Source organism: Tachysurus vachellii, chromosome 10, assembly GCF_030014155.1.
Source record: "Tachysurus vachellii isolate PV-2020 chromosome 10, HZAU_Pvac_v1, whole genome shotgun sequence".
NCBI classification, from domain to species: domain Eukaryota; kingdom Metazoa; phylum Chordata; class Actinopteri; order Siluriformes; family Bagridae; genus Tachysurus; species Tachysurus vachellii.
Window position 1 is genome coordinate 6,613,844 of NC_083469.1, and position 107,639 is coordinate 6,721,482.

Consider the following 107,639-nt stretch of genomic DNA (forward strand, 5'->3'; position numbering starts at 1 on the left):
CTGGTAAATCTGCTGAAAGAAAATTACTATAAATGTTAGTTTAAATGTTTTCATTGTAGAATGAATGTTATTTTTAATTATTTTGTCTATTGTCTGAAAAACCAGAAATGCATTGAAAGGTTGTTTTAAGTTCTGGGATTCATCTATTTGTCACATCAACCTACTGTAGCACCCTGTTTCCATTATAAACCTCTCAATCTGGACTTTTGCTAAACTTAAGCTGTCATTTGTGAATCTCCAGCTTTTTTTTCCCAACAAGAATAGTGTTTTTGGCTTCTCGTGGCAACTAATTACACTTTTTCCACTAAATGGATTCACTCTTCTTTGAGAGCCATTACTTGTATTTCCATTTATTTATGTAGTGGATGCTTTTAATCAAAGACATTTAGATTTGTCAGAGGCGGCGGGGATAAAAGCAGACCCAAACCCAGGAATAACAAAATAGACATGATAATTAGTCCAATTGCAACCAGTTGATTATGACGAGTACACAAACGTGACACAAAACACACTGAATGTCCAAGCAAAGGTCCTGACAGTATCCAAGGCAGAATGAGAAACACACACACACACACACACACACACACATGTAGATAGACGTAGAAAACTTATAGGTAACATAAGACATACTGGTAGAGTCCAGAGTCTATCCTGGGAACACTGGGCTTGTGGAAATATGCTACTTCACACATTTATTCATACTTAGCAGCATTTTAGCATATATTCTAGTTTATTTTAGGAGATGGGTGGAATTTGTGAACCCAGAAGAAACCTACCCAGGGTTTATAAATATATGAATTTTATAACATATAAATCTCAGTATTATCCCACAGTTTTTTGTGTGTGTTTTTTTGCGATTTAAGTGCACCTCCATTTAAAGTCATGTCATATTTCTTTTGTTGTAAGGAGACATTAATGGGCTTCATTGATCAGTTTTGGTTTATAAATTTAAAGCACCTTTTAAAGCACAAAACCTTCAATGTTCAAAATTCCAGAGACATGCATTCATTCATTCATTCATTCATTCATTCATTCATTCATTCATTTTCTACCGCTTATCCGAACTACCTCGGGTCACGGGGAGCCTGTGCCTATCTCAGGCGTCATCGGGCATCAAGGCAGGATACACCCTGGACGGAGTGCCAACCCATCGAAGGCACACACACTCTCATTCACTCACACAATCACACACTACGGATAATTTTCCAGAGATGCCAATCAACCTACCATGCATGTCTTTGGACCGGGGAGGAAACCAGAGTACCCGGAGGAAACCCCCGAGGCATGGGGAGAACATGCAAACATCCACACACACAAGGTGGAGGCGGGCAGAGACATGCAAATCATTTTAATTTATTTTTCAATTAGTTATTGCATTAAAGTAAATTACATTACGTAAATGTAACAAAAATTAAAATATAATAAAAATATAAAAAAAATACAAAAATACAAGAATATATAAATAAATAAATAAATAAATAAATAATAATAACAATGATTACTGTTAAGGTTATTGTTATTATTATTTAATATTAATACAGTTAATATTAGTATTGAATATTTTATAATAATAATAATAATAATAATAATAATAATAATAATAATAATAATAATAATAATAATAATAATAATAATAATGTTTGGTTGATATATCTGATGAAAATTATTTTTATTGTGTCATGCTGCTTATCATCAGAACCGTCATTCATTTATTCATTCATTCTTCAGTAACTGTGCCCCAGGTTTCCCAGAAACACTTGGCATGGGGTTCCTCTTGGCAACAGGATGACTGGCACCTATCTGTAGTATTGTACAGTGCAGGAGGAGCCCAGGCCTGGAACTGAGAATGTGATACCTACAGTGAAATAAGTGCAATTGAAGTAATCCATCATCATCCAGTGACTTGTCATTGACAATTCTTCCTCTTCTTTCTCTCCCAAGGCGCTTAGAAGATTTTTAATGGTGTGTGTGTGTGTGGAATATATTAGCGAGCGTGTATGAAATCATGCTGAGGACTGAGCTTTGTTTGGAGTGCTTTAAACAGCAGCCAAACTGGTCTCCGACCGCGCTGCGAGTCTTCACAGCTTCACCTGATACACTTATGACAGAATCAATGAAGAATTTAAACCCGTTGAATGTTTTCATTGTTGCTGTGTATTAAAGTCCCCTGAAGTTTGCAGTGTCCTTGATTGAGAAGAAAGGAGGATAAGTCTGGTTCCTAACAAGAAACAGTAACCATTCACACTGTATATTACACATTTTTATAAAACAAATATTAATCTTTTTTTGTTAATCCACCCTACAATACTGTTACTGTACTTACAGACTCCCTGTTACATCTCAGACAAGTGGTCACAAAAATAAGGATAATATAGTTAAAGCAAAATCCTTGAGAATTTCTGTAACCCATCTCTGAAGTTCTATGTACAGCAACATAAATCCAAAATAATTTTAGGTCTTATGATAGCCATTTTCCTGATTCATGTTCCACCTCACAGCTCAGTGATGCTATAGAGGTACTGTACAGTGGTGTGAAAAAGTGTTGGCCCCCTTCCTGATTTTTTATTTTTTTGCACATTTGTCACACTTTAATGTTTCAGATCATCAAACAAATTTTAATATTAGTCAAAGATAACACAAGTGAACACAACATGCAGATTTTAAATGAAGGTTTTTATTAAGAGAAAACAAAATCCAAACCTACATGGTCCTGTGTGAAAATGTTTTTGCCCCTAAACCTAATAACAGGTTGAGACACCCTTAGCAGCAAGAACTGCAATCAGGTGTTTGCGATAACTTGCAGTGAGTCTGTTCCAGCGCTGTGGAGGAATTCAGCCACATTGGAGGGTTTTCGAGCATGAACCACCTTTTTAAGGTCATGCCACAGCATCTCAATAAGATTCAGGTCAGGACTTTGACTCGGCCACTCCAAAGTCTTCATTTTGTTTTTCTTCAGACATTCAGAGGTGGACTTGCTGGTGTGTTTCAGATCATTGTCCTGCTACAGAACCCAAGTTTGCTTCAGCTTGAGGTCATGAACAGATGACCGCACAATGTCCTTTAGGACAGCAGAATTCATGGTTCCATTTATCACAGCAATTCTTCCAGGTCCTGAAGCAGCAAAACAGCCCCAGACCATCACACTACCACCACCATATTTTACTGTTGGTATGATGTTCTTTTTCTGAAATGCAGTGTTACTTTTACATCAAATGTATTGGGACACACAACTTCAAAAAGTGGGGGGCACGGTGGCTTAGTGGTTAGCATGTTCGCCTCACACCTTCAGGGTTGGGGGTTCGATTCCCGCCTCCGCCTTGTGTGTGTGGAGTTTGCATGTTCTCCCCGTGCCTCGGGGGTTTCCTCCGGGTACTCCGGTTTCCTCCCCCGGTCCAAAGACATGCATGGTAGGTTGAGTGGCATCTCTGGAAAATTGTCCATAGTGTGTGATTGCGTGAGTGAATGAGAGTGTGTGTGTGCCCTGTGATGGGTTGGCACTCCGTCCAGGGTGTATCCTGCCTTGATGCCCAATGACACCTGAGACAGGCACAGGCTACCCGTGACCCGAGGTAGTTCGGATAAGCGGTAGAAAATGAATGAATAAACTTCCACTTTTGTCTTGTCAGTCCACAGAGTATTTTCCCAAAAGTGTTGGGATCATTAAGATGTTTTCTGGCAAATCTGAGTTGAGCCTTTATGTTCTTTTTGCTCAGCAGCGGTTTTCATCTTGGAACTCTGCCATGCAGGCCACAGGACCATGTAGGTTTGGATTTTGTTATCCCTTATTAATAAAAACCTTCATTTAAAAACTGCATGTTGTGTTTACTTGTGTTATCTTTGACTAATATTTAAATTTGTTTGATGAGTTGAAACATTAAAGTGTGACAAATGTGCAAAAAAAAAAAAAAATCAGGAAGGGGCAAACACTTTTTCTTACCACTGTATATATAATCTGTTTGAAATGTTATACCCAAGAAAATCTTCTAGCTATTACTAGATTATTTCACACCATAAAAACCGTTGAGATTAATAAAAAAGAACACATTGTGTGATCATTTGTAATAAATCAATCCAGGACAGTCCAGGAGTGGAACTGCATTAGTGTCATGTTTTTGAGAGAGTCAATAGATGTTACAGAATATTCAATTAGGAGATAACATTTTTGTGGCTTGCCAGATTCTCTGGAAAATGGAGTCTGAGCGTTGCATTCAGCCTGAACCATAACCTCAACATAAAATTGCAAACACATGATAATAATAATAATAATAATAATAATAATAATAATAATAATAATAATAATAATAATAATATTAAACTTAAAAAATATATAAGAAAATATACAAATAATATTATAATAATAATACAAGCAGAGGGAGCAAGCGCACTAACTAATTAACCTTAACAGTCGTGACGAAACATGGAAGGCGCTACACCAAAAATAATTAAGTTCGGGTACCGGGATTTTGTGCAAGATGAGAAGAGAAGAACAGCAGTATGCGACCACATCGCTCACAATTGAATGACAAAGTTCTATCAAATTAAATTTTTTGCAAGCGCAATGTAGTGTAAATGGTTGGTCACGGTTCATGTGGAAATGTCAGCTGTTTTGCAATAGCACTTATAATTGGTCTTCAGTGTTAGGCTTTGAGTGAAAAGCGTATGGATCGTTTATGGGGATGCACATATATTCATTCATTCATCTTCTACCGCTTATCCGAACTACCTCGGGTCACGGGGAGCCTGTGCCTATCTCAGGCGTCATCGGGCATCAAGGCAGGATACACCCTGGACGGAGTGCCAACCCATCGCAGGGCACACACACACACACTCTCATTCACTCACGCAATCACACACTTTTCCAGAGATGCCAATCAACCTACCATGCATGTCTTTGGACTGGGGGAGGAAACCGGAGTACCTGGAGGAAACCCCCGAGGCACAAGGAGAACATGCAAACTCCACACACACAAGGTGGAGGCGGGAATCGAACCCCGACCCTGGAGGTGTGAGGCGAACATGCTAACCACTAAGCCACCGTGCCATATTCTTGTCTTGCATGCACATGCACACACATTCAATTTAAAGGCATAGTTCACCCAAAAATAAAAAAATTATTTTATAATTTTCTCACCCTCATGATGTTACAAACCTGTATAAATTTCTTTGTTTTGATGAACACGGAGGAAGATATTTTAAGGAATGTTTGTAACCAAACCATTCATGAGCCCCATTCACTTCCATAGTAATCTTTTTCCCCACTATAGAAGTGAATGGGGCTCATAAATGGTTTGGTTACAAACAGTCCTCAAAATATCTACATGTGTGTTCATCAAAACAAAGAAATTTATACAGGTTTGTAACATCATGAGGGTGAGAAAATGATGACAGAATTTTCATTTTTAGGTGAACTATCCCTTTAATATTAATAAATTACACTCACTCCAATCATCTCTCTCTCTCTCTCTCTCTCTCTCTCTCTCTCTCTCTCTCTCCCAATAGTTAATTCACTTCAAGGTTTGTGGGATTCAATAATTTACATTTTTTGATTGACGTGATTGATTGTTGTTATTCTGTTGTTAAAAAGGAAGGATCTAATTTAAGGATGTGTTCATGTCCCATTAAAAGGGAATGTCTGTTCAAAAAATGCCATTTGGTTCCATAGAAACCATTGTACTTTTTTATATATACTTTTCCATGGTCTTCTGCCATGTGGACACCTTTTAAAAATAAATGCATATAATCATTTTTGTTGCAAATAAAACTCTCATGGTCCATAAATACTGTAGATTTAATTTTGTTTAATATATACATTTAGTCCAGATTCCGTGTCCGGGGATTGGGTCGCCGAGGCTCCCGCCTTCGACTGCCACCCAATCCACATTGCACCAGCCCCTTACGGTTTCTCCTGCAGGTGGTGGGCCCACAGGAGATCGGCCCCACGTCACTCTTTCGGGCTGTGCCCGGCCGGGCCCCATGGGGTAAGACCCGGCCACCAGGCGCTCGCAGGGCTCTTGAACCGCTCTTTGTCTGGCCTGTCACCCAGGACCTGTTTGCCTTGGGAGACCCTACCAGGGGCAAAAAGCCCCAGACAACATAGCTCCTAGGATCATTCAGGCACGCAAACCCCTCCACCACAATAAGGTGGCGGTTCAAGGAGGGGCTGCTCCTCCACATCGAGAGGAGTCAGCTGAGGTGGCTCGGGCATCTGTTCCGGATGCCTCCTGGACGCCTCCCTGGGGAGGTGTTCCGGGCATGTCCAACCGGGAGGAGGCCCCGGGGAAGACCTAGGACACGCTGGAGGGACTATGTCTCTCGGCTGGCCTGGGAACGCCTCGGTATTCCCCCGGAGGAGCTGGAGGAAGTGTCTGGGGAGAGGGAAGTCTGGGTGTCCCTGCTCAGACTGCTGCCCCCGCGACCCGGCCCCGGATAAGCGGTAGAAGATGGATGGATGGATGGATATACATTTAGTTAAATTATCAAACATATGTATGACTTGCCAGTGACTTGCTTGACTCAAGCTACGACTTGACTTGACTTGACTCTCACAAAAATTGACTCAACTTGCTTGAGACTTGAAGGTTAAGACTTGAGACTTACTTGTGACTTGCACATGTGTGACTTACTCCCACCTCTGCTGCATGGTATATAAAGGACTATTATGACTAGACACCATTTAAAAAAACTGAACATAAAACTGTGTGTTTATTAAAACTAGTCTCTTGGTTGGTGCTCACTCTAATCACAGCAAAGAAAATACTGAAAAGTAAAATGGATAATAAATGGAGCAGAGATATTGACAAAAGAAAAAGGACAATAAAACTGAAAATAGCCTTCTGAGAGTAGGTCTAATGACTTCTGGCTCCTCTCCTCTTGCATATAATAAGTTTTGAATGCAGTAAACTGTGAGTAATAATTCTAATTCTTTATTATTGTCTCAATTGTGACAATTAGTGTTCACCTTCACACAATACTAATCAATGATGTAGGCTGATTTATGACTCATACAGCTCCATTTGGACTTCATGAAAGTTTGGATATGTGAAGAAAGACTTTCACTGTGCTGTAATGTTTATGTGCCAAGATAAAGGCTTCATCATCTGCATCATCATCATCGTCATCATCATCATCATCATCTTCTGGAGTTTAAGTAGAATGGTGCAGAAAACAAAAAACATTTGACTCAATGGGATTCTGTTCTTGTATAAGTATCGTGTTGTGTGTTCTATAACCGTGGTTATAGGCTTCTTTTCGATATTATTGAAATTATCTGGGGAAATCTAGTATTTGCGCGCGAGCGGTACATTTGCACGAAGAGGCCAGAAGGCGGCGCTGCACATCGCGTGCGCGCGGCGGGGCTCGTGCGTTTTTACGCTTCTCCGTTCATAGAGCGACGGCTTGGTTTCAGAGCGGAATCGGGCAGCCGAGGAGGGTCACGTCGGTCGGTGCTATTTAGATTTAGAAACACTGTCAAGCCGTGCAAGCGCGCGCCCTACGGAAGTATCGCTTTACCATACGTAACCAGCCTCGTTTCCGTCGTCTTTTTAAAGCAATGCGTGTGTAAAAATAAACAATCACCGTGAGTTCACCTGCGTAACCGCGTGCCCTCGTTCGTTATTTTTTTTTCTTTTGAGGAGAACCGTAAGGAATCCCGTCTCGTGCGTCACCGTTTGTGTAACGCCTGAGCGCGTGGACTACAATTATCCGTCCTGTTCCACGTCTGAGGACCGCCGCGGTAACCTAACGGCACCACCAGGATTTGCTACATCAGCCTCGAAGAAAAAAAACCTCTCGTTACATTTCTACACTTCAGAGGGAAACAGAAACTATAAAACAGACCGGAGAAGATGCCGCTCGCGCAGCTTGCAGAACCATGGCCCAAAATGGAGCTCGTGCAGTTGGAGACTGAGGTGAGACTCATTAACCTGGCAAAGGTACCACAGCTCACCTGTCGTCTTTATTAGCTTAAATGCTCACTCAGTATCCAAGCTGTTCGCTTAATAGTGATTATAAAACACATTATAACGCTTTCTCAGGTTTAAAACTAAGATTTTGATCATTTTGGGGAAAGTTTGGTGGTTTTAGAAAGAAGAAGAAACTTTTTTATTTTTTAGAGCCAATGTTGGAATATGGACACAAAAAATGGGACATTCTGTGATTATGATGGGGGAAAAAGGTACTAACTAAAGTCTCAGGTGGAAAAATAAAAGAAAAAGTACTAAATTAGGTCGGTGACATCAAAGAGACACGTTTTAAACTATTAGCATTTACATTAAAATAATTTATGGTACATTATTAAGAAACACCACATGTAGTTTCCACACTTCATGATTACTAAATAATCGTAATAGAATACTAAAAGTTCTCCTGATGTTTCCATTCAAGTGAAAGCTTTTTTTTTTGTATTGTATATCTTGGGGAAAATAAATAAATGGATTTTAACTTTTTATATATAAAAACATGACCATGAATGAATGAATGTTAAATCTACAGTGTTCACTTTCCCTCAGGAAAAGCCTTAGTTATTCCCCTTAGCTAATACATGCTGAAAAATTAATTGTCACTGAAAACACATTGTCACGGCCTAATTTGCATATTCATTGTATTATCATGATTATTTGCATACTAAAATTGCTTAGTAAAATATTGTCTAAAGATACTACAAATAGAATTTTATCAGACTATAAAATTGATTTTATAACTTCTTGTACAATGAAGAAAATGTTGGTCATTACGTCACAAACGACCAAAAATGTTTACAATAATAACAATAATAATAGAATTTTAATCAACGATTCTCAAAAACATGAAGCAATATTAAGTAGATTAATATTGTAGCTACAAAGTAAATAAATGTTGTTGTTTTTTTTAAAACACTGAGCACACAATAGCAAGTGTACTTTATAATTTACTTCATTTGTTAATAATGAGCTTAATTACATCTGTTAACTTGTTAGGGATATTTTGAGAATCAAATTCAGGTGTTTGTTAACAGATTAATAATAATAATAATAATAATAATAATAATAATTGTTATTATTATTATTATTATTAATAATAATAATAAATTAATTAGTTGCTAATGCTATCTAGTGACTAAATTGCCTTTTTTTTGTAACGATATAATATGAACACAACACCCATGTACAGCTCATGCATATTTACATATTTTATAATTAGCCATGCCCACCTAACTAACTAGAGATTTAAATAATACTTGTGATGGATGAAAGTGCAAATCTAGGAAAGGGCTTGTATTGTACCTAGTAAATGTATGTAATTTGAGTAGTAATGGTTGTAGTGTTCAGGAAATCAGTGTATATTTGTTCAGCTGTGTTGGTGTGGTGAAGGAGTTGGAGCTTTTTAAAATCTTCCTGTTTGCAGCCACTTGAACATGTTTATGGTTGGAGGTCAGCCTTTCAAGCTTACTACCACCACACCCACATCCACACAAACACACACACATTTTTTGGTATATTAACACAATCAGGCAGAAGCTCTACTCTGTGTGTTCAGTATAAACCTCTAAAACACAGACTCTTGTTGGATAATAGCCAACTGTGGCTACTTCATCACATCATTCTGTTTCGAATAATTTTCTATCCGGCCTGATCGGTCACAAAGGGCAAGAGAAAGCGCATTTTTAAGCGGATGCTCTTATTCAAGTACTTTATCGTTTCTATGGTAACAACTTCTACAGGGACTTGTATAAGATCGGGTCTGCAGATAAATGAATGAATATATGGATACAGATAGAAAGCGCTCTCTCTCTCTCTCTGTGTGTGTGTGTGTGTCTTTTATGCCAGAATATCTGAATAAAATGGATGTTGAACCTAAATGAAAGGGAAAAAAACTAAATTCCTGTAGAAGGAGTCTCCAGTACGAGTGCTTTGTAACAATCCAAGGTAAATCCGGGACTTCAGAGGGCTTTCTGTTTACTCGTGAACAGCTGTTTGTGTGTTATATAGACAGATAACATTTTGAGCCTCCAACACTGCAAGTAACTATAAAATGTCTGATGGTTCTTTGATTAGTACGCAAATCGCTGTGGTCTAGGAGGATTGAAAGGCTTGAGGATGTGCAGTTACACACACTTTAAAGCGATAATGCTGCTCTGTGTCAGGTCACTTTACACCACCTCTTCTGTGACTCTTTTTCCTGTAAACCACCTCCACACAGTGTTGCATGTGGCTTGTAGATTTCTGAGCTTTACTGTGGTGAAGTCAGGTTGTGTTCGTATTAGTGCCTTTTGTAATAATAATCTCTCAAAGTGCAGGTTTGATGTAATGATTAACCAGTGATTTATTGCAGCAGGATATCACATGACGATATATAGAGGCAGGGACCTACTCGCGCTCAAACACTGTGCATGCGCGCACACACACACACAACTACACACACACATAGACACCCATAACTGCATACACTCAACCAGTTGTAAAGTGATGATAAGTGACAAGGTGACTGATGTGCTTTGTGTGTGTGCGCTGTGCTGGAACCGAGGAAATGCTAACAGAGTCTCTCGGTGTTCATGACGTCCATGTCTTGGGCCTCTGAGTAAATAACGGTGAAGATGTTTTAATGTGAAACAGCCGGCCACTTCTTCTGAACCCATCCAGAAGAATTCGATTCCATCCCAGCTTTGGCTCGATTCAGATACACGGGACAGAAGTTAGCTTCGTCCTCACACAAGAACATTTATTCATTTCTCTCATTTTAAAATCTTATAAAATAAGTTGAATTGAGAAATAAATATATGAATTAAATATTTTACATTTGCGTTTAAGTGCCACTAGACATGCCTTCCTACACACTCAAATCAGTTTGTATGGTTTAATAGAACATATCCTTGGTGTGTGGGTGTGTATATAAATGTGTGTGTTTGTTTTAATCATTCACAAACATTGGGTTTGAAATTCTTTCCCTCACCGTCACTATTTAGTGTACATAGTGTGCACATTCATCCTAACTGCTGCCTGATTGGTTTAGTATTCATTAACTGTGTGTGTACGTATGCGTGTATGTGTGTGTGATTACTTTTAAAGTAGCTGCCGTGTCGGATCATCCCAGACGTATTCATGTACTGAGTTTTTTTTTTTAAACTCTCTTTTAGTCACTTTTTCTCTTTTCTCCACCTCATGCTCTGAACAGTTATGTGTGCAGATGTGCAGTGTGGCGCTGTACTGTGTTCAGTCTCCTGTCAACTTTAAACGCACACACATATCTATGTAGAATAATTTTATCCTCAGTGGACGCAATGTGGACTGGTAGACGCAATGTGGACTGGTGGACGCAATGTGGACGCAATGTGGACTGGTGGACGCAATGTGGACGCAATGTGGACTGGTGGACGCAATGTGGACACAATGTGGACTGGTGGACGCAATGTGGACACAATGTGGACTGGTGGACGCAATGTGGACTGGTGGACGCAATGTGGACTGGTGGACGCAATGTGGACTGGTGGACGCAATGTGGACACAATGTGGACTGGTGGACGCAATGTGGACACAATGTGGACTGGTGGACGCAATGTGGACTGGTGGACGCAATGTGGACGCAATGTGGACTGGTGGACGCAATGTGGACGCAATGTGGACTGGTGGACGCAATGTGGAGACAATGTGGACTGGTGGACGCAATGTGGACACAATGTGGACTGGTGGACACAATTGCCCCTTTTCCACCGAGGCAATTTGGGTGCTGGTTCGGAGCCAGAGCCTAATTTAAAATCAGTTTTTTCTTTTTCGACAGCCGAAGCACCGGCTCTGAACCAGGAAAAGTGGTTCTTAAGTAGCACCAAAACGTTGCTGGTCTACACTTAAGAACCGCTTATGTCAGGGGCTGTGGGCGGGGCTACTGTTAGCGCATTTGATAATGTACCTTAAGTATACTAATGTTTAATACACTTTTACTTTACCGTGATATGATACATTATCAGCACACATGATAGTAGGTAGCTACATGCTAAGGCTAACTTTTTTCTGTGTTAATAATATAATAACGTTATGTACTTTCTCGATAACAACCTCCGTTTATACAAATTACATGGAGCTGCATGTACACGTTGGATTCGCCGCGTTTGGGTGTTAATGTATGTTCACAAAGCCACGAGCATTAACAGTAAAGCAACATCCGCCATTGTTGATGTGTTTGTGTTTGTGTTTGCCGCTGCTGCGCTAACGTTGCTGTGTAACGTGACACGTATACAGTGACGTCAGACTCGGCTCTGTGATGGAAATTCAAACCGGTTCTTAGAAGGTCGCCAGTGGAACCAACTTTGAACCAGCACCAGTGCTAGCTCTGAACCAGCACCCGGTTCTTTTTGGTAGAAAAGGGGCAAATGTGGACTGGTGGCTGCAATGTCGACACAATGTGGACTGGTGGCTGCAATGTCGACACAATGTGGACTGGTGGACACAGAGTGGACTGATGGACGCAATGTGGACTGGTGGCTGCAATGGGGCACAATGTGGACTGGTGGACGCAATGGGGGCACAATGTGGACTGGTGGACGCAATGGGGGCGCAATGTGGACTGGTGGACGCAATGGGGGCGCAATGTGGACTGGTGGACGCAATGGGGGCGCAATGTGGACTGGTGGACGCAATGGGGGCGCAATGTGGACTGGTGGACGCAATGTGGACTGGTGGACGCAATGTGGACTGGTGGACGCAATGGGGGCGCAATGTGGACTGGTGGACGCAATGGGGGCGCAATGTGGACTGGTGGACGCAATGGGGGCGCAATGTGGACTGGTGGACGCAATGTGGACTGGTGGACGCAATGTGGACTGGTGGACGCATTGGGGGCACAATGTGGACTGGTGGACGCAATGTGGACTGGTAGATGCACCGGTGGGCACAATGTGGACTGGTAGATGCACCGGTGGGCACAATGTGGACCGGTGGAGGCAATGTAGACTGAGCAAAGAGTATTTTACAGAGCACTTGAATGAACACGATACAGTTTGGTGATCATGCACAGACTAAAGATTTCGTTTTTGAAGCATTACTCGGTGTGACTTCTTGCGGTAGTCGATTCCTGGTGGTGGTTTAAGGACATTAGCTCAGAAGGGGGAGGAGTTTCACAGACTTTTCATTCCTCACAACTCTCATTTTATATCTTGCTGGTCTGATGAGCCAACGGACAACACAGCCTGATTCATTCTCTCAGCCTCACAGCAGTCAAAATAGACGTCTCGTCTGTCTGGTGCTAGCTAAACTGTCTCAAATGTCTGACTGCAAAAGACTGGATGTGTGATGTTTCTTTTTCACTGTCTCAGATGCAGGACAAATAAAGTGATCGTATAGTCAACATGAGCACAACATAGAATTCGTGATAGTCCATGTTTCTGAGGGTTGCGGATTTCTATTCATGTTTCATCTCAGTGAAATAACCACAATAGAAGCTAAGCACTTCCTGCTTCCTGTTTCCTGGTTTGTTTGCATTTGTCTAATTTCTAACCGAGTTCAGTAGGAATTTCCTGAGGGTGGAAAGAACCCTGCTTTATCCTGAGCTGTGTCCTGATCTCCAGCACTCTGGACATTCACACGCTGGGCTTTTTGAGCGGCTACTAATACTGCTGCTGCTGCCGTTTACTGCTGCCGCTAATGTTACTGCTAACGTTAATGCTACCATTGCTGCTGCTGCTGCTGCTGCCATTACTGCTGCTGCTAAAGTTAATGCTAACGTTAATGCTACTGCTGCTGCTAACGTTAATGCTACCGTTGCTGCTACTGCTGCTGTTGCTGCTGCTGCCATTACTGCTGTTGTTACTGCTGCCGTTGCTGCTGTAACCTTTACTGTTACTGCTGATGTTACTGTACATTGTTACTGCCTCTGTTACTGCTGCTGTAACCTTTACTGTTACTGCTACTGTTACTGCACCTGATACTGTTAAACATAATCCATACTGTACAGTATACACACACACACACACACACACACACACACACACACACACACATTCCCTCTTTCTCAGTCATCTGCTCTCTCACTCTCATTCCTCTCATAAACACACTCTCTTACTGTTTTTCTCTCTGTCCATCATTTCTGTCCTTTTTCCTCCCTCCTTGCTTCTTATTCTCTCTCTCTCTTGCTCTCTCTTCTTGTCATGTATCTTCTCTCTTTGTCCTCTCCTTCCTCTCTCTCTCTCTCTCTCTCTCTCTCCATCTCCTGATCTCTCCCCCTGCTGTAAAGTTGTGCTGTAGCCTGAGGTTATATAATATAGAACATGGACTTATGTAAGAGGAAATGTTTTATTACAGCAGTTTAACACAGTTGGACGAATCCACTGAGAAAGCGTTGAAGTATTTTCTGTCTCCTCACCAAAAGCATCGTTTTACTTTATATGTAGTGTGTGAAATGTGTAAATGATCAGCCGTGTCTTGATCTTAACAAACTCCAACAAATGTTTTAAATATTTAATATAGTATAAAGGTTTATGTTTACTGTGTGTGTGTGTGTGTGTGTGTGTGTGTGTGTGTGTGTGAGATTCCCATTGACCTGCAAAATATCTCGATCCACATACAATCTTAGCACCAATGAGACATTCTCCACGTGATTCTATACATGCACAGTGCCACTTTATTAGGAACACCCATGCACCTGCTCGTATATGAAGTTCTCCCATTACCCGCTCTGTCATTTGGTACGGCTGATGGTGCCAAGCGGGCTTGACTGCTGCTTTTTTCATGCCCAGCAGTCACCGAAATCTTCGAAAGCACCCAGTTCTGCAGTTCCTGTCGATCATGATCATGAGACTCCCATCAACAAGAATGCAACAAATGGCTTTTGTTTTGTTCCAGAAGTAAAAGGTTTCTACTAATGAACAGATTTAATATAAATACCTTTTTTTAAATTGAAAAATAAATGTATTTGACATTTTGTTATGGTCACATCATTTCCAGAGTCTCCACTGATATGATGCCTGCTGAGAGAAAACAGTTTTGCCGTCAGTACGATCGCCAGTTTGCTAGTTTTGTGAACGATCATCATACGCCTTTAGTTGCCTTGTTCAGTATATTTTTACTCTACTCACAACTTTATTTTTAGAAGGTCGACATTTGCACAGCCGTTATTTTTCCCACCATCGATCGGAGCCAGTCACGCCATATGTCCCTAATGTATTAATAATAAATGATTTCAGGCTGCTGATGCTTTGCCAGTAACAAACTACTGACTCATCAGTGATTTTCACAAACCCAGAGCGATCTGTTTTCACTCGTCTCGTCTTCTGCGCCGCGGCCGAACAACACGTCCAGACTCGTCGCCTTATGATTTAGTTTCATCGGAATGACTTTCTAGTTGTGGATGATCACAGACTAGCTTGAGGACACAAGTTCATGATGTGCTTAATTTTCCTTTATTTATTTTAATGCACTGGTTGTAAAATGTTGTTTCTATAGCAACCACTTCATGACAGAAATGTTTGACATGTGCAATAGCGTGTCTAATTGTTGATGCGGTGAAGGTTTCTGTAAGGAGGTTCCAGTTGTTTTTTAAACTGAGGCATAACACTAATTCGTGTAGCTACAGGTGAGAAATTCTTCACCATAGGCGGCCATATTGGGGTTGTTTTATTTTTATTTCCACACGGTTCTACTTAATTGTTTTCTATTGTACAAAGCCAGCATGTTTGTAGTGAATTATCTGCTAAAGAGGGCTGTGCCATGACTACATTGTCACGTTGTGTTGATTAGACATGGGCCGAAGTCGTGTTTTCCGTTGAATATCGAAGCAGCTTGTGCAGTTACCACGGTAACACCTTTTGCTTGCATGTTGTTATACTGTGGCCTGAAGCTCAGTGAGAATAAATGTGTGTGTGTGTGTGTGTGTGTGTGTGTGTGTGTGTGTGTGTGTGTGAATCCACAAACGTCTTCCTTCTTTATCTGAACGGAATTGATGAAGAGAATCAGAAAGTGAGCAGTATAGCCTTGAATTGTCTGTATCTCCTCTTTATATTTGCTTTCTCTCTCTCATACACTCTCTCTCTCTCTCTCTCTCTCTCTCTCATACTCTCTCTCTCTCTCTCTCTTTCTCTCTTATACTCACTCTCTCTCTCTTTCTCTCTTATACTCTCTCTCTCTCTCTCACACTCTCTCTCTCTCTTTCTCTCATACTCACACTCTCTTACTCTCTCTCTCTCTCTCTCTCATACTCACTCACACTCTGTCTCTGTCTCTCTCTCTCATACTCACATTCTCTTGAACTCTTTCTCACACTCTCTCTCTCTCTCTCTCTCTCTCTCTCTCATACTCACATTCTCTTGAACTCTTTCTCACACTCTCTCTCTCTCTCTCTCTCTCTCTCTCTCTCTCTCATACTCACATTCTCTTGAACTCTTTCTCACACACACTCTCTCTCTCTCTCTCTCTCTCTCTCTCTCTTATACTCACTCACACACTCTCGCTCTGTCTCTCTCTCTCTCTCTCTCTCTCCCTCCCCCCCTTCCTCTTAAGGCTGACTGTGCAACTGCTTGCTTTTCCCCCCCACTGATATAAAAGTGTTTGTTCAGTGTATTCAGAGATTTGCATGTTTTCTTAAAGGAAACTGAAATAGTTTAAAACAGAAATGCAGCTAATCATCAGTGTGGCTTTTCTCCTGTTCTGGTGTCATGCTAAGTTAATCTCAATTCCACCAAGCTGCCACTCCTGGGCCCCTGAGCAAGGCCCTTAACCTTTAATTGCTCAGCTGAATAAATGAGAAATTTAAGCTGCTCTGTATTAAAGCAAATTCTGTAAATGTAATGTAATGTGTTTAGATATGGGGGTAAAAAACTCCGGGAGCAATGGAATAAAACCCACCAGAATGCAGATGTGTTTGTGTTGGTTAACACAAAATTAAAGGCTTCACTCTGCTGCATATAATAACATAAAATCACACCACGTGATGCTTGGATTCAGAAACAAAAACTAGTGATTTCATGCTGTTTTGTTGCATCGCGTTGCAGCTGGTGTGAGCGCAGAGACTTCTGAAAGATTTTGCCAACGAATGGCTCATGCTCTGTTTTTCCTTTTTTTTCTTTCTTTCTTTTTTTTTTTTTTTTTGCAGAGAATACAGTCTGCAAATAACTGTACAAATACTGAACTGAATAATTAGCAGCAAGATTTCAGGGTCGGGTTTCACCGGCAGCCCTTCATGTCTCCGCTACACAATATCTCTCACCTCGGCTTCACCCATCGTGTTAATTCAAGATGGAAATATCCACAGTTATGATTTACTAAGCAGCAGTGTTGGTGGGATGGTGTGTGTGTGTGTGAGAGAGAGAGAGAGAGAGAGAGAGAGCACGCGAGAGAGAGAGAGCGAATGGTTCATTTTCATACAGAACATTGCATTTGTATCTTCAACAAGAGATCATGGATAAGCTTTTCTTTGAGTCTGTATCTGGCTCATGTTTTTATTCCACCTGAGATTTTTAACCGTCAGGTGATGTGTTGTGTTTGCAAGAGAGTTGTCTGTTGGCGTCAATGTTAGCATGTATTCCTCAGTCATCATCCTTGTGCACGACTTAACCGGACTAGCAAAAACAGTCCTTCCATCAGAGGACTCAGAAAACACACCTTGGTCAATGTATTTCTAAAATTTAGATGCACGTACTAGAGTTACAACATTTGAGGAACTTGCTCAACTCATGTGGCCCAAAGTTTGTGGCCATCTGACTGTAAGACTCATGAGCTTGGTGAACATTCTGTTGTATATCCAGATGTACTTTCCCTTGGCTGTTATTATGTGCTTTATTCTTCTGGAAGGCTTTCCACTAAACAAAGGAGCGTTTCATTAACATATACCATTTTGCAGACACCCTTATCAAGAGCGACGTCTGTTTATCTCATTTATACAGATGAGCAATTGAGGGTTAAGGGCCTTTCTCAGGGGCCCAGTAGTGGCAGCTTGGTGGCCCTGGGATTTAAACTCATGACCTTCTGATCAGCAGTCCAACACCTTAACAACTACATCCCCATTTCTGTGTGGATTTATGTTCGTTCAGCTACGAGAACATTAGTGAGATCAGACACTGATGTCCGGTGAGAAGGTCTGGGGTTCAGTCTGTGTTTCAGTTCATCCCAAAAGGTGTTCAGTCGGGTTGAGTCCGAGTCAGGGCTCAGTTCAGGACACTCGGGGCCTTAACACACCAATGCCCCTTTTCCACCGAGGCAGTTTGAGTGCTGGTTCGGAGCCTAATTTAAAATCAGTTCTTTCTTTTTCGACAGCCGAAGCACCGGCTCTGAACCAGGAAAAGTGGTTCTTAAGTAGCACCAAAACGTTGCTGGTCTAGACTTAAGAACAGCTTGTGTCAGGGCTGTGGGCGGAGCTACTGTTAGCGCATTTGATAATGTACCTTAAGTATACTAATGTTTAATACACTTTTACTTTACCGTGATATGATACATTATCAGCACACATGATAGTAGGTAGCTACATGCTAAGGCTAAGTTTTTTCTGTGTTAATGATAAAATAACGTTATGTACTTTCTCGATAACAACCTCCGTTTATACAAATTACATGGAGCTGCACGTACACGTTGGATTCGCCGCGTTTGGATGTTAATGTAGGTTCACAAAGCCACGAGCATTAAACAGTAAAGCAACATCCGCCATAGTTGATGTGTTTGTGTTTGCCGCTGCTGCACTAACGTTGCTGGGAAACATGACACGTATACAGTGACGTCAGACGTCAGGCTCTTGGCTCTCTAACCGATGGTAAGGCAAACTGGTTTTTAGAACCTTCGCCAGTGGAACCAACTTTGAACCAGTACTAGCTCTGAACCAGCACCCGGTTCTTTTTGGTGGCAAAGGGGTATTGGAGGCCCTTAAATTTAGATTTTTGGGGTACTTTGAGTTTAGTAGTTTTTAGTGTGCTTTGAGTTTGGTTTCCTTCAGGGTTGGGCATTTTAGAGTCCTAGAATTTTGAAGTAATTGAAGTCCTTCAATTTTGGGATTTTGGGAGCCATTACCATTGGGAGTTTTGGGTTTCATGTTTTGCAAGTCTTTGGGTTTGGGAGTTTTATGGGACCCCTGGTGGGTAAAACTTTGTGGTCCCTCCAATTAGAGAGGTTAGGGGGCTCTTAATTATAGCCCCTTAGAGCTAAGTGTTTATATGAAGTTACTGAGATACAACAGAATATGAAATGTGCTGCATCTGTAGTGTGAATAAGTTGCCAGAGCTAATACTTTCCACATGTACAAAACCCTAAAACAGCAATTTACTCTAAACTGAAATAAACTTGCGTCATTAAATGTTTACAGCACATGCCTATACATAATGCAAAATAAAAAATAAACCTGTTGCACCGTCGTTAAAGACTTGACACGAAAAAAAGGAAAACAAACCCTGTTCTTATGTGACTTGTATGTGAGTACTTCTGCTTTCCCAAAGGTTTTGTGGTTGCCATATATTACATTCATGTTACAAGTGAGTTTGTAGTACAAGTGTGAGAGTCTTGTCTGTGGTAATTCTGCACACTTTACAGACCTGGAGTTTTGCCCGAGCTCCGTCATGACGCAGAGGGCCTCTGTGAGTACTATGCTAGTGGATTGACTTTAACAGCTTTCTGTAATGGCACTTTTATTTCACACCGAATTGGCCTCCAGGGCCTCGACCACAACGCAAACTTTTTTGCCTTTCTCATTTCCTCCCACTCGTTTCCTTGCTCTGTGTTTTGTTTTTTTTTACTCCCTGTCGCTTTATTTTTCTTTGCTTTTCTGTACATCAGCAGAGTCGGCGTCTCTGCAGCCCTGTAATATTGTCAGTAATTACATGTAACTGTAGCAGTAATACACACAGCACCTTTAATCTTGACATCTATGCTTTTTGGTAATCGATGGAGATTTGGTGCAGCAGTAGTGTGTTTCTAAACCCTTTGAACTGTGCGTGTGTGTGTTGGGGTGTGTTTTTTGCAGGGGTGGATAAATCAGTATGCCTTGTGCCTGGAACCAAATTGTGTCCTTGGTTCTTCGTTTTGTTTTGTATTTGCCTGGCAGACAAGCAACCTCAGTGGGCTGTTGATCTAATTGTCACCAGAGCTTTTTATTGTTCTTGTTCTACTCTACACATGTACGGAATTTGGCAGACACCATTTTCCAGAGCGATTTACATTTTATCTCATTTATACAGCTGAGCAATTGTGGGTTAAGGGCCTTGTTCAGGGGCCCAGCAGTGGCAGCTTAGTGGCCCTGGGATTTGCTTGGTGGTCCTTGATGCTAGAACAGATAACTACGGCTGACACGATCATAGACCCAGTCGTCCACACTTGGCTGGTGTCTCGCTGACTTTTTACTGAACCCATTTTCTTCCAATTTGCTAATCTGCCAGTTCTCATGCACTCACCAGCGCTCCCTTATTACATGACCGCTACCAGCTGGAGAGGGTGAAGGCTAACACGTGCTGCCTGAGACATGCGAAGCCCGCTAACTCATCACAGGGTGATATAAGACTCTAGGAAAGCGCTATATATCCTCATCTTCATGCATGAGCTTGCAGACACCAAGTAGGGCTGGGCGATATTAAGCAGTGACGTGACATACGGCTAAGTTCGGTGACCCATACACAGAATTTGTTCTCTGTGTTTAACCCATCCAAAGTGCGCACACACAGCAGTGAACAGTGAACTTTGCAGCGGGCCGTGTGTTCTGTGTCTGACGCCGCAAAACAGAACCAATTCCATATGACAGATGACACTGTGCCTTTCTTTCTCACTGCCATGTTGTTTGTCTATCTCTATGGCAAACGTGCGGGGGGAGGGATGAGCCTACAGGATGAAACTACAGGAGCCCAGAGGGGAGCGTCAGCGGATGTTAAAGAGAAAACCGATTTTCATTCAAACAAATCAAGGTAAACTACACATTCGAGTAAATCGATAAAATCAATTTATCGCCCAGCTCTAACACCAAGGATTATCTGTTAATGCAGTGTGAGACAGATAGTCTTACTCTCTCCTTCAGTAGAAACTGTAGTCTGTTTTTGGACTTCCAGCTGCTGATGGTTGTGGCATCAAGGGATTCAAACTTGCAGTCTAACGATGATGATGGTGACAGTGATGATGATGACGGTTATGACGATGGTCTCAGCCACTTTGTCAGAGAAAAGCTCTGCTTTGCTGCTCCATCTGACTCTTCCTTTAATAGTGGGCTGGGGTGCGGGTGGGGGTGGGTTTGGGTGGGGGTGTAGGGTATAATCGCCCTTTAGAGGAACCTGCTCTGATAGTAGTGACGATTAGACGTGTATCTGTACGCATGACACGCTGTTTTTTCAGCAAAAATAATCGTCTAACGTACGTCTCTCTTTTTATTTTCGCAGAACGGACAAAGCACAACTGAAGATGGAGTCACTCCAGGGGTCAAGGTAAGAGAAGATGGGGGGGTTTTTTTTTTTACAAAAGATCTTGTTCTTTATGGTCATGTCTGGTAAAGGTGAAGTCAGTGTGATGGGAAACAAACACACACACACACACACACACACACACACACACACACAAACGCTCATTTAGAATAAGTGCCATTTTATTCTAGTAACTAAAACACATCTGATTGCTTTTGTTAATCAAGTCATTCGGAAACGGATTTTAGGGTCAATTTAAAACGAAGCCGACTCTGAGCTGCCGACTGGTTTGTAAATGTATTGTATCTATTAGCGAGACTGAACATCTCAGCAGATTATTGTCAGCATTACTTTAGCTCCCAGATGTAAATACGGATCCTCACACCATTACAAAGCACAAATTAAAGATATGATAATGGATTGGATCATTGATGGAAAATTAAACGTCCAATCAGAGTCCAGTTCAGAATTTCGGTTCAATACCAGCATTCTGCTGAGATTCAGGGTCGAGGCACGGTGAGGTCGTGCTTCTGCATCCAGCTCGGTGCTGTTAGGTGACGACCTGAACAATACACACAGACACAAACCCTTTCAGGTGGTTTTTACTGATTTGTTCATTTTATTAAAGCCTCTTTTGTTCTGTGTCCCTTGCTAAAAGGTTTTGGAGTAATTGCTAAATGAAATAAATACATTAAGACGCGTATTCTGTTTCTGTTTGGTCTAAAAATAAATAAATAAAATAGAGGTAATGAATTAAAAATCTTTGTTATTCAGTATTTTATTGTAATTTTCAATGGTGTTCAACCAACAAATAAATAAACCAATCGAAGTAATTTATTAAATTAAATTTGATTTTATTTGCTTTTATTTATTTTTATATTAAGTAAATTTAATTTTGATGCAATATTTTACTTCACTTACAATATTAAATAAATAAAATTGTAGATTCATTGATTCAAACAAACCACTAAGTTATTAAAGGCGCACGATGTTTCAAAAATGCTTCAGAAAACCGAGTCGGGCCGACTAACAAAACAAACGTGTAGCCAATGAGCAGAAAGGGGCGTGTCTTCTCAATATGCAGCGGAGAGAGTGTTCAGTGCGCGTGTGTGACAGCAGAAAGCGATTGAAACATCGACATGGCAGATACCTGCCGTTACCTCTGCCTCGGGTTCTAGGTGTTGAACGTCTTCTTCTGCGTGAAACGGAGCTAAACCTTTCACGGTACAACACGCAGTACTACAAAAACACATTTGTATTACCAGAGTATTACTCATTGTGTTCATTTATTGATAAAAATATACCCTCCGTCAGCTGCCCCAACAGGTTCCGCCATAACAGTTGTCTGGGTTACGGATGTATGTGTGGGGCGGAGCTATCGAAACAGGGGTGACACCCATTTGGGTTAGGGGCGTGTTTGTTTAGGTGATTAAACTAACACGCTGTTATGGCGTGACACAACAGACATAAAACAGACAACTGTTATGGCGGAACCTACACATGTCAACATTGGCTTTCAAACATTGTGCACTGCACCTTTAATTGCATGAATGAATCCAAATAGGTTTGTGCTTGGTTTGCTTCTGGAGGTTCTATTTTTTAGTTTAATTCAAGTTTTATTTCTGTAAACCAGTTTACTTGTGTGTAAGCTGTGTGTCACTTTATATTTAAAGGCTCGTTTGCATGTTTACTTCTTCTATAACATCACTGTCACTACTAAAGTATCTGCTGTAGAATAGAAATGCTGTCAGTATCACAAAGCAATATGGTTTACGGTCATTAATAATCAAACGGTTCATATATATGATGCGTGACTCTGCGTACAGAAGCAGCAGCAATGCAAGCGGCAGCGTTCACACGCTCTCCTGCGTCTCCTACGTGTATCTTTAGAATTAAACGTGCTCTGCACTAGAAGGCCTTTCCGAGACAACACATCCCTGAGCATCTGGTGTTTTATTTAAACTGTAAAACATTTGGAGATTTCACACTGACCAGCTCTGATAAACCTTGTCGTTGCCTTTGTGATGGTTGTCATGAGCAGCATCTCGTATCGTAAACGCTGCCCTTGCGCTCAGAGGTGTTATTTGATCTAGAAAGGACTGGCGCACACATCAGAACAGCGAGAGGTTTTCTAAATTCAAGCACTAAGTGGGATAATAAAAGCAGCTGGCTCTCTACAGGTCTGTAATGGTTGAGGATGTGATGTGAGACATGCTGGTTTGTGTAGTGTGATGAGGACATGGTGTGTTAGTTGTGTTGGTATTGTGCAACACGAATATCTGGCTCTTTTTTGTGAGGATGTGGACACAAAGCTGTGAACAGCCACAGGATACAGCAGGCAGCAGAATTGCACCATATACTGACGCACCATCGCACTCGCGTGCAATCCAGCTTTAAGAGGACTTCACTGTAACTGAGCCTCTCCATGCCCCCTGTCGCACCCCCTGTCCCGTCCCCTGTCCCGCCCCCTGCCCTGCCCCCTGCCCCCTGCCCCGCCCCTCAGAGAGCTCTGAAGTGGGTTTGAACTTCTGTGTATGTTTGGATGTTTGAAGTGCTGCCTGACATTTAAACAGTTCGAGAGAAATACATACAAATACCCCCCACTCCATTTTCCCCTCCCCCTCTCCCTTTCTAGAGATCTCGTTCACTTCTCTCTCTCTCTCTCTCTCTCTCTCTCTTGCTCTTCCTCCTCTCCCATGTCTCTCTCTACATCACTCTCTATCTCTTGTTCTCGCACTCTCTTCTTTTTCTTTATCACCGTCTCTTAATCAACTCTCCCTCTTCAAATACCTCTCTTCATAGTTCTCTCTCGCTCTTGCACTCTCTCTCTCTTCAACTACCTCTTTTCAAATATCTCTATCTTTATCACTGTCTCTCTATCCCCTCTCTCTCTGCCTGTCTTCATCTCTATCTCTTCTCTCTGTCCCTCTCATCTCTCTACTTAACTGCCTCTCTTCATCATCTCTATCTCTTCTCTCTGTCCCTCTCATCTCTCTACTTACCTGCCTCTCTTCATCTCTCTCTCTCTCTCTCGTTCTTCCTCTCTCTTCTTTTTCTGTATCACTATTCTCTCTCTCTATGGCTCTCTTCTCTCTGTCCCTCTCATCTTTCCTCAACTGCCTCTCTTCATTCTCTCATATCTCTCTCTCTCTCTCTCTCTCTCTCTCTCTCTCTCTCTCTCTCTCTCTCTGTCTCTCTGTCTGAAGGTTTCAGCTGTGACAGTGAATATGATGAGTGAGTACTGAAATCTCAGAGCAACACTCATCTGAATTCTGAATGTCCCTGTAACCAGTCTCAAACATTTCAATGACATTTCGACTTCATTTCTCAGTATAAATAAAACCGTAAGACGCACAGCTTTATACATCTCCTGTATTATTAGGGATCCTAATTGTCACCCTGTTCAAATTCTCTTCTCTTCAAGATTATATTGCTCTCTTTTATTGCCCTATCTCTGTAGTCATGACTGACACGTGCAGTTATATAGCAGTTATATACAGTACGTATGGAGACCTGACATGTAATCCTTTGCCCAGCAGTCGTATTCAGAAAGAAAAGATATCTCAGCTTCTTGTCTGGATTCTCTGTCTGTGTAGATCTGTGACTGAGACGGGATATTTCAGGTCTGACTGTGGAGCGTATGTGTATGTGTGTGTGTGTGTGTGTGTGTGTGTGTGTGAGAGAGTGCGAATGAATGACACCCACAGCAGGTCTTCAAGTGACAGTAACACGAGCTAAAATAAGCCTTGATGCTAATAATTACACCATCTACACAATAAAAAGACCCACACACACATTCATGCTGCTATACATTACAAATTAAGATGTTTGTTAATGAATATTAAGTCATATTGATAAAATTATTAGTCCTTTTGTTTCTTTGAAATTAAAATGGGCACACACAGGCCACGCCTCCATTATTAGGGCACACACAGGCCACGCCTCCATTATTAGGGCACACACAGGCCACGCCTCTATTATTAGGGCACACACAGGTCACGCCTCTATTATTAGGGCACACACAGGCCACGCCTCTATTATTAGGGCGCACACAGGCCACGCCTCTATTATTAGGGCGCACACAGGCCACGCCTCTGTTATTAGGGCGCACACAGGTCACGCCTCTGTTATTAGGGCGCACACAGGTCACGCCTCTGTTATTAGGGCGCACACAGGTCACGCCTCTATTATTAGGGGGCACACAGGTCACGCCTCTGTTATTAGGGCGCACACAGGTCACGCCTCTGTTATTAGGGCGCACACAGGTCACGCCTCTGTTATTAGGGCGCACACAGGCCACGCCTCTGTTATTAGGGCGCACACAGGCCACGCCTCTGTTATTAGGGCGCACACAGGTCACGCCTCTGTTATTAGGGCGCACACAGGCCACGCCTCTATTATTAGGGGGCACACAGGTCACGCCTCTGTTATTAGGGCGCACACAGGTCACGCCTCTGTTATTAGGGCGCACACAGGCCACGCCTCTGTTATTAGGGCGCACACAGGCCACGCCTCTATTATTAGGGCGCACACAGGTCACGCCTCTGTTATTAGGGCGCACACAGGCCACGCCTCTGTTATTAGGGCGCACACAGGCCACGCCTCTGTTATTAGGGCACACACAGGTGTGTGTGAGAGAGAGAGAGAGAAAGAGGTAAAACAATAGACAGAGAGAGAGAGAGAGAGAGAGAGAGAGAGAGAGAGAGAGAGAGAGAAATGGGTTTGTAGTCGTGACTACTAGAGAATGAGACACCCACACACACTCCATCACCCCTATACACTGTGTTCTCTGTCTCTACCTCCAAGTTTAGTTTTACTATATTTTAAAGGGAAAAGCCACAGATCTGTTTTTAATAATTAAAATAATTGCATTAAAAAAGTAAATAGTGACAATCAAAGCTTATTCAGGAGAAGAGAAAAGCTGGAGAAGGTCAGAACACACACACACATACATGCACGTACACACACACACAACTATAACATTAATTTAAATAATTATATAACTTGCTGAAAAAACTTTTGAATATTAAATTAACGTGTGTGTGTGTGTGTGTGGAGGGGGGTGGGGGGATGTTCTAGGGAGCACTCAAATGAACAGGAACTGTGACCTGTATACTGAATCCTCTCCATCCTCTCTCTCTCTTGAGCTTTAAAGTATAGTTACAACAGTGTTACATTTACAATTTCATTCAATGGCACTGATGTTTCTGTAAAAACTAACCTGTAAAAGCCCTGAGGAAACGTTCTGGAACGTTCCGGTGGTGCATTATAACCTGATATCAGTAAGGAGCTTCACTGACCACATTTCTTGCTGATGCAGTGTGAGAGCTGTCTGATTTGAGGGTCTAGTGATTGATGCTGATAACAGACTGATGCATGAATGCAGCATTAACATCTCAGTCTTACAGGGACAAAAAAGATCTCGAGTGGGAAAATTCCGGGAGATTTCGGAAATCCTGAAGCCAACTCGGAAACGAGGCAGTTTTTTAAACCAGACTTTCTTTTTATATTCCTATTCAAGATTAGGAAGACATTGTGCTAATTTACATCACAGCATGCAGACGCCCTAACACTGTACAAAAAGTCTCTGTTGATGAATACATTAACACCGGTTCACTAGGTTACAGACTTACGATACCATGAGCATCAAACTCTGTTTAGGATCATATTTTTGAAATAAATACACAAAACAAACACGAACTAGCACCTTTTCCGTGTTTGTTGTGTGTGTTTAGGGCACGCACAGGCCAGGAAGAGCTGGGTCTTCACCCGTCGTTTGAAGATCTAGGGGAATCTAGGTTCAGGAATCTAGAGGAAGTTTTAATCCAGCATTAATATTGGATTAAAAACTACAAGCACAAACAGAATGGTAATGCATAATAATATGAGGGTTGTGGTGGCTCAAGTGGTTAAAGGCTTTGGGTTGTTGATCAGGGTTCGAGCCCCAGCACTGACATGATGCTACTGTTGGGGCCCTTGATCACGGCCCTTAACCCTGTCTGCTCACGGGGCGCTGGATCATGTCTGACCCTGTGCTCTGACCACATCATCCAATGTTGGGATGTGTGAAGAAAGAATTTCACTGTGCCGTAATGTTTGTGACCAAATAAAGGCTTCTCCCACATGACGTAAATGTCTTGGTTGTGATATTTTAGTTAGATTTCAGTGTGAAAAGTTGCCTTGTATGTAGGTTTATAGCTGAATTTGGAACTCAATGTCTGGTCTTAACATTAAGCTTTAAATCCTGCAGCTGTTAAAGAACCAAATCCAAACACTTCAACTGTTTGGTTCAGAGTTGCTTGAATTTTGAACTGATTTCATTCCTTACTTTGGCAAGGCATTAAACGTCTACTCGTCTTCCAAACGGCACACGAGGCAGGATGCACGTCAGCGGACACCACTTCCTGCACGTCGTTGGCTCTCAGGATGTTTGTGTAAAGGTAGTATATAGACTAGAACCAAAGTATGTTCCTGTCTGCAATATTCAAGGTCTCCTTAGTGTTCAAGCCTTATGTGAAGAATCTTCCTGAAGAATTTAAGCTTTACGTTTGCTCTCTCGCTCTAAAAAAGAAGGAAAGAAATTGTATCTTAATACATTACAGCTGCTTTCTCACGAAGCTTTTAAGAAATAAAACATAAGAAATATTACACAAATGTACCTAATATATTTAGGAGCAGGAGTAAAATAGTGAATTATTCAAAATTGGTTAAAAAGTCATTTTTAACGCACTTTTTTTTTTTTTTTTTTTGTAACAGCCAAGTTGCTTAACACATACGAGCCTAAAGTTTGACCCCAGAATGACCCCAAAGTGACAAGAATGTTTCTTTAACCCTGAGCCCAGACTGGCCTACATTTAAAAACAAACAAACAAAGCTATAGAAATTCCTCACACTGAATTGCCAAACTAGTGAAAAGAGTGGACTTCAATTTAATTCCAAATACAAATGAAAAAAACTTAAAATCATAACTTAAAATTTAGCACCGGTGGTGACGGGAAAAACCTCCTTTGAGAGGAACCAGACTCAGAAGAGCAGCCATCCTCATCCTCATCCTCAGTCAGGAGTCGGGTTTATAACAAGCGTCTTAGGGCCTTTTTACACCTGGTCACTTCATGTGTTTTCTCTGATCCGATAGCTATCTGATTTGTTAAAACTGTTCCATTAGGCCACATAAATGCGTCTTGGCGAATCGGATATCAATCCATCTTTCTACTCCCGCCCAAAATGCAAATATATTTTACCTCATTTCCGGGGTAATTGAAATGGAACACACTTTGGTGTATGCGGTTTTCAGAATTTTCTGAAAAACTTCGCTGGCATTTTCGCTGGCAGCAGCAGTGCATTTTAAGCCCCAACGAGACACCTGGGTGAAAAATCACTTGCGAGTGACGTACTTCCGTTTGGGAGGAGTATAGCACTGACGTATGTGGCTTGAACAACCACATTCATTTACACCTGTCCAGTTTCATCTGAAATGCGTCCCAGACCACCTCCTGAAGTGGTTTGAACGATGGGATTTATATCCGTCTCAAAACCATTTCGGAGGGCATTTAGACCTGGTCTTTTTACCATCGGATAGCTATCGGGGTCACAGAAAACACATGAAGTGACCAGGTGTAAAAAGCCCCTTAACGTTGTCACTTCTATCCAGCTTTTTACACACGAGTGTTTATTTCATGCACAGCAACGTTAAACACACAGAGGAGCTCGGTCTCACTTAGACATTTTCCGCCGTCCTCATGATCTGGGTCTCAAATCTAAAACTCTGACCTTACAGCCAAAATGATTCTTTTATCTAGGAGAAAAAAATAATGCGGTTTAAATTCTCTTTGACCATGCAGTGGATTTAAAGTCTGCAGGAGAACGTTTTTGGAGTTTACAGGAACTGGAATAGATAAAGATCAGTGAGCAAAACATCTTCTTCTCAGTCAAGGCAACTTTCCAGAACTGAGATTGTGTTATGATGGTATTTCTAAACACCAGATAAGGACACATGATCGTTCTCAGCTGGATTAAGTACTAAATACTGGCAGATTTCACAGCATTCATTTGTTCAGATCATACGTAGGTTAGATATGATTAAATTTGTGTTTTCCTGGTTTATAAACCTATTTAATGAACAGCTCTAGTCATTTAATTTACCGTCTGTAGTCCGTATTGTAAATACTTTGATGGTGGCCAGAAACACCTGGACAAGACAACCAGAATAACACTATTGTGGGTCTTTTTATAATCCACTCGACTAACTAACTATAACTAAACTAAAAGTCTTTCTGTAGCAGTTTGCGTCACTGCTTAAATGCAAAGGAACAATAATAGTGTTTCTATAGTTATCTTTAAATAAACGGTTGTTCGTAACTGGACGCTTCAGGACATGCAGTTATTGAAAAGTAAGAAACATCCATGGAGATGCTGTTCTGTTTCCATCTTATTCATATGTCCATCCATCCGTCCATCCATCCGTCCATCCAGCTATCCATTCTCAGATATTTGCCAGCATATGACCTCAACAAGGCATGTCTGGAATACGGGAGGAACCTGGAGGACTCAGAAGAAACCCCTGACGCACATACAAACTCCTACACACAGGGTGGAGGTGGAAACTGAACCAAAAACCTTCCATGCCTCCATTGCCCCCGCTACATTCCTTACAAAGCATCGTGAAACCGTTTTGCTAGGTTTCACCTTCATCAGCCGAACCCGGCTGCGCCAGATCAGAATCTGAGAATCGCTATCTCACTTCCAGCCGTATCCCTGCGATCGGTATCAACTCCAAGGAATTTACTTTACTCTTTACCATCGGAATTGTTTGTGCCACAGATATCATCAGAAGGTTAATGCAAGATTGATCCCGGTATTAATCACAACATTAATCATGTGCTACAGAGTCTTCAGTCTTTTTTAGTCTGATGAACTCACACTCACAAGAAGCAGGTAACGAGTTGCCGAGCCCAGTTTAGCGCACTAGCGCAGACGTGCTGGTGTGGAGTCGAGGAACACGGCTTTTATTGTTAACAAACAAGCAAAGCTGCTATTTATATTCAAAATATATCCATAGGGTTGCAAATGTAGATGTAGCATAAAGATACACATCACTGCTAAAGATGTTGGGGATGTGGTAGGCTAGCGGTTAAGGTGTTGGGCTACCACACGGAAGGTTGTGAGTTCGATTCCTACGTCCACCAAGCTGCCACTGCTGGGCCCCTGAGCAAGGCCCTTAACCCAAGGCTATCAATCGGAAGGTTGTGAGTTCGATTCCTACGTCCACCAAGCTGCCACTGCTGGGCCCCTGAGCAAGGCCCTTAACCCAAGGCTACCAATCGGAAGGTTGTGAGTTTGATTCCTACTTCCACCAAGCTGCCACTGCTGGGCCCTTGAGCAAGGCCCTTAACCCTCACTGCTCGGTTGTATAAAAATGAGATAAAATGTAAGTCACTCTGGATAAGGGCATCTGGTAAAATGCAAATGTAAAGATCTTCAGTACAAAGAAACGCTGCGAATAAACAAGGCAAAAGGATAAGTAGCGGATTGGGTCTGTGCACCGAGAGAGACGTCACATTTCTCCCCAGAGATGATGGACGAATGTTTTCGCTAATAAACAGTAGATCTTTCACTTTCTCTTGAGGTTAATTTGACAAAAATGCAGCTGGTTACTAATGCACAGTCCTGCATCTCGAAGTGCTCTCTCTGCCTGTAATGCTGCTTTCACACACAGCGACTTGCAGCGACAGTCACCAGAGATCTCTCACTTTCAACGGCTTCTGGCGGCAGGTAGGCGTGTCCAGACGATAGAAGTTTAACTACACAGATACAGAATGAGTCGGTACAGCGACAACGGTAGAGGTCACGTGATCTGTTATTTTTAGCAGCAAGAAAACTGATTTGGAACGCTAGTTGCTCCACACGCGTTGTTCCAGAAATTTACCGGAAACTTTCCGCCCCTTTGCAACCCTAGTGATTGGTCATTCAGACACTCCCTCCTCTATGAGGTCATCGTGTCTGAATGACCAATCACTAGGGTTGCAAAGGGGCGGAAAGTTTCCGGGAAATTTCCAGAAACTTTCCACGGGAACTTAATCTGGGGAATTTTGGAAATATTCGAAATTGGAAGCTTTACAGGAATTTATGGAAATTTGTGGGAATTATTTGGAAATATAGGGAAATTTATATACACTATATCATATACAAACATAAATAAACATTTTGTTTGGTCATAAGCAGACATGCATGCAAGGTAATACAAATTTTAAAAATGACATCTTGACTGAGTTTAGGTATTGGGTACAATTAAGAATGTAGAATAAGGTAATGCAGAATAAGGCATTAATATGTGCTTAATAAGTACTAATAAATAGCCAATATTTGTTAATATTCATGCTAATAAGCAACTAGTTAAATGACCCTAAAATAAAGTGTTAGTGTGCTTGTTATGGAAGAATGCAAGTACCTGCAGGGGGTTTGGCCTCGATGGCCCTCCAGTAAGCAGTGTGCTGTGTGCAAGTGACCGAGGAATGCAGGGTACAAGTCAACTTAAATTGTATTAAATCTTGTTGTTTTAAACACAATTATTGTCAAGATTTTTTTTTTAACTAAATTTAAGTTTCCTGTTATAACCAACTCTGCATTTTTTTTTTTTTTAATTCCCAGTTTATTTCCATATATTCCCGTTAATTCCCATATATTCCCGTTAATTCCCATGGAAAGTTTCCATCCTTGAAAATTCCCGGACTTTTCCAACCCTACCAATCACTGACACTGAAGACTTCTTCGTAGATCTGTTTAATTCATCTTACTCTATGTGATGCGTCCAACAGTGTAGAAGCAAGTTAGTGTAGAAACTAGAAAATTCATCAACACCTTCTGACCAATCAGGTTCTTCTCACCATCTCGGAGCTTCTTATTCAGGACCGGAAGTAGTTTAGCTGTTATGCTCGTTATCCTGCTCGTGTTTAAGTGGTAATTAATCGGGCTCGATGTGTGTGAGTGAGACGATGAACGGATCTTTGTGAAAGGTGTTTATCCTTTCGGAGGTGGTCTAATTAGCCGGTTTATCCGCCAAGCTCAAAGTTGAGAGAAGTGCCACGAATGCTGAAAGATAATATCCCTTAAAATGTAAATTAAGGGTTGATCGGTGACTTGAATGCAGGCAGATGAGGAAAAAACGTGTAAAGTTTAAGCCCGTGGCCTGATGGTATAAACCTCACAAAAATCCTAGACATTCATTTCGATGGATTTTGGCGACGATGCAGTAAATCAGCCTTCTGACCTGCTGAAATGGTTCAGTATTCTAAAGACAGATCTCACATCATCTCTGATAATGGTGTGTGTGTGTGTGTGTCCCAGTGGAAAAGCCAGCTAGTAAGTGGTTTTCACTCTGTAAATTTGATTTGTAAATGCTCTAATGCAGGGTAATGGCCTCTTAGTTTTGATTTTCACAGCAGTATGTGAGTTCCACATGCCACTGCGATTGGCACTTTTAAGAGGGGTGTGTGTGTGTGTTTGGGTGTGTTTGGGTGTGGGGCTTGTCGAAGCTTTGATATCGTTTTTCCAGCTCATCTCTTTTGAGGTCAATGTCTCTGAAAAGCCAGTCTCGCTCATTAATTTTTCAGCACTCGGCACTGCTTTGTGGCACATCCGGGTTGCCATGTTACTCGATGCCCGCTAGTATCAGAGTCTGAGTGCTAAACCGATGGGGGAGGGGAGCAATCTGAGCGTGTTTGGGTTCAAAGCTCTGAACGCATTTAGACCCGCGCAGTTGGGCTTCTGTGAACTTCAGCTTAATGTGCAGTGCATTGTGGGGGATCGGAGTCTAGTGCCTCGAGCGCTGCCTCGAACTCACATTTGTCGTCATGTGACCATTCCAGAAAATTGCTGAGGAAAGTGCAGGGGTTTATTTTCACATTATTGATCTGTGAGAGATTGACAGCATGAAGGCTGGCTGTTTAGAGAAGCTAGAGCTTTGCAGATAAAGGAATAAATAATAATAATCATAATAATAATAATATAATAAAAGATAATATTAATATGATAAATACATTTTATTCCTCTTACCCAGCATTTTTTTTTTTTTTGTATACTGTTGATATCATGATCAATTATGTCATGACACACTTCTCATTTCTTTTGTACAGTTGTAATACAATAGCCCTATTTTGCCAGCAGTTTGTTAGCTAAAACAAAAGACTTTTATTTTGGCACATAAACATTACAGCACAGGGAAATTTTCTCTTCTCATATCCTAACGTTTGGAGGTTGGGGTCAGAGCGCAGGGTCAGACATGATACAGCACTACTGGAACAGTGCTGGGGTTTGAATCCCGATCCTCTAATCAACAACTTGGAGCCTTAACAACTTGAACCACCAACTGCCCCATACACAACATGGCCAAAAGTATGTGGACACCTGCCCATCACACCCCTATGTGGTTCTTCACACAGTCTGAAGTTGTATAGAATGTGTTTGTATGCTGTAGCTTTAGAATTCTCCTTCACTGGAGCTAATAGACTCAAACACTACAGGCATTAAGTGCACAAAGCCCAGGAGCTCCATGACAACATGGTGTGTTAACGTTGGAGTGAAAGAACTAGCGTGTCCTGCACTGAGCCCTGATGCTGACTCAACACCACTGAACATATGTTCTCACTCATGATAGGACCTCTAACATAAGGGATCTCTGAACAGTGTTAATGTTACAGCAGGCTGATATTGGAGCCTCTTTTCCAAATGAATGCTGATTTAAACCTCTCGTCATGGAAGGTGTGAGAAATCCATCGAGCATTGTGCTGTACTGATGTAATGCAAAACATCAAGTGTAGGGTGAGGAAGTAGAAAAGAGCAAAGACGGACACGTGTACTGTAGCATCGCTGCACGGCCGACTGCAGCGTCTTGTCTCGGTGAGCTCATCTGTGTCATTTCAGAAATGTGTCAGCTTTAGTCTTTGATTTTATAGAGTTTGTGATTCGATGTTTATTCACTTACAAGACTGAGTCCTGTAATTGTCATCCGGTATTAATGGAAGTTGACGAACCAAGAGGGGAAGACAGAGCGATAGAGAGACGTACGGAGGGAGAGACGGAGGGAGAGACGGAGGGAGAGGGGGAGGGAGAGATGGCGGGCGAGACATAGGGAGAGACATAGGGCGAGACGGAGGGAGGGGCGGGAGGGCGAGACGGAGGGAGGGGCGGGAGGGCGAGACGGAGGGCGAGAGGGAGAGACGTATGGACGGAAGGCGAGAGGGATAGATGTACGGATGGAGGGCAAGAGGGAGAGACGGACGGACGGACGGATTGCGAGAGGGAGAGACGGACGGACGGAGGGCGAGAGGGATCATTTGTGAGATGAAATTATCCACTCTTACACAAGTACTGTGAAGTCTCCAGCCACAAATACATCCTGAGACTGGTTCACTAGACAACATTTCTGTGTCCCAAATGATTTACTATACACATTGCACTCTTGTCTCTAGTGTAGGGATTTTAGAAGGCTAAACAGAAATAAGTCATTTCCCAGGCGATGGCAACGAACAGTCGCTAGCTTTAGCAGAATACCTTATTTAATGTTGAAAAATAAATAAATAAACACCTGAGCTGATTTAGAAGACATTTGTAAGACGTCTCATCCCCCAGACTGTTGTCAGACGTCTTGATTCCACCCACCACCCCCCCACCCGCAGCGTTTGTGCATGGTGGCTCCGCCCCTCTCCTGTATAGCTGCGAATGTTTGATTACATTCAGGACTTTAATCATAATTTTGTTATTGAAGATGTTACTCGTCATTATGAAAAGCCAAACCTTGTAGTTTTTGAGTATGTTGTAAAAAAATTACATTTTATACCCAAAATTCTTTATCCACAAGCAAAAATAGTGATTTAGAATGGTGAAAGTCTGGTCCTTTTTTTTTCCCCATGAACTTTGATTTGCTCATGTTCTCCTGATCATGGATTATATGTTCTGCATGTAAAAAATAAATAAATAAAAATGAAGGACTGAACTAAATGCTTATAATCACAAAGTCTTTCCCAGCGATGGTTGGACCTGATCACAGTTAGTGTGAGTTTACTGTTCGAGCTGCAGGATTCTCACAGCAGACTGACTGAATGTAAATGATGCCATCTTGGATCCACTGAACCACTGACAGCTTTCAGCAGGACTGCTATCGTTACTTCCCCCCAGAAGCCAAGGGGACTTAATTATTCCACTTCCTGTTTCTTCATTTTTTTATGAGCAGTGTTTAATATGAGCTAATTAGTTTCAGCGTTATTGTAGCAGGCTGCAGTTCGAGTCTCAGCTCACAATCATTGCCAAAACTTTATTACCAGATACGCAACTCTACTGAGGATTGTTTTTAATGATCGTCACAATCCGAGGCGAAGCGAAAAGCAAACTGAAACGACACTGAGGTGAAAAAGACTGAAATCGTCTTGGTAACGATGCACAGTCTGATGTCACACACGCAACAATCTGCATCAGTGGGGTTCATTATTTACTGTGTTTATTACACTTTGGTTCTATGTGACCAGACAATAGTTTAAAAACTCCCAGTAAGTCTGCAGCGATTTGCATAAGTGTTCACCCCCTTTAATTTCTCATGCAAGACAGTTTTTCTAGGTGGGGATGTACATTATACAGTAAAGTGTGTGATTTACAAATGTACTGATCGCATATATAATGTAATGTAGCCTCTTGGTGGTCCGGTGGCAGGTTTCCTGGCTCTCATTGATGCAACATGGGTTCGAATCCCAGGCAGGGATCTGATCCAGTCATTGAGAGGTTAACTCTCAGCACCGGTCCCAAGCCCTGATAAAATGGGAGGGTTGCGTCAGGACGGTCATCCGGTGTAAAACCCTGATGATCTACTGTGGAGACCTTGAACAGGGAGCAGCTGAAAGAAAAACAGCAACATTTATAATGAAATGATTACATGTGTGTGTGTGTGTGTGTGCGCGTGTGATTGTACAAAATCTTATATACTTAGTTTTTATTATCATTTTATAAGTTGAAGTCCAATCCAAAATGTTTTACATCTAACCCACTGCTTTCCTCTCAGAATCCTGTATGATGATGATGATGATGATGATGATCTGTCACTCTATCAGTGACACTCTGGCTTTCTCTTCACCTTTTGCTTTGTTTAAATAACATTTTTTTAATTAGTTTTTTAAAAGCCAAGAAAAATGATGAAGCTTCTTCCCACTCAAAAATCATCTTTCTTCTTTTTTTTTTCTTTTCTTTTTTCGTTTTTTTCCCAATTATTTTCTTTTCTCTTTTCTTCCTTTTTCTTGCTCTCGTCTCATCTGGTCTGGTCTTTTCTCAGAGTGTACAGTAGATAAAAGCTCTAGTCCTCAGACCGAAGCTCATGTTCTGTACTAATGTGTAACATAACAATCCTAACCAGTCAGACACTGTTGTTTTTCCCCTCTTTCTCGTCTCTCGTGTTCTCTGTAACTAATCAGATTTCTGGCTGATTTATTTACACACTGGGATCAGACCTGACACTCTGCTGTTGTGGATCTCACGCGTCACGCGCACACACACACACGTCACTCACACACACACGTCTCACACACACACACACACACACACGCGTCTCACACACACACACACACACGTCACTCACACACACACACGTCACACACACACACACACACGTCTCACACACACACACATGCGTCTCACACACAGACACCGAGCTCATGGATCTGATCCTGATCTGGGATTTGATCAGAATCTCTGGGCCTGAAATGTCATAGCTGCATAAAATCAGACAAAACTGAAGAACTATAACCTTCTCCTTCTTTTTCTTCTCTTCCTTTTTCTCCTCTTCCTCTTTTTTGTTTTCCTTCTTCTACTACTTCTATACTTCTTCTCTTTCTTCTTCTTTTTGTCCTTCTTCTTCTTCTCGTCCATTTTCTTCTCTTTCTTCTTCTTCTACTTCTCACCCTCCTCTTTTTTTTCCACCTTCTTCTTTTTCTTCTCGTCCGTCTTCTCCTTTTTGTCCTTCTTGTCCTTCTTCTTTTTGTCCTTCTTCTTCTTCTTCTCGTCCATCTTCTCCTCCTCCTTCTTCTCCTCTTTCTCCTTTTCATTTTTCTCCTCCTCCTCCTCACCTACTTTTGTGAGATGGTTAGATTTGTGGTTTATTTTCACAGAGACTCGTCACAGTGTGAGACGTACAGTACTAAACCGTATATAAACCGCTGTGATATATAAAGCAGTTGAGATTAGAGGGATGGAACAGTTTAATGTCGTCGTGTCCATCTGGTTGTGAAACAGCGTCACACACACAGAGCTCCTGCCTGCGCGATCGAGCCTGCAGTCTGTTACTGTGTGTTTAGCTGAGTGACAGGAAGACTGCATGATGACGAGTGTGTGTGCGTGTGTGTGAATGGGCTCGAGCAGGTGGTGTTTGTGTGTCGTGTGTAGTATCACAGCAGCTCAGCCCTGCTTTAATCTCACACACTAATCTCTGGTTGATTGCTCGCAGTGTCACACGGTTGTTTGACCATTAGAGTGACTAAGTGTCTAGTGAGAGGAACCGAGTAGGAAGGCAACTGTGCATACAGTATATACAAGTGTTCACACACACACACACACACACACACACCCTGCGCCTGCAGCTGTGTCCTTTTTTCCATGTGATCTCTCTCTCTCTCTCTCTCTCTCTCTCTCTCTCACTCACTCACTCACTCACTCACTCACTCTCACACACACACACACACACACACACTCACTCACTCACTCACTCACTCACTCACTCACACACACACACACACACACACACACACACACACACACACACACACAGTGGGTTCAGGGCCTTGCTCAAGACCCCAATGGTGGCAGTTTTCCAGTCCAGTCATCAACCCAGAGCTTAAAGCACTTGAACCACCACATTTCCTAACTAAAATAAGGAAGTTAACAGAAATGTAAGTCTGTCTCCCGAAAGCCTGCAGTGAACATCACAGTCCAGATGTTACATGGTGGGACGTTCCAATGGGAATGTGTTAAGGGTGTGTTAGAGCAGTTTTGGCCTTCAGTCCTGGCACATCAACCATTAGTTGAGTGCGTGTGTGTTTGTGTGTGTACTGTACATGTCGAGTGTGTGTGTTTGTGTTCTACATCAGTACTGCAGTACTGTACATGTCGTGTGTGTGTGTGTGTGTGTGTGTGTATCCACGGCAACGTGTTGCCATGGCAAGGCATTAATAATCAGTCTTGAGGTGATGTGTACATATTTCTTTGACCTTAAGCTTTATGGCGTGTGTGTGTGTGTGTGTGTGTGTGTGTGTGTGTGTGTGTGTTGCTAGAGCTCATGTTTGGAAAGGTGCTGATAGCAGGGTGTATCCAGTGCTTGGGGTAGTGTGTCTGATAAAGTGTGTTGTGTGTGAGTGTGACAGAGACCGCCAGAGAGAGAGAGAGACCGCCAAAGAGAGAGAGAGAGAGAGAGACAGAACACTGTATGAACTCGTCTTTGGGAGGAGACTGGGACAAATTCTTTACATTCCACTGCAGTGAGCCAGATGAGACAGAACATGCTGCAGAACTAACACACATACACACATACATACTGTACACACACACACACAACGCTGATTTTCCAGTGTATTTTTCCATTGCTGTGTGTAAGATACAAGTGTGTGTGTGGACTAGTAATGGAGGATTATCTGTGTGAGTAACAGTGAAGACTAAAACAGCAGCTGGATCATGTAACTGAAATCATGAGCATGATGAAGAAAAGGGTTCATGTGAGGTCATATGATGAAGACTGTTAATACTAGATAAGTTAAAGAAAGACAACTTTGGACTATGAGGTTTTTTATTTCTTTGTTATTATTATCTGGATTGTTGCTCCAGACTTTCTGAAAGCGAGCACAATAAACTGTCCTTAACTCAGGCTCCTTCTTAAAGGTGGGGTCTCCGTTGTTTGAGAAATGAGTCGGGCCGCCAAACAAAACAAATACAAAACTATTGTGTAGCCAATGAACAGAAAGGGGCGGGTCTTGTCAATATGGGCAGAGAGAGTGTTCAGTGCGCATGTGTGACATTAGCAGAAAGCAGTTTTAACATTGACATGGACACAAACATTGATTTGTAGAACACAAACACACACACACTCGACATAAAAACAAAGAAAGAAAGCAAAGAAAGGCTTAAGATAAGGTAAGAAGTAGGACGTGTTAATATAGGATCAGCTTTCCAGCGCTGGAGAGAACTGAAGGAGCAGGAAGTCCTGCGATGGGACGCCGAGGCGCTTTTTTCCTTCTCGATAGGTGAGTAACGTTGGTTTTGCTTTGTTACACAGAACTAATATATGCCTTTGTCCTTTACATGATTATACTTGTGTGTCATTTTTTTGCTTGTTTGTTTATCTGCAATCGTATTGTTCTTCCCTTCAGCTATGATAAAGACACATTTCTTTCCATTAGTTGCCTGGGTTACGTATGTATGTGTGGGCGGAGCTATCGATACAGGGGTGGGACCCATTTGTGTTAGGGGCGTGTTTGTTTTGGTGATTTCAAATGTCAACATCGGCGTTCAAACAACGGAGACCCCACCTTTAACTTATGAAGTAATAGGAGGGAATTTATACATTTTTGGCTCAGATATATTAGTGTGTGTGTCGGTGTCATGTGACCACGATGACGAGCGCTTTCATCAGTTTGAAGTGTCACCTGCATCATCCACACCATCATCATCACACAATCTGTGTCCAGTGTCATGGTCCATAGTCATTGTCTGTTGTGTCAGTGTGTCTGCATGTCCAGCTGCTCACACCGTCTGTACTGCTGCTCTTACAGCACACAGTATGAGGAGCTTCTACTTGTTTCTTAATTTAGTCCAACTTGTAAATTTGCAGAAGAGAAGTGCAGCCTTTCCTCATCTGTCTGTTCCCTCCCTCGTTCAGCTCACATTTAGACCCCCCTCTCACAGTCAGACCCCCCTCTCACAGTCAGACCCCCTCTCACAGTCAGACCCCCTCTCACAGTCAGACCCCCTCTCACAGTCAGACCCCCTCTCACAGTCAGACCCCCTCTCACAGTCAGACCCCGCTCTCACAGTCAGACCCCGCTCTCACAGTCAGACCCCCCTCTCACAGTCAGACCCCGCTCTCGCAGTCATACCCCCCTCTCACAGTCAGACCCCGCTCTCACAGTCAGACCCCGCTCTCACAGTCAGACCCCGCTCTCGCAGTCATACCCCCCTCTCACAGTCAGACCCCCCTCTCACAGTCAGACCCCGCTCTCACAGTCAGACCCCCCTCTCACAGTCAGACCCCCTCTCACAGTCAGACCCCCCTCTCACAGTCAGACCCCGCTCTCACAGTCATACCCCGCTCTCGCAGTCATACCCCGCTCTCGCAGTCATACCCCGCTCTCGCAGTCAGACCCCGCTCTCGCAGTCAGACCCCGCTCTCGCAGTCATACCCCGCTCTCACAGTCAGACCCCGCTCTCACAGTCAGACCCCGCTCTCACAGTCAGACCCCCCTCTCACAGTCAGACCCCCTCTCACAGTCAGACCCCACTCTCAGTCAGACCCCCGCTCACATTTATACCCCCCTCTCACAGTCAGACCCCCTCTCACAGTCAGACCCCGCTCTCAGTCAGACCCCGCTCTAACATTTATACCCCCTCTCTCACATTTATACCCCCTCTCGCAGACAGACCCCCCCCTCACATTTATACCCCGCTCTCACAGTCGGACCCCGCTCTCACAGTCAGACCCCCCTCTCACAGTCAGACCCCGCTCTCACAGTCAGACCCCCTCTCACAGTCAGACCCCCCTCTCACAGTCAGACCCCCCTCTCACAGTCAGACCCCGCTCTCACAGTCAGACCCCCCTCTCACAGTCAGACCCCGCTCTCACAGTCAGACCCCCCTCAGTCAGACCCCCTCTCACAGTCAGACCCTGCTCTCACAGTCAGACCCCCGCTCACATTTATACCCCCTCTCACATTTATACCCCCTCTCGCATCAGACCCCCTCTCACATTTATACCCCCTCTTACAGTCAGACCCCCTCTCAGTCAGACCCCCCTCTCAGTCAGACCCCGCTCTCACAGTCAGACCCCCTCTCACAGTCAGACCCCCTCTCACAGTCAGACCCCCTCTCACAGTCAGACCCCGCTCTCACAGTCAGACCCCCTCTAACATTTATACCCCCTCTGTCAGACCCCCTCTCACATTTATCCCCGCTCTTGCAGTCAGACCCCCTCTCACATTTATACCCCCTCTCACAGTCAGACCCCCCCCCTCACATTTATACCCCCTCTCACAGTCAGACCCCCTCTCACATTTATACCCCCTCTCACATTTATACCCCGCTCTCAGTCAGACCCCGCTCTCACAGTCAGACCCCGCTCTCACAGTCAGACCCCCGCTCACATTTATACCCCCGCTCACATTTATACCCCCTCTTACAGTCAGACCCCCTCTCAGTCAGACCCCGCTCTCAGTCAGACCCCCTCTAACATTTATACCCTTTCTGTCAGACCCCCTCTCACATTTATCCCCGCTCTCGCAGTCAGACCGCCTCTCACAGTCAGACCCCTCTCACATTTATACCCCCTCTCACATTTATACCCCCTCTCACATTTATACCCCCTCTTGCAGACAGACCCCCTCTCACATTTATACCCCCTCTCACATTTATACCCCCTCTCACATTTATACCCCCTCTCGCAGACAGACCCCCCTCTCACATTTATACCCCCTCTCACATTTATACCCCCTCTTGCAGTCAGACCCCCCTCTCACAGTCAGACCCCCTCTCACAGTCAGACCCCACTCTCAGTCAGACCCCCGCTCACATTTATACCCCCCTCTCACAGTCAGACCCCCTCTCACAGTCAGACCCCGCTCTCAGTCAGACCCCGCTCTAACATTTATACCCCCTCTCTCACATTTATACCCCCTCTCGCAGACAGACCCCCCCTCTCACATTTATACCCCGCTCTCACAGTCGGACCCCGCTCTCACAGTCAGACCCGCTCTCACAGTCAGACCCCCCTCTCACAGTCAGACCCCCCTCTCACAGTCAGACCCCGCTCTCACAGTCAGACCCCGCTCTCACAGTCAGACCCCGCTCTCACAGTCAGACCCCCTCTCACAGTCAGACCCCCCTCTCACAGTCAGACCCCCCTCTCACAGTCAGACCCCCCTCTCACAGTCAGACCCCCCTCTCACAGTCAGACCCCCCTCTCACAGTCAGACCCCGCTCTTACAGTCAGACCCGCTCTCACAGTCAGACCCTGCTCTCACAGTCAGACCCCCTCTCAGTCAGACCCCCTCTCAGTCAGACCCCCTCTCACAGTCAGACCCCCTCTCACAGTCAGACCCTGCTCTCACAGTCAGACCCCCTCTCAGTCAGACCCCCTCTCACAGTCAGACCCTGCTCTCACAGTCAGACCCCCGCTCACATTTATACCCCCTCTCACATTTATACCCCCTCTCGCATCAGACCCCCTCTCACAGTCAGACCCCCGCTCACATTTATACCCCCTCTTACAGTCAGACCCCCTCTCAGTCAGACCCCGCTCTCAGTCAGACCCCCTCTCACAGTCAGACCCCCTCTCACAGTCAGACCCCGCTCTCACAGTCAGACCCCCTCTAACATTTATACCCCCTCTGTCAGACCCCCTCTCACATTTATCCCCGCTCTTGCAGTCAGACCCCCTCTCACATTTATACCCCCTCTCGCAGTCAGACCCCCCCTCACATTTATGCCCCCTCTCACAGTCAGACCCCCTCTCACATTTATACCCCCTCTCGCAGACAGACCCCCCTCTCACATTTATACCCCCTCTCACAGTCAGACCCCGCTCTCACAGTCAGACCCCGCTCTCAGTCAGACCCCGCTCTCACAGTCAGACCCCGCTCTCACAGTCAGACCCGCTCACAGTCAGACCCCGCTCTCACAGTCAGACCCCCTCTCACAGTCAGACCCCCTCTCAGTCAGACCCCGCTCTCACAGTCAGACCCCGCTCTCACAGTCAGACCCCGCTCTCACAGTCAGACCCCGCTCTCACAGTCAGACCCCCGCTCACATTTATACCCCCTCTCACATTTATACCCCCTCTCGCAGTCATACCCCCCCCTCACAGTCAGACCCGCTCTCACAGTCAGACCCCGCTCTCACAGTCAGACCCCCGCTCACATTTATACCCCCTCTCAGTCAGACCCCCTCTCAGTCAGACCCCGCTCTCACAGTCAGACCCCCTCTAACATTTATACCCCCTCTGTCAGACCCCCTCTCACATTTATCCCCGCTCTCGCAGTCAGACCGCCTCTCACATTTATACCCCCTCTCACAGTCAGACCCCCCTCTCACATTTATACCCCCTCTCACATTTATACCCCCTCTCGCAGACAGACCCCCTCTCACATTTATACCCCCTCTCACATTTATACCCCCTCTCACATTTATACCCCCCTCGCAGACAGACCCCCCTCTCACATTTATACCCCCTCTCACATTTATACCCCCTCTTGCAGTCAGACCCCCTCTCACAGTCAGACCCCACTCTCAGTCAGACCCCTGCTCACATTTATACCCCCCTCTCACAGTCAGACCCCCTCTCACAGTCAGACCCCGCTCTCAGTCAGACCCCGCTCTAACATTTATACTCCCTCTCACAGTCAGACCCGCTCTCACAGTCAGACCCGCTCTCACAGTCAGACCCGCTCTCACAGTCAGACCCCGCTCTCACAATCAGACCCCCACTCACATTTATACCCCCTCTCGCAGTCATACCCCCCTCTCACAGTCGGACCCCGCTCTCACAGTCAGACCCCGCTCTCACAGTCAGACCCCGCTCTCACAGTCAGACCCCGCTCTCACAGTCAGACCCCCGCTCACATTTATACCCCCTCTTACAGTCAGACCCCCTCTCAGTCAGACCCCGCTCTCACAGTCAGACCCCCTCTAACATTTATACCCCCTCTCAGTCAGACCCCCTCTCACATTTATACCCCTCTCACATTTACTTGCAGACCCCCTCTCACATTTATACCCCCTCTCACATTTATACCCCCTCTCACATTTATACCCCCCTCTCAGTCAGACCCCCCCTCACATTTATACCCCCTCTCACATTTATACCCCTTCTCCAGTCAGACCCGCTCTCGCAGTCAGACCCCGCTCACAGTCAGACCCCCTCTCACAGTCAGACCCCGCTCTCACATTAGACCCCCCTCACATTTATACCCCCTCTTACAGTCAGACCCCCTCTCAGTCAGACCCCGCTCTCACAGTCAGACCCCCTCTAACATTTATACCCCCTCTGTCAGACCCCCTCTCACATTTATACCCCCTCTCACATTTATCCCCGCTCTCACAGTCAGACCCCCTCTCACATTTATACCCCCTCTCGCAGTCAGACCCCCCCCTCACATTTATACCCCCTCTCACATTTATACCCCTTCTCGCAGACAGACCCCCTCTCACATTTATACCCCCTCTCACATTTATACCCCCTCTCGCAGTCAGACCCCCCTCTCACATTTATACCCCCCTCACATTTATACCCCGCTCTCGCAGTCAGACCCCGCTCTCGCAGTCAGACCCCGCTCTCGCAGTCAGACCCCGCTCTCGCAGTCAGACCCCGCTCTCGCAGTCAGACCCCCTCTCGCAGTCAGACCCCGCTCTCACAGTCAGACCCCGCTCTCACAGTCAGACCCCGCTCTCACATTTAGACCCGCTCTCACAGTCAGACCCCGCTCTCACATTTATACCCCCTCTCACATTTATACCCCCTCTCACATTTATACCCCGCTCTCGCCATCAGACCCCGCTCTCACAGTCAGACCCCGCTCTCGCAGTCAGACCCCGCTCTCACATTTATACCCCGCTCTCGCAGTCAGACCCCACTCTCACAGTCAAACCCGTTCTCACATTTAGACCCCCCTCTCGCAGTCAGACCCCGCTCTCACATTTATACCCCGCTCTCGCAGTCAGACCCCGCTCTCGCAGTCATACCCCGCTCTCACAATGGTCTCGGTTCAAGCAGCTTTAAAAAATGGTTTGGTTTGTTTAGTCACAGGTCAATGGTCCAGTGAACCTGCTCTAGTGTCCTGTACAGTACATCATATAGTGCTCTTACTCACAGTCTGCTGTCACTGTCTTTAATCATCCGTCTTTAAACCCTTCGTCTCTCCCTCCCTCCCTCCCTCCCTCCCTCCTTCTCTCTCTCTCTCTCCCTCCCTCCCTCCCTCCTTCTCTCTCCCTCCCTCCTTCTCTCTCCCTCTCTCCTTCTCTCTCCCTCTCTCTCTCTCTCTCTCTCTCGCTCTCTCTCTCTCACTCTCTCTCTCACTCTCACTCTCTCTCTCTCTCTCTCTCTCTCTCTCTGCAGTTTTCTATACCTCCCTCTCAGCCCACAGTATGTAATCATCATTGTTATGGCCCACAGCATCAGTCTCGTAGACATAAAGCTGCTCTCATGACCCACAGTGGCACTCACTGTCTGAACTGCTGCTCTCAGCACCGCTCTTACACCTGTAGTACAGCCTGACACACACACACACACACACACACACACACACACACACACACACACACACACACACACACACACACACTGACTAAAAGCCAGATATTATTCAGCTGTAACTGCTTCAGTTCAGGGATCAACAAATACAAAATGTCTCTCTGTAAAAGAGTGAGAGGTATGTGTGTGTGTGTGTGTGTGTGTAAGGCAATCAGTAGAGATTGTTTTACTGACATGTGTACATGTGTGAAGAAGTCTCTGTCCTTCAGCTTTCTGCAGAACATATTACATTTCAATCCTTTCATTTCCTGTTCATGTGTGTGTGTGTGTATAACAGACTGTGAGACTCAGCATTGCAGGCACACACACACACACACACACACACACACACACAGAAAGAGAGAGGGGAAAGTCCTGATGTTGAGGGGTGGTGGGATGCAGAAGAGAGCAGGACGGAGGACGAATTTTGGTTGATTAGAGGCTTTACCAAGTCTTTTCTTCTGTTCTCTCGCTCTCTCTCACACACGTGTGCACACACACTCACTCTTCATCTCTCTCCCCCTCTCCTGACCTAGCTGTGATTCAGTGTGCATGTTTGTAGCTATTTATGTAGTTGCAGTGTCAGCACAACACCATCACTTCCTGCTCTGGCCTTTCATAACCTGCCTTGCGGATATGATGACATCATGTAGTGACACACTGTAGAGTGTTGCAGTGAGCGAGCTGACTGCCAGTCTGTCATATGGATCCAACGTATTACCAACAACAAGCTGTGAGAGAGAGAGAGAGAGAGAGAGAGAACCACGATAATGATGGTTGACCTTGATATGTTACACACTCACACTTACACACTCACTTGCACACACCTACTCTTACACTCACGTGTGTATGCCTGTGTGCGTGTTGGTGCGACTGTGTGTGTTTGCCGTGCGACTTTGTGTGTGTGAGCACGCGACTGTGTGTGTTTGTGCGAGCGTGTGACTGTGTTTGTGCGAGCGTGTGACTGTGTGTGTGCGAGCGTGCGACTGTGCGTGTGTGCGAGCGTGCGACTGTGCGTGTGCGAGCGTGCGACTGTGCGTGTGTGCGCGAGTATGCGACTGTGTGTGTGTGCGAGCATGCGACTGTGTGTGTGTGTGCGAGCATGCGACTGTGTGTGTGTGTGCGAGCATGCGACTGTGTGTGTGTGTGCGAGCATGCGACTGTGTGTGTGTGTGCGAGCATGCGACTGTGTGTGTGTGCGAGCATGCGACTGTGTGTGTGTGTGCGAGCGTGCGACTGTGTGTGTGTGTGTGCGAGCGTGCGACTGTGTGTGTGTGTGTGCGAGCGTGCGACTGTGTGTGTGTGTGTGCGAGCGTGCGACTGTGTGTGTGTGTGTGTGTGTGCGAGCGTGCGACTGTGTCTGTGTGTGCGAGCGTACGACTGTGTGTGTGCGTGCGACTGTGTGTGTAAGCATGCGACTGTGTGTGTGTAAGCGCGCGACTGTGTGTGTGTAAGCGCGCGACTGTGTGTGTGTAAGCGCGCGACTGTGTGTGTGTAAGCGCGCGACTGTGTGTGTGTAAGCGCGCGACTGTGTGTGTGTAAGCGCGCGACTGTGTGTGTGTAAGCGCGCGACTGTGTGTGTGTAAGCGCGCGACTGTGTGTGTGTAAGCGCGCGACTGTGTGTGTGTAAGCGCGCGACTGTGTGTGTAAGCGCGCGACTGTGTGTGTGTAAGCGCGCGACTGTGTGTGTGTAAGCGCGCGACTGTGTGTGTGTAAGCGCGCGACTGTGTGTGTGTAAGCGCGCGACTGTGTGTGTGTAAGCGCGCGACTGTGTGTGTGTAAGCGCGCGACTGTGTGTGTGTAAGCGCGCGACTGTACGTGTAAGCGCGCGACTGTACGTGTAAGCGCGCGACTGTGTGTGTGTGAGCGTGCGACTGTGTGTGTGTGTGCTAACACAAACACAGTTATCTCTCTTATCCTTGCTTATTTAGCTCTTCTGTTTGTGTCCCTTGTTTTTATTTCACTACATGATTTATTATCATGCGTTAATAGCCGACACAACTCTGAAAGGTCGCAGCCTGCTGAGTCATTCAGGATCTTTCTTCTTCTCTTTCTGGCTCGGAGCTTCAGACGAGCGTGCGGCTCAGAGCACCGAGAAAGATAAGAAATGGAAATGAAGAGTTTGATCAATTCCTTGGAGTTTGCATAAAAAAATCCAATTACTGCTTTGAGCTAACGAAGAGTAAGTGAGGAACTTAAGAGCTAAATTCCAGACTTCACCACGACTCCTGCAGAGGCTTCAGGTAGAGGATTGCATTTACATGCTGGAATTAGGGGGTTTCCTCTCACATCCTGCACACACAGCATCTCTGTCTCTTCTATCCAAAGTGACGTCCTGACAGCTGCTGTAAACTTCATGCATGCTTGTAAATTAGTGTCTGCATAAAGACGTGTTCAGCAGCTGAAGCGGTCTGTCATCCGTCGTCACCTGCGTTCTCTCTTCCATTCGTTCACTCACCCACTCACCCACTCACTCACCCACTCACCCACTCACCCACCCACTCACTCACTCACCCACTCACCCACCCACTCACTCACCCACCCTCCCAATCACTCACTCACTCACTCACTTTTTTTTTGGCACTTGTCACTAAGATGTAATGTTTTCCTCCCCGTGTGCAGTTTCCCTGTTTACAGTAACATGCAGTATAATGGTGTAGTGTGGAGCTTCTCAAGCAGGCAGGAACCTTTAGAACTAAACCCACCAGTCTGGCAGTCTGTCCTGCTCTCACTCGCTCTGGCAGTCTGTCCTGCTCTCACTCGCTCTGGCAGTCTGTCCTGCTCTCACTCGCTCTGGCAGTCTGTCCTGCTCTCACTCGCTCTGGCAGTCTGTCCTGCTCTCACTCGCTCTGGCAGTCTGTCCTGCTCTCACTCGCTCTGGCAGTCTGTCCTGCTCTCACTCGCTCTGGCAGTCTGTCCTGCTCTCACTCGCTCTGGCAGTCTGTCCTGCTCTCACTCGCTCTGGCAGTCTGTCCTGCTCTCACTCGCTCTGGCAGTCTGTCCTGCTCTCACTCGCTCTGGCAGTCTGTCCTGCTCTCACTCGCTCTGGCAGTCTGTCCTGCTCTCACTCGCTCTGGCAGTCTGTCCTGCTCTCACTCGCTCTGGCAGTCTGTCCTGCTCTCACTCGCTCTGGCAGTCTGTCTTTACACTCCTAGTCCAACACTGAGGAGTCTGTTAGGCGTGCTGCTGATTTCTACAGTCTAAACACAATAAAGATCAGGTTTACAAGTGGCGAGGCTGGGCGAGGCTGAGCACGGCTACACACACGGCTACACACACGGCTTCGCACACGGCTACGCACACGGCTACACACACGGCTACACACACGGCTACACACATCACCGAGATCAGAAGTGTTTGAATTGGAGGAAATCTCTGACAGGATCTATCATCTTCCTTGTGGTGAGATAGAGAGAGAACAGGAGCTTAGTCCTGCAGGCTTGAACCTGTACGTTTCTGGATGTGTGTGTGTGTGTGTGTGTGTGCGCACAACACGCACATCATTTATTGCAGAACAATTAAACTCCCAATAGTCTTACTGTTCTGTCACTTGTCTAAATTCATGTCTACACTCACCGGCCACTTTATTAGGTACACCTTACTAGTACCGGTGTGGTCTTCTGCTGCTGTTGCCCATCCGCCTCAAGGTTCGACATGTTGTGTGTTCAGAGATGCTCTTCTGCATACCTCGGTTGTAACGAGTGGTTATTTGAGTTACTGTTGCCTTTCTATCAGCTCGAACCAGTCTGCCCATTCTCCTCTGACCACTGGCATGAACAAGGTATTTGTGCCCACAGAACTGCCCTCACTTGATATTTTCTCTTTTTCAGACCATTCTCTGTAAACCCTAGAGATGGTTGTGCGTGAAAATCCCAGTAGATCAGCAGTTTCTGAAATACTCAGACCAGCCCGTCTGGCACCAACAACCATGCCACGTTCAAAGCCACTTAAATCACCTTTCTGCCCCATTCTGACGCTCGGTTTGAACTGCAGCAGGTCGTCTTGACCATGTCTACATGCCTAAATGCATTGAGTTGCTGCCGTGTGATTGGCTGATTTAGAAATTTGCGATAACGAGCAGTTGGACAGGTGTACCTAATAAAGTGGCCGGGGAGTGTGTATATGTTTTACTATTTCTCCGTGTACTTTCTGCCCTTTTCCACCCACATTCTTAGTCTTGACTGTCTTTATTCGTTCTTTTTTAAAAAGCTTTTGACTGCATGTCGTACTGTGTACGGTTGTGTACTTGACGAATAAAATGAGCAATTTATTAATGTGCCTCTTGAACATTTCAACATTTTCTACTCTTAAAAGCTGAACTAAAAATCGCTGCTGCTTTCTAACAACTTGAACAATTCTGCTAAGTGGAAAAATATCCGGATCCAGATGTGCAAAGCTGAGGCATATTCCAGCTGTTATTGAAGCCAAAGGTGGACAACCAGGAGTCTGTTTGTAGGGGTGTGTGTGTGTGTCTGTGTGTGTGTGTTCACTTGTAAATGGTACACACATTGTGTAAATGAAAGAGGAATACTCTTTATTTCAGGCTGCAACTCTACAAAGTGTGGAAAAGGTTGGAGGAGGAAATGTGTTGGAAATGTGTCCTGCTGTGTTGGATTGATGGACTTTTGTCAGCCAATCAGAAATGAGTATTTTCAGGGTCGGCGTTGTGCATCAACAACTCTATTATCAGCACATGATGGTGTCCTTGAAGGTCTCACACAAAGCTGTTCTAATTTATACTGGGATATCTCTCTCTCTCTGTCTCTCTCTCTCTCTCTCTCTCTCTCTCTCTCTCTCTCTCTCTCTCTCTGTCTCTCTCTCTCTCTCTCCCTCTCTGTCTCTCTCTCTCTCTGTCTCTGTCTCTCTCTGTCTCTCTCTCTCTCTGTCTCTGTCTCTCTCTCTGTGTCTCTGAATCTCTCTCTCTCTCTGTCTCTGTCTCTCTCTCTCTCTCTCTCTCTCTCTCTCTCTCTCTCTCTCTCTGTCTCTCTCTGTCTCTCTCTCTCTCTGTCTCTGTCTCTCTCTCTGTGTCTCTGAATCTCTCTCTCTCTCTGTCTCTGAATCTCTCTCTCTCTCTCTCTCTGTCTCGCTCTCTCTCTCTCTGCCTCTCTGTCTGTCTCTCTCTCTCGCTCGCTCTCTCTCTCTCTCTCTCTCTCTCTCTCTCTCTATATATATATATATCTGTCTCTCTCTCTCTCTCTCTCTCTCTATATATATATATATATATCTGTCTCTCTCTCTCTCTCTCTCTCTCTCTCTCTCTCTCTCTATAACACACACACACTCTCTCTCTGACAGCCATTAGAGTCTAGGAGAAATGAGAAAAGTCAGCCATGCCTGAAGTACATTATTCACATCGATTTTCTTTCTTTCTTTCTCACTCTACACTACTACAGTTCTTCCCAGAGATAGTAGGTGTTCAGCAGGACCAAAGGTGTTCATACAGACTGAGAGATGCTGACTGAACGCCACCAGGTTTACAAGCAATTACACCATTTTCATCCTCGTCAAACCATGCAGGGTTTGTGGGCGGAGTCATCCTGGCAGAAGCCACGCCCCTCCGGATACAAATGGACCCTTCATTACAGGATTATGTGACGACTGATCAGACAGAAGACCTGCAGTGATGAACATGTGCTGAGTCGCTGGTTCCTCTGTTAATATAACAGTGTTTCAGCTCCTCTTCAGTGTGCAGCACTACACTTAGTGCCCTACATCACAGGGCATGTGGGGAAAGGTGTCAGATCATTACAGGGCAATTTATGTCTCTACTGCTTCTTATCACTTAGAGAAAGATGCCCTTTGTACCCTGCGCACACACACACACACTTCTTTCTCTCTTCTGTTTCATACGGAGTGAGACACACTCATCAATTCATAAACCTCTTTTTCTATGCTTCTATTTATTCCCATTTCTATTGGACACACACACACCTCTCTCTCTCTCTCTCTCTCTCTCTCTCTCTCTCTCACTTACTCACACACACACTCTTTCACTTACTCACTCTTTTTCTCTCTCTCACACACACACAGTCTCATACATTTTCACTCTCTTTTACACTCACTCACTTGCGCACACACAAACACACACTTTCACTCACTCTCTCTCTCTCTCTCTCGCACGCACACACACTCTCTCTCTCTCACACACACACTCTTTCACTTACTCACTCTTTCTCTCTCTCACAAACACACACTCTTTCTCTCTCTCACACACACACACACACAGTCTCATACATTTTCACTCTCTTTTACATTCATGTTCACTTGCGCACACACACTTTCACACACACTAAAAATTTTTCACCTTGTTTTAGTTTTAGGCTCTGTCTTATAGTTATAAAGGAAATAAGATAAGAGCATATTATACCGTGTTAATTACGTTTATACTTTTTCAGACACACTAGCGTTACCTCTAGCTCTAATAGAGCTGCTAGTGATATTGATTGAGTGCTGTGTGCAGGCACTGTGTCTGGTGTGTGTGTGTGTGTGTGTGTGTGTAAAAGAGAGATGGTAATTTATGGGGCTCTGTACTTGATTTGATGGTTTTATTGTTTCATTGAGCTGCGCTTGGCTTGAATCAGTCGCCTTTTCGCAGACACGGTCATCTTGTTTACTGTGACCAAGCGTTCTCCAAACGTGTGTGTGTTCTGTGTGTAAGACGGTTGTGCCATCTAAGCACTAATGTGCTTTATTAACTAATACAGAAGCATCAGAACCTGAAGAGATTCAAATGTGTTGGGTGTGTGTGTGAGGTCTCAGGTCAGGATTAAGACCACAAGTGGCCTTAGATATTCTAGCTGTTATAGTGACTCCATGGGCCCACTCTATAATTTTTTTATACAGTAGGTACACACACACCACACACACTCACACACACATAAATACACACTTGCTGTAACAAAGCATATACTTTCCACCAATGGAGCACGTTAGCTCTAATTTGCCTTTAGTGCTTGGATTATTATAACTGTAGTAAATGTACAGGTCACTCTGTGCTCAGTTTTTCCTCAGAGTGAATTTTCTTGGTCAGGGATTAAGAAACCATCTGGCAGCCAACTTCCTTTAAAGGTGGGGTGCAGGATGTTTGAGAAATGCTTCAGAAAACCGAGTCGGGCCGACAAACAAAACAAGCGTGTAGCCAATGAGCAGAAAGAGGCGTGTCTTGTCATTATGCGGCGGAGAGAGTGTTCAGTGCGCGTGTGTGACATTAGCCTCTCCCGTTACCTCTGCCTCGGGTTCTAGGTGTTGAAAGTCGTCTTTACACGTCTAAACACGCAGTACTACAAAAACACATTTGTATTACCAGAGTATTACTCATTGTGTTCATTTATTGATAAAAATATACCCTCGGTCAGCTGCCCCAGCAGGTTCCGTCATAAGTTGTCTGGGTTACGGATGTATGTGTGGGGCGGAGCTATCGAAACAGGGGTGACACCCATTTGGGTTAGGGGCGTGTTTGTTTTGATGATTTCAAATGTAAACATTGGCTTTCAGAGATCGTGCACCGCACCTTTAACTGTGAAATAAATTGCACGGCTCTGCAGACGGAGCACAGATTGATTCATTCGACTAGAACACGTAACTCTGTATTTGCACCTTCACTTAGGGAGAACCTTCACGTAGAGAGTGCTGAGAGTCTGTGCAACTGCTACACAGTGCTTTATATTCAACTCCTTTATATTTGTATAGACCTTATAACAATGCTCATTGTCTCAAAGCAGCTTTACAGAACATAAGAAATATAGTAAAAAAAAAAGCTCAAGATTAATATTAGACTTGTATTTAAATGTGTTTGTATTTATCCCCAGTGAACAAGTCTGAGGTGACTGAGGTGACTGTAGTGAGGTAAAACTCCCTTAGATGGAAGAGGAAGAAACCTTGAGAGGAACCAGACTCAAAAGTGAACCTCATCCTCATTTGGGTGACACTGGAGGGTGTGATTATAAACTGTTATAAACATCAGAGAGTGTTTATTATGAATAATGTCCTTTCTGCAGTCAGATACAGATACAGTCCCACAATTGTGTATTGATTAGGAGGATGTTGTCCTCAGAGACCACACATCGTTGGTAACTTCTCTTGGACTGTCTGAAATCCTCATGAAGTGGAACACAACTGGAGCTGGGACATCTCTAGATATCTTGCGATCCTCACAGGGAACACTTTAATCTTGTTTTTGTTTCTAAATTGTTTGTCTGAGGCAGAAAAGTTGCAGTTGCGCTTCAGGTAATCCAGCTGTCTTGGTAATGCAATCACTTCACTGCTCCATGGCAATAACAGCAGGCTAGCAGCACAGAGAGCAGCACTCGGGTCTGATCTCCATGCTATGACGTGGTGGTGGTGTTGGCTCTGGATCTGCAAATATTCCTGAGACATTGACCTGAAGTGATCGGTTCAGTCGCCCTTAGTTCTAAGATTAGATTTATCCTATTTTGAGCTCTTTAGCCGATGATGATGATGATGATGATATGAGATGGCGATCTGTATCGTTACACAGCTCAGCATCTGTAATTACAAAACATTCAGTTTCACCGATGTTGGTTCATTCATTCTTTATTCTTCCTCAGCATGTGTGTGAGTTGTGTGTTGTGTCTGTTATTTCACGCTATCACACAGCGGTGTGTTGTCATGGTGACTGAGCTCATCCGTATCACTATGGTTACTCTACAGCCAATTTTTTTTTGTCCTGCTCTCCATTCTTTGTCTTTATATATCCTGCCCATTCTCTCTTTCTCACGCTCATTCTTTCTCCTTTACCCTCTTTCTCTCTCTCTCTCTCTCTCTCTCTCCCTCTATAGCTCTTAAAATGTCTTTTCTTCCTCGCTTGTTCTCTTTCTCCCCAATTTTCATTTGTTCACTCCTCCGGTCTCTGTTTTCCAAATCCTCATTCACATTTTATTCTCCCAAACACACATTCATTCATGACCCTGTGGGATTACATCACTCTGCCAGTGAGAACCGCCAATCAGGCCCTCGAGGTTCTGATTGGACAGGATGTTTTGAGCAGCTCAGTAAATTAGTAAATTAGCAGTTTCTTTTTGCCTACTGAGGTGTCTGGAAACCTTCTTGCTTATCCTTTTTTGTACTTTTTTCTCACTCACGCACAGTTTGACTTTTGACCCTGACACGCTCACGATATCGACCGTCCTGAGCGGAACACGGCGACCTTAGAGTTCGAACGTTAACAAGCTTCAGACTTAACCGTTGTACAGCGAAGCATTAAAAAACGATTAACAGTGTGCTTGCAGCATTCCTGCGGATGTGTGTATGTGCACATGCATACACATGCGTCTGTCTGCGTGTGCATGAATAATGCATTTGGAGCAGTGGGCTTTTATTAGTATTAAATCAGTCGTGGTCGTGTTATTACATGGTGAAATAATGTTTTGGATTGTAATCGAGGGCCAGACCTCTCTGCTTGTTTCACTTTTTGAAATTTAAAGGTGGGGTGTATGTTGTTTGAAAGCCAATGTTGACATTTGAAATCACCAAAACAAACACGCCCCTAACCCAACTGGGTCCCACCCCTGTATTGATAGCTCCGCCCACACATACATACGTAACCCAGGCAACTAATGGAAAGAAACGTTTCTTTATCATAGCTGAAGAAAAGAACAATACGATTGCAGATAAACAAACAAGCAAAAAATGACACACAAGCATAATCATGTAAAGGACAAAGGCATATATTAGTTCTGTGTAACAAAACAAAACCAACGTTACTCACCTATCGAGAAGGAAAAAAGCGCCTCGGCGTCCCATCGCAGGACTTCCTGCTCCTTCAGTTCTCTCCAGCGCTGGAAAGCTGATCCTATATTAACACGTCCTACTTCTTGCCTTATCGTAAGCCTTTCTTCACTTTTTATCCTCCATGTCAATGTTTCAATCGCTTTCTGCTAATGTCACACATGCGCACTGAACACTCTCTCCGCCCATATTGACAAGACCCGCCCCTTTCTGCTCATTGGCTACACTTTAGTTTTGTTTGTCGGCCCGACTCGGTTTTCTGAAGCATTTCTCAAACAACGTGCACCTCGCCTTTAAAGCAACTTTTAATGTGATCCAGTGTATTATTAAAAGGACCCAAGAGAAATCTGGCAACCTCAGAGATCAATGGGATTTCTTTTCTGTTGGTGAGAAACGGTGGGATTAGTGGAGTAAATGTTTGCCGAAGGATTGAGAGTAACATTTGAACATGCACACACTCATACACGTACACAGCCTTGAAGTGTGTGTGTGTGTGTGTGTGTGTGCTTGTCCTGCGTGTGAAAGTTTTAAAGAAGAATTATCTCTGCCTGCTGTGACTTGTGTTAGAGGAGTGCTGTGTGTTTGATGAGAGATGCCTGACGATGCTGTTTCACAAAGTTCCCCGGACTTTCAGAGATATGTTCAGAGTCATATCAGAGGATTTTACCTTTCCTTCACCACCACCACCACCACCACCACCACCACCACCACCGAGCTCCTAAACTCTGTTCACTGTCTCTACTGGACACGGGCTGTGTGTGGATACACTGACAGGACACAGCATGTGAGGCAGGAACACACAAGATTTTTTGGTATTTAATGAAATCCACAATATGCTTCTCCATCCACTCTCGTTCCTCTGTAGATCGTCTCACTTCTTTTCACTTTCCTGTCAGTACTAATCTTACTCTGTGTCTGCTGTTTCACTCTCCAATCCCTCTGCTGGGTTTTACTGTTAGAGATTAATGAGAGGAAGTGGATGCTGTTTCATCATGCAGGCTTTTAGCTTTAGTGAATGAGCGCCTGACCCCTTGTGGTCAACAGGGGAAATGCATGTATTAACAATGGGAACCAAAAAGAGCTATGTTCTGATAATAGAGTGCAACTAAGAGAGTGTGTGTGTTTGTGTGTGTGTTTGTGTGTGTGTGTGTGTGTGTGTGTGTCTGTTTCTCAAGTGCAACACTGTCAGGCCTTCATTAAGTGCTGTTCCTTTTATGTACCACCTCATTAACATTTTTATGCATATTCATGTCCAGTGTGTTGGGGTATCTTCATACACACACAGACACATACACACACAGAAACACACACACACACACACACACACACGTTTCTGACAGTAATGTCTCTTGGCTATGGACCCCAAATCTCTCACTCCATCCTTTCCATATTGTTACAATACAATCTGTGTGTTTGTGTGTGTGTGTTTGTGTGTGTGTGTTTAGATCCTGATATAAATGTATGCAGCAAGACAAAAGCATTGCTGTGTATAGTAATTTTACTGATACAGGAGTTCTCATATTCCAGCTGCATCAGTGTGGAAAGACACACACACACACACACACACACACACACACACACACACACACACACACACACACACACACACACGCACACACAGAGTCCCCAGTGCCTTATGTGCAAGTGTATGTGAGTGTGGGGGGGTTGGGGTGTGTGTGTTTGCTTTTATCAAGTATTTTGTCAGGATTTTTAGTTTAGGGAGTTTGTGGTACTTAGGGTGACGGGTCCTGAGGTTGGGGATCTGGGTACCAGTGTTAGGTTTGGGGGTAATGAGGTTAGGGGTCTGGGTACCAGTGTTAGGGTCTGGGGTAATGAGGTTGGGATCTGGGTACCAGTGTTAGGGTCTGGGGTAATGAGGTTAGGATCTGAGTATTAGTGTTAGGGTCTGGGGTAATGAAGTTAGGGATCTGGGTACCAGTGTTAGGGTTGGGGGTAATGAGGTTAGGGATCTGGGTACCAGTGTTAGGGTCTGGGGTAATGAGGTTAGGGATCTGGGTACCAGTGTTAGGGTTGGGGTACTAAAGGTATAGTTAAGAGTACTACTTTTTAGGTTAAGAATAATGAGCTGTTGGCTAACAAGCTGGAGTTGCTGAGTAACTGAGTTACTACTGAACTCAAGCTTAAATGTATTATCATTATTTCTACACTAATAACCTGTCAGTTAAAATAGATAGGAGGGGGGTGGGGTGGGGGTGAGGGTTGTTTGGCTGTGGGTGTTTCGTGGTCACTGGATGACTCGACTCATGAGTTAGAGTTTCCTTAGAAAGTTCTGTTATTTCTTTCCGCCTCACTCACCCATCTTCTCGCTCTTCTCTCTGACACAGTGTTAGCCATTTAGATTTGCATTTCCCCTTTTATTTCCCCTCGACTGTGTGTGTGTGTGTGTGTGTGTTTGTGTGTGAGAGAGAGAGAGAGAGAGTGAGAGAGAGCTGCGGATCTGTCATTGTCTGCAGCGCTTGGACATGTGGAGGCATATCTTCCGTACCAAACAGCGCATGCCTCAGGCAAGTTTACTCTGCTCTGTCCATCCACTTAGCAGCAGGAGGGAGAGAGGGAAAGACGAGTGAAACAGTATAAAGAGAGGATCAGGGCATGTAGATACACGTTTGTTCTACACTAGGAATCAGAGCTGTTTGTGATTTGTGTGTGTGGAGGAAGTCAGGACTGTAGTGTATCAGATGAAGGACAGGAGGCAAATGTAGCTGTTTTTTCTTTAACCTGAGATGTCACCTGTCTAATACTCACCACACCTCATTTCAACACACCGTAAAGTCCTCAGCTGGATGGATGAAGCACCCCAGCGAGCTCCTCACGCAGATCTGATCATGTTTCTGAGATGGGTATAGTGGTTGGATTGTTAGCGTTCTAGACGGGGACGAGTGTTAACGTTTATTTGCATTTCTAAAGTTTTGGTTTGAATCGGTTGACTTGTATAACGGGCACGTTTCGTTTTTCTTTATAGTTCCTTAACAAAGCGTGTTTGTTTTGCGTGTTCGAGAGGACTTCTGCGTTACTAACCATAGACGCTGTGGGTTAGAAGGATATTTATTACTATTTGAGGATTTTTAGGGATTAGTAGTTTTTGGTTTAGTGGCTGTTGGTGTTAAGGAATAATGATGTTTGGTAACTGTGAATATTCGGGATTAGTGACTGATGGTTGGGTTAGTAGTTGTAGAGGTGTTTGGTTTAGGGATTACTTAAAGTTGGTGTGAGGAATTGGCCATTGATTTGATAATTATCGATATCAGATATAAGTTTTGGTTTAATAAGATTTCACGTGAGGGATCAGTGTTAGTGAAATGTTAGTGTGTTAGTGACAGTGTGTGCTCTGACTGCTGGAAGTGTTTTATAAACAGGAAGAGTTTACACACAGACACACACACATCAGCTTATTCAGTCAATTGCAGCACAAGCGTTTGTACATCATTTTTCTCACAAAATTGTCTGCGCATTTTATTTGAAGTCAAACTCATGCGCTTGCACGCGAGTGTCGAAATAACAGAAGAAACACAGGAAGCGCTACCTTGAGCAAGTTGTACAGCGTCACACCTCTCGGTTTTTGTAACACGGCAGCTCACGATATTCCTCCTAAAAAGCAGAGCCGTAATCTCCCACTCCGGAAAAGTTTTCACTGTCATTTATTAAACCGATGAGAGATTCTCTGGATGTGATCAGAGTTCAAGCTGATCAACTGGAATCAGCTTATTTTATATATGACCACATTCAGATGGTTAATGCTTCAGTACATCACACGGAAATGACAGCGTTAAGCAGTATTTAACGTGGTCTGTAGTTTGGGACAGTTCTCAAAACGATGTTCTAGTAACTAGGCTGAATGGACGTGGATTTGGGACGGAGCACAGCTGACGCCTAGCTTAGAACAAGACCGTGAAAAAAGACAAGAAATTCTCACATGTTGAAACAAAGAAAACGGAAATAAGTGGTGAGGCAATAGCGGTCAGTGTCTTCCTGTGTGTGTGCGCGCGTGTGTGTGTGTGTGTGTGTGAGAGAGAGATAAAGTGAAACGATGAGTCCTGTCAGGATGCAGGCGGGATGTAAAAGCTGATTCTTTCTAACAGTGCCGTTCTTCCTCCAGAAAGCGTGTGACATCATGTGGGTGGAGAAGGACTTTGCCAATAGTAACAGGAAGGTAAGACCATACATGCAGTTCATGAGTGTGATAAGTGGTTTTAGCTTCATTTGCCAGCAACATTCATTTTTAACGTGTTAGAAAGAATCTTTTATAAGAATCAGCATCACGATTAATTTGACAGTGGAAATCATCTGAAGTTTTTTATTTTATTTTTAAGAGTGACCAGCAGAAAGATCTGGTCCATATTAATTATTGGGATGTGGTGATGCTGCACTTTCTCAATTTGCATTACTACAAATCTGACCCTCTAGTCTTTGATTGGCTAGTAGCTACATCGCGAGTTTGGCCTCGTCTAGCTCCGTCTACCTGAACGGAGTCGAGGCCTAAAGTCTGACACTCAGAGACAGTTCCTTGTGATTAGTGTGTTGAGTGTGTTTTATGTTGATACACATTATGTATCCAGTAACTCGTACAGACCTGTACTATATATAGAGTGCCGCACAGACAGCGTATTTATGTAGACCAACCCGGAAGTTAGCGTCCCCTTAGTCTGGTGCATACATCACACAAAATTAAAAGCACTTTCAAAGTCGTCATCTGATCAGTGTGTTGGATTCTACAGGATTTCTGGGAGACGTTTGTGTGTGTGTGTGTGTGTGTGTCTAAACGTGACACTGAACAAAATGAACTGTGATTGGTTGCTTTACATGTCAGTCAGACACCCTCATGGGCAGTCCTTGGCCAATACAATCTGCTGTGGAGTCCCAGACCTGTTGTCAGTGTGAAGCTCTGACTGTGTGAGACTATAGTCCCCCTCGTTCCGTGAACAAAAAGTCAATAAGATCTTTTTCCATTATAAATATATCATTTTTAACACATTTTGTTCATCACAATAAATTACAACACCAGAAGTATAACCAGCTATAAACCCACTACAACACAAGCTTGCATGACGTCAACATCACCACCACTGAGCTTTCGACACTTTCGGTCTTTCTTTACAAACATTGGCAATGATGAGGATCTACCTTGTGGATAAATGAAGACAGAGAAGACATGTTCTTCTTCTTCATCTTCTTCTTCATCTTCCTCTTCCTCTTCTTCTTCGACTGCTGTTAAGATGTAAAATGATCCAGGAGGCAGGGTCTTTATTTTTGTGCTTCTTCAAAATTTCTTTTATTTATTTATTTATTTATTTATTTATTTTTTTACCAATCTGAAGGTATACCTGTGTGTGAGTGTGTGTGTGTGTGTGTGTGTGTGTGTGTGTGTATTGTAAGAAAATAAAATGTAAGGAAAAAAAAAAGATGAGGCCGAAGAATTTACTGAAGAAGTAGTTGTTCATTCCAGCGTAGAAGTGACAAAATACATGAAGTACTTTGGATTCATCTGAATCAGTGAGAACACAGGACAATAACAGGACAGTAAGAACACAGGACAATAACAGGACAGTAAGAACACAGGACAATAACAGGACAGTAAGAACACAGGACAATAACAGGACAGTAAGAACACAGGACAATAACAGGACAGTAAGAACACAGGACAATAACAGGACAGTAAGAACACAGGACAATAACAGGACAGTAAGAACACAGGACAATAACAGGACAGTAAGAACACAGGACAATAACAGGACAGTGAGAACACAGGACAGTAAGAACACAGGACAATAACAGGACAGTAAGAACACAGGACAGTAAGAACACAGGACAATAACAGGACAGTAAGAACACAGGACAATAACAGGACAGTAAGAACACAGGACAATAACAGGACATAAGAACACAGGGCAATAACAGGACAGTAAGAACACAGGACAGTAAGAACACAGGACAATAACAGGACAGTAAGAACACAGGACAATAACAGGACAGTAAGAACACAGGACAGTAAGAACACAGGACTATAACAGGACAGTAAGAACACAGGACAGTAAGAACACAGGACAATAACAGGACAGTAAGAACACAGGACAGTAAGAACACAGGACAATAACAGGACAGTAAGAACACAGGACAGTAAGAACACAGGACAATAACAGGACAGTAAGAACACAGGACAATAACAGGACAGTAAGAACACAGGACAGTAAGAACACAGGACAATAACAGGACAGTAAGAACACAGGACAATAACAGGACAGTAAGAACACAGGACAATAACAGGACAGTAAGAACACAGGACAATAACAGGACAGTAAGAACACAGGACAATAACAGGACAGTAAGAACACAGGACAATAACAGGACATAAGAACACAGGGCAATAACAGGACAGTAAGAACACAGGACAGTAAGAACACAGGACAATAACAGGACAGTAAGAACACAGGACAGTAAGAACACAGGACAATAACAGGACAGTAAGAACACAGGACAATAACAGGACAGTAAGAACACAGGACAGTAAGAACACAGGACAATAACAGGACAGTAAGAACACAGGACAATAACAGGACAGTAAGAACACAGGACAATAACAGGACAGTAAGAACACAGGACAATAACAGGACAGTAAGAACACAGGACAATAACAGGACAGTAAGAACACAGGGCAATAACAGGACAGTAAGAACACAGGACAATAACAGGACAGTAAGAACACAGGACAATAACAGGACAGTAAGAACACAGGACAATAACAGGACAGTAAGAACACAGGACAATAACAGGACAGTAAGAACACAGGGCAATAACAGGACAGTAAGAACACAGGACAGTAAGAACACAGGACAATAACAGGACAGTAAGAACACAGGACAATAACAGGACAGTAAGAACACAGGACAATAACAGGACAGTAAGAACACAGGACAATAACAGGACAGTAAGAACACAGGACAATAACAGGACAGTAAGAACACAGGACAATAACAGGACAGTAAGAACACAGGACAATAACAGGACAGTAAGAACACAGGGCAATAACAGGACAGTAAGAACACAGGACAGTAAGAACACAGGACAATAACAGGACAGTAAGAACACAGGGCAATAACAGGACAGTAAGAACACAGGACAATAACAGGACAGTAAGAACACAGGACAATAACAGGACAGTAAGAACACAGGACAATAACAGGACAGTAAGAACACAGGACAATAACAGGACAGTAAGAACACAGGACAGTAAGAACACAGGACAATGACAGGACAGTAAGAACACAGGACAATAACAGGACAGTAAGAACACAGGGCAATAACAGGACAGTAAGAACACAGGAAAATAACAGGACAGTAAGAACACAGGACAATAACAGGACAGTAAGAACACAGGGCAATAACAGGACAGTAAGAACACAGGATAATAACAGGACAGTAAGAACACAGGACAATAACAGGACAGTAAGAACACAGGGCAATAACAGGACAGTAAGAACACAGGGCAATAACAGGACAGTAAGAACACAGGGCAATAACAGGACAGTAAGAACACAGGATAATAACAGGACAGTAAGAACACAGGACAGTAAGAACACAGGACAATAACAGGACAGTAAGAACACAGGGCAATAACAGGACAGTAAGAACACAGGACAGTAAGAACACAGGACAATAACAGGACAATAACAGGACAGTAAGAACACAGGACAATAACAGGACAGTAAGAACACAGGACAATAACAGGACAGTAAGAACACAGGACAATAACAGGACAGTAAGAACACAGGACAATAACAGGACAGTAAGAACACAGGACAATAACAGGACAGTAAGAACACAGGACAGTAAGAACACAGGACAATAACAGGACAGTAAGAACACAGGACAATAACAGGACAGTAAGAACACAGGGCAATAACAGGACAGTAAGAACACAGGATAATAACAGGACAGTAAGAACACAGGACAATAACAGGACAGTAAGAACACAGGACAATAACAGGACAGTAAGAACACAGGACAATAACAGGACAGTAAGAACACAGGACAATAACAGGACAGTAAGAACACAGGGCAATAACAGGACAGTAAGAACACAGGACAATAACAGGACAGTAAGAACACAGGACAATAACAGGACAGTAAGAACACAGGACAATAACAGGACAGTAAGAACACAGGACAATAACAGGACAGTAAGAACACAGGGCAATAACAGGACAGTAAGAACACAGGACAATAACAGGACAGTAAGAACACAGGACAATAACAGGACAGTAAGAACACAGGACAATAACAGGACAGTAAGAACACAGGACAATAACAGGACAGTAAGAACACAGGACAATAACAGGACAGTAAGACGACAGTTATATCACAGGACAGTAAGAACACAGGACAATAACAGGACAGTAAGAACACAGGACAATAACAGGACAGTAAGAACACAGGACAATAACAGGACAGTAAGAACACAGGACAATAACAGGACAGTAAGAACACAGGACAATAACAGGACAGTAAGAACACAGGACAATAACAGGACAGTAAGAACACAGGACAATAACAGGACAGTAAGAACACAGGACAATAACAGGACAGTAAGAACACAGGACAATAACAGGACAGTAAGAACACAGGACAATAACAGGACAGTAAGAACACAGGACAATAACAGGACAGTAAGAACACAGGACAATAACAGGACAGTAAGAACACAGGACAATAACAGGACAGTAAGAACACAGGACAATAACAGGACAGTAAGAACACAGGGCAATAACAGGACAGTAAGAACACAGGGCAATAACAGGACAGTAAGAACACAGGACAGTAAGAACACAGGACAATAACAGGACAGTAAGAACACAGGGCAATAACAGGACAGTAAGAACACAGGACAGTAAGAACACAGGACAATAACAGGACAGTAAGAACACAGGATAATAACAGGACAGTAAGAACACAGGACAATAACAGGACAGTAAGAACACAGGACAATAACAGGACAGTAAGAACACAGGACAATAACAGGACAGTAAGAACACAGGACAATAACAGGACAGTAAGAACACAGGACAGTAAGAACACAGGACAATAACAGGACAGTAAGAACACAGGACAATAACAGGACAGTAAGAACACAGGACAATAACAGGACAGTAAGAACACAGGGCAATAACAGGACAGTAAGAACACAGGATAATAACAGGACAGTAAGAACACAGGACAATAACAGGACAGTAAGAACACAGGACAATAACAGGACAGTAAGAACACAGGACAATAACAGGACAGTAAGAACACAGGACAATAACAGGACAGTAAGAACACAGGACAATAAGAACACAGGACAATAACAGGTCAGTAAGAACACAGGGCAATAACAGGACAGTAAGAACACAGGACAATAACAGGACAGTAAGAACACAGGACAATAAGAACACAGGGCAATAACAGGACAGTAAGAACACAGGACAATAACAGGACAGTAAGAACACAGGACAGTAAGAACACAGGACAATAACAGGACAGTAAGAACACAGGACAATAAGAACACAGGGCAATAACAGGACAGTAAGAACACAGGACAATAACAGGACAGTAAGAACACAGGACAGTAAGAACACAGGACAATAACAGGACAGTAAGAACACAGGACAATAAGAACACAGGGCAATAACAGGACAGTAAGAACACAGGACAATAACAGGACAGTAAGAACACAGGACAATAAGAACACAGGACAATAACAGGACAGTAAGAACACAGGACAATAAGAACACAGGACAATAACAGGTCAGTAAGAACACAGGGCAATAACAGGACAGTAAGAACACAGGACAATAACAGGACAGTAAGAACACAGGGCAATAACAGGACAGTAAGAACACAGGACAATAACAGGACAGTAAGAACACAGGACAATAACAGGACAGTAAGAACACAGGACAATAACAGGACAGTAAGCATTTTCTACTGTTTTTCCTCTTTGTAGTTTAGATTTGAATGTGTATTGAGTGTAAGAACTGAGTGTCTCCCAAATGGCTGCGTCACACATCATCATCCAGACAAACTCAAATTCACTTTATTTGTATAGACCTTTAAACAATTCCCTTTGTCTCAAAACAGCTTTACAGAAGTACAGAAACAAGAGAGAGAAAAATAAATATATATAAGAAGAAGAAGAAAAGAAAAAATAAGAAGAAAAATAAATACAATTAAAGTTTAAAATTAATTTAAAAATAAACATTTTAAATACTCTATATATCTATCCCTATCCCTAATGGTCAAGCCAGAGGTGACGGAGACAAGGAATAACTCCCTGAGATGATATAAGGAAGAAACCTTGAGAGGAACCAGACTCAGAAGAGAACCTCATCCTCATTTGGGTGACACTGGACATAATGTCCTTACTACAACTGTTTATAATAGTGCAACCGAGAGCTCCTGAGGAACTAAAGGGTCAGAACAAGTTCTAAGTTCACCACAGACCCAAAACTAAATCCTTTCTCTCAAAGTCTTCAAATGATTGCTGATAAAGACCAGACCATACAGCTGACTGACACAACAATGGTTCAAAGAAGGCATGACCGTCTCCGGGCGGCTCCATCTACAACAATCCCATGAGTCACCTTGCAGATCAATAGCTGGCAGAATGCACACGGGGCAATGAGACTCCAAGCAGGGGTAGAACATCAGGAAGTAGCTCTGTAAGAAGAGACGATCAGACTAGGAACCCTAGGAGTACGGGAGTGGCATACATAGCGAGAGAGAGAGACAAAGGGACGGAGAGAGAGAGCGAGACAAAGAGACAGACAGAGAGAGAGAGAAAGAGACTGACAGAGACAGAAAAAGGGAAAGAGAGACAGAGAGAGGTACGGAGAGAGAGAAAGAGACAGAGAGACTGACAGAGAGAGAGAGAAAGAGACTGACAGAGAGAGAGACAAAGAGACGGACAGAGAGAGACAAAGAGACGGACAGAGAGAGACAAAGAGACGGACAGAGAGAGACAAAGAGACGGACAGAGCGAGAGAGAGAGAGACTGACAGAGCGAGAGAGAGAGACAGAGCGAGAGACAAAGAGACGGACAGAGACAGAGACGGACAGAGCGAGAGACAAAGAGACGGACAGAGCGAGAGACAAAGAGACGGACAGAGCGAGACAAAGAGACAGAGAGAGAGACAAAGAGACTGACAGAGAGAGACAAAGAGACTGACAGAGAGAGAGAGAGACTGACAGAGAGAGAGAGAGAGAGACAAAGAGACGGACAGAGAGAGACAAAGAGACGGACAGAGAGAGACAAAGAGACGGACAGAGAGAGACAAAGAGACGGACAGAGAGAGACAAAGAGACGGACAGAGAGAGACAAAGAGACGGACAGAGAGAGACAAAGAGACTGACAGAGAGAGAGAGAGAGAAAGAGACGGACAGAGAGAGACAAAGAGACGGACAGAGCGAGAGAGAGAGAGACGGACAGAGCGAGAGAGAGAGACAGAGCGAGAGACAAAGAGACGGACAGAGCGAGAGACAAAGAGACGGACAGAGCGAGAGACAAAGAGACGGACAGAGCGAGACAAAGAGACGGACAGAGCGAGACAAAGAGACGGACAGAGCGAGACAAAGAGAGAGACAAAGAGACTGACAGAGAGAGACAAAGAGACTGACAGAGAGACAGAGACGGACAGAGAGAGACAGAGACTGACAGAGAGAGACAAAGAGACAGAGAGAGAGAGAGACTGACAGAGAGAGAGAGAGACAAAGAGACGGACAGAGAGAGACAAAGAGACGGACAGAGAGAGACAAAGAGACGGACAGAGAGAGACAAAGAGACTGACAGAGAGAGAGAGAGAGAGAGACAAAGAGACGGACAGAGAGAGACAAAGAGACGGACAGAGCGAGAGAGAGAGAGACGGACAGAGCGAGACAAAGAGACGGACAGAGAGAGACAAAGAGACGGACAGAGAGAGACAAAGAGACGGACAGAGAGAGACAAAGAGACGGACAGAGAGAGACAAAGAGACGGACAGAGAGAGACAAAGAGACTGACAGAGAGAGACAAAGAGACTGACAGAAAGAGAGAGAGAGAGAGAGAGAGAGAGAGAGAGAGACAAAGAGACGGACAGAGAGAGACAGAGACGGACAGAGAGAGACAAAGAGACGGACAGAGAGAGACAAAGAGACGGACAGAAAGAGAGCGAGAGAGAGAGAGACAAAGAGACGGACAGAGAGAGACAAAGAGACGGACAGAGAGAGACAAAGAGACGGACAGAGAGAGACAGAGAGACGGACAGAGAGAGACAGAGAGACTGACAGAGAGAGACAGAGAGACTGACAGAGAGAGACAAAGAGACGGACAAAAAAAACCTTTTTTTGGGGCAGTGGTTTATCAGGCAGTTAAAGCTCTGGGTTGTTGATCGAAGGATCAGGGTTCAAGCCCCAGCACTGCCAAGCTGACACTATTGGGCCCTTGAGCAAGGCCCCTTAACCCTCTCTGCTCCAGGAGCGCTGTATCCTGTCTGACCCTAAGACCCAAGAGTGACGACGCGGTGTAGCTGTTGTAAGTAAATAAAAGGATAAAGGCATCAAAGATCTTAATGAAGACGTTTATTCAGCTTCATCGGGCTCGAGAAGATGGCAGGACAAATCCCGCTCCACACTTGCTAATCACGGTCATGTATTCCCTTTGTTGAGTCACGGTCCTTGTTGTCCTGCCGTAGTTTACGTACTAATAATTAATTACAGTTATTTATTTAGTGTTGTAAACATGATATTTTAGCCTTTTAGGAAGGACTTTCTGACGTGTATGTTGAAGTGGAATCTGTGTTGAGGCAGTGTGTCATGTCTTCAGTATGGAAAACATCTCCACCGGCTCATAGGAGCTCAAATGGGGTTTAAGCCTCTGGGTTGTTGTTTGGAGGATCAGGGTTCAAGCCCCAGAACTGCCAAGCTGCCGCTACTGTTGGGCCCTTGAGCAAGGCCCTTAACCCTCACTCCAGGGACACTGTATCAGAGCTGATCCTGTGCTCTGACCCCCAACCTCCAAAGTTAGGATATGTGAAGGAAGAATTTCACTGTGCTGTAATGTATATGTGACAAAATAAAGACTTCTGTTCTGTTCTACAGTTCACAATGTGTCAAAAGCTGGTGTGAAAGAAAGTGTGAGTGACTGCGATGCCTCACAAATGCCTTTTTTCCTCCATCATCAGTCGTTCATTTGTGAAACCTGCTGAACCTACAGTGGTGTGTGTGTGTGTGTGTGGGTTCCTGTTGTTGTACAGATATTGTTCTGTGTTCTTTTTGTGTTGTGAGTTTGTGCACTGTGTGTAGTTGTGTTGGTGTTCTGTGTGCGGTTTGTGTGTCTGGTGTGTTGGCAAGAAGTTGTAGTGCACTACACACTCATACGCCGGACAAAGAGCTAGGGTTCACCACTGAGCAAAGCATTATGGGAGAGCATTTATTTTACCTTCTTTATTATCAGCCTCACTGCATTTGGGACACAGCCAAGTTTGTGGGTTTCACTTTTCTCTTTCTTGTGTTTTTTTTATATATACTGTATATATTTCTCTTCTTTCTTTCTCTCTCTCTCTCTCTCTCTCTCTCTCTCTCTCTCTGTCTCTCTCTCTCTCTCTCTCTCTCTCTCTCTCTCTCTCTCTCTCTCTCTCTCTCTCTCTCTCTCTCTCTCTCTCTCTCTCTCTCTCTCTCTCTGTTCCTTCCTGTTCCACTTCCGCTTATATCGTTCACTTTTGGCTCACATGCATTCTCATAGACAAACCCTCACACACACACACCCTCAGGCACTCAGATGGCTTTACAGCAGGTTGATCAGGGCGATGGAGAGATTCCCGGACTAGCAGAGAGATGACGAGATGGAGGGAGAAAAAGAGAAAAGGAAGTTCAGCTTGAGGCAGCTACTGACTCTCTACCTGTTTAAGAGACATCAGAATAAAGCGCTAGCGACGGTCGCGAACGCCGCTGGTCCAAGAAGCGAAACTAGCAGCAATAAAAGCTCGATAGAGACAAGCACAGCATCCGCAAAGGAGCAGAGACAGTGGACGGTCAGTACACACACTCACACACACAGGTGCTGTGGAGACGGCTCTCAATTGCTCTCAGCTTCCACTTTAAAGCTGATTTGTTACGACGAGAAATTTTTATTATTCCTCACCTGAAATGAGTCAATGTAGAGGAAATTCTTTTTTTTTTCTCTTGGATAAGAATGTTGAATGTGTGAACTGTGTGTTTGGTTGCTGCGTTGAGCTTTGACAGTGTGTGTGTTTTCTGTGTCAGCACTAAAAACACACAGTGTTTATCCTTTTTGGTTCAGCTGACATTTAGCTGAGGAGTCAACTGTTTAAATGACTGTAACACTGTTCATGGTAACACACACACACACACACACACACTGTGATCGACGTGCCACCTGTTACAGTACTATGATAGTGATATATGATGACAATAGGACATCTACTTCACCTGACTCATGGATTCTTACTGATGCATCATAATTATGACAGTGTTATTACAGACTATATCATCTGTTACTGTCTGTACATGTGAAGTTTGTTCTCTCTGTCTCTCTCTCTCTCTCTCTCTCTCTCTCTCTCTCTCTCTCTCTCTCTGCCTCTCTCTCTCTCTTTCTGCCCCTCTCTCTCTCTGCCTCTCTCTCTCTCTCTCTCTCTCTCTCTCCCTCTGCCCATCTCTCTTTCTGTCTCTCTCTCGCTCTCTCTCTCTTTCTGTCTCTCTCTCTCTCTCTCTCGCCTTCTCTTTCTCTCTCTCTCTCTCGCTCACTCTCTCGCTCACTCTATCGCTCTCTCTCTGGCCTCTCGCACTGTAGCCTGTGTCCTGTAGCCTGTGTCCTGTAGCCTGTGTCCTGTAGCCTGTGTCCTGTAGCCTGTGTCCTCAAGATGCTCAGTTAGAGCACATTTAGTCACCAGCCAGTGAGACGCGCACAAAATACTTTGTTGTTTTTTTTTACGTTCTAACTCGATGATCACTTTCTTTCATCACTTCTTTCTCTTTTATTTATTTATTTATTTATTTTAAATGAAATAGACTTATGATTTCTACGTCTCTAAATTTTCCTACATCTACATTTATTCACACGTATTAAATACACTTATTTATGCTTCTTTATTAAAAACACATACACAAGCACTGAAAGCTTTCTGGATGTCAGAAAGTCGTGCGGCGTCACATAAGTGATTAAACCACAGGAACAGTTCCTAGTTACAACCAGCACATCTCCTTATGCACAGACTTCTGTACTATACAATGACAAAGTTTTGTGTGTCTATCTGTTCGTCTGTCTGTCTCTCTCAGTCTGTCCCTATCAGCCAGTCGGTATGTCTGTCTGTCTATCTATATCTGTCTCTCTCTCTCTCTCTCTCTGTTTGTCTTTCTGTCTGTCTAGTTTTATGCACTGCAATATTTCACACACTTGAAGACACATAAACACACACATTTTCACTAGGGTTACATATGCGCGAGTGGGCAGGATGGGCGAGTGGGCAGGATGGGCGAGTGGGCGGGATGGGCGAGTGGGCGGGACGGGCGAGTGGGCCGGGCAAGCGATAGATCGGACAAAAGAACTCTTTAAACTGTGTCCTGTGGAGGTGACCCTTGCTTTCACACACGGTCTGTGTAAATTAAATGTAGGTTATTTTTAAGTTTCTTCTCCACACACACAATGTGACCTAAACAAATCTCTACAATCTGACCCAAACTACCGACTTTACTCTGCATCTGCTTGTTCTCCGGCTGTTAGAGATCTGTCTTTACTTTCATTCTTCCCTGTGGTTTATACCACCGTGCTGTAAACTGTTGCTTTAATCAAACGAGTGTGTGTGTTTAGATTTACTCTTTATTCTTTATAATTAAGATAAGATTTATTTAGAATAAAGTCTATATATATTTAATGAGAACCTTTTATTTTTTTTATTTATTTTTTATTTTTTTTGCACTTACCAACGCACAGTTTAGTCGTAATGTAGGATTTTGTGTTGTTTCTATGGCGATATGCATGAATAAAGTTCAGTGAAAGGAAGGATGTGAAGCATTTTATTTTGCTCTTTGATCCGATTTGATTTACTAAACACTGACCTGTGTGTTCAGGAACCATGTGTTTAGTTAAAGTGCCTTTTTTTTTTTTTTTTTTTCTTTCTGCTTAGTAATTGTGTATCAGATGAGATTTTTCTTTCAAAATGTATCAGAAATGCAGACATTTTTAACCTATAAGGAACTTAAAAAAAAAAAAGGCTAAACCCTCACATCACTGTATTGAAGACTTGATCTGATATTTCTTCTCTTCAGACTCGGTGTATTTTGAGCTGCGAGTTCCTGCTGTGGTTTTAATATCAGTAAACTAGTGGTGCGTTTTGTTTCCCATAACCGTTCTGTGAGGTGGGGTTCCTCCGCCCTTTGTTTTTTTTTTTTTTTTTTTTTTTGCTCTTTGTTGATGGTGAGAACTAATGAACAATGTGTGAAGCGCAGCTGGGTGGTGTTTTTGTTCTCCTTCTGAACTTGATGCACGAGTCGACGGCACTACGAGGAATCCCAGTATGAATGTAGAAGCATCAAAAACACTCGGTCGCCAGGTCGAATTATCGTACGCAGGATAAAATGCCGCTGCGGTTTCATGAAGGAGAACACTGAATCACATCGAAAGTCTGACGATATTGTCATCAGGTCTGTTTCTGTTCGTCGCCACAAATTTGCTGATAGTCGAAGACAATGCAGATTGTTAAAGAAAGATATTGCGTCATGGAAAAGCTTTCATGAAGAGCAAAGGATGTCCACATACACAGATCGCTCACCGTGCTGCTTTCACACACATTGTCTGAAAACGCCAAGCAACCAAATGAGTCTTCATCAGCATCAACCTTCTCATCTCACATGTTCAGGTTTTGCCTAGAAGGCTAACATCTAACATTCCGAGCTCACGCATGACACGGAGTCAGAGGCTCTACTGTACGTTGTTTATCCATAAATGTTGATCAGTGGCTTTTTTATCCTCTATCTTTTACCCTCACGCATACAAACCATTTGAAAATGATGCCAAGTGATTTAAAAAAAGTGAAAGTGACAAAGTGACATACGGCTAAGTACGGTGACCCATACACAGAATTTGTTCTCTGTGTTTAACCCATCCAAAGTGCACACACACAGCAGTGAGCACACGCACACACACCGTGAACACACACCCGGAGCAGTGGGCAGCCATTTATTCTGAGGCGCCCGGGGAGCAGTTGGAGGGGGGTTCGGTGCCTTGCTCAAGGGCACCTCAGACGTGGTATTGCGGGCCCGAGACTCGAACACACAACCTTAGGGTTAAGAGTCAGACTCTCTAACCATTAGGCCACGACTTTAAGTGTATTATTTGGCTGAGAGAATGTGTTTGGAAGACCACAGTTCTGCTAAATGACTCTCGCAGCCAGAACTTCACTGCACCCACATCTCTGTCTGTTCATAGAGAAAATCTGTCTGAAGCCTGGAAACTGGTGAGAAGTCTGCAGATATACCTGGCTCTCTCTCTCTCACACACACACACACACACACACACACACACACACACACTGTTTAAGTTGTACGCATTCCATTTCACTTAGTTTACACTTATGAAATTCTCCAGAAATTCTCCAGAATTACTCTATGTTTATTATCATCAGACATCATCATATTTTTTATTACATTCTTGTTGCATCGTAGGATGAATGACACACAAACAAAACACAAACGTTTTCATGCGTCGCGTAGATTGTGTACGTCAGACTGCGTTTACGTGACCGATAACGAAGCTCAGGTTTATTTTTCTGTGAACCAAAATAACGGTGACGTTCAGCCGACAGAAGAGATCGTATTTAGATGCTGATTTAGAATTATGTGGATATGAAGTAAACGTGCTCTGGGAAAACTGCTGAACTGTTTGTGTGTGTGTGTGTGTGTGTGTGTGTGTGTGGGTGGACATCGGAAGCCAAGTTAGGTTCAAGGAGTTAAATAAATAAATGACTAAATGAATGAATGAATGAATGGCTGCCATGTTGTTGTACTTGACCTACATACCCAGTGAAAGCCAGAGCTCAATACTGACTTATACTGAGAGATGAAACTTTTAGTGTGCACTCAGTTCGTGTGGGGGAAGTGATAGCTTAGTGGTTAATCCCAGGTCCACCAAGCTGCCACTGCTGCTGGGCCCCTGAGCAAGGCCCTTAATCCTTAACTGCCATAAATGTTCCAAGCTGCCACTGCTGCTGGGCCCCTGAGCAAGGCCCTTAATCCTTAACTGCCATAAATGTAATGTAAAACGCAGTTATTTGGGGGATGTGGTAGACTGATGTTGGACTGTTGAGCAGAAGGGTGTGAGTTTGAATCCCAGGTCCACCAAGCTGCCACTGCTGCTGGGCCCCTGAGCAAGGCCCTTAATCCTTAACTGCCATAAATGTAATGTAAAACGCAGTTATTTGGGGGATGTGGTAGACTGATGTTGGACTGTTGAGCAGAAGGGTGTGAGTTTGAATCCCAGGTCCTCCAAGCTGCCACTGCTGCTGGGCCCCTGAGCAAGGCCCTTAACCCTCAGTTGCTCAGATGTATAAAACAACGTATGTAAATTGTAAGGCGCTCTGGATAAGGGCATCATGGATGAGTGTAAAAGTGGCGGTTTGTAGCCGAGGCAGGTGTACAGAAGGGCACAGTTTAAGCGTCCTGAACCTTAACGCGTGCTGTGTTTCTGCTTTCTGTCACAGGACGATGATGTCATCAAAGAGATCAACATTACGCACGTGGTTAAAGAAGGGTCCGAGAAGGCAGACCCCTCTCAGTTCGAACTGCTCAAAGTGCTTGGACAGGGCTCCTTCGGAAAGGTGAGCGCACGCACACACACACACACACACGCGCGCACACACACAACCTTTGCTTTGAGCTTATTATTTATGTAAATGTATGCAACTCAGTTCTGATTTATTTATATACAGCTTTTAACAATAGATCCTGTCACAAAGCAGCTTTATAGAAACATGGATGTACACATGCCTGCCACTTTATTAGGAACACCTTTACACCACCTCCGTCATGCCATTATTACATCCGTACAGCAGTGAACATCGTCACCAAGCAGCTTTACATACATCTATAAATTCAGCATGTACATTTTTCATTTATAAACGTTTTCCTAATGAGCAAGCCAGAAGAGACAAGAACCACCAGAGAGTGTGATTTATAAATGGTTTCCTTTCTATAACTGCGTGCTATCTGGTCATAAAGAGCCAGGAAATTCTAGTTTTAATGTGAAGTTCCGAACTGTTCACTGATGAAGTTTTCATATTAGACATCCGTTTGTCTCTGGCATGGCTGATGGTGCAAGATGAGCTGCTTTTAGTGTTTTAGAAACTACTGATCTCCTGGGAGTTTCTCACACAGAGAGAACGATGCAAAAATAAAACCATAAACACGCCCAGTACGTGACACATCTGTGGGTGGAAACGCCTCAACGATGAGAGCGAGCCGAAGAGAACGGGCAGAGAAGTTTGAGTTGACAGGAAGGTTTGAGTAAATTACGTCGAACCAACGTGATGAACAGAAAAGCATGTCAGAACACACCCTCTATCTCCCTCATCAAACACCACCAGGATCTGAGGAGATCTGGGGATGAGCACCGACTCACACAGATGATGTTTCTGACCTTCATATATCTTTTGATGAGTGTGTGTAAAACGGACACACAACACACACACACATCTCTTAGAGAGTGATGAAGTTCCAGACATGGATTGCAGTTTAAAAGAAATAAGCAGAGGCACAAACTTCTGAAATGAATTGAGATTAAACTGACATGAATGAGAGACAGTGAAGATTATTGTTATTTCAGGTGTTTCTGGTTCGGAAGGTGACGCCACCTGACAACAATCAGCTCTATGCCATGAAAGTTCTTAAGAAGGCCACACTTAAAGGTACACACACACACACACACACACACACACACACACACACACACACACACACACACACACACACACACACACACACACACACACACAGCTTGTGAAGGCAGCTGTAAATATGCCAGTGGCTAAACATGTACACTTTTACCACATTGAAACACACATTCATATCAGTGCATATGAATACACACACACACACACACTCACTCTCTCTCTCTCTCCCTCTCTCTTCCTCTCTCTTTCTCTTCCTCTCTCTCTCTTCCTCTCTCTCTCTTTCTCTCTCTTCCTCTCTCTCTCTCTCTCTCTCTCTCTCTCTCTCTCTCTCTCTCTCTCTCTCTCTCTCTCTCTCACTCTCTCTCTCTCTCTCTCTCTCTCTCTCTCTCTCTCTCTCTCTCTCTCTCTTCCTCTCTCTCTCTCTCTCTCTCTTCCTCTCTCTCTCTCTCTCTCTCTCTCTTCCTCTCTCTCTCTCTCCCTCTCTCCCTCTCACTCTCACTCTCTCTCTCTCTGCAATCATGTTCAGTGAGAACTGTAGCTGCATTCACTGTTTCAGGTTGTTTACTTGGAGAATGCTGTGGTGTGTGTGTGTGCGTGTGTGTGCGCGCATGTGGTTTGGCCTCTGCACTAAGCATTGAACCTCCTTAACCTCATTTTTCTTCCTTTATTTTCGCTTATTTGTTTTCTTCATTTATTTGTTCTTTTCTTCTCTGTGCTGCTTGTGAGTTTGTTTCTTTCACTCTTTCCTGCTTTTTTGCATTGCGGTTCAGTTGCAGCTGCAAGCCCTGACCTCAACCACACACACACACACACACACACACACACACCTTTTTTTTTTTTAACTTCCAGTGAACTTAATTATTTTTTTATTATTTATATTCTAAACTTATTTTTTATTTTTAAAGCTTTTACTGCATTCAGTACTTTGTGCGTTTGTCACAGAAACCGCAGCGGGTGAAACAATTGGTGCTGCTTCAGGAAAATAATTGCCATTATGCCGCCTCATAATACAACTACTTTTGTCCCTGATATTTGCATCCAGCTCAGGTTTCTGTTTCCTGCACGTCCTCCTTTACTTCCTGCTCTTCGTTTTGTCTTTCTGTTTATTTCTGATGTCCTGATGGCCGCCTCAGACTCGAGTCTTCTGAGCGTTCTCTAATTCCACACAGTGTATAAGTCCGGACTCATGCTGCCTTCATCCATTCATCCTTTAATTAAAGCTTTAGACTTCTTCCTATTCCAGTCAGTAAAACACACTCCTAGCTTCCACGGCTAGTCGTCACTCCTGTCTCGTTTAGTCTGGACGTTTGAGTCAAAGGAACTGAAATGACTGGTTTGTAGTTGAACAAATACACAATCAGCACCTGGCTGTCTGCTTTCTCTTCAGATTTGGTTGATTGACTGGATATAAGCTCCATGAGAGGAAATCTTGAGTGTCGTTATGAACACCAGCAGTTTATTAAGCACTGATCACGTGCGCTTGCTAACAGACGTGGTGTAGATCAGATGAACTTTTTGATCTATTCAGGACTCATTGTGTCCTGTCATGATGTTTGGCACAATAACAACTCTATAACGGTTTCTACAATGAAGTAGTGACTTCACTCACAACCGTTAGTCAGAAGTATCGGGGACACAGTCGACTGCGCCGCACTCGAGCCGGTCGTCTAATTAACATACGTTTACATTTCAGCTGTAAATACATCGGTAGGGAATTTATTTGTTGTTAGTTTTTTCTGACTTTAAATTGTTTACGCTCACTTTACTAAAGGCACTGGAACAAAAAAAAAGTGAGTCTGACTAAAGATGTACACGTGAAAGCTTGCGTGCGAAATTCCGTGCGATTTCCTCACATAAGCGAGGCTTTCGATCGAGTTGTTGGAAAACGAAACCGATATTAAGACTAATGAGATTTCACCGTGATGTATCTGTGATCTCTAAATGGGGTTGTTTCTTTTTTCCTTTGTGAGGTTTGCTCTGAATGCTGTAACTTTATTCTTTGTATAATTATATCTGACAAACATTTCAGCCTAAAGTGTTTTTTTATATATATATATATATATATATATATATATATATATATATATATATATATATATATATATATATATATATAATTTTTATTTATAATCTTTATTTATAATCTATAAATATAATCTTTACAGCTCCCTAAAAACATACTGCTAAATGTGTGTGTGTGAGTGTGAGTGAGTGTGTGAGTGAGTGTGAGTGTGTGTGTGTGAGTGTGTGTGTGAGAGTGTGTGTGAGAGTGTGTGTGTGTGTGTGTGTGAGAGTGTGTGTGTGTGAGGGTGGGTGAGGGAGTGTGTGTGTGAGGGAGTGTGTGTGTGAGGGGGTGTGTCTGTGTGTACACGTGTGTGTGTGTGTCCGTGTGTGAAATAATGGATTAAATTAAACAGCAGCATGTTTCTAAATCTACAAGTTTAAATATCAATCTTTCAGCCTCAGGTCAACATTTTTCCTTTTAACAAACACATTCACTAAGGTGAAGTTAGAGGTGTGTAATACACACGCTAGTTCCCCTTGCTAACGTTACAGTGATGATTGCGCATGTCCGCTAGCGTGTTATATGTCAGATCGTTTCACACCTGTCTCCCGAGAGCACATGATCACACGTCAGGGGAAATCCCTGAGCCATGCACAGTTCTCCCTGTCAGGTCAGGGCTCGCCGTGTGATTCACGTAGTTCAGACGGATCCTGATCCAGATATGACTCACTGTCTCAAACTCCGTCGCCTGCTCTACATTTCTCATCTACAGTAAAAATAGCACTTATTACAGGTCTTATTACAACTCAACACGTTTAGTAAGATACACAGACTGATGTTCAGAGCTCTACACAGGATTAACGTAGGAAGCCGTTCACAAAGAACACACACACCACATTACACACACAGGGTCAAAATGGTTCCACACATTCAGTAGAGTCTTTAAGTTTTAGTCTTTAGGTCAGATCCTGAGATGAACTCGATTGATTTGCTGCTTCAGCTGTCACTCAGTGATGGACAGTGTTCACTTTCTGTTTGTTAGTACAATGTCAGCTGAGTTTTCCTGGGTTTTACATGTTATTCCACCAATGATTTAAACGACTTTTGTCTTCCATCTTTCTCTCTTATTTACGTGAACAGTGCGAGATCGAGTCCGGACTAAAATGGAGAGAAACATCCTGGCAGATGTCAATCACCCGTTTATAGTCAAACTGCACTATGGTGAGTCAAAGCAAACTCTCTCTCTTCCTCCCTCTCTCTCTCTCTCTCTTAAATTTTCTCTCACTCACACTCTCTCATTCACTCTCTTATACACTCTCTGTCTCTCCCTCTCTCCGTCTCTCTCTCTCTCTCTCACTCACTCTCTCATTCACTCTCTTATACACTCTCTCTGTCTCTGTCTCACACTCTCACTCTGTCTCTCACTCTCTGTCTCTGTCTCTCACTCTCTGTCTCTGTCTCTCACTCTCTGTCTCTGTCTCTCACTCTCTCTCTCACTCTCTCTCTCTGTCTCCCTCCCTCCGTCTCTCTCTCTCTCTCACACACACACTCTTGCATTTTCTCTCTCTCACTCACTCTCTTATACACTCTCTCTGTCTCTGTCTCTCTCTCTCTCTCTCTCTCTCTCTCTCTCTCTCTCTCTCTCTCTTTTCTCATGCCATGATTTACCCCTCAGACTTTTGGGTTGGAGAGATTTTGCTGTATTTTGATTGTTTCGTCTCTCAGGTTTGGAGATAGTTTTGTGACCCTGATAATAAAATCAGAAATGTAATTATTTGCTGTGAATAAGTTAGATATTTTAGTGTTAAATGAAAATGGAGGAATGGATTGTTGGATGGATAGACGGACGGAAAGAAGAATTGAATCAAATGTTTCATGGGTGGAGGATTTGAGGCTGGACAGATAAATGGAGTTGTTAGATAGGTAGATGAATAGACAGATCAATAGATGCACTGTTAGAGGGGTAATAGTATAGACGAAATGATGTATATAAGGAAACCTGGAGGAATGATACATGGTTAGCTTGGACTAAAAGCCATCATAGGTCTTTTGTGTTTTTAGCATAATCTGATTTGTGTGTGTGTGTGTGTGTGTGTGTGTGTGTGTGTGTGTGTGTAGCCTTTCAGACAGAGGGGAAGTTGTATTTGATTCTGGATTTTCTGCGGGGAGGTGATCTCTTCACCAGACTGTCAAAAGAGGTACTCTCTCTCTCTCACTCAGACACACACACACACACACACACACACACACACACACACACACACACACACACAGGAGTTAATAAGGAGTTACTCAATACTATTGGGAAAACGACTCAGCTAAGATCTCAGGGTAAAGTTGTGGATCTTAATCCAAAGAACAGCGTCCATGCAAGGAAGGATGTGGTAGCATCATCATATTATGGTGTTTTACAGAAACTGGTGCACTTCAGATAATAGATGGTATTATGCAGAAGAAAGGTGACAGATTACTGAAAAGAAAAAAAAAAACAACTCAAGACATCATCCAGAAAGATAAAACTTCAACTGGCTCACAGCTGGATTTTCTAGCATTATCTTAAACATACCTTTTGTCTGCATTAAAAGTGAAAGGAGGCCCACAAACCTGACTGAGATACAAACGCTCTGGGGCAGAATTGAGAAGCTTGTGGAAGGCAATTAAGCAGCTCAAAGTTCAAGCATTTAAAAGGCCACCACCTACTAACAAATAATATGTAAACATCTGACCCACTGAAAAGCTGAATCTCCTGAATCTTATGGAATGAAATGTATTAAAATATATCCAACCTGTAAAGCTCGAAGGTCTTTAGTGTAGATATGTACACACACACACGGCCTCAACTGTACACACACTATGTACACACACACACTCCAGTTTAACACTCTTATTAACTACTGTACATATTACACATTGTTCTCGTTTCTCTGTTCACTCAAAAATGACACATTATTACTATTCTCACTGCTGTGTGTGTGTGCGCGCGTGCGTGTGCATGTGTGTGCGTGCGTGTGCCTGTGTGTGTGTCAGGTTATGTTCACAGAAGAAGACGTGAAGTTCTATTTGGCAGAACTGGCTCTGGGTCTGGATCATCTGCACGGCCTTGGCATCATCTACAGAGATCTAAAACCTGAAAAGTACACACACACACACACACACACACACACCGTCCCGGTCTACCTGTTGAATTACAAAATGTAGTAAAATCAAAACTTACAAACTTACGGTTGAGTTTAGAATCATATAAATGTTAGAACTAGTTGAAATCCTATCAGTGGCGAGGAAGACCACAGTGTGCTCACACACAGCTAATGGGATAAAGTGATATTGACTACAGCACACTGGATGGGAAACGATACTGAAGTCTGTAGAAGAGAAGAAGCGAAGAAATGAGTCATTGTGATTAAGTGACTGTTATGTGAACTAAACACAAACAGTTAGGAAAAAAGATTGTGACACAAATGAAACATGGAGGAATTTAAGAAATTACTGGCAAGTGGATTAATTATACCATCCGATTTAATTGTAGCTGTGTGTGTGGGTGTGTGTGTGTGTGGGTGTGGGTGTGTGTGTGGTTTTGGTGTTTTCAGTTAGCTGTATAATTTACTCATGTTTTTATTCTTTTTTGTTTTCTTCATTTATTGTTTTTCTCTGTTCATGATTTTTGCTGATTGCACTTGTTGCTGTGGTGCAGGTGCAGCTCTGCACACACACACACACACACTCACATACATTCACACACACACACACACACACACACATAGACACACACACAAACGTGTGCACACATACGCAACTATACAATTCTTTGAAATAGTTATGTAACTTTTGAATATTTAATAGTCGTGTGTGTGTGTGTGTGTGTGTGAGAGAGAGAGAGAGAATAGAGAATAGGTGTGTTATTCATGCATTTACTCAATTCTTGTCACCTCCCTGCTCTGTTTCAGCATCCTGTTAGATGAAGAGGGCCATATCAAACTCACAGGTACACACACACACACACACACACACACACACACCATATAAACTAATTCACATTTAAAACATTTCTCATTCTTTTTATTTAATAACCCTTATTTGGTGTAAATGTTTTATTTCTGTTGTACTATTGTATCAGATTAATATTTTATTCCTGATCATTGTTCAATTAAAAATAGTTATTTATTTAACTTGCTGTTACTGAGAATCTCATCCACACTTTATTAAACAGCCTTCAGAGAGAGAGAGAGAGAGAGAGAGAGAGAGGAGAAGAGAGCGTGAGACAGAGAGGAGGAGAGAGAGAGAGACAGAGAGGAGGAGAGAGAGAGAGACAGAGAGGAGGAGAGAGAGAGAGAGACAGAGAGGAGGAGAGAGAGAGGCAGAGAGAGGAGAGAGAGAGGCAGAGAGAGGAGAGAGAGTGAGACACAGAGGAGGCGAGAGAGTGAGACAGAGAGGAGGCGAGAGAGTGAGACAGAGAGGAGGCGAGAGTGAGACAGAGAGGAGGCGAGAGTGAGACAGAGAGGAGGCGAGAGAGAGAGAGAGAGACAGAGAGGAGGAGAGAGAGAGAGACAGAGAGAGGAGGAGAGAGTGAGACAGAGAGGAGGAGAGAGTGAGACAGAGAGGAGGCGAGAGTGAGACAGAGAGGAGGCGAGAGAGTGAGACAGAGAGGAGGAGAGAGAGTGAGACAGAGAGGAGGAGAGAGTGTGAGACAGAGAGGAGGAGAGAGTGTGAGACAGAGAGGAAGAGAGAGACAGACAGAGAGGAGGCGAGAGTGAGACAGAGAGGAGGCAAGAGAGACAGAGAGGAGGCGAGAGAGTGAGACAGAGAGGAGGCGAGAGAGTGAGACAGAGAGTAGAAGAGAGAGACAGAGACAGACAGAGAGGAGAAGAGAGAGACAGACAGAGAGGAGGCGAGAGAGTGAGACAGACAGGAGGCGAGAGTGAGACAGAGAGGAGGCGAGAGTGAGACAGAGAGGAGGAGAGAGTGAGACAGAGAGGAAGAGAGAGACAGAGACAGACAGAGAGGAGGAGAGAGTGAGACAGAGAGGAGGAGAGAGTGAGACAGAGAGGAGGAGAGAGTGAGACAGAGAGGAGGAGAGAGTGAGACAGAGAGGAGGAGAGAGTGAGACACAGAGGAAGAGTTATTTGTAACTTTACTTATGCCGTAGTTCTAAATATTTAGTTGTTTTTCAGTGTTTAAACTTGCAGCCAGTGACCTGATTAAAAACAAATGAAAGTATTGAAATGAGTCTCTAAACAAAACATGACCTCTGTCTCAGTGAGGTTTCATTTAAACTGAAAGTTTATCATTTATATCCTGAATATTCCCGGTGTAAAGTGCTATAAATTGTATTAAACTCAATCATTTATTTATTTCATTATTTCCTTATTTTTTTAACGTTCATCTAAAATTTTGTTCCTGTGAACATCAGTTCTCCTGTTTTAATTAAAATAAGTTATTAAACTTATATAAGTCTGCAGTTAAATACAGTAATTATGAACAAATACTTAGTAATGGTATTAACTCATTATTCTCGACTCGACTGTGAGAAACACAAACGTAAGTGATTATCACATGATCAGGACAGACGACTCTGTATTCATTCCTCATTACTTTGTAGTCTGTCGACACTTTGTGTGATTCACCGCTGCCTTCATGCAGATTTCGGCTTGTGTAAAGAGTCCATAGACCATGAGAAGAAGGCCTACTCCTTCTGTGGGACCGTGGAGTACATGGCCCCCGAGGTGGTGAACAGGCAGGGACACATCCACAGCGCTGACTGGTGGTCATTCGGGGTACTAATGGTACGCTGTTTTTTTTTTTTAAAAAAAGAAATAAATAAAATACTTTATCATAAATATCAGCAGTCTTTAAAGCAACTGCAAGAAATTGTGGAAGTTGGAAAAATTCGTAATGCTCTACAATAAAAGTCTTTCAGCTCGGAAGGTTGTGAGCTTGAATCCCAAGTCAATGCAGGGCCCCTGAGCAAGACCCCAAACCCTCAATTGCTCAGTTGTATAAAATCAGATTAAAATTTATGACGCTTTGTTTAAGGGTGTCTGCTAAAAGCCATAAATGCAGTGTGTGTGTGTGTGTGTGTGTGTGTGTGTGTGTGTGTGTGTGTGTGTGTGTGTGTGTGTGTGTGTGTGTGCTCGCGCAGTTTGAGATGCTCACAGGATCTCTACCGTTCCAAGGAAAGGACCGAAAGGAAACCATGAACCTCATCCTGAAGTAAGCAGAAATTTTTAATCCTGTGGTAGAAGGCAAATGAACCTGAAGAGATGGTTGTGGCGAAGTTCTCACACCGCTGCTACACACTCGCTCGCAGTGAATCAGATCACAATATCTCCTGGTTTTCTTAAGCAATCAGAATCAAGTGTGGTAACAAACACACAACAGAATGGAACATAGGTTTGTGAAGTCATTATATAATAATCTGCTTAACATGAACAATTCTGATCTGCTTTGCGCCGCTGCTCTTCAGTGAAGTTGTTGATCTTCAGTTTTTCTCATTTTAAAGGAACATCTAATCATCTCAGTAATCTACAGAACTCACGTATACATGACCTTTCTGAAGGCGATCATGCGCTCCTTCCTCTCACTGATAAGCATTTGGACCAAACTAGATCTGATACACTTTTTTGTGTGTTTTTATTCTGTATTTAACACACAGATCATCAGGTACTTTCCCAGCTCTGAGTTTAGTCAGGTGGGGGTGAGTGAGCTCGAACACATGAAATATGAGCCTCATTTCCACTGCAGAAACTTTTACAGGAACATCTGCAGATTCTGGACTGTAGTTCCAGGAACCTTTTGAGTTATTCATGAAGCAGGAACCTTTATGGTGGATCTTAGTGATGCTTTTGTTTTTTTGTGTGATGCTCCAAATCTCTTGGCATGATGAAGATGAAGCAAAAGCTTGAAATTGAGCCTGTGTGTGTCTGTGTGTGTGTCTGTCTGTGTGTCTGTGTGTGTGTCTGTGTGTGTGTCTGTGTGTGTGTCTGTGTGTGTGTCTGTGTGTGTGTCTGTGTGTGTGTCTGTGTGTGTGTCTGTGTGTGTGTCTGTGTGTGTGTCTGTGTGTGTGCGTGTCTGTGTGCGTGTCTGTGTGTGCGTGTCTGTGTGTGCGTGTCTGTCTGTGTGTGCGTGTCTGTCTGTGTGTGCGTGTCTGTCTGTGTCTGCGTGTCTGTCTGTGTGCGTGTATCTGTCTGTATGTGTCTGTCTATGTGCGTCTGTCTGTGTGTGTGCATGTCTGTCTGTCTGTGTGCATGTCTGTCTGTCTGTGTGCATGTCTGTCTGTCTGTGTGCGTGTCTGTCTGTCTGTGTGCGTGTATCTGCCTGTACGTGTCTGTCTGTGTGTGTCTGTCTGTCTGTGTGTGTGTGTGTGTGTGTGTGTGTGCGCGCAGGGCACGGTTAGGAATGCCCCAGTTTCTAAGTGCAGAAGCTCAGAGTCTGCTGAGAGCACTGTTCAAGAGGAACCCAACCAACAGACTAGGTAACACACACAGACACGCAGACACACACCCCACAAAATTAGTAACTGGTATCATCATCAACCCCACATCAGTCACCAAAAGGAGACATTACTATTCACGTACACATACTCTGTGTGTGTGTGTGTGTGTGTGTGTGTGTGTGTGTGTGTGTGTGTGTACACTGCATGACACATTTAGATTACTTACTGATTTCTGATGTTACTGATTGCAGGCTCTGGTCCAGACGGTGCTGAGGAAATCAAACGTCACTCCTTCTTTGCAACCATTGACTGGAATGTAAGATATATTTTTCATTACATAACAAACATCATACTTTTTATCAGTGTATAGTTTTATTTAATGTTATTACATGTCCATCAAACACCACATTCTGACCAATCAGATGGCTGCATATCAGCTATGATGTACTGCTGGGTTACTAACATTCTAACGTGTGTGTGTGTGTGTTTCAGAAACTCTTTCGTCGGGAGATCAAGCCTCCGTTTAAACCAGCTGTGGCTCGACCTGACGACACTTTCTACTTCGACTCGGAGTTCACCTCCCGCACCCCTAAAGGTCAGAGGTCAAACATTAGCAGGTGGCAAATCTCAGACAGCAGCCTTTTGTTTTCACTACTTATTGTTTGTAAGTTTGTGCCACTCAGTAACGGTAGATAAATGGACAGTACATTCATTTCACTTAATCATGCAGTTATTATTCAGTTTAATATGAAAGGTGAAAGGTCAGTATTACTAATAAAATATTTACAGATTTCATCAGAATCACTTTTGCTGTTGAAGATAAGAATAATATTCAGTTCAATATATTTACCTAAATTTATCCAACTGTGTGTCTGTTTCTGTGTGTCTGTTTCTGTGTCTCTGTGTCACTCTGTGTCTGTGTCACTGTGTCTGTGTCACTGTGTCTCTGTGTCTGTGTATCTGTCTCTGTGTCTATGTCACTGTGTCTGTGTCACTGTGTCTGTGTCACTGTGTCTCTGTGTCTGTGTATCTGTCTCTGTGTCTGTCACTGTGTCTCTGTGTCACTGTGTCTGTGTCACTGTGTCTCTGTGTCTCTGTGTCTCTGTGTCTCTGTGTCACTGTGTCTGTGTCACTGTGTCTCTGTGTCACTGTGTCTGTGTCACTGTGTCTGTGTCACTGTGTCTGTGTCACTGTGTCTGTGTCACTGTGTCTCTGTTTCTGTGTATCTGTCTCTGTCTGTGTCACTGTGTCTCTGTGTCTGTGTATCTGTCTCTGTGTCTGTCACTGTGTCTGTGTCACTGTGTCTGTGTCACTGTGTCTCTGTGTCTGCCTGTCTGTGTCTCTGTTTCTGTTTGTCTGTGTCTCTGTTTCTGTTTGTCTGTGTCTCTGTCTCTCTGTCTCTGTGTCTGTCTCTCTGTCTCTGTGTGCCTCTGTCTGTGTCACTGTGTCTCTGTCTCTGTGTATCTGTCTCTGTGTCTGTCTCCCTGTCTCTGTGTCTCTGTTTCTGTTTGTCTGTGTCTCTGTTTCTGTGTCACTGTGTCTCTGTTTCTGTGTCTCTGTGTCTGTTTCTGTTTGTCTGTGTCTCGATCTGTGTGTCACTGTGTCTCTGTGTCAATGTGTCTCTGTGTCTCGATCTCTGTGTCACTGTGTCTCTGTGTATCTGTATCTGTGTCTGTCTCTCTGTGCCTGTGTCTCTGTTTCTATGTGTCTGTGTCTCTGTTTCTGTGTCTCTGTTTCTGTGTCTCTGTCTCTGTGTCTCTGTCTGTCTCTATGTCTCTGTATCTCTGTCTTTGTCTCTGTGTCTGTCTGTGTCTCCATGTCTGTGTTTGTGTCTCTGTGTGCTTTAGACTCTCCCGGTGTTCCCCCGAGTGCCGGAGCTCATCAGCTCTTCCGTGGCTTCAGTTTCATAGCCACAGCACTGCTGGAGGAAGAAGGCACAGAGGAATCAGCTCCTCCCCACCCTGTGGTCCAGGTCAGTGCTCTGTTTGTGTCAATCATCTGCTAATCCCCGCCTCCTCACTGTCCTCCTGCTAGATTTCGAATTGTCGAAGTTTTGAATGTTACTTTATCGTTTCATATGAATCATCTACATGATCGTAGCGTTTAATATAATCTAAATATAATGACGTGAGCAAACAGAGAACGAGTCATTGCTTTGCTGTCTATTCTTAGAGTGGAATATAATAGAGAACATGCAGCTGTGGAGCAGCAGGAAACCCTAATGAACTCAGAAGTTCCTCAGAAGCTCTTGGTTGCTTAATTCCACTCGACTATAAACTGCTGTAGAAACGACATTACTTACATTGGCATTATTTCCTGTTCAGTGTCACCCAGGTTCTCCTCTGAGTTTGGTTCCTCTCGAAGTTTCTTCCTCATAATCATCATCATCGACTCAGGCTTGCTCATTAGGGATAGATGTTAAGAGATAAATAGTATTTTAATTTCAAACTTTTTCAATTTTTGTTCTTTTCCTATACTTCTGTAAAGCTGCTTTGAGACAATGGCAATAGTTAAAAGTGCTACACAAAATGAATTAAATTAACACACATTTATCCTGAACATGACGTTACTGTCACTTTCCACTAGATGGCGATGTTTGTACAGAAAACGGCTGAATTATGGGAGAAAATTTCCACCCGTTTTAAGTGTAATTCATGCTTGAGTTAAAGCAAAATGAAAAGCCCTGTTTTTTTGTGCAAGTTTTCTTTATTGTGTATTATTAACGTTTTGTTTGTGTTAGCAGCAGTTGCATGGAAAGAACTCTGTGTTCAGCGATGGCTACACGCTAAAGGAGGATATCGGCATGGGGTCTTTCTCTGTGTGCAAGCGCTGCATCCATAAAGCCACCAATACAGAATACGCCGTCAAGGTCCGTCACTCACACACACTCACTCTCACACACACACACACACTGCAGGGTGTTTTGTAGTTATGAATGATAAAGAGTAATAAATGTGATTTGTGCTGAAGGTCATTGATAAAACAAACACCGATCCTTCAGAAGAGATTGAGATTCTGCTGCGGTACGGCCAACATCCCAACATCATCACACTGAAAGATGTAAGTATGAACAAACACTCCTGCTGCTATTATTTTGCATCAAACATTCTTACTAACCGCTCATGAATATTTCAGATTTTTCTGTAATGTTATGGCATTTTAGATTTTAAAGAGTTTTGTGTTTATACTGGATAAGAGAGAGTCAGCTGCTCGAGGTGTGTGTGTGTGTGTGTGTGTGTGCGCGCAGGTGTATGATAACGGAAAGTTAGTTTTCCTGGTGACGGAGCTGATGCGAGGCGGTGAGCTGCTTGATCGAATCCTCAAACAGAAGTTCTTCTCTGAGAGAGAAGCCAGCTCTGTTTTACACACCATCACCAAGACTGTGGAGTATCTGCACTCTCAGGGGGTTAGAGCACACACACACACACTCATGCACACACGCTCTCACATGCATACGCTCACACACAAACTCACGCTTTCGCATACTGTATGGGATAAAATTAAAACTGTGTGTGATCCTGAGTGTGTTCTTTCTGCAGGTAGTACACAGAGACCTGAAGCCCAGTAACATCCTGTATGTTGACGAATCTGGAAATCCGGAGTCACTGCGGATCTGTGACTTTGGGTTCGCTAAACAACTCCGAGCAGACAACGGCCTCCTGATGACTCCATGCTACACGGCTAACTTTGTTGCTCCCGAGGTAAAGCATTGGGCAAAAAACTTTACATTCTTCATTTCCTCCAAATTCACACAGGAGGGTAACACACACAGGAGGGTAACACACACGGGAGGGTAACACACACGGGAGGGTAACACACACAGGAGAGTAAAAACACAGGAGGGTAACACACACAGGAGGGTAACACACACAGGAGGGTAACACACACAGGAGGGTAAATCCCACAGGAGGGTAAATCCCACAGGAGGGTAACACACACAGGAGAGTAAAACCAACAGGAGGGTAACACACACACACAGGAGGGTAACACACACACACAGGAGGGTAACACACACACACAGGAGGGTAACACACACACACAGGAGGGTAACACACACACACAGGAGGGTAACACACACACACACAGGAGGGTAACACACACACACAGGAGGGTAACACACACACACACAGGAGGGTAACACACACACACACAGGAGGGTAACACACACACACACAGGAGGGTAACACACACACACACAGGAGGGTAACACACACACACAGGAGGGTAACACACACACACAGGAGGGTAACACACACACACAGGAGGGTAACACACACACACAGGAGGGTAACACACACACACACAGGAGGGTAACACACACACACACACGGGAGGGTAACACACACACACACACAGGAGGGTAACACACACACACACACACAGGAGGGTAACACACACACACATACACGAGGGTAACACACACACACACACAGGAGGGTAACACACACACACACACAGGAGGGTAACACACACACACAGGAGGGTAACACACACACACACAGGAGGGTAAACCCACACACACAGGAAGGTAAACCCACAGGACATGAGCTGCAAACTATTTGGTAGTTTAGTGTGTATATATCTGTAGCAGCAATGCATATAGCATTCCAAAAAATGTAATTAAACACAATGTGTGAAGGATCTGGTGTCTAAGATGCTGTGTGTCTGTTCTAAACACACACTGTGTACAGGATCCTGTGTTTTTTTGGATTCCAAATAACTATTTAATACGATTTTTTACTGTGTCCTAAAACTTAGTTTTTGTTTTCTTCTTTACTGTTTACACTCAGCTTTACATTTGTAAAGTGCTGACACCAGAGACTCCTTCTGTAAATGCTGAATAAATGTTTCCTCACAGAAAAAATGACCAGATCACCAACTGCACACACTTTTTTTTTAAAACATTACTCTGTTCAAGTTCTTACTCCACTAACAACGGCACAAGAACAGGTGCATTAAAATAAATTAGCCAGCTTCCAGTATTTCAATAACTGTGTGTGTGTGTGTGTGTGTGTGTGTGTGTGTGTGTGTGTGTGTGTGTGTGTAAAAATAGGTGCTGAAGAGGCAGGGTTATGATGAAGCGTGTGACATTTGGAGTTTGGGAGTGTTGCTGTACACCATGTTAGCAGGGTGAGAACACACACACACACACACACACTCTTACACACACACACACACACACACTCTACCACACCACCCGTTCACTCATCACACTCCACACATTCTAATGAAAGCGTATAAAGACAAACATTTACATCATGTCTGATGTTTGCCTGTTTCTCTCTTCCAGGTTCACTCCTTTTGCTAACGGTCCTGAGGACACACCAGAGGAGATCCTGGGCAGGATAGGAAGCGGACATTTCACCCTGACCGGGGGCAACTGGGACGCGGTGTCAGACGCAGCCAAGGTAACACACAGGATGACACTAGGTCAATAATCCATGCTTTTTTTTTTTTTTTTATATATACTATAGAACAGATTTAACATGTGTGTGTGATGCAGCTTTGACAGGTTAATGTGTGTAAGTGTGTATGTTTGTGTATACCTGTATAGATTATCAGCTTCACTCGTGTGTTTCAGCAGCCAGGAATGTTGTTAGTTTTTGCACAGAAAAGCAAACAGTGGAGTGAATACCAGTTTACAATCACCAGAGAAAAGTGAAGCTTTAACAATACACACTCATGAGCTCCAGTCTGTAACGTTATCCTTCACTGTTAATCGATGTGAAGCGAAGAAGTAAAAATAGCTTGTATTTATTACAGTTACAGTAATTACTGAATGTATCCCATCACGAATACATTCAAAGTTGTCCTTAGGAAGGATCAAATATTAGATTAGATTAGATTAGATTAGATTAGATTTGATTAGATTCACCTTTGTCATTACACATGTACAAGTACAAGGCAACGAAATGCAGTTTGGCATCTAACCAGAAGTTATAAGCAAGTGCAAGACATACAGAACAGAACATACATTGTGGTTACATTACGAACAGGATAATATACAGATGAATATGTTATGGATATATAGGTATGGATATATAATATATACACTTTGGGTGCTATAGACATGAAATATACACAGTGCTATATATTATATTGACAAATATACAGGTGTTGTTGACGTCACATAAAGGTGAGGTGATCATCGGGAGGCAGAGTTTAGTAAGGTGACGGCACTAGGGGAAAAAAGCTGTTCCTCAATCTACTGGTTTTTGTCCGGAGGCTCCTGAAGCGCCTACCGGAGGGAAGGGGGACAAGAAATCTTTGGACAGGGTGAGAGGGGTCTTTAAGAACGCTGCAGGCTCGATGCAGACAGCGTTTCTTTTGGACGTCCGCTCTGTGCAGCGCTGCGGAGTCTGCATCCTCTGTGCTACTATTGCTCCGGTAGGCAAATTGATGTGGGTCCAATGTGGATGGGAGGCAGTTCTTTAGGAGTGCCAGGGCCAGTCACTCAAAGCACTTCATGATGATGGGTGTGAGTGCTACTGGGCGGTACTCATTCAGGCACATCGGGTTTCGGCCGGGGTTTTTTTTTTACAGACATCTTCAACCTGTCTCTCGCCCTAGCGACTGTGCTTCAACCCGATGTGCCTGAATAGGTACCGCCCAGTAGCACTCACACCCATCATCATGAAGTACATGCTCTATGCACACACCCAGGATCTAGTCCGGTAGACTTACATGAGTTGATCCTGCCCAGTGCAGCATAGACGTCTGAGGAGGTGAGTGTGAGGGACTGGAAGGTATCAGAGGGTCTGGTTTTAGTGGCCGTTGTTACTGTTAAAGCAGTAAAGTCATTTAGCTTGTTCAATAATGAGACATCTGATCTGTGGGTGATGGAGGAAGTTGCTGGGCTTGTAGTCACTGATGGCCTGGATGCCCTGCCACGTGCGTCTGGGGTCAGAGTTGGAGAAGCATTCCTCTACGTTTACCTTGTAGCAGTGCTTGGCCTTTTTGATGTTTATCACCTGATCTGAAGGTGGTGTTACAAGCCTGCAGAAGGAGCCGTACTTCCTTGTTCATCCAACTAGAACAACATTACAAGCCAGTTCAGGTTATTATTATTATAGCCGCAGCAGAGATAATAAAGGCTTCAGTGCTTTTTTTTTTTTTCAGCGGCTCCACCGTCTCGAACCCTCTACTCTCCATCCCCATATTATTGAAGCTGTCATCCAGGCACACTCTTTTTTTAAACACACAATGTGTGTAGGATCTGGTGTCTAAGATGCTGTGTGTCTGTTCTAAACACAATGTGTGTAGGATCTGGTGTCTAAGATGCTGTGTGTCTGTTCTAAACACAATGTGTGTAGGATCTGGTGTCTAAGATGCTGTGTGTATGATCTGGTGTCTAAGATGCTGTGTGTAGGATCTGGTGTCTAAGATGCTGTGTGTCTGTTCTAAACACACTGTGTGTAGGATCTGGTGTCAAAGTTGCTGTGTGTCTGTTCTACACACACTGTGCATAGGATCTGGTGTCTAAGATGCTGTGTGTCTGTTTTAAACACACTGTGTGTAGGATCTGGTGTCTAAGATGCTGTGTGTCTGTTCTAAACACACTGTGCGTATGATCTGGTGTCTAAGATGCTGTGTGTCTGTTTTAAACACACTGTGTGTAGGATCTGGTGTCTAAGATGCTGTGTGTCTGTTCTAAACACACTGTGTGTAGGATCTGGTGTCTAAGATGCTGTGTGTCTGTTCTAAACACAATGTGTGTAGGATCTGGTGTCTAAGATGCTTCATGTGGACCCTCATCAGAGACTAACAGCTAGGCAGGTCCTTAAACACCCATGGATTGTGCAGAGAGATCAGCTACCCAACAGCCAGCTGCAGCACCAAGATGCCAAACTGGTTAAGGTAAATATTTTAAGTCTGTACACACCAAACTTTATACCCTAAACATTCATCCTGAGACAGCGGAATTATTACCTGAGGTTATTGGGTGCATAGCTAGCTGGCTACTAGGGGCATCAGCAAGCATAGATAGTAATAATGGATGAATCCCTACCTTCAGATGATGTACTTCAGTTCTCATGCTGCACAACTACAGAGGGTTAATCTACATAAGTCATATTGTCCCATAATACATTTCTCTCTCTCTCTCTCTCTCTCTCTCTCTCTCTCTCTGTGACAGGGGGCAATGGCTGCCACCTACTCGGCCCTGAAGAGTTCCCAGCCAACCCCTGAACTCAAACCCATCGAGTCCTCATTTCTCGCCCAAAGACGTGTGAAAAAGCTGCCCTCCACATCTCTGTAGATACTCAGAGAGCACACCAGAGAGAGGAGAGCACCACGGAAGGGAACAAAAGCAGTACTGTATGAAAGCCACTCTGAGGACTAAAATCGCTCTCTACACCTCACACGAGCCATCAGCAGGCTCACGGAGCTTAGACAAGCTGTCAATCAAAGCAGACAGTGGCTGTGATTGGCAGATGGAGATTGGAGTGCTGGGATTTCAGTGTTCCATTAGTGTGTGTGTGTGTGTGTGTGTGTGTGTGTGTGTGGGAGAGTGCCAGTTAGAGTTACAGACTCTTATTAGGAAGCAGTTGATATTGGTGGCCTGTTTGTGGTCCTGCTGTTCGGTTTCTTTCATTTCTGTTTCTTTGTCTATGCTGTGGGTTTTTTCCTGCTTCGCTTGCTTTGTTTAATGTAAGTGGATAAATCAGTTTGATCATCACTCTGGAGTCTGGAACACAGAGAGACTACACAGACTGGGAATGTTTGCAAGCTTTTGTCCTCCCAAGACAGCTCCTCTAGTGCTATGGATATAAAAGCATGAGAGTTGAGACTCTTACCAAGTGCATTGTGGGTACAGGGGGTAGTTTTGCATGGCTGCTGATGTGTAAAAAAGACGTGTCGTTGCTTTGCCATGCTGCACATTGCTTTGTGACGTACATTTGTACAGGGCTCTGGATGTACCAGTGTGTTTTCTTGCTTTTTTTTAAATTGTATGAAAACAGAATGATGATGACGATGATGAAGATGAATAATTAAATCTCTTAAGATTGAACCTCTGTAGTGGCACGCTAAAGTCTTGTATTTCTCAACGGAGTGATTTTGTCTGGATATTGATGCTGTCTTTTGTGTTTTCATTGTCGGTTGCTTGTGATTCTGTTGTTTTGTTCATTCCCTCAACGTCCAGTCATTTTATTAAAGCATGCTGAGCACAACTGAGATAAAGGTAAAAACCAGAGAAGTGACTGCAGGTCTTTGTATTTGTTTTTTCTTTTCTTTTTTTTATAATCTGTCCTTCTTGTGTTTAGATGCCAGTTTTGAAAGTGTATCGACTGGTAATTTGCGGTCACAAGCTCTTGGGAAACGGAGACTTCCTTCCCAGAGAGTCAACGTGGATCTGATTCGTTTCTGAAACTCCATTCACTAAGCAAAAGAGGGACTTTGCTAAATCCTTCCACCTCTCCTTTTTTTTCTGTTTAACATAGACACTCGTAAGCATAAACACACATACGCCCACAGTGACTTTAGGAAGAACATGCATGCTGTCACATTCTATATTTTGACACTGACGTTTTCAGAGCCATCGTCTGCCTAGTGGTGCAGTGTCAAAACAGCCTGAAAATAGTCTGAACTGAAAACGATTCACAGGTTTAGTTGTCATTTGGGTCAGACAGGAGGGGAGAGGTTTCATTCATATTTGATGCCCCTTTTTTCCAAAACATTAAATAAGGTCATTAGATTTCTCGAGAAAAAAAAAAAAAAAAAAAAAGCAAATAGCTAAATTGAATCATTTCGGACTGATTCAGTATGAACTGTTATGTAATGAATCATTTTGTAAAATGAATCGTTACGAAGTTGGTTCGGTTTAAGTAATAAATCAAAAAAAGAATTCCCTTATGAGCCTCTTACAAGTTAGCTGTTTGCTTTTTCATATTGAATTTCACACTAAAAGACTCAACTGAACCAGTGAATCATTTGCAAAAGAATTGATTAGATTGGATATTGAATCGTTTCTTTACAACTCTGTGGTCATTATACTGAAATCATGTGTGGTGTGTGATGGAGCAGTGTATGAGAGCTGATGGTGTTTCAGGGCAGAGTAACTATGTGAAGCACCTTTGTACGCTGTATGTTGTTAAAGTATATATTATACAAAAGTTTTCCTGTGTTCAGCAAAGATTCGGTCGGTTTCTGAAGGCTGATCTAAGACTCCTTTCCTCAATTATGCTTGAGGTTTGTCTCTAATGTGTCACTTGCTTTCTTCATATCTTTAAAATAAAAATAAAAAAAAATAAAAAACGGAATGGTAAAAATGTCTCTTTCTTTAATTTAGGAAACCCAGGGATTTATTTGATGTTGGTGAGTGAAATGGTTTGTAACCCTGATGGTGCTTTTCTGTGTACACGTGCTGTTGGGATGACGGTCATCTACAGTGTATGTTCTTGTTCTCAGAAGAATCAGAGTCAGGTCTGTGTTCTGTTCCTGATGCTTTTCTTTTAAATTCACTTTTTCTTCCCTCCACTTTCTCAGCTTCGGGTTCTGCTTCTGTTGATCAACCTTGTATATGAAGGGTCACATGATTTAACCTTCTCTGCTGTGTGTAAATCCACATTACGGTGCATTTAGCTGCCCAAGTCTTCACGAGACAATGAGAAAATACACAGATACTATAACACAGGATAAAACTTCACATTGTCAACACGACTGGACATTTCTACCTGTTTTTGCTCGTTTGCTGGTTCAGCATACAATCATATTCCACAGAGTTCATTAACTTCAGCATTTTGATACCTGACAGCTTTGAACTCTCGGCCTTTTGTGTTATCATTTTAAACAACCCAAACTGTTTGTTTATTCACATTTAACGTGAACTTCTCACAGCTGTGAATAAGTGACTAAGGGACTTGTGGGGGAAAAAAGGGAACTAAAAAAAAACTCAAACCAAAAGTGATGCATAGAAAACCTTGTAGATGTTCAATGTAAAATTTTCAGCGCTCGCTGTTTCTTTGCAGAATTGTCATTTTAGATGAATGTGCTCTGCTGCTTTTGTACTCGATCTGGTCTCTATTTTTATCTGCTTATTGGATTAGTGTAATAAAATACCGTGACACACTTGCAGTTGTATATGAGGATTGGGGTCAATGTGCTCTCTTTTTTGAAAAAAGTAGGTCTGGTAAAAAAGAAAATTTAATTTTCTTAATTAACTTTTTTATTTCTTCCAGTCATCTCTAACTGGGGGGGGCACGGTGGCTTAGTGGTTAGCACGTTCGCCTCACACCTTCAGGGTTGGGGGTTCGATTCCCGCCTCCGCCTTGTGTGTGTGGAGTTTGCATGTTCTCCCCGTGCCTCGGGGGTTTCCTCCAGGTACTCCGGTTTCCTCCCCCGGTCCAAAGACATGCATGGTAGGTTGATTGGCATCTCTGGAAAATTGTCCGTAGTGTGTGATTGCGTGAGTGAATGAGAGTGTGTGTGTGTGTGTGTGTGTGTGTGTGTGTGTGTGTGTGTGTGTGTGTGTGTGTGTGTGTGTGTGCCCTGTGATGGGTTGGCACTCTGTCCAGGGTGTATCGTGCCTTGATGCCCGATGACGCCCGAGATAGGCACAGGCTCCCCGTGACCTGAGGTAGTTCGGATAAGCGGTAGAAAATTAATGAATGAATGAATCTCTAACTAGCCATCGGTCCCATCAGTTGACTTATTGAGGCTGAAAGCTAACGTTCTTCCTCTGAGATACGTGAAGCCAACCAACTGGATCTTTTCAAACTGCTGCTCATGCTGCATCACAGGGCTGTGTAACATCAATATAAGCCCTCTTCTGCATACATGATCTCAGTGGTGTTCTTGATTGGCTAGTGATTGACAGGTGATGGAGAGAATGCTGATTATTGCCTCTGTGGCTCCTGCACATGGATGGCTGTGGCAAACCTGCAGTCTCTTGACAGTGTGGCAAGTCTGTCTGTCTGTTATTCATTCTTAATGGATGTGTGCAAGATTAGATCTTTACACATTAAAGTAAAACTCTTTGTAATGTATTAGAAGAGTATTTTATAAAAATGCCTTCACTCAAAATTCTATAGTAGCTGGAGGTCTGTGGTCCAGATGCAGATGCTGGACTAGAGAGTAGCTACAGGCTTAAATAAAATGAACTGATTTCTGATCTAAAATCTTTATCAGATCTGGTCTGAATAGTGAACAGATGGCATGATATGGTTAAAAAAAGTGTGTTTATTCTTTCAGCATGTCATCTGTACAGGGTTTGTGACTCTGCATTCAGTCATATGCATTCAGATGGTCTGACCACCATGCAGTCATGTTAGTTGCTTATCCAGACAAGAAATGTCTAATTATGTTGGCTTTGTAGAAGCCAACATTCTGTTTTCCTATTTCAGCTTAGACAAAAATTTATAAAATTTAATGCGGCCTAGGGCTTTCGAGCCACATGCACCAAATTCGGATATGTTGTAGATCCTGGTCTGAAGTTTGTTGTTGTGACTTTTCTAAGCGATCCGAGTTCCGGTACTTCCAGTACCGGGTCTCAAAGTGGCCTTTTTTCCCCCATAGACTCCCATTATAAATTTTGGAGGTTTATAACTCGGCAAGCTTTCGAACTATCTACACCAAACTCGGCCAGCTCCTTTAGGGTGATACTCTGAACAAACTTTTAAACTGGTGTACCGACTGGCCTTTCGGTTGTGCCACAGCCCCGCCCCCAAAATATGCAAAATCAAAAAAACTTTTTACAACATGGACATGTGACATATCAAAACACTCAGAACAATGAGGGGAACTGCCGTGGGTATTCTGATGATGTCACATGCTCGTCTCCACTTGCCTCCAAATGTTTTGGCACCCTATCTTTCTGTCCACTTGCTTCCAAAAGTAACACTGACCCTTATGTCCACTCGCCTCCAAAAAGCACCGGCCTTTGTGAATACTTGCCTCATCAAAGCCAACATCAAAGTTTGTCGCGACGAACTTTACAAATCTAGTTGCTAATTAAAATTGTACTCCTGATCTAAGGCCACTTGTTAAACCCTGTCAGCATTATATAGATAAATAAAATAATGTATTCTTGTTTGTATTTAAATGAAACTCTATAATTTTTCATTTTGAATATAAGAATACATAAGCAGATGACCTTAACCTGAAAACTCTGTGTCACTGAACACCTTTGGGATCAACTAAAACACAGATTGAACCCTAGACTTCCTCACCTTCACATTAGTGTCTGATCTCACTAATGCTCTTGTAGCTGAATGAACACAAATCCCCATAGGAACACTAGTGAAAAGCTTTCTCAGAAGACTAGAGCTTATTATAAACTGGAATATGTTGTGATCGACACACTGGTGTGTGTTTGTGTTGGTGTCCACAAACCTTTATCTGTGCACTGAAGTTTTTTTTATATGTAGATAAGCTGCAGAAATTTTAGGTTCAGTTTCTGTTGACTGAATGAACTCCGTATCCCTTGAGTTCTAAAAAACCTGAGGTAAAGTGAGAGCATCAGCTAAAATAAAGCTTTCCAGCATCACCAGATATTTTAGTGCTTTCTCGGCACTAACCCATCTGAGTCAGCTCACAGTGGAAGAACTGAAGGAACCTCGTCAGCTCAGTGTTGGAGTCACAGCCTATAGTGTGTCTTGTCCTGGATTCCTCCGACAGGAACGTAGGCAGGGTCTGACCCTGATGCAACTAAATGATGGAGTGCTTTATGAATATCTGATGCTGCAAACTCAAGTACTGAATGAAAATCCAGTGTGAGAGCTCATGTAGTAATCTGGGGAAGACTTTGAACAGGAAGTGTCCATGTAATCTATATTTATGACTAATTTATATTACATTTAATTAGAGTATTGATTGACATGTTGCTTACCGTAGCACAGTCTGCCTCACTGTATCCACTGTAATTTCTAAACTATCTATCTATCTATCTATCTATCTATCTATCTATCTAAGCAAGCAGTTTGGAGAGGGGTATATTGATCAAAATATATTTGCAGTTCATAAAAGCTACATAAATGTTGTAGCTATTTTTATTACGTAATTGATGGCTTGGTTAAGGTTTTTATTACAACTGCATAATCGACCAGTGGACCAGGCCTACAATGAACCTGACATCCCATATGACTTTATCTGGCTCGACGTGTTTCCAGCCTTCCTGAGTTCTCCAACATGACCACCATTGATCCACTCCCTTCACTAGCTTCCTGTAGCTGCCTGGAGCAGATTTAAGACACCGAAGCTTAACTGAAAGCCAAAAAACAGACCAGCACTGCCTTACATCAAATAATTTATCACGTCCTTTACTGCCCTCCTGATCCATCACATTCTCCAGCACTGCTCGATTGGAACCAACATCTCTCAGGGTACAAGGAAGACTTCATCAAGGGTCTTCTCTCTTCTGGCACAGTGTTGGTGGAATGAACTTTCTCTAGATGTCTAAACCAATGAGTCACAAGACCTACCTCTTCCTGAGGTACTTAAACACTTTAAAAAAATCTTTTTACAAAATAATAACAACTTGTCAATATGCATTCTTGCTGTAATTAATCCCAAAAGATTTTGGTATCGAGTGATGGTATTTCTTAAAGGCATCTGCCAAATGCTGTAAAAGTAAATTTTATCAAACATGGAGTCAGTCTGCCTAACAATTTCTAAAACCTTGTTAGCGAAGTGACTCCCTCACATACTTAGTCATTTTCTATCAAGCTGTTAGACATTTTTACTGCTAAATCATTTTATTTTGCAATCAGATATCAGCTCTGGTCCTGCGCTGCAGATAGAATGAAACGTTTAAATGCAGTTTTCTTCCAAACATTATAAAATCTAGCACTTCATGTTTGTACTCAAGCCTACACTCTCGACTACAACAGTTTTTTTTTTCTCTTGCTTAAATTTATAAATCAATGGCTTGTTCTGCTAATGTTTTTGCCGTCCATTAGGTCAGTGATGTTCAGTCAATACGTCACACGCAGGATGCCTCAAATAAGAAACTTCACTCGTGTTAATTGGGTTTCACCCAGGGGAAACGGCATATGTGTGTTCAAATAAAACTGAACCCATGCTTTTCTGGTTGTAAAAACTTGCACCATTCACACCCAGGCATGAACAAAGGGCATTTGTAGTTCAATTCAATTCAGTTACAGTTTATATGTATAGAGCTTTTAACATGGTCATTGTTACAATGCACTCTCACTCTCTCACTCATTTTCTACCGCTTATCCGAACTACCTCGGGTCACGGGGAGCCTGTGCCTATCTCAGGCGTCATCGGGCATCAAGGCAGGATACACCCTGGACGGAGTGCCAACCCATCACAGGGCACACACACACACACTCTCATTCACTCACACAATCACACACTACTTACAATTTTCCAGAGATGCCACTCAACCTACCATGCATGTCTTTGGACCAGGGGAGGAAACCGGAGTACCTGGCGGAAACCCCCGAGGCACGGGGAGAACATGCAAACTCCACACACACAAGGCAGAGGTGGGAATCGAACCCCCAACCCTGGAGGTGTGAGGCGAACATGCTAATCACTAAGCCACCGTGCCCCCCTGTAACAATGCAGATTTATGAAAATATAAACATTCAGGGTATAAATTTAAATGTATCCATAATGAGGTGACGGTGGTGAGGGAGAAACTCCTTGAGGCTCAGACTCACAAAGGGAACCCATCCTCATCTAGAGGACACCGGAGGGTGTGATTAAAATTGTTCCTCTTTTATCATGATGTCTACCTTTTTGGTTGTCAACTGTTCACTGATGAAAAGATACCTTTGAGTGCTAAACTGTTCATATCAACTGCTATGTGAAATGGTACGATGAACAGTAATCTCATGTATGTCCTGTGTGGTTCATCATCTTTAGAAGTGAGCAGACTCCAAGTGTTGAGACTCCAAGCTCAATTCAAGCATCAGGGTAGATCAGGAAGGTTTGTAGAGCACAAGTGGTCAGGGATCATTGGTGTCTCAGAGATAGAAAGAGAGAAATTATTGCACATTTATATGGTAGGCAAATGATCACATAATGGTTCGTACAGTACAATTTTTAAACCATGAATCCCAGTGTGTTTATTAGTGCTGCAGACGTGCCAGCGTCTAAATTGTTCCATAGCATTCATTAAAATACAGTATGAGACATAAAAACCATGCTTCATTACTTATTCAGTCGAAGCAGCATTCAGATCGCACACAAAAATAATCCCCTCAACAGAAAAGACATATGAGTGAAAGACCTTTTTGCTGCTAGTGATTAGTTTCACTTCACTGTTGGCAGCACAGCTACAGAGAAACGTATACATGGTAGAGCTGCATCATCCATCCTGCCTGGTGTGTGGGTGTGTTTGAGGTTCTGAGTGTCAAGTGTGTGGGTGTTTGAAGATGTGTGTGTAGTGCCAGACCATCACAATCTAATTCAAGGTAAATGTGGGAGGCTGGGAGGCAGTGAACTCTGTTGAAGTTAAGGGCGAAATACCAATAAACCCACTCACTCTAAACTAATGCTGAACTTTTCTACTTACAGCATAAATCCATTCAAAAGAAAGATGATGCTTGGTATAGTATATTGTGTCGAATTTTATAGTTAGCATAGTTAGCATCTGCCAATACAAAAACCGAGCTGGTCAAACTGGTAGCCCATGTTTACTAGCTGGCTTCTTAATTAAAAGCCTAAACTGACCAAGAAATTGTTTCGGGTGGTTTCTTTCTTTTTCAGGACATTTCAAATTGTATTGCTATTTCAAATGCTTATGCAAGGATTCTAACTGGTCTCTAATCTCTTTTCTTAGCTTGCTTTTCTCTCATAGAAAGTTATCAGGGCTTTATTTTGGTTAATCCATTTTAACCTATGATTTTCAGTTTCCCTAAGTAACTGCTTTATCCTGGCCAGGGACTAAGTTAATCTGGAGACTATCCCAGAAACACTGGGAGGCAGGAAGGCAGGAGACTACACCCTGGATTGGGCACCATTTTGCATGATTTTTGTATTGGAAGAAAACTGATTAACTAAAAGAAAACCTAGAATCTGAATCTGAGAAATTCCCCACAGACAATAACCCAAGTTCAGAATGAAACCCATAACCTGTGAGACAGTAATACTGCATGGCTAGTTCTGTAAAAACAACTTGTCTATGAGTTTGCATTATTCTCAGTGGTTATAGAAAGGTTATATGTCTACTAGCACTAAAAGCTGGTAAGTATGGTCTACCAGTCTGACCAGCTTGGTGTGTATACTGGTAGCTGGTCAGACCAAGCCGGATTTTTCAGCAGGAAGGTAAACATGACACTCTCTTTCCCAGGGAGATGAGATGAGTGGATCTGTAAGACTGGTGTAATGCAGAGAGCCTTTGTCTTACTGGTCTTTTTTAAAAAATCCACTATATTTAATAACACATTAATTATAAATTCCCAAATGCACATAAATGCCTACAATTATATACTGGAACCAAATTGGCTCTTATGATTTATGATGAAATAACACTTGTTTGGTTTCCTGACAATGACAACTGTTTTAAGCTGATTGGCATCTCTACATTTTCCATTTTTTTGTGACTGTGTTTGTGTGTGTGTTGTTTGTGAAGGTGCCTCCAGTGGGTTGACACCCCATCACCAAACTGATGCTTTTCTGTGCCAAGGCCGAGGATTTCACGAACTAAACCTCAGTGTTGAATAACACAGTGACTGTATCATCATAGCTAACATTAGTGTTGGGTGTCAGAAGCGTTTGAACCACATAAACTTGACAGAGCTGAAGAGGGGCTCTCAGGCTTTTTGTGTCTAGACACTATTGATCTTTACATTTACAGGAAGATGCTTCTGTGGGTCTTACTTTTAACTGAAATATGATCAGGGTGTAGACAGTCATTATAAAGACATTATCCTGGAACCTAATAAATTAAAGCTGACATTCATGGATTTTTTTTTATCTGTTTGCTTGTGGATGGTTCTTTAGCTTTGATACACTGGATAAGAAGAGTAACCCGGTAGAGGAAGAAAGATGGTTTTCATACTTCCTCCTCTTTCCTCTCTTACAGTAAACAAGACTGACAATCTGGACAAGCTGAGTGACTGTTCATCTTTCGACTTAGAAGTGTTTTTTCCCCCTCTAAAAGATTTCTACTCCTTTTATACCACAGCAAATATCCAACAAGTTTTTAATATTACCACAAGATTAATTAAAGTATAACACATTATACTTTTCATCTGTTTAAAATTGCAATTATTGTATCTTACATTTTCCACTTTTCACTCTCTAGAACTTAGGATGGAATTCACACCTATTTACGTTACTAAGACGTCTGATGTCCCGGTGACTTTCCAACTTCTGAAAACATAATGTTACGGCTTTACCTCTTACTGTTACAAAACTTTGACACTGGAGACTCCTTCTATAAATGCTAGCTAAACATCTCGCAGAAATAAATTCAACACCATCACTTTTAATGCCTAGTGCCTGCCATGAAAGTATCTGTGAATTAGCAGTTCCCACATGTATGCTAACAGTACATTGAGTGCAAGACTATAAACATACTGTCAGAGCTGCTGTAATGGAAAGTTAATCAATGCCTTCTGACTCATCTGATTTGGGGATTCGGCAGTCCTGTTTTATGTTTAGGTATTGTAACAGGTTGTGTTGATGGAGAGTGTAATAAGGAAGGGGAGGATGCTAGTTAATGAAAAAAGAAATGGTTTAATTTTACTTTCACCTCCATTGTTAATCAGAAGGATTTCCAATAATCAGAGAAATATCTAGAAATGACTGTATCACCAATATAAGATAAGCCTTTAAAACATGCATTAATCACTTATCTTTTAAAAATTAAAGCAGTGTCCCTTTAAGATCGATACATCCTGAAATCTATTCCAGTACAAATCGTTTCATATCAGCACTCCAGTTACAGTGTAATGTCACTAAATATCATCCTTTACCAAACTGTGACCTTTAAAGCAGCCACTGAATCAAAAACTGATATAAGCTCTGCAGTTATCCTACTAGTTATTTTCCATGCATTGTGAGTCACAAATTAAAATGAATGTGCTTCTGCTACCTGCTCCATCATTTATCAGTGCCACTGTCTGTTACTTAGCAACAAGCGAGTCGAGCCACATCACCAAATGTTACGTTTGATAGTGGTCCAGGACACACTCGACTATTTTTGACCCATGCTGAGGAGAATGACAGAGAAATGAGAGAGGATGATTCATATGGGGCTGTGATGCTGATGGTGATATGATGAATCTGTTGCTATGGGCAAAGAAAAGATGCACTTGGAAAGAAAGAAATTTAGAGAGTAACCTCTTGAGAAAAGGCAAATAAACCCAGGAGGTCTTTGGGGTAGGAGGTTTTACGATAGGAAAGTAAGACAGATGAAAAGAATGGATTGGGTTTGGGGGATAACAGAGAAGGGGTGGAGGAGCAAGAGCTTATCCTGCTGACCAATCAGGAGCAGTTGCCTCATCAGCTGCATCCAATAGCATGAGAGCAGGCTGATTCAGCGCAGGGAAGCGACTCTGCTGCTGTTATTAATGAATGGAGCGTTTCTCTGCTAACACCGCCTCATCTCTTCCTCTCCCTCTCTCTTCTCTCCATCTCTCAGCAAAGGTAAAAACAACCTCAGAGGCTTTGCTACTTTTGGTAACAAGCAAACAATCAACATCTCTGAAACAAAATGAAGAAACAGCAGCAAGAAGATGAGAGTGCTGATGGCACTGTATCCTGTACAGCTCCATCATCTTCCTCCTTCTCATCTGCCCTGGTTCTACCACCAACCCGGAGATCCATTTCTATGGGTGACTTCCGTCGTGCCCAGCCAGGTTCTGAGATGCCGTCGGCCCCTGCTACAGCACCATCCTCCAAACTGGTGACCCCAAGCTCAAGCATGGAGTTTGAGGCAGCTCGACGGCGCCTGCTGGAGGTTGAGGAACGTCGGCGTGTCATCCAGGAAATGGAGCGCCGCCTGGAAGAATTGCGCGAAGTGTTTGTTGACTCAGAACGTAAGGCAGCTGAGCATGGTGAGCTTGTGACACGAGTGGCAGCCACAGCTCAACAGAGTGAGCTTTATGTTTCCGAAAACTCTCAGCGACTAAAGAAGGGGCTGCGCTTCAAACGGCATCGGCCCACCATCATCTTCTCGTCCATGCTGGGTCTCAGGACGTGTCTGCCATGGCCCGTAAAACTCAAATAGCAGTGGACGAGAAGAACTGGACTCGAAGAACTCTCGACCACTAGTCTGGATTCATCTAAGGGAAATTGTTTCAGAAAACCCTAAATATTTAGCTTTCATTCTTCAAGTGGAATCTCTCCTGAGGACAGGGATGAGAACACTCATGAGTCCTGCTACAATAATGTGAGACACCACACTACTGCTCAGAGATCTGTGTGAATGTATGTATGTATGTATGTATGTATGTATGTATGTATGTATGTGTGGGAGAAGCTTCAGTGTCTTTGTGTTGTGTGCGTTTTTTTTAATACATTTTTGTTATTGAAAAGAGAGAAAGCCTCATAGGTGCTGTGAAACTGCTTGGAAAATCAAGTTATATGATGATGGACCTAGAGCACTCAAAACTCAGAATTCTCTTTTTCTATGAAAAACACTTTGCCTACAGCCTTGAATAGTGTAGAATTGACGTCAAACTTTCATCCACAAGTCACGTTTAGCATCATTTGTGTTGGTTGTTATGGTTGCTGCTCTTTTCTCTTGGGTGCAGAGCTTGGACACAGGGGAAGGAGCTCTCGTCACCTCACGCACAGTCTCCTGTACTGTCTCTTCTGCCGAAAAGCTCTTCTACTTTGTGTTTGCTCCTGAATGTTTGGTAATACCAACAGAACCTCCAGAATTGCAACCTAACATCAATTAGTTATAGTTTTTCATGTGGCTGCTTTACCTTATGCTGGGTTCCTAGATGGTTCTACTTTTAGTCACACAAGGACCTATATATATAGCTTCTTTTGTCTGTAAGGGTACGTTTAGGGCTTAAACATACAGGTATAAGATAAAAACACCGGTGCAAAAGATCAGAATTGATGTGATGGTTCCCTGTATATAAATAGATGTACTTATACATTGCCATTTCAACAGGGTCAATAGGAACTCGCATTAAGCACCAATGCTGCATTTTTAACTACATTTGCTGTCTTCTGAATGTCTTTCAACGATATTGAAATCCTTGAATATTGAAATATTTTCTGTCTGTGTGCATGTCTCCTTGTGTACTCATGAGGAAACAGCAGTTTATGAAGCTCAGGAGAAAGTCACCAGGGATTTCTATTGTTAGTAAGAGCAGGTTAGGACAAGAAGGTTCAGTATCTCAGAGAGAGAACACACTAATTTCACTGTTTAATTAGCAGAATAACCTTTATGGGGATTAGGTTTATGTGGTCGTTGCATTTTGAGATGATCTCTAATTCTCCATAGAAGTCTCCTCTGTGTAATAACCCACTTGTGCCTGTGTAGATAAATGCTTTCCAAACACTAAACGTTAAGTTTGATTAGTAAAAAAAAAAAACGCTTAATAAGAAGCATGTAGGCACAACTGCAGTTAAGATGCAAGGATTTGATACCGAAAAAGGGAAAACATTTGACGTTTGTTTTACTCAGAAATATACTCAGATCATTCAAACGTGAGGAAAAAAACGGAAGGTTCTGGAAATCCTGTCAGGCTGCACTTTTAACATTTAATAAACGAAGACGTTTTCTCTAGATGTGCTTCTCAAGGTCTGTGTGTTCTCGTAACAAAGTACACACAGACCTCAATAAGCAAATCTAGATAAAAACTACTTCGTTTAGTAAACGTTAAAAGTGCAGCCTGACAGGATTTCTAGAACCTTCCGCTTCAAACTCGCTCTAGACCCCGCCTTCTTTGTATCTGCGCTCTCACGCATGCGCAGTACCGAGCCCGCGTTGCTGCAGCGCTGACCTTACGTCACTGGTTGGTTTGTTGTGCTTGAGTGCTGTGGCTCAGCGCCATGTTGGATCAGTTTTACTCACATTTTGCTGGTCTTTAGACACGTTTGATGTACTATACGTAAATTAAATCATGGTTACATTCAAATAATTATACCCACATATATTGTTTAATACCAACAAAATGATAACAGAAATATTAGCAGGTCTATCACAGTGAAACTGGTTTAATGTCTTCATAATGCTTAGTAATAATGGTTATTTGACACTGGTTGTGATTGTGGACTTTAAAAAGCTGTGCATAGAATTTATAAGGGCTTTTTTTCCCCACATCATTGTGCTCAGTGCTTAAAAGCCCTTTATAAAAGACGTAAGGTCAACTTTCACGTACATGTCCATTTCTCAACAAAGGGCTACCAATCACTGAAAAATATTAATCATGTAAATCCACTTAATGCTAAGCTATATTCATGTAACAGGACATCAATCTCCTTCGTTTATAGATGTGTAAGATATGTACTAAACTCCTACGTCTCTTTGATATACACTGTATGGACAAAAGGTTGTGGACACCTGACCATTACATACATATGTGGGCTTTCCAACATATTTTGGAAGCCTTGTCCTTGGAACAGGACAGTCTTCCTGTCAGGTCCATGACTTGTCAAGTTTGGAGTGGAAGAACTGGTGTCCTGTACAGATCTATGAAATCAACCCCACTGAAACCCTTAGGGTTAACAAGCCTCCTCACCTTGCCTCATCACCCAACATCACCCAATATATCACATTCTCTAGTGGCTGAATAAACAAATCCCCACAGTAACTCTCC

General features: G+C 43.3%; 2 protein-coding genes across 6 annotated transcripts; both read left to right on the plus strand.

Moving 5' to 3' along the window:
- Positions 1-7,384: 7,384 nt before the first annotated feature.
- rps6ka1 (ribosomal protein S6 kinase a, polypeptide 1) lies at positions 7,385-94,674 on the plus strand. Of its 5 annotated transcripts, none has more exons than XM_060879057.1 (23): positions 7,385-7,931; positions 21,299-21,343; positions 59,701-59,754; positions 74,324-74,440; positions 75,445-75,526; positions 78,657-78,737; positions 79,635-79,714; positions 80,544-80,650; positions 81,461-81,498; positions 83,154-83,296; positions 83,653-83,723; positions 84,896-84,984; positions 85,197-85,261; positions 85,438-85,540; positions 86,793-86,917; positions 87,689-87,814; positions 87,916-88,005; positions 88,193-88,351; positions 88,485-88,646; positions 89,999-90,075; positions 90,236-90,353; positions 92,665-92,802; positions 93,080-94,674. In XM_060879057.1, the coding sequence occupies exons 1-23, from the start codon at positions 7,845-7,847 to the stop codon at positions 93,200-93,202; spliced, it is 2,280 nt and encodes a 759-aa protein (XP_060735040.1). In that variant the 5' UTR covers positions 7,385-7,844; the 3' UTR covers positions 93,203-94,674. The 5 variants fall into 5 exon arrangements, with proteins under 5 accessions (XP_060735040.1, XP_060735041.1, XP_060735042.1 ...); XM_060879058.1 differs by having other exon boundaries at positions 7,385-7,907; XM_060879059.1 differs by lacking the exon at positions 59,701-59,754 and having other exon boundaries at positions 7,386-7,931.
- Positions 94,675-104,451: 9,777 nt separating this feature from the next.
- LOC132852376 (TMF-regulated nuclear protein 1-like) lies at positions 104,452-106,566 on the plus strand. The gene has a single exon (XM_060879546.1). It carries the CDS (start codon positions 104,573-104,575, stop codon positions 105,086-105,088), a length of 516 nt encoding a protein of 171 aa, XP_060735529.1. The 5' UTR covers positions 104,452-104,572; the 3' UTR covers positions 105,089-106,566.
- Positions 106,567-107,639: the final 1,073 nt, after the last annotated feature.

What these genes read in the sequence shown, in the direction of transcription:
- rps6ka1 (XM_060879056.1), top strand. Translation starts at nt 69,452, where the DNA reads ATGGAGGGAGAAAAAGAGAAAAGGAAGTTCAGCTTGAGGCAGCTACTG. An exon ending in CTCCCCACCCTGTGGTCCAG is followed by an intron (nt 86,918 to 87,688) that starts GTCAGTGCTCTG and finishes TTGTGTTAGCAG; the next exon opens with CAGTTGCATGGAAAGAACTC. An exon ending in ACATCATCACACTGAAAGAT is followed by an intron (nt 88,006 to 88,192) that starts GTAAGTATGAAC and finishes GTGTGCGCGCAG; the next exon opens with GTGTATGATAACGGAAAGTT.
- LOC132852376 (XM_060879546.1), top strand. Translation starts at nt 104,573, where the DNA reads ATGAAGAAACAGCAGCAAGAAGATGAGAGTGCTGATGGCACTGTATCC.